Below are 144,179 nucleotides of genomic sequence, written 5' to 3' on the forward strand. Positions count from 1 at the left end.
AGTTGAAGCCATGATCATATTGAATGTCAGAGAAAGCTCAATGGACCATATGGTTTACTCCTGCTCCTATTTCTTAATGTTCTTAAACAGCAGGAAGCATAAGACTTCAGGAAGAGAAAAGTCTTCATAATGGGAACACAGGCAGAGATTACAAATTAACATGGATAAATGAGAGGTTACGCATTTTGGGGACCAACAAGGAATGGGAGTTATACACTCAGTGGAGAGATTCTAAAAAGTGTGAACAAACCTACTGGTTCCAAATGTGCCATTCACTGAAAGTGTGTGTGCAAACAAGAGAGCCAACAGCATTTGATTTTTATAAATTGAAGCATGGAGTACTAAAGTATAGAAGAAAGGAAACATTTTACAAAACATTGGTTAGACCAAAGTTAAGAGCACAACACCATTGGGTCCTGCTCTCGTCTGTTAAAACTGTTCACTATTCCAGGATCATCCTGGAATGCAAAGATAATGCCAGCTTCTTAAATCTCTCTCTCTGTCTCCTCCACCCTCACTATAAGGGGATAGGATAAGCTTTCTCTTCTCTTTTTTCCCCATAAGTATTTAGAAACAATACATGTAAGGATAAATTGTAGTTTGCAAATTGTCACACAGATGTGGGAGATGTAGCTAAACTGTGGATGCCTGCAAAATGCAGAGTTGAAGGCTGATGTATCCTGTCATCAAGGGATCAGTGCAAAATGAATGTCACGTCATGTAAGAAGAATTATGTCTGTTTAAGACATTGGATAAAATTATAATGGATAAATTTACTAATAATTGCTTTACTGACCCAGTTGCCATTATGTTGTAAGGATAGGACTCTGTCCTTGAAAATGCAGCAATCTGAGTGAATTTTAAAGACGCAGTAACTTAAGTAGTTTTAGAAATGCATTAGTTTGAATAACTCTAAAATGCAGGCTTTCAGAGGCCAGCATCTCTATTGAATGGCAGCACCATTGGGGAAGTGTTGCTGTTGCGGACATGACACCCACCTGAGGTCTAGGATCATCACTGCAACCCAGATCAGATGTCAATGATGGCGGGCAGGGAGGGGGACTAGTTGCAGGGGGTTGCTCTCAGCAGCTACCCCTTCCCGACGCAGGATCCCTCAATCAGGCACTGAGCGCCTTTGAACATGGGACGCCCCCCCATGGGAGCATGCAGGAAACCCCAACAGAGTATGTTGTCATGCTCCCCACAAGGTGAATACCCTACCCACTGCTTCATTAATACCAGCAGCAGGATGAGTCTTTTAAGTGGGCAATAATTGTCCATCCACAGGCCTTTCCACTACGGACTTAACTGGGGCGGAGGGGAAAAGATGTCCATCCTGCTTGATTATAAATGCCCCCCGCCACTAAAGTTGCCAAAATTGGGCACAAGATTCTGCCCATTGAGTCAGATGACCAGCACTTTGGGGTATAAAGAAGTGGCATTGTGAACGGGCAAGTGAGGAGCAAGACGACGACAAGAAGATACTTTGGCTCATAGGGGTGGGCATAATGCTGTCAGGAACCTCACATCTGCTTGGATAATGAAATTGAACAGGAAGACATAGACAACACTAGCTTGTCTGTCCAGTAATCTAACAGGTGATATCTGCTCTGTTTGGAACTATAAGTTACTGTATAGGCAGTGTTGATCTCTACTGTGTGTCAATAAAAGGTTTGCTGTAACCAAATGGTGTCAAGTTTGAATGTCTTGAATTCTGACATCATCTCTTACAAAAAGTGCAAGGAGCTCATGGACTTACTTTGTGACTGAGATCAAGACCACCGAACAGCTGCCTCAAACTCACCTCTCCCTTCCTCCAGCCCACCGGGCCAAAAATCTCTAAAGTTTCCCCTCGCATCTTCCTGTAGTTTCTTTTTTTTCTCCCTTCATTGTCTCCTCTGAGTTCATCTTATCTATGAGACACTCTTCCTGCACCCTCAATTCTATTCCCACTAAACGAGTGACCACCCAACTTCCCTTCCTGGTCCTTCTGTTAGCTGACATTGTTAATGGTTCTCTCTCTTCAGGTATTGTGCCTCTGGCCTTTAACTTGTCACCATCAAAAAATTAACTCTTCACCTTACAATCATTGTAAGTTATCGCTGCACCTCCAAGCTCCCCTTCTTCTCTATAGTTCTTGAATTTGGTGTCGCTTCCCATATCCACACCCATCTTTCCCAAAACTCTATGTTTGAATTCAGGTTCCTGCCCTTGCCATAGTACCCAAACCACACTGATAAAAATCACAAATGATATCCTATGTGACTGACAAAGGTAAACTATCCCACCTCTTCTTTCTTGGGCTGTTTTTAGCCTTTAACTTGGAAATGAGCTTCTAACCACACATCTGTACCATCACTAAGACTGCCTATTTCCACCTCTGTAACATCCTTCAACTCAGTTCCTGCCTCAGGTCATTTGCTGCTAAAACTTTCATCCATGCTTTGTTAGCCTTGGACTTGACTATTCCAACACACTGCTGGCCAACCTCCCACTTTTATCCTCCATAAACTTGAGGCTATGTAAAACTCTGATGCCTGTGTCCTTACTTGCATCAAATCCCATTCTCCCATTATTCCTATGCTTGCTGACCTACATTGGCACAAGTTAAGCACTGCCCCAATTTAAAAATTCTCAACCTTGTGTTCAAATCCCTCCATGGCCTCGCCACTTCTTATCACTGTAGTCTCTTCCAATTCCACAATCCTTTGAGATATCTATGCTCATCAAATTCTGGCCTTTAGAGCATCCCTAATTAATAATCGCTCCACCATTGGCAGCCATGCCTTAAGCTGCCAAGACCTAAGTTCTGGAATTCCTTCCTGAATCTCTCTGTCTTTACCTCTCTTTCTTCCTTTAAAACACTCCTCAAGACTGACCAAGATTTGGCCATCTGCCCTAATATTGCCTTATATGGTTTGGTGTCAAACATTGCTTTACAACACTCTGGTGAAGTGCCTTGGGATGTGTTACTACATTCAAGACATTATATAGATAGAAGTAGTTGTTGTTTGTGCAGTTTTGAATGTCCTATAATGGAAAGAACATCAAAACCACATTGAGATTCACCAAGGTGATGCTAGGAATGGAAAGTAGACCATGAAAATATACTAAACCTATTTCCACTGAAGCAAGGATTAAGAAATCTAATAAACTTTTCCAAAACTTAAACTGAGAGGTGAGAAGAAACACACAGAAACCTTTATATCTTTTAAAGGAAATCAGATACATATTTGAAGCAGAAAAAGCTATGGGACAAGACCAGGTGAGCAGGATTAATCTTGCACAGACACACACTGGCCTGAACTACTTTCCCTGCTGGAAAACTCTGGATAACTGCATAGGATTTTTTGCAGCATATGCAAAGCATTTTATGAAAAAGTAAAGTAAGGCAATGCAATGCACCGAGGTCAACCACAGATTTCATTCAAGCAAAAGCAGTGAGTTGAGATACAACAGTTGCAGATTAAACCCTCCTGGATTATCCCCTCCCAGATTAAACATTTCCTGATTAAACCTTCCTAAATTAAGCCTCCCAGATTAAACCTCCCAGAATTACACTGGGCAGGTAAAATGGAGAACAAAAACAGAATTACCTGGAAAAACTCAGCAGGTCTGGCAGCATCGGCGGAGAAGAAGAGTTGACGTTTCGAGTCCTCATGACCCTTCAACAGAACTAGGTGAATCCAAGGAAGGGGTGAAATATAAGCTGGTTTAAGGTGTGTGCGCATGTGGGTGGGGGGAGAGAAGTGGAGGGGGGTGGTGTGGTTGTAGGGACAGGTAAAATGGAGTTCTACCCATCGACGAAAGTGGCTGGTTTTCATGCCGTATCTTCCCGAGCCCGCCTGATTATTTATGCATTCCTGGGAAACACGAACCCGCACCTCAGCAGTCATCTCCGGCGCCAGGTATCAGTTACCCCCAACCCCCACCCTGGGCCCCTGAGGCCTGTAAACAACAGGTGAACTGTGGAGCTCCTGCTCACTCACCTCAGTTCCTCAGAGTGAAGGCCTCCAAGTGCATGTAGCCTGCGTGCTGTTGTGAAACACGTCGGAGGGAAAGCACGCCGACATGGACGGACGATATGGCAGGGTTCCATTTTAAACCTTTCCAAATTAAACCTTCCAGGTTAGGCCCTTCTGGATTAACCCCTCCCAGATTAATGCCCACCCTCCGATTAAACCCTCCCAGATTAATTCCCTCCCCAAGTTTAAACCTCCAAGAATAAATCCTTCAAGATTAAACCCTTCCAGATTACATTCTTCCAGATTAAACGCATCCATATTAGCCCCTCCTGGATTAACCCCTCCTAGATTAACCATCCCACCTCATTAAACCCTCCCATATTAGCCCCACCAGATTAAACTTTCTCAGATTAAACCCTCCTAGATTAAACCTTCCAAGATTAAATTTTCTGATTAAACTCTCCAAGATTAAACCTCCCAGATTAAAACCTCTCAGATTAAATATATTTACATTAGCCCACACCCCTGACTAAACCCTCTGAGATTAAACCTTCTCAAATTAATCCCCAACCCTTATTAAAACCTCCCAGATTAAGCCTCCCATATTACCACCCTGAGATTAAACCTTCCCAGAATAACCCCCCAGATTAAACCTTCCAGATTAATCCCCTGCTGATTAAATCATCTCAGATTAGAACCCCCTAGAATAAACCCTCCCAGGTTAAACCTCCCAGATTAAACAAACTCAGGTTAAACCTACCCATATTAAACCTCCCAGATTAGGATTAACCCCTCCCAGATCAACCCCCAACCCGAGTACACCTTCCCAGATTAAAACCTCCCAGGTTAAATCTTCTCAGATTAACCCACACCCCCGATTAAACACTCTGAGGTTAAATCTTCTCAGGTTAATCCTCCCATATTAGCTGCCTGAGATTAAACCTCCCGAGATTAACACCCCCTAAATTAAACACTCCCAGATTAATTTCCTGCTGATTGAACACCCACCCACTGATTAAACCATCTCAGATTAAATCATCAGGATTAAACCCTCCCAGATTAATCCCCACCCCGATTAAAGATCCCAGATTAAACCTTCTCAAATTAAAATTCCCAGATTAAACCTTCCCAAATTATACCTTCTAGATTAAAACTCCCAAATTAAACCTTCCAGATTAACCCTTTGCAAATTAAACCTCCCAGGTTAGCCCCTCCCAGATTAAACCTTCCCAAATTGAAATTCCCAGATTAAACCTTCCCAAATTAAACCTTCTAGATTAAAGCAAAAAACTGCAGATGCTGGAAATCCAAAACAAAAACAAAAACAAAAATACCTGGAAAAACTCAGCAGGTCTGGCAGCATCTGTGGAGAGGAGCATAGTTAACGTTTCGAGTCCGAATGACCCTTCAACAGAACTCTTAAAAATAGAAGAGAGGTGAAATATAAACTAGTTTGGGGGGGGGGGGGGGACAAGTAGGGCTGGATTGATGGCCAGTGATAGGTGGAGATAACCGAAAGATGTCACAGACAAAAGGACAAAGAGGTGTTGAAGGTGGCGATATTATCTGAGGAATGTGCTAAGTAAGAATAGAAAGCAGGACAAGCAAGGTACAGATAGCCCTAATGGGGGTGGGGTGGGGTGGGGTGAAGGAATCAAAAAAGGCTGAAAGGTAGAGATCGCTTGCCATTTCAATACTCCACCCTCTCTCATGCCCACATGTCCGTGCTTGGCTTGCTGCATTGTTCCAGTGAAGCTCAATGCAAACTGGAGGAACTGCATCTCATCTTCTGACTAGGCACTTTACAGCCTTCCAGACTGAAAATTGAGTTCAACAGTTTTAGATCATGAACTCTCTCCTCCATCCCCACTCCCTTTCCGATTCCCCCCCACCTTTTTTTCCAATAACCTATATAGATTTTTCTTTTCCCACCCACATCCATTATTTTTAAATACATTTCCATCCATTGTTTTATCTCTACCTTTTAGACATTTTTGATTCCTTTACCCCACCCCACCCCCACTACGGCTATCTATAGCTAGTTTGTCCTGCTTTCTAACCTTAATTAGCACATTCCTCAGATAATATCACCACCTTCAACACCTCTGTCCTTTTGTCTGACATCTTTTGGTTATCTCCACCTATCACTGGCCCTCTATCCAGCTCTACTTGTCCCACCCCCTCTTAAACTAGTTTATATTTCACCTTCCAGATTAAACCTCCCAGAATAAACCCTCCCAGATTAAATTTTCTCAGGTTAAACCACCCTGATTAAACCCTCTCAGATTAGCCTCCCCTGTTTAACCCCGCCCCTGATTACACCTTCCCATATTAACCCCTCCCAGATTAACCCCCCTAGATTAAACCTCCCAGACTAAATTTTCTCATGTTAAACCACCCTGATTAAATCCTCCCAGATTAACCCTGAACCCTGATTAAACCCTCCCAGATTAGCTCTTCTTGTACTAACCCCACCAAGATTAAAGACAATTAACCTCCAGATTTGCCCCTCTTGTATTAACCCCCACCCAGATTTAACCTCCCAGAATAAACCTGACAGATTAAACCCTCCCAGATTAATTGCCCCAGATTAACCCCCCCCCCCCATATTAAACCACCTCCAGATTAAATTTTCGCAGATTAGCCTCTCAAGGATTAAACCCCCGCCCGCTCCTGGTTAAACATTCGCAAATCGACCCTCCCCGCATTAAACACTCCCTGGGAGCGCGGCTGGGTTGTAGGACGGTGTCAAATCGGGGGGCAGGTCCTGATTTTTGGGGGCCAGGGCCCGATTCGGGACTGGTGGGCGGGCCGGTGAAAGACGTGGGGCGGGGAGGGGCGGGGTCGCGGGACGTCTCGCGAGATCTGGATGGAGGCGCGGGTCATGTGATTGCTGCCCGACATGGCGGTTGGTAACGGTGTTGACGGCTCGAATCCTGTTTGAAGCAAGAAATGGTCGCTCGAAGTTTTCAGCTTCCCTAGTCGAGCGCCTGACCGTGGCTTCCTCACAATGGAACACATTTTAACGCCCAAGGTAGTAGGAGGACTCCTTCCCTCTCTCAGCCCTGTAAATCCAAGCGGCTGCTGCGGTTTCAAGTCGCCGAGATTGTCTCTTCCCCTCATTTACAACTGGCATCTGCCTTTCGTTCCTTTGACGTGCCCCAGGTTTCCTGATGTTTTAAGCTTAGTTCGGTAGAAGTAACTTTTATGGAACAGAAGTACACCCGGCTGTGTTATTTGGTGTTAATCATAACAAGAAATCTTGTCAATTTAGTTGGTAAATGGAGTGGAGGGCTCAGATTTGAGTTGAGGAAAGTTGAAATGTTTCCAAGGCGGTGTTGCTGCCAGTGGTGTCAATTAACCTGGTTGAGCAGGATGGGTAGTGCTGTTTTCTCAATGTTCATTTGTATCCTAATCTCCAGTTTTGGGGACGAGTTGATTGTTGGGCCCTCCTTCCATTCTCGTTGCCAACTCAGTTCCTTCACTTTTTGCCCACTGTTTATGTCATAGTGAAAGCGCAAGTTGGCATTGAGTCAACCGAGTCTTCGCCTTAGTCAAAGTGAAGCCGAATAAGCTAACTGTTATCTGATTAAACATATGGCATCATGCTGCTGAGAATACTTGTGTATTTAATGCAGCTCAAGCTACACGGGATGCATAATTAGGATACTGGTGTTTTGTGATATGCACAAGGTTCAGATATAAATCTATGTTCATGGTTTAATCAGTAGGTTTTCAAACTAGGGCCTATGCGATCATCATTTTATATTTTCCTGTTTGTATTGAATTTGCTAAACCAGAGTGTTCTGATGCTGTTTGTCAGAACTGTGGCCCCTGAACCCCTGGCAATTCACCACTCAAAATTGAGGATCTCACTGTTGATCTTAATTGACAGGGGGAGGTTTCTATTGTGAGAACTGGTTGAATGAGGACCTCCGTTTTCTGGATGTTTAGTGAAAGGCCCATTTTCTTATGTGCTTGGAAGAAGGAGTCAACTATGACCTGGAGCTCAGTTCCTGAGTGAGCTCACGCAAGCATCATCTGCATTCTGAAGCTCTATGATTGAGGTTTGAGTGGTTTTGGTTATGCATTGGAGTAAGCATAGGTAGACCAGTATCCTTTTAGGAAAAGAGCATTTGAGGACCAGGATCTCAAACCCATAACTAAGGTCATGGTTTCTGCTATGAACTTCGAAGACTTGGACAACTTGCAGGTAGCACCACCAGCTGTGCCTTCGCAAGATCCTCAAATCTGGTACTGAGAAAAGTGGTTCAAAAGCAGCGTCCTCCCCCAAGCCAACATAACCAGCATCAAGGTGGTAATCACAACAAAACCACCTCTGCTAGGTGGGACATGTTCATATGCCTGACACCAGAATCCTGAAGCTGCTGTTCTACCCAGAGCTTGGTCTTGGCAGGACACTTCCATGAGGACAACAGAACCATTTTAGGGATGCTCCTTTGAAGGTAGCAAACATCCCCATTGATTCATGGGAGTTCACAGCTTGTGAAAATTGAGAAGTTTTGTTTTCAAAGGCACCGAATACAACAAGAGACTTTGTCAAGTGTCTGCAGAGGCAAAGTCGAAGCGTCGGTGAGAGCGCACAAACCTCCAAACAATCCATTTGCCCAACCATTCAAGCACCACCTGCCCTGAATTGGCAGAGTATCCTAATCACACACTGGACATATCAGCCAGCACAGAACCCATCAAACCGGCGAAGAAGCAATCATCCTCAGTCCTGAGAGACTTCCTAAGAAAAATAAGAACCTCCTCCAGCCATGCAACCCTCCAATCACTATACTTCTCCAATTTTTATAAGAGCCTGGTCAGGCTGCACTGACTATTGTGTGTTTCCAGTTTTTAAAAAATGCAAGAGGACTGGAGAATGCGTAAAATGAAAACCACCTGAGAGGTGAGAACTGTTGGTAAAAATTGAACAGGTAGAAAAGAGATGACATGAGGTGACCTTTATATGGGTCTTTCAAAATCATGGGTTATTCAGGGATTGGAATAGTCTCAATTTTAAATAAAGGCATGGATAAGGATTTCCATTTTTGGGAGAATCCAAAAACAGGCTTCATGAATGCAAGATAGTTACTAATAAATCCAGCAAGGAAATGAGACATTTCTTTTGGAATGAAGAATTTACTACCATGGGAAATAGCAGGAAATGGGGCAGAGTTGATGAGTGAAAAGGGAATAGAAAGGTAAGGTGAAAGGCTTTGATGCAGCAGATGGAACAGGAGGAGAGTTGTGTGGAATACAAACACCAAATTTAACCAATGGGGCAGAATGGCCTGTTTCTGTGTAGAATATTCTATGCAATCCTGGCCTCTTGAGCATCCCGAATTTTCATCTCTCCATCATTGTTGACTGTACCTACAGCTGACAAGGTTCTAATCTCTGAATTCCCTCCTTAAACTTCCACCTCTTTACCTCTCGCCCTCTCCTCCTTTAAGATGCTCCTTAAAGCCTACTTCTGACCAGGCGCCCTGTCCTATTATTGCCATACATTGCTCTTTGTGTCATTTTGTTTCATAACATTGCAATGAAGCATCTTGCGATGTTTTACTATGTTGGGGTGGTGCTACTTAAATGCATGTTGTTTTGTGTAGCAGCCGTTGGTGGTGCTACATAAATGCATGTTGTTTTGTGTAGCAGCCAAAAGCCTGGAGACTATTGAATGTTAATAAAGAAAAATCTATGATCACGGCTGTTCTTTAGGCAACTAACAATCTTAAATTAGAACCAGAGTGTGTTAATATTCCAGGGTCTCTTAAACAGAAAACATTACTCAAACTTCTTATCACTTTATACCCTTAAATATTGTTATGACCCACCCCCAGGTGAGGTTCCCAAAAGTTGTTGATCCAGGCAAGACCCCTCAATTTGTCACCATCTGGCTGGGACACCCCCAAATTATTATGCCCTGGGTGAGGAGGGATGAACTGGCTCCCTGTCTTTATTCAGCAGCACCCCCCCCCCCCCCCCCAAAATGTTGATCACAACAGGATGGATGTTTGATACCAGATACCAATCATTCTGGTTTTGAAGGAGCCAATTTAATCAGACTTTGAGTTAAAAGTATGAGTAAGTTTATTAACTACTAAAGTCAAGAAAGGATAAAACATATGCATATAGGGTTATACGGGTTAAAAGTAAGAATTTAGCTCGAAGTAATTGAATATATATACGTATATAAAAGAAAATGTATACAGAACAGTCCTTGACTCATGGGGAGTAGGTGATTGAATGTTGTGGCCGTTGTGATTCGAAATTCCAGAAGAGTTGACTCCAGTAGATGAATAGTTGGTCTAGAGGTTCCAGTAGTGTTGAATTCGGTAAAGAGGGAGAGTGATCGGGATACCTGCAAAATGGCGATTTGCAAGGGTGATGTGTGTGGCTGTTACTTCTGAGTCAAACTTCTAGCACTTGTTCTCTCTCAGAACACCCACCAACAGACAGACACCGGGGCAGCTTTTCAGCTCGCTTTTAACCCCTTCTTTGTATAGTCCAAGTGGGAAGCGAATTCATAAATCTGTCGGGCATTGCTCACAGGATTTCTTGATGAGATGATCCTCATCTCCTATTATGTCCCATTGCCTTTACCAGAGGGAGTAATTAGTTTCTGGATGTCCTTAGAAGTACCTTGTCTGGCAACAGGCTGGGGTTCCATTACCTCTTAGGGAGTCACCCTGTAGCATTCTAGCCAGTGGCTTGTGTGCATTTTTTAAAAACTGCAGTCTTATTTTTAAAGTCCAATATTTCTGGATGCAATACGGTGTTTTTCCATTCCTTATCATGACCATATGTTGTTTTGTTGAAATACAGTCGCAAGTGACAGAATTTTCCTACCGTTCTAATGAGCTGTAATGAAAATTAACACTCTTTTTATCTGCAGGCAGCTCTTGAAATAGTATGAAGGCCAAGAGATTCCATAACTTGTACCACAATAGTGATATAATGCACTGAAATGCAGGTTGATGCGTTAATGTTACAATATAAATTGTGATGTAGTTCTTAATCAACCCCTTGTCTATGTGCATCTTTTGGTTCTAAGAGATTACTACTCTATTTCTCCTGTGGGCAGAACTGGACGGATCTTGTTTTGTTGGACGTACCCTTCCATTTCATGTTGAAACATATATATTTACAAACTTCTTGTTTAACCAAAATCAGTTGGCCGATTTCCACTCAGACTCACCAAGCCATGCCTCCTTGTTTCTTGGTCTCGGGTGATTAGGAGCAGTCTGCTGATACAATGTTGCTGCTTTAATTGAGAGCTTATTCAAACCCATGTCACCCTGGCAATGTTTTTTAAACAAAATACTTCAATTTTTATTGTTAAAATTATTCTGTGCTAGACAAGGTAAATTTAATATTCAAGTGCAGTATGTCTTTCAGGTAACCCAGGAGCTGGTTTTGAGGATTGGGCCTGCATGCTGGGTATGTTGGCTTGTCAGTGTTGAGGGGACACTACTGTTGGACCACAAATTAATTGCTACCAGATTTGGAGGATCTTGCGAAGGCCCAGTGTTTTGAGGTGCCTGCTCTAGGTTGTCCAAGTCTCTGAAGCATATAGGAGCATGGGACTCACTGCTGCCTGGTAAAACATGACCTTAGTTTAGGATTTGAGGTCCTGGTCCTCGAATACTCTTTTCCTCAGAGAAAACTGTTCAGCTGGCTCCATCTTCGATCCAAAACCAAAATTGTTCTAACCTTAGTCATGGAGCTTTAGTCTGCAGATGATGCTGTCTGTGCACTCATTCCGAAACTGAGCTCCAGGTCATTGTCGGCTACTACTCTGATGTGTGTGGGAAAATAAGCCTTTCACTAAACTAAGCTTAGTTTTTCATTTCTGATATGTCATCTCGCAACAGTGGGGAAAAAAGTGAAATCATTTTTATTGTAGAAATATATAGCAGTCAATCTTTTAGAGCAGCTGTAGCAATGGAGTGAAGTGGGATTAAAGGAAGGATGATATCGCACAGATGAAATTCGGTCCTTATTTGAAATATATTAAAAATCTTGCACTTCTGCCAACTTACCGTTATAAGATCCGATGTCCGAATTTGTAAAAATTGCCTGAAAATGTTGATTGAACCTACCCAGGTTTAATTCTGTAATGTACCCCCCCCGGTAGGTCAATGTAGTTACAACATGACAAATTTATGTAGGCCATATCCATTATAAGGGTAGGCACAGGAATTTCTAATGGAAAAAGTTAAAGGGAAGCGTTTCTGTAGCCCAAAACGGCTTGTGATAAAAGATGTATAAGGTTGCTGATAGTGTGAATGTATGTGGCTTATCATACTCCTAATTTGCATGACTGGCAGGTAAAATATAATTTGGTTTGCAGAAGTACTCGAATTGACACACATGTATAAATCAACCATAGCAAGTAATGTAAGTATCAGCTTGGATCAATGGTACAACTCTTGCCTGAGTCAGAAGGTTTTGTGTTCAAGCAGCATTTGAGCATAATCAAGACAGACACAAGTGAAGTACTGAGGGAGTGCTCCATTGTTGGAAGGTCCATTCTGTAGATGAGACATTAAACAAAAGCTCTGTATGTTAGTTTACTATTGACCTAAATGGTCTCAAAGCATTTTTGTTTTGATAAGACCAACATTTGCTCTTCAGCACCGGCAATACCCAGTCAGTTGTATCATACAATGGCAATTGTTCAGGGGTAGGTAATTCATTTAGTGTGAATTTAACTACTAAACTATAGGGCAATCATAATTTTTCCTTTTCATTTCTTACAGGTAGAGCAAGTAAAGTTGCTAGACCGATTTACTTCTAAGAAATCAGCTGTAGGAACACTTTACTTGACTGCAACCCATCTGATTTATGTAGAATCGTCACCAGAGGTTCGCAGAGAGACATGGGTATGTAGTTACATGTTTGTTTACTACTTTTGCACTGACTTCTCAATTTAAAAGCAAAAATCCTCATTTTAACAAACACATCTGGTAGGAGCGGGGTAAATGTAAATCTGATGCACCATCTGATTTTTATACTCTGTTGACTTTAATGTGATGTGCAAAACAACCCTTTGACCCAAAACTGTCCTGTTGGTGGGTTGTGTTAAATTCAGGGCTGAGATTTTCATAAAATTAAGAGTTTTATGACTTTAAGAAATCTTTGTTAAATTTTAAAATGTTTTATGAAACCAAGGTAAATGACTAAAGTTATACATGACACCAAGGTTTAAAAGAGAAGGAAAATAATGATTATTAAATGCTTGAAGTTTGTAGAAGAATGGAAAGATTGAGAGAGGCAGCTTCTGCTTTTCTCATATCTGTTAAGAGTAGTAAACTGATGAATTTTGATGTTATGAGTGACGATGTAGCTAGGAGACAAGAGAATGCAAGATGATATTGTTTCAGCTCAGCAGCAACAAGAAAGGAACATTTGAAACTTGCTGGGAATGAACCTGCCTGCAAAATCATGGTACCCTTTTTAATGCAGATTTCAGCTTCATATCTCATCTGAATAGCTTTTTCTCCCACCTCCTCAACGGCACCTGTTTCCACCCCAGTTGCCACTGGAACTCTTATACCTGTTTAGGTTGCTGCTAAATTTGATTATTTTTGTTTCAATTTCTTCCTTACTGATGTATCATTCACAACTCTCTATAAGCTGAACCTTGTTCTGCTGCCCAGACATGGTCTCACCTGAACTCCCACCACCCATCACTTCTCATCTTTGGCAATGAAAAGCCACATAGATTAGAAATGTACTAAATGTAGAATCCTTGTCTGCAAATGATTCCATGATTTTCCTCTTCTCTATCTGTATTTTCAGACTATTTGAGCACAGAGGGCATCACAGCTGCATATGATCTAATACTTACTCAATAATATTTTTAAATTTAAATCGGAAGTCACTAATAGCAATCGGGGATAGGAACCCTAATTTATTTTTGTTTTCCCCTGGATGAGTGCCATAGTAGTGTGTTTGCCTACTAGATGGCAGTTCTAATCAGTTTTCACTTAACTTTTTAATTGACAATTTTATCTAACAAATGAGAATTGGAAATACTCTATGCAGAGGGCTGCAGTTGAAATTGCTGTTCGCAAATAGAAGAAATAGAGGAAGTACACACTTCATAGGCTATTGATGAAACTAATTTATAATTTTTTAAAATAATACTTCACAGATTTTGCACCATCATATTTCAGCGATAGAGAAGCTGCCCCTTACTTCTACAGGATGTCCATTGCTGATTCATTGCAAGAACTTCAGGGTTGCTCATTTCGTTATTTGTCGAGAACATGATTGTCACGATGTTTACAGTTCACTTCTCAGACTATCACAGCCAGGTACAATACCTCCATGTGTAAATTGCTGAGTATAAGCTTTAACGACTATTATGACATCTCTTTCATTGATGTAAGGTTTTGACAATGTTCCTTGGTATAATCAATGTGGTTTGCAAAAAGACATACATTTAAATAGTATCTTATTACACCTCAAAAGTGTGTACACTTTTGTATACAATTAATTACTTTTAAGTACTGTTTATGTAGGTAAACATGACAGCCATTCTGCATACAGCAATATCCCCAAGCAGTAGAACAACAAAATAATTTATTCTTAGTGGTGCAATGCGTGAGAAAACACTGGGCTTTATTTCTGGAACCTAAGTTCAAAACAAGCCCAGACAAATGGGATGAAAGTGTTTCTTGTGCTGACTGTAATGATCTAATATCCATTGAATTTGGCTACCCTTAGCCCAATTCCTAACTGATATGGCTCTACGGTTTATACTACCTTTAGCTCAAACTAAATTGACAAGGTCACTCAGAAAAGGCAGAGAGAAGAAAAATAGAAAAAAATTGTACTGGTTCTTTTGAGGTTGTCAGGCATTGTTGGAGCCCTGACCTATGCCAGCATTGGTTGATAAATGGCAAAGTATGAGATTGCCAAAACAACAAAAACGACTTAGGTTTATATTGTAACCTTAATGTAAAAAATGTTTCAGGGAGCTTCACAGAAACATAAGGAAGCAAAATTTGATGCTGAGCCAAAGGAGAAAACATAGAAAATAGGAGCAGGAGTAGGTCATTTGGCCCTTTGAGCCTGATCCACCAGAAGGCTGATCCTCTTTCTCAACACCATAGTCCCGCTCTCTCCTCATGCCCCTTGATGCCTTTAGAGTCCAGAAATCAATCTATTTCCTTCTTAAATATATTCAGTGACTTGGTCTCCACAGCCTTCTGTGGTAGAGAAGGTATATTAAGGGAGTGAATAAAAACTTGGGCAAAGGGGTATTGGAAATTCTAGGCTTACGGCTTAGATGGCACAGATATCACTGTTGAGATGAAGGGAGCGGGAGAGGCCAGAGATGAAGGAATGTAGAGCTCTTGGTAGGTTGTAGGGCTGAAGAAAGTAACATATGGAAAAGGATGAGGTCTTAAATATCAGTATGGGAATTTGAAATTGGAGTGGGTGGAGTTGCTCTGGGAGCTAAATATAGGTCAGTGAAAATGGGGTAATAGATGCATAGGATTTGATGTGACATTCAAGACCTTGAGCAAAATTTTGGATAAACTGAAGTTTATGCTGGATTGGAAGTTGATCAGAGAGCATTGAAACAGTCGAATCTGGGGTGACAAAGGCATGGGGAATGGTTTGGCAGCAGATGACTAAGGTAGGAATGAAAATGAGCACTGTTACAGAGGTAGAATGATGGGCATTCTTTGTGATGGAGAGGATATGAAGTGAGAAGCTCAGGATATCTGGTGGATTAGGCTTTTAAAAAAAACTCAAGATTTTTGTATGTGTATTTTTACTATAAAATAGCGGGATCCAAAGCTTATTTCTGATTAAGTTTAGCAATTATATGTTAATGCTTTTGTGCTTTACCATAGGCTCAACCATCCATGGTATTAATTTTAAGATTGCTATGATTACAGAGCAGTTAAGCACAAGTTTATGTCTGTTCAGAATTATCAGTGTTTGTATTGAAAGCTGAAGATTTTGTTCTTTCACATCATTGGTATAATTCTATTTTGAAGTTGTAAAGTAGTAAGAATTAGCTATGTTCCCTGAATTGTTATCTTTCATCATATACCTATCCTTATTATCACTCTTCACCGTGGGCAATTTGTGTCAATTTCTAGGCACTTTTCAATGTTCTAATTCATGCTATTGTTTTGAAACATGTAGAAATTTTTAGAAGGATATTTGGCAAAGACAGGAGGTCAGTGGGTAGCGTCTCTGCCTCCAAGACAGAAGCTCTGGATAAAAGTCCCACTCCATTCATAAATGCGGCCAAACAGATTGAATATCAACCTGTAAATCCTTCCAACATACACCACTGGCAGGTAGTAAGAGCAGGAGGGATTCTTGGTCAGCCACATGATGGAAAGAACTTTGGAGCCTCGACCACTGCTATCCATAGCTCCAGGCTACAAGGTGCTTGTAAAAATGAACGCTGCCATAGCAACTCAGACTTCTTAATGGGTCAGTTGCCTGTTTAGCTGGTGTGGATCAGGTTGGTGCCAACACCACCGGCTTCAATCCCCGTTCTGACTTGGGTGGATTCGGAACCTGCCTCTTTGTCCTACCTGTGGTGGTTGTGGCGCTGTAGATTCCTTCGGCAGAGAACTCGAAGATGATTTTGTTTTTTACTCCCATTCTTTGTATGTGGGCATCGCTGGCTAGGTCGTGTTTATTGCCCATCCCTAATTGCCCTTGAGAAGGTGGTGGTGAGCTGCCTTCTTGAACCTCTGCAGTCCATGTGGTGTAGGTAAACCCATAGTGCGGTTAGGGAGGGAGTTCCAGGATCTTGACCCATCGACAATGAAGGAATGACAATATATTTCCAAGTCAGGATGGTGGCTGAGAACTTCCAGATGGTGGTGTTCCCATTTGTATGCTATGCTTGTCCTTCTATATGGTAGCGGTTGTGGGTTTGGAAGGTGCTATCTAAGGATCCTTGGTGAGTTCCTGCCATGCATCTTGTAGATGGTATACAATGCTGCCACTGTGCTTCGGTGGTGGAGGGAGGGAATGTTTGTGGCTACTGTGCCAATGAAGCCGTCTGCTTTGTCCTGGATGGCGTCAAGCTTCTTGAGTGTCGATGGAGCTGCACTCAACCAGGCAAGTGGAGAATATTCCATCAGACTGCTGACTTGTGCCTTGTAGATGGTGGATGGGCTTTGGGGAGTCAGGAAGTGAGTTACTCGCTGCAGGATTCCTAGCCTCTGATCAGCTCTTGTCGCCACAGTATCTATATGGCTAGTCCAATTCAGTTTCTGGCCAATGGTAACCCCCAAGATGTTGACAGTTGGGGATTCAGCGATGGTAATGCCATTGAACATCAAGGGACGATGGTTAGATTCTCTCTTGTTGGAGAAACTCATTGCCTGGCACTTGTGTGGTGTGAACATTGCTTGCCACTTGTCAAGCCCAAGCCTGAATATTGTCCAGGTCTTGCTGCATTAGAACGTGGACTGCTTCAGTATTTGAGGAATTGCGAATGGTGCTGAACATTGTGCAATCATCAGTGAACATCCCCACTTCTGACCTTATGATGCAAGGAAGGTCGTTGCTGAAGCAACTGAAGATGGTTGGGCCTAGGACACTACCCTGAGGAATTCCTGCAGTGATGTCCTGGAACTGAGATGATTGATCTTCAACAACCACAATCATCTTCCTTTGTGCTAGGTATGACTCCAACCAGCGAAGAGTTTTCCCCCGATTCCCATTGACTCCAATTTTGCTAGGGCTTCTTGATGCCATACTCGGTCAAATACTGCCTTGATGTCAAGTCACTCTTACTTCACCTCTGGCGTCCAGCTCTTTGGTCCACATTTGAACCAAGGTCGTAATGAGGTCAGGAGCTGAGTGACCCTGACGGAACCCAAACTGGGCATCAGTGAGCAAGTTATTGCTAAGCAAGTGCTGCTTCATAGCGCTGTTGATGCACCCTTCCATCACATTACTGATGATTGAGAGTAGACTGATGGGGCGGTAATTGGCCAAGGTTGGATTTGTCCTGCTTTTTGTGTACCGGACTTAGCTGGGCAGTTTTCCACATTGCCGTGTAGATGCCAGTGCCGTAGCTGTGCTGGAACAGCTTGGCTATGGGAGTGGCAAGTTCTGGAGCACAAGTCTTCAGTAATATTGTTGGAATATTGTCAGGGCCCATAGCCTTTGCAGGATCCAGTGCCTTTAGCCGTTGATATCATGTGGAGTTAATCGAATTGGCTGAAGACTGGCATCTCTAATGCTGGGGACATCTGGAGGAGGCCAAGATGGATCATCCACTCGGCACTTCTGGCTGGAGATTGTTCCAAATACTTCAGCCTTATCTTTTGCACTGATGTACTGGATCCCCCATCATTGAGGATGGGGATAATTGTGGAGCCTCCTCCTCCAGTGAGTTTTAATTATCCACCACCATTCACGACTGGAGGTGGCGGGACTGCAGAGCATAGACCTGATCCTTTTGGTTGCGGAATTGCTTAGCTCTGTTTATCACTTGCTGCTTATACTGTTTGGCATGCAAGTAGTCCTCTGTTGTAGCTTCACCAGGTTGACACCTTGTTTTTAGGTATGCCTGATGCTGCTCCTGGCAGACCCTCCTGCACTCTTCTTTGAACCAGGGTTGATTCCCTGTCTTGGTGGTAATGGTAGAGTGGGGGATATGCTGGGCCATGAGGCTACAGTTTGTGGTTGAGTACAATCTGCTGCTGCTGTTGGCCCACAGCACCTCATGGATGCCCAGTCTTGAGTTGCTAGATCTGTTCAAAATCTATCCCATTTAACACGATGTTAGTGCCACACAACCCAATGGAAGGTATCCTGAGTGTGAAGATGGGTCATCGTCTCCACAAGGACTGTGTGGTGGTCACTCCTACCAACATTGTTATGGAAAGATGCATCTGCAGCAGGCAGGTTGGTGAGGATGAGGTCACTCGTTTTCCCTCTTGCTAGTTTCCTCACTACCAGCTGCAGACCCAGTCTAGCAGCTATGTCCTATAGGACTTAGCCAGCTTTATCTGTCATGGTGCTACAGAGCCACTCTTGGTGATGGACATTGAAATCCCCCACTCGGAGTATATATTCTGCACCCTTGCCTCCCTCAGTGCTTCCTCCAAGTGGTGTTCAACATGGAGGAGCACTGATTCAACAGCTGAAGGGAAGCTGCATGCGGTAATTTTTTAAATTAATTCATGGCATATGGGCATCACTGGCTAGGCCAGCATTTATTGGCCTTCCCTAATTACCCTTTGTTCAGAGGGCATTTAAGAGTCAACTGCATGGTTAGTAGAAATCAGCAGGAGGTTTCTTTGCCCATGACCTGCTACCATGAGACTTCATGGGGTCCAGGGTTGATGTTGAGGACTCCCAGGGCAACTCCCTCTCGACTGCCGCCACCTCTGCTGCTGGGTCTGTCCTGCAGGTGGGACAGGCATGGTGATGGTGATCAGAAACAAAAATACCTGGAAAACTCAGCAAGTCTGACAACATCTGCGGAGAGGGATACAGTTGACGTTTCGAGTCAGTGTGACCCTTCATCAGAACTAAGACATATAGAAATGAGATGAAATAGAAGCCGGGGAGGGTGGTGGACAGGTAGAGCTCGATAGAGGGACAGTGATAGGTGGAGACCAAGAAGAGACTGCCAAAAAGGGTGTTGACGGTGGTGATATTATCTAAGGAATGTGCTAATGGGAACATTAAGGGTAGCAAGCAGGACAAGCTAATGTCAGATGGCCCTAGTGGGGGGTGGGGTGGGGGGAAGGGATCAAAATGGGCTTAAAGATGGAGATGAAACAAGAGATCCAAATAAATTTAAAAATAGGGAAAAGAAAAATATATTTGTAAAAAAAAATGATAAATTATTTGAAAAAGGGGGTGGGGATGGAGGAGAGTGTTCATGATCTGAAATTGTTGAACTCAATATTAAGTCCAGAAGACTGTAAAGTGCCTAGTCAGAAGATGAGGTGCTGTTCTTCCAGTTTGCGTTGAGCTTCACTGGAACATTGCAGCAGGCCAAGGGTGGACATGTGGGCATGAGAGCAGGGTGGTGTGTTGAAATATTTTGTTCCTTTTAGGCTTTTTAGCAGTTAAGAGTTAACCCATTGCTGTGGGTCTGGAGTTACATGTTGGGCAGACTAGATAAGGACAGCAGATTTCCTCCCCGAAAGGGCATAGTAAACCAGGTGAGTTTTTATGACAATCGATGGTTTCACGGTCATCGTTAGACTTTTGAATTCAAATTTCACCACCTGTCGTGGTGGGATTTGAACCCAGATCATCACCCTGTCTCGATTACTAGTATAGTGACAACACCACTACACCACTGCCACCCCTAATATTTGGATAAGATTGCCCAGTAATACAAGAATAGGTTGTTCCTGAGCAGTGAGAAAGTCTCTTTAGAATAAGCATCCACTAAAAAACAATATGTAACCGAATTAAACAGGTAAGGAATGTCATGGACTCAATCCCCAGTGTATGCAGACTTAGTAGAAATTGGTGACTATAGCAATTGTTATACTTAACTCGGGCAGCAATTGGGGCACTTTATTTTGCTACAGTACCACTTGGCTAGGAAAGGGCTACAATCAGGATTCCCTCTCATTGGATACTAATCATCCATGTTTGGTGAAAACAGGATTAGGGTTGGGTGTGATAACTTTTATGATTTGAACAGGACCACATCAAGAATGGATACTTGGGAAAGGTTTTGAGGGCATCTGGCACCTATGAATTCAAGAAGAATTTGGGCTTATAGGAAAAATGGAGAGAAAGTTAGAGACTGAGTTTGGCACAGGGTATGTGGGTGGTGTGGGATCCCTTTGAAATAACAGTCATTGGGGATTCCCTTAAAATGAAATCTGCTGGCAGACTCATCTGGTGATCTAATTCTTACTATTTTGAATATTTGGTTAACCAGTGAGATATGATGATGAATGCTTCAAATGTGGTGATGGTCTTGCATATCTCAAGATGGAATCTGAGGTGTTGATTGGAAAATTCAACAATTTGGGCATATAGCCTTTGAACTATATTAATGCTTGGAATTCCAATGGATGGCAATTTTAACCTGGTCACTTCAATGTTGAGTGGTGCACTCAGGTCCTTTTTCTGTGGTAATATAGTCTCAATTCAGGTTAAATTTGTGGCATCTAAGGCATGCATTTGAATAATTCCATTTAATTCAGAGCTCCTAGGGATGCACAATGTCTAGAAACAACCTGTTGGATAGATGTATGGCAATAAAGAGAACTGGTTACAGAGATATTGACCCCTGATAGTAAGTTCCTGAAGCTACAAAGGAGGCAGACCTCTGCTGTAACACCTCACGCACAGCTAGACAGATAAACCTCTCACTGGGGGCAGAAATTCTTTTTCTAGTAAACAACTGGAAAACCCAAATGGGTGTTTGGTCCTAGTGTAATCCCTCAGGGGCACATTAGTCAGAGATCTTTTTAACCTGCATGATTTTGACTGATTAAGTTTCACAAAGCACACACTTGTGTTCCAAGCTTTGGATCTGCTAACCTGCATCAAAGCTCTCTGAATTTGAATAGTGGAGTGTGTTCCGATGGAGAGAGATTATGCATTTTATATTTGAGATAGAAACCCTATAGATAGATGTAGATTGCTCGGTGACTTGAATTGGAATCTTTCAACATGGTGATGGGTTTCCACATACGTAGAAGACATGGCAGACCAGAAAAACATGGAAGATAATAGAATGGTGCCCAACATTTTTTAATTATAGTGTAGACAAGGAGTTCTTTATTGCTGATTGTTGAGACCATTCCTTTTAAACAGCAACAGTTTAGCTTCTAATAAATTTCTCAAAAATTTTGATTGCATTTCAGTTGTGTTTGAGGAACTTTATGCTTTCTCATACAACCCTAAGCAGAATGAAATGGACAGAGGAATGGGTTGGAAAATAATAGATATAAGAGAAGAATTTCAGCGTATGGGAGTACCAAATGAACACTGGGAGCAGACTGATGTAAATGAAAGTTATGAGGTGAGTAATAATGAGTCCCTGCTGTTATGATTCTTATTTCTTATATGTATGTGCACTTCAGCGGGATCATAGTTATCAGATTGTTAGCTAAGAGCATCTCTGCAATCCATTGTCTAGCTTGGACAAGGCAGTGCCTAGTATGATTTGGAACTACATATCAGAAGATCCTAGTATCTGTGCTGAGTCCTGATCTGATGATTTAACTGATCTCAGCCAGAGCAGCAGAGTGAGTGCTATAGTTGATCTGTATCTCTAGGCTTGGTAGAGAATGAAAAAAAGCATCAGTGACAGTTCCCACTTTGATTTCCTATTTGTTGACTCATGATCTAAAGTGTGTGAGTGCTTATTAGATGAGAACTAGATTGGGCCCATCTGTAATAGTTTTCTAGCACACTCTGTCCAGATTTGTACATGAAGAATTACAATTACTTCTAAGTACCAGAAGGCTGATTGTCTAAAATTATTAAGCAGCAAGTAATGTACCTCTGGAATGCGAGGGGAAAAATCCAGTCTCTTACTTCATCATTAGTTTATTTAAACCCTGATACCCAATAAACCTAAATCTGAAAGATAATCGCATTTTCAGCTCACTCTGTCCTCGACTACTTTGTTTCTTTGAGGAATTTGAGTTGCAAAACTTGTTTTTGCAAAGGTTCTGTATTTCTGGCGTCTTGACTTTTGATGCCTTGCATCTGGTTTACAGGAGCTGAATCAATACACCCTTTAGTCCCTATTTTTGGTTTTTTGAAAGAGCAGCTTGAATTTCACTTTTCTACTGCTACAAGGTGGCACTGACTGAAGCTAATTTTAAGAAAACCTCCACTGATAGTCTGACTGCTCTCCATACAATCGCTTTGCTATCTCATTTCTGCCAGTACTGCAGTTGAGGTAGTACAATATTTAATCTGGAATGCATTGCCGTTATAAGGTGGTGGAAACAAATTCAATAATTTGCAAAGGGAAATTGAGTAACCAATTGAAGTGGAAAAAATTGCAAGGCTATGGGAAAGCGCTGGGGAGTGGGACTAATTGGATAGCTCATTTAAAGAGCTGGCACAATGGGACAGATGGCTTCCTTCTGAGCTGCATAACTCAATATCTCTAATATCATCTTATGAGGCTTACTGTCAAATTTTATCTGATAATGCTTTTATGAAGCACCTTGAAGTTTTACGATGTTGGTGGCACTATATAAATATTAAGTTGGTGTTGAAATAATTTGACCATTTGAAATTAAATGTAATATTCAAATTTTCTTCAGCTTTGTACTTTGACAGCAAGATAAGTCTGTCTTTTGAAGTGCTTATTTATAAAAATCATTGAGCAAAGCTCCATATGTATTTTATAAATGCTACCATACAATTGTTTTGGTTCCTTCTAGACCTGTAATACATATTCGACATTTCTATGTGTACCAAAAGGAGCAAGCAAACCAATAATAGTGGGCAGCTCGAAGTTCAGAAGTAGAGGGCGATTTCCTATTCTTTCATATTTTTTCAAGAAAAACAAAGTAAGTGTCTGCCTATTCCTGATTTGTTCCTTTGTTTGAATGGGACTTTTAACCGATGTCTCGTCTACCCCCAGAGGGACGTAAAACATTGCATGGCACTATTAACAAAGATGAGCAGGGTATTTATCCCTCGTGGCCTGGCCAATGTTTATCCTTCAGTCAACATCACAACAGATTATCTGCTTGTTATGACATTGCTGTTTGTGGGCACTTACTGGACACAAATTGGCTGCTGCATTTCCTGTGTTACAACAGTGACTACATTTCACAAATGCTTCATTCACTGTAAAGCTCTTTGAGATGTCTGGTGGTCATGAAAAGTGTTATATACATGCAATCTTTTCCTTTCTATGCTTTAGAGTCATTCAGATGACTCAGCTTAATGTAATATTTCATGATGTAACTTTTTTTAAATGCCCTGATTCTTGATGGGTAATTTTATTGCCATGAAATCTCCCTAAGCCAAAGGGATGAGAGAGATCCGATTTCAGTTCAGTGGAGATGTGGGAAACAGGCAGAGCTTAAAGAGTAATTTCCTTCCAGCTTTTTTATTCATTCATGGGATTTATGCGTTGCTGGCAAAATCAGCATTTATCACCCATCTCTTTATTGTCCTTGTCAAGGCGAGTCGTGAATCACCTAGCAAGCCACTCGGTTGTATCAAACCACTACAGAGAGATTAAACAACAAAACTGGAATGACCAAAGGCACACCAAGCCCATTTAAGAGAGTGGCCCAAGTACTATGTGGTCTCTAATAAAAACAAAGTGCTGGAAAGACTCCCAACAGTTCTGGCAACATCAGTGGGGGAGAAACACAGTTAACGTTTTGAATTCAATATGATCCTTCTTCGGAATGTGCTGTCTTTAGTCTTCCTACCAAAATGTATAAGCTCGCGCTTATCTGTGTTGAAGTTTAATAGCGAATTACACCTCCATTATGCAAGTTTATCTTTGTGTATTTTGTCCCAGTCTTCTCTGTATTAAATAGAAATCCCTCCACACCAATTTGGTGTTATCTACAAATTTTGAAGTGGTTCTTCTGAACCAGTATCCAAATACTTTATGAAAATACTGGGAACAGTGGTCCCAGCAACAATTTTTTAGGAGCCCCACTTAGCACAATTTGCCAATCTGAGTAATTACCTATTAACCCCCACTCTTTCTCTTTTTTTGTAGCCAGCTTGCTATCTATCCTACTCCTTGTTCCATCTCCATATATTTTCCCTTTAGTCATGTGTCTGCCATGCTGTACTTTCCCAACTGGAGACAGTGCAAACAAGCAAAGTTAATATTTGTACTAAATTTGGAAAATCCCTTCTGCAATCTACCCAGTTTCAGAACTGGCCACCTCCACCACGCCTAAAGCAATCGAGGAAACTCAAGCACAACTAAATTCGGCCCTATAAAATGCAGGACTGAAAGGTACCCAAGTAGCCCTATTCCTCACGTGTTTCGGGCCCTCAATGAAGTACTTAAATGATGACATTTATATGTGCTTCAGTGCCTGTAATGTAGGAGTGGTGTATTGGTTTGTAATCTTAATATAATTTTAGTTCAATTTTACTCTTTTAATCTTTTCTGTTCCATTATCCTTTCTACTGCTGATGTTAAACTAATTAGTCTGTAGTTCCCTGTACATGTTCTATCTCCCTTTTCGTATACAGGAATTGCATTAGTTTTCTGCCAGTGCACTGGTGCTGCCACCTTTTCAAATTAATTTACGAAATAGTGCCTTTGCTGTCTCTTCCCTAACTTTTAAAACCTGCAGCTCCATTTTGACAGCCATTACCTATTCATTTTTTTAATCCCAATTCTTTTATCTTTCTCTATAGTCCTTAATGGGGAGTTAGTTAGCTCAGTTGGTTAAATGGCTAGCGTGCGATTCACAACAACGTGAGTTCGATTCCTGTTCCAGCTGAGGTTGACTTGGGACTTGCCTCCTCACCCTTCCCCTGAAGAGTAGAAGGCAATGGCAAACCACCTCTGATAAAAACGGCCAAGAATTTAGCTCACGATGAAGCTGGGGTTGTTCTCACAAAAGAGAAGATTGAAATGCGAATTACTATTGGAGTTTACGATCGTGAGACAGTAGATAGAGGGGATCATGTTCCCATTGGCAGAAGGGTCAAGAACCAGAGGACACAGATTTAAAATGATAGGTAAAAGAACCAAAAGCGACACAAGGAAGATCTTTTTAAAGCAACGAGTGGTTACAATCTGCAGTGCACCACCAGAAAGGATGATGGAGGCAGATTCGATCATGACTTTCACAAGGGGTTTGGATAAGTACCTGAAGGGAAAAAAATTGCAGGTCAGCAGACAGTGAGCCAAGAACCTGTTTTTGGACAGAGCACACATAACATGACAGTCCTTAAAACGTAAACCTCTCCCCTTTTAAACAGGTTGACCAAAATGATACCAGGACTGAGAGATTTTAACGCAGGCAAACAGTTTGCACAAAATAGGCTTGTATTTCCTTGAGTGTACAGGATTAAGGGATGATCTGTTTGAGGTGCTAAGATAGTTAAAGGGGTTAATAAGGTAGAATCATTGAATGTTCACAGCATGGAAGGATGCATTTGGCTGGTCACATCTGTGCTCGTTCTCTGCAAAAGCAAATTAGCTAGTTTCACTCCCCTGCCCTTTCCTGATAGCTGTGCAATTTATTTACCTTCAGGTACTTATCCAAGTCCCTTTTGAAAGTCATGATTGAACCTGCCTCCATCACTCTTTCTGATGGTGCATTACAGATTGTAACCATTTGCTGCATTTAAAAATATTCTTCCTTGTGTTGCTTTTGGTTCTTTTACCAATTCCTTTAAATCTGTATCCTCTGGTTCTTGACTCTTCTGCCAATGGGTGCATTTTCTCTCTATCAACTATCTATACCTCTCATGATTTTAAACTCCTCTATCAAATCTCCCCTCAACCTTCTCTTCAAGGACAACAACCCTAGCTGCTCCAATTTACCTGCATTCCCGCAGTCACACATCTGGAACCATTCCCATAAATCTTTTCTACATCCTCTTTAAAGTCTTCACATCATTTGCCTTCACATCATTCCTAAAGGGTGGTGCCTAGAATTAGATACATTACTCCAGTTGAGGGCGAACCAGTGTTTTTATAAAGGTTCATCAAAATTCCTTTCAACGATTTGTGCACATATACCTGCTGGTCTCTCTTTTCCCGCACCCCATTCAAGATTGTGTCCTTTAGTTTATATTGCTTTTCTTTGTTCTCCCTACCACCTTGCACTTCTGTATTAAATTGCATCTGCTGTATTTTTGCCCATTTCACCAGCTTTTGTCGTCTTTGAAGTCTATTGTGTCAAGTGAAAATTTTGAAATTCTGCTCTATAAATGAGTAAATATTAATTTTGTGGGCGCACCATTATATACTTTCTTCCAGCCCTAAAAAATAACCATTCACCGCTACTCTGTTTCCTGTCACTTATCCAACTTCATACACATGCTGCAACTGTATCTTTTTATACCATTGGTTTCAACTTTGCTGCTAAGCCTGTTATGTGGCACTTTATCAAACACCTTTTGGAAGTCCATGTATACTGTATCAACTGCATTACTCACATCAACCCTGTCAGTTACCCCGTCAAAAAACTCGCTCAAGTTGGCTGAGCATGATTTGCCTTTAACAAATCCATGCTCATTTTCTTTAATTCACACTTGTCCAAGTGACTGTTAATTTTGTCCTAGATTATGGTTTCTAGAAGCTTTCCCAGTACTAAGGTAAATGGCTGACCTGTAGTTGCTGGGTTTATACTTATACCGTTTTAAAAGAAGGATGCATCACTGTAATTCTCCAGTCCTCTAGAATCACCTTTGTGTCTAAGGAGGATTGAAGATTATGGCCAGACCTCTGCAAGTTCCACCCTTAATTTCCTCAGCATCGTTGGATGCATCTGATTCGATCCTAGTGACTTATTAGCTTCTAAGTATAGCAAAACTTTCTAGTACCTCCGCTTTATTGAGTTTTCGCCCATCTAGTATCTCAACCACCACCTCTTTCACTGACTTTGATAGCATCTTCTTCCGTAGTAAAGATAGGTGCAGAGTGCTCATTAAGTACTTCAGCCAAGCCTTCCACTTATACACAAACATCTCCTTTTCAGTCCCTAATCAACACCATCCCTCCTTAAAACCCTCTTATAATTTATAAATCTATAGAAGACCTTTGGATTCATTCTTACATTAGCTGCCAATCTCTTCTCACACTCTTTCTTTCCTCCATTTCCTTTTTCACTTTCTCGCTGATATTCCCATATTCCCCCTTGTTCTCACTTTAATTAATGACCTGACATCCTTCATATGTCCTTTTTTCTGTTTTATCTTACTGTCTTGCTCTTTTGTCACCTGGGGATCTCTGGCTTTGGTTGTCCTATCTGTACCCCTTGGAAATGTGTCTCGACTATGCCTTAGCCATCGCTTCACTAAAGGCAGACCAATGTTCAGTTATAGTTTTGCCTGCCAATCTTTGATTCTAATTTGCCAGGAGCAGGCCTGTTCTCCACCCACTGAATTTGGCCCTCCTCTAATTGTAATTTTACTCTGGATTACTCCAGCCAGGCCCTTTTCCATAGTTAACGTAAACTTTGGGACACAATGATCTTTGTTCCCTAAATGTTCCACTACTGACACTGGATCCACCTCATTTCCAGAACCAGATCCTGCAATGCTTTCCCCTTCATTAGTCTGGAATTGTATTGCTAAAATAAAATCTTCTGAATAAACTTCCGAACCCTTCTCCCCCTCTGCCCTTTACACTATTACGATCCGAGTCTATATCACTACACTATAGTTCTTGCACCTCATTGTAATTTCCCAACAAATTTTTTTCTCCATATCTTTCCCACTACAAGGTGGCTTATTGAATACATCCTGTAGTGACATCACCAGCGCTGCTTTATCAATACTTTCTCCTTTATCAATACTGCCATACTCATCTTTTCTTTCCTCCCCTGTCTAGCTTCAACACCTTGAATCCAGAAATATTTAGTACCCAGTTCTACCTTTTTTGATCCAGATCTCCATTATTGCCATGATATCATATTTCTATGCAGATACTGGTGCCTGCAGCAAATCAATATTATTTACCAATGCTCAGTAATCCTGGCAGTTGGCCCATAACTTCCGAGCTCTCCAGCGTCGGATTTGGGCAGTACCCTAAAGGTGCAGTGGGGAAATCATTCTAGGAAGTTCCCAGGTAAGGGTATGCACAACAATTGCCCAGAAGTGCGCACGTCCTCTGGACAATTGCACTGCGCTAGGAACCATCTGATACTGCAGTATTAACTTCATGGTTCCTCCAGGGTTGTACCAATAGTTACTCAGAAAAGTTCAAAGAATTAAAATCTCTTCTCACTTCTGAGTAGCACCCTCGACCTCCGGCACCCCCCTCCAAACCCCCCCGACCTGTGACCAGCTGCCTCCTGACCTCTAGCACTGCCCACCCTCCAACCTCTCCCCCCCAAAAACACACCTCGGATGCCCCACCCAACCCCCCCGCAACCTCTTAAGAGGAGTCTTTTGATGCAGGCCCGAAGCAGTTCCGGTGAAGGGAAATGATAATGTAACTTTCAACGCCAGGTAAGTAGGCATTTTTTTCTTCTAATTTCTGCAAGCCAACACTTTCCAAGACTAGTTGGAGATTAGGGCTCTTTATTGTAATTCCTTTTATTCTGACCTCACATTACACCATACTATTTCTTACTCTAGAGCTACCTTTCTTTCTAAATCCTTTGTACACCCTGTTTCTCCTTTTCTAACAGTAGTTTCCACCCCCCTGTCAAATAACTTAAACCGTCACTTATAGCATTAGCAAACCGCTTTGTGAAGACACTGGTTCTGGCTCCGTTTAGGTTCAATCTACTCAGCCTATCCAGTTTCTACCTCCCCCAGATCTGAGCCCAGTCCTAGAGATCTATCACCCTTTCTCCTTTACCATCTCTCCAGCATATATCTGCTCTATCCTCCTATTGCAATGCAAACTTACGTGTGGCATTGAGCATAATCCAGGTATTACTATTTTTTTGAGGTCCTGGATCTTAATTTCTTTTCTACCTCCCTAAACTCTGCCTGGAGAGCTTATTCCTCTTTCTTCTACCTTTGTTCTTTGTGCCAATATGGACTGCAACCTCTGACTGTTCATCCTCCACCCCCTTGATATTCTTCAACTGGTCCTTGAAACCAAGTAGGCAACCAAGTGCTGGAAAAACCTAGCAGATCTGGCGGCATCTGTGGAGAGATAAACAGAGTTCATGTTTTGAGTCCAATATGATTTAATTTTCAGAACTCTTCTTCTGAAGAGTCATATTGGACTGAAAACGTTAACTCTGTTTCTCCCTCCACAGATGCTGCCAGGCCTGCTGATTTTTTGCAGCACTTGGTTTTATTTCTGATCTCCACCCGTTTTGCTTAAATCTGAGATATATAGAAAATAAGAGTTGGTTCTCCCAACCCTCCAATACTATTTGCTTTGGGGGGGAATCCAGAATAAGAGGGCACAGCCTTGAAATTAGAGCCTGGGCTGTTAAGGAGGGATGCTAGGAAGCATTTTTTTCATAGAAAGACCTCTTTCCCTCATTAAGTTGTTGAGGCTTGACCAGTTGACAATTTTAGCATTGACTTTGACAGATTTTTGTTAGGGATGTGCATTAAATGTTTCTTTTGTTGATGGAGTAAGATATACATAAACATGACCTAATAAATTGAGGAAAGGTTTGAGGGGCTACTCCTGTTTCTGTGCCTGTAAACCCCTCAAATGATTCCTGTTTCTGTGCCTGTAAACCCCTCAAATGATTCTGCCCTTTTTTCTCTCCAGAGTAATGCATTCCACATTTAAGCAAGCCTTTATTTTTTAAAACTGCATATTCTCCTAACCATTGCAGTACTATGGTCAGTACTTAATCACTTCCTCTTGTAAAACTTGATAAAAATATGTTTATTTTTGCACTTTGTTTTGTCCTTCAGGTTGGTTTGTTCATAAAATAAGACTGGGCTTGTATATAACTTGTGGCATGGATCAATTAAAAGTTATCAGCTAGACTGAGTAATAGAAATTATATTTCATTCCAGACCAGGACATGGGTTTGTCCAAATGAGCTGTTAATAAATCATTATTTACTGTTTACTTTGAATTTTGTTTCTCTATTCCCACCCCCATCTTTAATGTAATTCAATGTTTCAACAGGCTGCCATCTGTCGATGTAGTCAGCCCTTGTCAGGATTCAGTGCCAGGTGTGTGGAGGATGAACAGATGCTACAAGCCATCAGCAAGGCCAATCCAGGAAGTTCTTTCATGTATGTGGTAGACACAAGACCAAAGGTATTTTTACTTACCAAATGATTCAGTAGATATTGAATCAATGGACTGAAATCCATTACAGTTTGCTTTAGTGTTTCTGAATTGGGGTGGAGGAAAATCATCTGCAGTTCCCACCAAATTGATAGCTGGTGATTGAAGACGTATAGGTGTGAAATTTGGATCCGTAACACCAATAGAGGGTACTATGGAATCTAGAGGCTTTCCAACTGAAGCATGGAGTCCAGCCACTTCTGGCGCAATGACCCGTGCGAGAAAGAGTGATGGCATGGGCATCCCCATGCTGCATTGGACACATCCATAAAGGTGCAGCCGTGATATCAAACAGCCCTGCGGGCTGATTTGATGCTCTCCTTATAAACTTGAACCAAACAGCTTCGTTCAACATATTTACTGATCACACCACTGAACATGCGTTCAAGGGCAGGAGGGTCCAACCTTACTGTTATTTAAAGGGCCAGACACCCAACTTTCAGGTAAGGCAATTGAGAATAATTTTCCTGTTCCGAAGCCTTGGAATTTTTGGAGGTATAGTGGTGAGTTCCTGGACTGGACATTAAGTGTTGCTGCATTCACACAGGAAGGGCAGAGGATTTGGTGATCATAATACCAAAGGCTACAGCAGGCATGGGAGCTGCAGTTGCATTGCCTCTTGGTCTGCAACATGATAGGCAGATGGGGTATAGGCTGTGGAGAGGATACGCTCTGCAATGCTCTCAGCCAGGTTCAAGCTGGCCTCCTCCGTGCTCCTTAACAGTGACAGGAGGCAGTTTGGAGGCCAGCTAATGCACTCAGCATCTTTGTTTGCCTCCGCATCAGTGTTTCTTTGTATGTCACTATATCAAGTCTTCCTCTGAGTCCTGTCTAGCAGAACTCATCTGCGACCATGCTGTAGAGTAAGCTGGCATATGAACTGTCCTTTCCCCCAGGTCTGGCTGCAGCCCACTTATGTTGGTGACTCAGCACATGCAGATCCAAATCCTATATTAACCTCTGAGATACAGTGCCAGTGTTTGAACTGATGGCTATGTCATGTCAAGTGATGGGCATCTTCATCAGATAATGCTCTCTCGCTTCTACCTGGGTGTGCTTTATTTGGCAGCAGTTTATAGATGCCTGAGAGAAGGAAATCAGGAAGGGCAAGGTTGAGGTGAGGAAAGGGCAAAAAAAAAACAAGAGGACCATAGACAAATCATCTGCATCTTGTTTATCATTCCAGATAGCAGGATGCAGGAGCTGCAAGTTGAGAAGGGGCATAAGGCAGTAACATACCATCATTCTTGAGGTTCTCAGTGATGCTGGATGTCAGAAGCTCTGTTGCTGCCAACTCTGGGGATGTAGGTGTCCTTGTCCCCCACCAGTTCTGCTCTACTTCTTCCTATTATGGGCCAAATTGCCCTGCTAGAGAGGGAAATATGTCAGTGATTGTGTTGCTTTGCGTTTGGGTGATGTGTCTGCCATAGCTGAATAGCTGGAGCTATGTGGGAGCTGGGTGTGAGCCTGGACTTATTAGAATTAGTGTGAGGTGGAGTATCTGGATGTTACAACTGAGTGTTTGGGACTAGTGATGGGTGAGCAATGTGGGTGTGGAACATTGAGCAGCACGAGAAGTTGATGGAATGCTAGGTATGAGATGTCGCTTGAAGATGTATTCACTGATCTTGACTACTGCGTGAGGCCACTGCACTTAAGGCACTACTGCTCTGTCTTTGTGGCCAGACTCTGGGAATTGATCTCCCATTCCCTTTTGAGGATGGTCCTTGAGATTCTCAAATCTCCTCTCCTATCTCTTCCACCACTAAGGCTTTCAGTACCTCATCCATGGGCCATTTTCCTTGTTTAGAACTGTAGCCATAGTAGTCAGCAGCAGGCTCCTATGATTCAATGCAGCTTCTCTTTACGAGGAGCAGACTGCATCAGGTGCTGTCTGTGAACACTGCTCAGCCCCCTACTGAGCACCTTGAGGCCAGAAACATGGGTCCCGCTCAGAACGATGCACAATCAGATAAATGAGGAGGCAGCACCAAGTTTGCATGCTAACTGCCTCCATAGTGTGACCCCATACCCAAAAACACGCAGATGCGCTGTCATCCCATATGTGTGGATTGCAGTTGAAGACAGCATGAGACTCGGCTGTGATGCCTTCTAATGCCAAGGAGCATGTTAATTAAGGGTGTCACAAACGTATGCTATACACCTTTGGGGTACAAATTTATTCTTCAGGGTGCTCAAAACTGTAGGCCCGCACAAAACTAGTCATTATACTGCTGAAATGCTGCTAAAAGAGTCAGCAAGAAACTTCCTTTAAGTGGTGATTGAAAATGCCATTTGATGTTATAACTTGCGATGATGGGACAAAATGTAGAATGGTTTCCTAACTTTTTAATTCCGTTTTAAAAATTGTATTAACCCATGGAGCAAGACAAATTGATAACTATAGCAGATAACTATGGAATACATGCCTCAGCAAGAGCTGAAAATAAAAATCCATATCGGAATACAAATAGGGCCAGGATTACAGGGAAAATGTTCACAGTATTGATTTCTTTTATAGCTGAATGCCATGGCAAACAGAGCTGCTGGGAAGGGATATGAAAATGAAGATAATTATTCCAACATTAGGTTCCAGTTTATTGGTATTGAGAACATACATGTGATGAGAAACAGTTTGCAAAAGCTTTTAGAAGGTAATGCTCCTTTTCTACTCCCGCTATTATTTGTTTATTAAAAGCAAACAGGTTTTTGAATTGCTGGTTCATAAATTAATCTCTTTGAATGAACAAAAAATAGAAGTCATTGTGGTTTTAGGGCTTAGTGTTACACTGGTACTTTTAACTGCTGAAATATCCTTAACTAAAGCTATGATGTGCAGCTTCTGCTCTGGCAAGTATCAGTGAGTTCCGCACAGATCTTGAGCCTTTTTGATCTGTATGACTTTGTGACACAAAAGCAAAATACTGCGGATTATGGAAATCAGAAAGAAAAATAGAAATTGCTGGAAGCATACAGCAGGACAGATACCATCTGTGGAGAGAGAAACAGAATTAATGACTGGAATTTTATTTGCTGTGATCAGATGCATGGCCGACCTGAACTAGTGCAAAATCGAATGAGAAACGTTGAGTGGATGTCTGCCGTCATAGAAATGTCACGCCATATCACGGTCGGCGGGCACACGCGGGAATAGGATGCGTGCCCATCGGCATTTAAAATTCCAATTAAGCCAATTAAAGCCCCCAGTTGAGTGGGATTTTTAGTGACCTGTGCGCTTTTACGCTTGGCGCGCAAGCCAATTGGCTAAGCGACCTTCACGTTCTTGCGTCATTCTCGATTCAGGGCAAGATACAATGCCCAGAAGATGTTCGAAGGTTGAGGAATTAGGAGTATTGTTGTCAGTTGTTTGTAGTTGCATTGAAGATAGAAAATGGCGCAAATTATGTGCAAATATCCTTTGAACAATGCTGCAACTCCCTGAAGCAGCTCCACAGCAGTTATCAGCCTTCAGGGAGCTCATTGTAAACCGTCCATCTGCACTCTCACTTCTCTCGGCACCTGCCCTGTTCCCTCTCCTCCTCTTCCCCCCACCCAAAGCAGCGCTGAGCCTCTCTTGGTGCGCGTTTCACACTGGCTGCCAATTAATTGATCAGCCAGCACGAAATCGCATTTCTTCACCAATGTCCGCTGGAGCAGATTTCACGTCCACTTCTGGGCCCGCCAACTGCACATGCCCGACAGGTGCAAAATTCAGGCCAATGTTTCAGATTAATGACCTTTCATCAGGCTTTGTGATATACTGGTAGGCGGCTTTACTGCCTATGCCAGGGGTTCTCAACTGTGGCTCCGCAGCTCTCCTTGGGGATATGCAAGAAAGTTTCAATGGGTCTGCCCAAAATAATTACTGGATTGAGATCTTAATTTATAAATGGAAAGTCTTATCTGAAAGTTCCAGAATCAGTTACACCATGACTTTATTTATCCCCAGCTAGAGGAAGTGTATTTTTTTTTTTTACAATAAATCTTACAAATCCTTTATTTCCCTTTCTCCAAACACCAAAAATATCCTCAGCAAAACTATTCTGATTGTTTTTGTTACTCGAATACAAACCTTTCCCCATTTTCCCGCGCCCCCATGCTACTTAATTGTTTTCTATAAATTAATGAAAGCTTGAGGAGAGTCAATTAAAACTCAACTTTCATAAAATAAAGAAGCAAATTAATTATTTTAGAAAATAGTTGAAATTGTGCTGAAATGTCTTGCCATTTTTGGACTATTATTATTCTTCGGCCATCTCAGAACCCATTGACCTAGAGTCGTTCTTGACTCCGAGGGACTGCCTAAGAAGAAGATTGCACTTCTCTTTATTAAATTACGTGTACTCTGATCTGTAATGTCAAAACAACTGTGCTTGTCCAAAACATTATCTGTTTTTATTTCATCCTGACTTTATCTATTTTTATTCTCTCCCTTTCTGTAAGCACTGATTGTGCTGAAATGCTATCTCATGGGTGCACCTTTTTTTTTATTATTCAGTTACAGGATGTCGGCTTTGCTGGCTAGGCCAGCATTTATTGCCCATCCCTAATCGCTGTTGAGAAGATGGTGGTGAGCTGCCGCCTTGAACCGCTGCAGGTCATGTGGTATGGGTACACCCACAGTGCTGTTAAAGAGTGAGTTCCAGGATTTTGACCCAGTGACAGTGAAGGAACAGTGATATATTTCCAAGTCAGGATGGCAAGTGACTTGGAGGGGAACTTCCAGGTGGTGGTGGTCCCATGTATCTGCTGCCCTTGTCCTTCTAGATGGTAGTTATGAGTTTGGAAGGTGCTTCCTAAGGAACCCTGATGAGTTCCTGCAGTGCATCTCATAGATGGTATGCACTGTTGCCACTGTCTGTTGGTAGCGGAGGGAGTGAATGTTTGTGAATAGGGTGCCAATAAAGCAGGCTGCTTTGTCCTGGATGTTGTCAAGCTTCTTGAGTGTTGTTGGAGCTGCACTAATCCAGGCAAGTGGATAGTATTCCATCACACTCCTGACCTTTGCTTGTAGATGGTGGACAGGCTTTGGGGAGTCGGGAGGTGAGTTACTTGCCACAGGATTCTTAGCCTCTGACCTGCTCTTGTAGTCACAGTTTTTATATGGCTAGTCCAGTTCAGTTTCTGGTCAATGGTAACCCCCCAGGATGTTGATGGTTAGGGATTCAGCGGTGATGATGCCATTGAACGTCAAGGGGCGATGGTTAGATTCTCCCTTACTGGAGATGGTTGTTGCCTGCCATTTGTGTGGCACAAATGTTGCTTGCCACTTGTCAGTCCAAGCCTAGATATTGTCCATGTCTTGCTGCATTTGGACTGTGTCAATATCTGAGGAGTTGCAAATGGTGCTGAACATTGTGCAGTCTTGGTACTGACAGATCATTTGGCTATGAAGAACCCTGCAGCCAAAATGGAGTCACACTGTAATATTTCCATTTGCAATTGCTGGATATTGATCAGAAGTGATAACCAGATTTTATTTGATATAAAATAACAAAATGCTGGAAACACTCAGCAGGTCTGGAGGCATCTGTGGAGACAGAAATAGTATTAACATAACATTTTATTTCCTTCCTGCCTACTTTTCCCCAGTACGGGGAATGTTCAGTAGTACATTTTCATAAAATGTATAGAGACAATCAATTCTCAATTTGACAATTAAGCATATCTCTTCGAAGATTACACTTGGAAAATGCCCAAAATTTGTGTCAAATAGCTCATCATTATAGGACTTCTGTCATTATATTTGCTAAGTACTTTTGAAAGTTTTCGGTTTGGGAGAGCCTTCTATAAATGCTGACATGCCCTCAGATCTTCTGCTAATTTTGTGTTGGTGAGCCATGAAGGTAGCAATGCTATGATTACAAAACATATTATAAAGAAGCTGAAATAGCATGCTCCTACATCAAAAAATGCAGCTCTCTGTTGACCTCCAAGCTTGGGGACCTCAAACAGCTTACTTTATTTGTACTTTTTAATCTTCATTTGTTCCATTGTTGCAGTGGAAAAATGAATGTTGCTGTTACAGTCAGGTGAGAAGTGATAGAATGACTCCCCTCTTCTTTCACTCAATTGATTGCAACCGGTGTTTTTAAAACAATGCATGCCTATTCCGTGAGAGTTTAAGTGCTGTGAGACACATATTTTCTTCTAGTTTTTTTTAAAAAGACTAATATTTATTGTACTTAATACCCGACTTAATTAAAAAATGTTCCAACTCTCTCATGCACACACAAGTAAATTACAAAGTGGGAGCATAGGTTAATTCGTTTAAAAGTCAAAAGTCAGTTGTGTACAGATTTGGTAGATTGATGCCTTGGATGTTTTCAGACTGGGCTCGGGGGTCTTTCAAAATTCTACGACAGGATGATTTAAAGACAATTTGCAGACAATTTCTATTTGGTCTCCTGGAGTCAGCAGCTGCTAGGTTGGTTTTTAGACACTGCCCGAGGCATTCAGCCATCAAACAACAGGTTGGGATCGAGAAAGTGAATGTCCACTCATGGTCCTTCTTCTGCATCCCCTATTCTGTTCTTACTGGCCTAGAGAAAAACAGTTTTTTAAACACAAAGCGGGTTAGTTGGCTCATCACATGATCCCCTTTCAACAACTGACCAGTTACCCAAAAATTGCTGCAGCAGGTTGATTCCAGGTCCATGGTTTAGACATGATCAGATTATGGCTGGAAGACTCCCTTCTCAGCCAACGTCCATTGTCCAAAGTTCTTGTGACTCATAGCTTGATCCACACCCAGCTAAATACAAAGGTGCTGTCTGGATGTTTTGTGAATAGGTCAGGAGATGGGTCATTCGCATTTCTCTAAATTGATTTTCTCTGATGGATTCTTCTAGACCGCCTGACTCCATTTTAATGGCTTTGGAATTTGTAGGGAACAGTTATGCAAATGTCTGGCCATCTTAGCAGCTGCTGCTTAAGTTATTTTAAAAAAAATGCTGCTGTTCAGTCTTTGTACTTAACTGGTTTTTTCAGCCCAATAAACAGTCATTTTTAATATATAAAACATGGGTTTTATAAGTTACAAAATATAGCTTCTTGTTTCTTTTTTTAGTATGTGAACTGAAGGCCCCATCAATGAGTGAATTTCTCACTGGTTTAGAAAATTCTGGGTGGCTTCGTCACATTAAAGCGGTCATGGATGCTGGTGTCTTTCTAGTAAAGGTAATGGCCAGAGCTTTTTTTTTTGCCAGATTTCTTCCCCTTTCTAGCTGGTGTTGAATCCTTAATTGTAATCTTACTGAATGGTAGAGACTTAAGTTTATATGATCCTGAGCTCTTTAGTTCTCTGCCTAAATCCCTCTGCCTGGTCAGTCTCCCACATCTTCAAAAGCTGCATTACAGTGAACTTCTGTAGCCATACCTTTGCAGCCTCTTCTTCAAAGTGGAATTAGTTGTCCGTCTCTTTTTTTTCTTGCACCATGGTGCTTTCCCTAAATGGTTCCACTAGTTGCACTAACCCATAAACAAGCTTTTTTCAAATTGTTTTGACTGTGAAGTTCTTAAATCTGACAGTAGTCCTTCATACACATTCCCTTTTCCCTGCCATGCTGCAGTTCTGCTTTAATTGAATATTAGTATATTAGAAAGAATCACATTTGTATAGCAATAAAGTTTTCAGAACACTCTAATACAACTTTTGAAGTGCAATCGTCATGTAGAATAAATTTATTTCACTGATGACTTGAGAATTATTGGTGTTTCTGTTAAAATGCAATATATGATATTTATAAAGGAATTTATCTGTTTAAAGTTACTTTTTTTTCTGTTCATTGTTAATGTTAGGCAGTGGCTGAAGAAAATGCTAGTGTTTTGGTTCACTGTTCTGATGGGTGGGATCGTACTGCTCAAGTTTGCTCACTGGCTACGCTTCTCCTGGATTCCTACTACAGGACAATAAAGGGATTTATGGTGAGGATGTTCATGAATGCACCAAAGTGTTTAAGATTTTGGCTACTTCGTCTATTTCAAAAGGAGTTAACCTGGTTAAGTGATTTACAGCCTGTATTCTGTTTCCTAACTGATCAAAACGCATCTTACAATTTAACAAAATTAGTCTTTGGACCAATAGTTAATAGAATTGCTCTGCACTTTGCAGGTCGGATGATGCCCAATTGAATTATCAATCTGTCCTGTGTTGGTTAATATCAGCTGTGGAGTTGGGGTGGGGCAAGGAGGGTGGTGGGAGGAGGTAGCACGGACGGCACAATTTTTCTCAGTGCCCTGAGGAAGTGGTGGGGAAAACTACATTGGATTCCTTCTCATTGCTGTTCCATCACTTCTGCAGGAAAATGTGCATGTGTAGATGCAGCAATGCCAAATTCTGTTCTCACTGTGAAACCCTCATCATCAAATAACCTGTCAAAACTCTAGGTTCACATTTGAAACAATGCAGAGGTGCTGAAGATCTGATGATACTCGGGGAACCATATCCCAACATAAGTTAGCACCTTCAGGAGAGGAAAAAAGGGAAACTTGTTTTTAATGTTTGTTCTAGGAGCTGCAATAAATTGGTATGAATTTAAATACCTATTTTTTCTTCATATTTAACCCTTTCTTTGTTATCCTTTTCTTAAAATATTGACACTTTCAAAATCACAGCCCATAAGAGTCAAATGCTGTTACCTTGGGAAATCTTGCCCATGGTCAACACCCACATATATACATTTCCACAGCACTCATGGTTAATGATGAATAGTATTCTCCTCAAATAATTCTTCCATCTCCCTGATGCAGTGACACTAAGGCCAGTTGTGGTGTGCTTGCTATGCATTGACTGAGATCAGCACAAATTGAAGTTGAACTTCTTGAGTTGAATAACTCTTAGTGTTATAGAGTTTACAGCATGGAAAGAGACCCTTCGGCCCATCATGTCCACTCCTGTCATCAAGCTCCTATCTACTCTAAACCCATTTTCCAACTGTTGGCCTTGTATGTTGTGGCATTTCAAATGTTCACCTAAATACTTCTTAAATGTTGTGAGGGTTCCTGCCTCTACCACCCTTTCAGGCAGAGAGTTCCAAATACCCCCACCCTCTGAGTGAAAACTTTTATCCTCAAATCCCTTCTTAAACCCCCTGCCCCTTAACTTAAATCTATGCCCCCTGGTTATTGACCTTTCCACTAAAGGGAAAAGTTTCTTCCTATCTACCCTATCTATGCCCCTCATAATTTTGTACACCTCAATCAGGTCCCCCCTCAGTCTTTTCTGCTCCAAGGAAAACAATCCCAGCCCATCCAATCTCTCTTCATAGCTGAAATGCTCCAGCCCAGGCAACATCCTGGTGAATCTCCTTGAACTTCTTGCGTTGAATAACTCACCTACCCATTTTAAAGAAAATGTTTAAACTACTTTACTGCAAATGTCTTGACTTCTGTTTTCTATATTTTCCCTGTATTTGTTAATTTAATAGCACTAGCAATTTCAGTTAGTGTATATGTTTTAATCTGAATGTTTTCTACAAAGGTAGTTTATATTTGGGGGATATTTTACACTGGCCCAAGTTTTACAGTCAGTGGTGAACAAACAGCACTAGTTGTTAATTATACTTAATGCGTGCCCACAGACTTTTTGTGAGCTTTTGCACTGGGAGTAGCATTAATAGAAATCCATTTCAGCACAGCACCCTCTACAAGGAATCAGTGACCTGTTTGAACAAGACAGTCCTTAACCAATCAGATTGCAGAGCATAATTCAGGAAAGTAGGTTGGAATAGTTAATTGAATATAAAATCATGCACAGAAAGAGAGGGAAAGAATGATGCTATTGAGAGATAAGAGACAATGTTAAATAAACTTAAATTTGCAAAAAGAATTAAAATCTGAAGGAATGAGTCTCTAGATATGTAAAAGTTAATTTTCAGTGCCAGAGGGATTGTCATACAGTAATAAAGACTGAGACTGCTATTTTAAAAATTCACTTACATTTTTAATAAGTCCTAATCATTTTTGGCATGCTTAGTGGGTATCAACATCCCGCCTGATTTGTTTTTTGTCGTAACTTAGAGGCGCAGTTGTGCTCAACCTGCGCGGGAACTTCTGGGTTGCTGTGCAGCTTAGAGGGAACATTGATGTGTATGTATCATGTAAATGCTTCAATTTCAAATTGTTCCATGTGCTTCAATGTTGAGTTCCTTGGCGAGTTACTAATATAATGAAGCTTCTGGAAGAGCAAGCAATTTGGACTGTAACCTTCTGATTTATGCATTTAAATGCAAATGTGTGGTTGCCAGAATTTGCTCTCTGACTGATTCCAATAATGTTGAGCACTGACAGCCTCACTTTTATTTTACTGCAAAAACCTGGCACTGTCTTTCATGTGCTTGGAGAGGAGATCCCCAGGGAGGTCACGACAGAGAAGCTTGCAAACCACATCCTTGAGCAGATATTGTTAGTGGAATTGTTTAAATAGTTTTAAAGTAAATACATGGTGACTTTCCAGCTGTGTTGTATCCTGGCAGCTTTATTTTTTCATAGTTCTTGCATGGGTTAATGACTGATAAGTTATTGTGACTTATGTAATTTTTTTGAGATAAGGATGAGGAATTTAACATGACAAAAATTATGCATTGAATTGCCTATGCTTTGAATTTTTTTTATACTTGGCCCCTGTCTCAAAAGCTTAGGCTTACTGTAAATATTTTTGCCCTATGCTGTGAACTTATCCTCTAATTATACCACAACCTACCCTGCAGCTCTACTACTTGTGAAGGATGTAATTATAGTGTAACAAGGTATATGAGCAATTTTCATTTATAAATGTTGACACAGGAATTTACTGCAGCGTGTGTGTATAGGGAAAAATCTTGTATCTGTGTATTTCATGATTTTTTTTCAAAATAAGTTTCTAAGACCACACTTAAATAATAAAGATGTCCATGTGAGTTTGTCACCCCTTGTGAACCATGCTTTTGGTTGAGTGTGCGATCCTGACCAGTAGATGATTACTTTTGAGCAAAAAGTACTCATCCTACAATTTCCTTCACTTTAAACTATAGCAATTTACATTGTGGAAGTACATTTTCTTCTTTTAAATAAAAAATAAGTTGGGTGTTCTTCAAAGTAGAAAAGCATAGCCACCAGTTAGGAAAAATAATTGAGGAGGCTAAAGACACAGCCAAAATGGAGGGATTTTTGTATTGGGGATAGGATGATAAGCTGAAGTGATGATATGAGAATTCCAGAGAAGTGGTATAATACAAGAAAAAATGGGCAAACAAAGATGGAGGGGAATGAACAGTATCCAGTATCACGAACACTGGAAGAGGATGTGGTTGTAAGATTGAGAGGATGACAAGAGTGGAGTGATGAGAGTGGGTTCCATTGTGTTGAGGTTGCAGGTTTCAAAGTGCTGTATGAACGTTAGGTAATGAGGCACGGAGAACTGCAAGTAAAGCATGAGAACATAAGAAATAGGAACAGGAGTAGGCCATTCAACCCCTCAAGCCTGCCTGCCATCCAATAAGATCATGATTGATCTGCCCCAGTCCTCAACTTCCCTTTCATGCCAGCTCCTCATAGCCCTCAACTCCATGATATTTCAAAAATCTATCTACCTCCTCTTTCAGTGATCTAGCCTCCACAACTCTCTGTGGTAGAGAATTCCAGACATTCACTACCCTCTGAGAGAAGAAATTCCTTCGCATCTCAGTTTTAAATGAGTGTCCCCTTATTCTGTAACTATGTCCCCTAGCTCGAGGTTCCTCCACTAGTGGAAACATCTTCTCAACATATATATCCTGTCAAGCTCATCAAAATCTTTTACGTTTCAATAAGATCACCGCTCATTCTTCTAAACTTAATGAAAAAAGCCTAATCAGTTTAGCCATTCTTGGTAAGTCAACCCCTTCATCCCAGGAATCAGCCTACTGAATTTCTTTTGAACTGCCTCCAATGCCAGTATATCATTTCTTAAATACAGGGACCAAAACTGTACACAGTACTCCAGGCCTCACCAACACCCTGTACAGCTGTAATAAGCCTTCCTTATTTTTAAACTCCAACCCCCTCGCTATACAGGCCAAAATTCCAAAATTTGCCGCCTTAATTACTTGCTGCACCTGCATGTTAACTTTGTGTTTCATGCACAAGAACACCCAGATCCTTTGTGCTACACTTCTTTGGAGTCTCTCTCCAATTAAATAATGGTCTGCCTTTTGATTCTTCCTACCAAAGTGCATGACCTCACACTTTCCTACATTAAACTCCATCTGCCAAGTTTTAGCCCACTCACTCAACCTGTATATATCCTCTTGCAGATTCCTTATGTCCTCAGCACAACATGCCTTCTCACCTATTTTTGTATCTTCAGCAAATTTGGATACATTACACTCTGCCCCCTCCTCCAAGCTATTAACATAGATAGTAAATAATTGAGGCCCTAGGACTGATCCTTGTGGCACTCCACTAGTTACGTCTTTCCAACCTGAAGAAGAGCCAATAGTCCCGACTCTCTCTTCTGTGTTCCACGCCAATACATTACCCCCAATACCGTGAGCTCCTATCCTGTGTAATAGCCTTTTATGTGGCACCTTATTGAATGTCTTCTGGAAATCCAAATACACTGCATCTACCGGTTTCTCTTTATCAACTCTGCTTGTTATATCCTCAAAGAACTCTAGCAAATTTGTCAAACATGACTTCCCTTTCATAAAACCATGTTGACTCTGTTTGATTGAGTTAAACTTTTCTAAATGTCCAGCTATTTCTTCCTTAATAATGGACTGTAGCGTTTTTCCAACCACAGATGTTATGCTGACAGCCTGTAGTTTCCTGCTTTTTGTCTCTCTCTCTTCTTGAACAGGCACGTCACATTAGCGGTTTTCCAATCTGCTGGGAGTTCTAGAATATTTTGTGGAATGCCTCCACTATCTCTGCAGCCACTTCCTTTAAAACCCTTGGACGCAGGCCATCGGATCCTGGCGACTTGTCTGCCTTTAGTTCCATTAGTTTGTCAAATACTTCGTCCCTTGTGATAGAGACTGTTGCAAGATCTGTCCTCCCATTAGTTCCTTGTTTATCTGATATCTTTGGGGTGTTTATAGTGTCCTCTGCCGCGAAATATTGGTTTAAGTTATCTGCCATTTCCCTGTTCCCTGTTATCAATTCTTCAGTCGCATCCTCCAAGGTTCCCATGCTCATTTTAGCCACTCTCTTTCTTTTCATATACCCATAGAATCTCTTGCTCTTTGTTTTTATATTTCTTGCCAGTTTACTTTCATAACCAATTTTCTCCCTCTTTATTAGCTTTTTAGTCATCCGTTGCTGGTTCCTAAAAACTCCCCAATCCTCTGGCCTACCACTAGTTTTTGCTACTTTGTATGCTTTAATTTTTGATCGGATACTTCCCTTGACTGCCTTTGTTAACCATGGATGGTTCATCCTTCTCATCGAGTCCTTTTTTACCGGGATAAATTTTTGCTGAGCTTTATGAAATATCTGCTTAAATGTCTGCCACTGCTCATCCACTGACCTTCCTCTTAGTCTATTTTTCCAACCTGCTTTAGACAACTCTTTCTTAATACCTCTGTAATTGCACTTATTTAAGTTGAGGACACTGGTTTGAGACACGAGTTGCTCGCCCCCGAGCTGAATTTGAAATTCTACCATGTTGTGGCCACTACCCCCTAGAGGATCCTTAACTACGAGATCTCTTATTAATCCTAACTCATTACATATTAGTAGATCTAAAATAGCCTGTTCCTGGGTAGAATTTGCAACATATTGTGCTAAGAAACACTCTACAAATTCACCTTCCATGTTACCCCTGTCAATCTGATTTGTCCAGTCAATATACAGATTAAAATCACCACTAACAATTGTAGTGCCCTTCTTACACGCCTCCATAATTCCTGACTTATACTTTGTCCTACAGTGAGGCAGCTCTTCGGGGTCCTTTAGACGACTCCCACCTGTGACTTCTTTCCCTTGTTATTCCTTGTTTCCACCCAAACTGTTTCCACAGCATAATCTATTGCACCTATATCATTACACACCACCGCACTGATACCTTCCTTTATTAACAAAGTTACCCCACCTCCTTTTTCTTTTTGCCTATTTTTCTGGAATGACGAATACCCTTGAATATTGAGTTCCCAGTCTTGATCACCCTGCAACCATGTCTCTGTAATAGCTATCAAGTCATATTAATTTGTCTATTTGTGCCATCAACTCATATATTTTGTTACAAATGCTACCTGCATTCAGATAAAAAACCTTAAGTGTTTTGCCATTATTACTCACTCTGGTTCTAATTTCTGCTGTACTCTTCTACTTATATTTTCTGTCCCTTGCTGTCACACTTTGATTATCATTCGCCTCTTCACTTCGCTGCACCTCTGCTCTCTCGTTTCTTTTTGATTTTTTAAAACTCCCCTTCAATGGATCCCCCCCCCTCCTCCTCCTCCTCCTCCCCCCCCAAATTAGTTTAAAGTCCTATCTTCAACCCTGTTATGCGATTTGCCAGGGCACTGGTCCCAGCATGGTTCAAATGAAACCCATCCCAACGGAACAGCTCTCTCCTTCCCCAGTACTGGTGCCAGTGCCCCATGAGTTGAACCCATTTTTCCTACACCAATCTTTGAGTCACGCATTTACCTCTAATCTTATTTACCCTATGCCAATTTGCACATGACTCAGGTAGTAATCGGTTATTACCTTTGTGGTTCTGCTTTTGAATTTAGCCCTGAGCTGCTCGTAATCCATCAGCACAACCTCTTTTCTAGTCCTACCTATCTCATTGGTACCTACATGGACCACAACAACTGGATCCTTCCCCTCCCACTCCAAGTTCCTCTCCAGCCCAGAATAGATGTCCTTAACTTTGGCACCAGGTAAGCAACAAAGCCTTCAGGATTCTCTGTCTTTGCTGCAGAGAACAGAATCTATTCCCCTAACTGTGCGATCCCCTATTACTACCACATTTTTTTTCTCCCTACAACTTGAATGGCGCTCTGTACCACGGTGCTGTGGTCAGTTCGCTCATCCTCCCTGCAGTTTGTGCCTTTGTCCACACTGGGAGCAAGAACCTCGTACCTGTTGGACAAGGGCACTGGCTGAGGCTCCATTAAAGCTAAGTTCTGGACCGCCATGCCTGCCTCACTCGCAGTCACATCCTGCTGTCCCTGACCACAGTCCAAATTTGATGTAATTAATCTAAGGGGTGTGACTGTCTCCTAAAAGTGTCCAGGTAACTCTCCTCCTCCCTGATGTGTCTCCAGCTCGTCGACTCTGAGCCGAAATCCCTCAAGCAGCCAACATTTCCTGCAGATGTGGTCAACATGGATTGCACTGACGCCCACCAGCTCCCACATACTACAGCTGCAGCACATCGACTGTCCAGCCGTCTCTTCTATTTAGTTAAATATTGGGCGTTAAATATTTTAAACGTGAACTTCTTAATTGTACTCTTCAGCTGTAATACTGTCTCCTGATTTAGACCACTTGGCCAATCAAAAGAGACACGAAAGAGATACCCACCAATCACCTACCTGTTTTCCTGTGATGTTACACTTTGGCTCTGACAGGTATAAACAATTGAGGGAGCTCTCTGCTGCTAGTTTTTATCTCACGCTGCCGCTGCCCTTCTCACGCAGGTCTGCTCTCCTTGCGCTCTTTTATCCTGTGTCTCTGCTGCTCTCCTTGCACTCTTTTATCCTGTGTCTCTGCCGCTCTCCTCACGCTCTTTTATCCTGTGTCCCACCGCTTACACTCTTTTATCCATTGAAAATTTGATCCTTAAGTGTGCTTGAGAGTTTTGATAATGTTTGGGCTGTTGACTGGCAGTGTTTTAGGAGTAAAAGAAGATGGGTCTTAGCAACAGATTTGCTTTTGAAGAGGAAGCTCTGCTCATGATTGAACAGTTTTTGACATTTCCAGATTTAGAATGAGGGAACTGCTGGGAAGTTTGAAGCCAAAGCCTGAGCTAAAGAGGATGCCTTTTACGCAAAAAATTAAAAAATAAAATACTTCCGTTGAATATTAAATTGATGTAAATACAAAAATGTGGTACAGCTTTTAAATTGCTGATTGAAATATAGAAGGAAATGCATGTATTCCATTGCTGGTGAATTAGGAAGGTTGTCAACAAGAAATACTCATATCTAATGTTTGTACCATTGTAATTATATGTTTACTCTTTTCAAGGTTCTTGTAGAAAAAGAATGGATCTCTATGGGACACAAATTCTCCCAAAGGTAAGCAATGCTTTTTCATTGGTAATTGTGTAGATGTGTATTGATCCTGTTGGGAGCAAAGGTTTAAAACATATTGAAAAACAATGGTAGTGCTCCCTTGATATCCTAGTGGATAAAGGCATCCATCACATGGTCTAGTCAGAAGTCTAGTACTAAAGTCATACAAGGCAAAAAATTCCAGGTCCAGTTTCTGGTACCTGCTTGATTAGTTGATCTCAATCAAGGCAGTAGTGAGGTACCATAAATGCTTTTGGGCTAGAGGAGAAATTTGTTCCTGATTCAGCAAGTGACTCTTGCTGAAAAATAAAGATGGTTGGGCGTTGAATGAGGATGAGATCTCACTCAGCTGTAATACTCTTTCCTCTCAACTCTCCTCTCTCTCTTGCTCACATGCTCATTCTTCCTGTTTCTTTCCCTGCCTCACCTTAGTCATTCTTTCCAAGTACTGAGCCTCCCATGTGAAATGGGTGATCAATGTCTATGAAGTTGTATTCAGTAAGAGTTGGAGGTGATGCAAAAAAGTTGTAACTATAAGGAAAATTCAAGCTTGAGTGACTAATAGGTTTGTGGGTTTTGCCAATTATTCCAAACGTTGTGTTACATTTGTTCATTTGGTGGTACACTCGCTATGGTCAGAAGTGCAAGTTCTAATGCCACTCCTGTACTTGAGTGCAAAAGGTACTGCAATGAAGATTGTTGATCTTGTGGACCTCTCCACTTGAAAGGGCAGATGATATGGTACTATTTTGAAGAAGAGGGAGATGCTCTCTGCTTACCATTCCTTTCTCAATACTTGAAGTTTGGGATTTATTGTTGGCATAACATAACTATTGCCTGCCTACTTGAGAGCTTGTGAGGCCAAATGGCCTACTCCTATTCTTATGTACACTACTCTCTAATATTAATATATTGTGTGAATTTAGTAGTATGATGTGTTCTTTCTACGAATACAAATGTTTCTTTTTGTTCCAGTAAATTTGTATTTCAGCAGGGCCTGGTGGAGGCCTAATACTGTGTTACAGGGGCAGAAAGTCAGGCCTAATTTATTTTTCAATTAATCAGTTTTACTTCACATCTACTGAAATACTCATCCATGCCTTTTGTTGTCTCTAGACTCCACCGTTCCAAGCCTCTCCTGGCTGGTAACTCACCTTCCATAAACTTAAGCTCATCCGAAGCTCTTCTGCCTGTAACTTGCACCAAGTCCCATTTACCCATCCTCTCCTGTTGGCTGCCAATCTTGAAAAGCCTCAATTTTAAAATTCTCATCCTTGTTTCCAACTGCCTTCATGGCTCATCCCTCCTGAGCTCTGTAACCTCCTCCAACCCTGCAGCCTGCCAGAATACCTGTGCTCCTCCAATTCTGGCATTTTTGGGAACGGCCAGTTTTCATTTCAACAATGCCTTAAGCTGCCAAGCTGGAATTCATTCCCGAAACCTCTCTGCCTTGCTGCTTCTTATTGAGACAGCTTAAAACCTACTTCTTTGACCAAGTTTTTGGTCACTTGTCCTAATAGCTCCAGTGAGGTGCTGTTCGATAAGTCTTTCCTGTATATATTAAAGGCACTATATAAACTTACAAGCTGTTTTGGGGATAGAGGGAGTTGGAGCTGATGCATCCAAGGTCCCTGCCCCTGATCACAATCCATTGTCTCCTGCAAAGAAAATGTGTGGATGTACTTTGAGTGAGGACAGGATTGAGCTTGGGCAGTTGAACAGCCTACAGTGATGTAGGCTTTCATGTAAAGAGAATGAACTTTGACAAGGTCTCAGATTATATGTGAAAACATCTCTCAGTCCTTCAGGTCAGCAGGGAAGTAGGTTGGAGGGGAAAATAAGTATCATTTCATTCATGGATTTAATTTTATGTAAGGTTAGAGACACTCAGTTTCTTTTTTACCTTTCACAGATGTGGGCATCTAGAGGGTGACCCGAAAGAAGTTTCTCCTGTATTTACCCAGTTTATTGAATGCACCTGGCATCTGATGGAACTGTTTCCATGTGCTTTTGAGTTTAATGAGAAGTACCTGCTGGAGATCCATGACCATGTCTTCTCCTGTCAATTTGGCAACTTCATTGGAAACTGCCAGAAAGAACGTCAAGAGTTAAAGTGAGCGTTAAGACTGTCCATGTTATAAATAAGTTAGACCTAGAGCTTTTATGGTGCAGAAAGCCCTAGTGAATTTATGTTTATTGCTAAACTAATGTCATGTTTAGCTATCACTTGTCATAAGTAATGTGTTTTGAATTGGCTCTGGGTCCTGCTTCGATATTTTAATGGCTAGTTATAAACTGCCTATCCCAATACAACAAATGTATTGACTAGCATTAATTAATTTGAAATGACAACCTAAAGGAGGAAATAAAACTAGAACTCCTGAAATGTGCTGGGTTAGCTGCTCTCAGCCAGGTCCATGAGGGTGCTACAGAAAATGAAACAGCCCTGACTAGAAAGCAACTCCCCCTCCTAAATGCTGTATAATTTTCTCACCTTGAACATGCATGCCTATGCATGACATGTGAAGTCGTGATTGGTCGTGCCTATGACGCTCCTCACAATTGAGTGGTTGATAGTTGATGACTAGGCTCACGTTTGCAAAGTGGCAATTTGGATGAGATAACTGAGCTGCAAAGCTCGGGCAACTGTTTCTCAGTAAAATTTCGGTGCTTTCAGGAGAAAAGGGGTGAATTTGATTTGGAGGTAGCACTTAAATGTCAATTTTTATAGTTGTTACTGTGTTTGTTTTCAAATAATTTGAAAACCTTGAGATTGCACTATGAACTTTAAAATGTCCAATCCAATTAGATGTTTAGATTGCTGGTATGACTTTAGAAATTGTTTTTTTGTGGTTATAGACTTCAAGAGAAGACTTATTCCTTGTGGCCATTCCTTTTGGAGAAGCAATACCTCTACCAGAATCCCCTATATAAATCCAGTGCAGTAAATGTTGTATTGAAGCCCAATACTGCACCTTTTAATTTCAAGTAAGTATATTTCAGGAACCTGAAACTTTTTTTCAGTATTTGCAACAGTGTTCAAATATATTTGAAAATGATATCTTGATCAATTATTAATTGAAAGCAGTGTTTTGTGTAACAGTAGGCCATTTGGCTAAAATATGTTGTTGCTGAGTTAGCCCATTATGACCAGACCTGCACTTGGGAGTGAGTTGGGAGATAGATGGGGAGAAAGTAAGTTTATTAAAATTGGTCTTGTGCCTATCAATTAGTTGATCATGCTCCAGCAACACCCCCAAGGAGTGGTGGATGGGAAGGCAAATTATTTCAATATCTCAAACCTACCTTCAACCCATCCACTTCCGATGGAGGCAGGCTGCTGAGGGGAAAGGCTGGGTAACCAACCAACCTACTCTCGGGAGGCAAATTGATTACTTGAATCTTTTAAGGAAGCTGCATGCCATCACTTCAACAACATTTTTATGTTTAACTTGTGGATACTGAAATTCCTGGTCTTCAGGAATTCTGGCAAATAAGAGGTGCCAAGAAGGTTGTATCCATAAAGTATGTGCCTTTAAAGCACTGCTTGTGGACCAGGAGATACTATAGTCTTTCCTCCAGACCCAAAAAACTTTCCTGCAGGAAATAAGACTGCTACAATTGACTCACCCCTACCTCCGATGATGTCCGGTTTTCTTCACCCACACAATGTCAGACTTACCTAGCATTTGATCCTCGGCTGCTTTCCCACCCTGTCGATCTGACTGGTGGGAAACCTGTTGGGGGAAAAAAAATCTGTGAAAGAGATCCTGTGGTTGACTTTCTGCAGGATGTCTGATAACCTTCATGGCTCTCCACCCCAGCTCTTAACTGCCAGCTCTCATCCTGGCCCTAAAGTAAATATTGGGGTCAATATATGTATCTGTGTTTTGGTTTCGCCATATTGCTCTTCACATTTTACTAAGACTCATACATGAAGAACGGCCACTTGACCAGAGTGAGACCAGCACCTATGAAACCATATCCAGTATCAGTCAGCACCTTAAGGAAGGGAGAAAATTAGGAAACTACACCATTTTTGATAACTTTATATAACATATTTGCATCTGGTAAGGAAGTTCTATTTTGATGGCATCTATCTTCCTACTCATTGAAATAATTTTCTTTCCCTTTTTTTTTACATGGGTCAAATATGGGATTTGAAAAAAAAAACACTTGCATCACATGCTGTCCTTCAACTAAAATAATTGGCAAACATGTTCCTCCTTTGCCTAAGTTGCTTTTAAGCTAATGCTGTGAGAGTATCTCTGTGAATCACCTGACATTATTTTCTCCTTTATGGAATGCCAAACTCCATGGCTATTGTCAACGTGTCCAGCACATCTAGTTTGGTGCATTGGACCATCTACAAACTATGCAATTGTGATGGGTTGAGTGACTTTAATAGTCATTTCATAAAAGTGAAGTCTCCTTTTATTGAGCTCCTAATATGTTGACTATTAATTTTTTATTGTCATACTTTTGATTTGTAATGAAAAGTTTATCTTTTTGTAATTTTTTATTTATTTATATATTCTTTGAAAATCCTCAGCCGTTAATACATGTTTAGCAGCAGTTAATGATGTTTTTGTTGCAAAAGCTTACTGCCATTTGTTGAAGTGCCACTATCTTTATAAGACATAATCTGTTTTCTTATCAAGATTCTGGTGTGGTATGTATAACCGTTTTGATAGAGGAATGCATCCAAGACAGTCGGTCCTGGATTGTCTACATGTTTCAATGAAACAGAAAATAGAGCTGGAGGGAACTGTAGCAGATCTGAATCAAGTAAGAAATTTAAAATTGCTCTATTGGGGCTCCATGATACAAGGCACTGCTTGGTGTCTTACCAAGTCATATAAATCAAAGACCCTAGATTCAGATTGCATTCTGTACTGAGTTAGGGTGCTACATTTGGTCACAGTGCTTGTGTTCTACAGCCAGTGTTTCTACTCCTGTTGCATACATCTCCCTCCATCATGTTATTGAGTGGGACCATTCTGTTGCCTATGTGCAGATAACTTTGGGATATCATGCACTGACCTCTTTTCTGTTAGCAACTGGCTAGTACAGCCTAACGAGCCTTACTCCCTGTCCTAACATTTCTACCACAAGGCAGTTTTTTGCATCTTAAAGAACAAACAGTGATAGCACAGGTTTTTATAATTTTTTAAAATCTTCATTTGTGTTAATTACTGCATTTGTACAATATTGCCTTCATTTGGTGTCTGATTCACATTCATGCTGTTCTAAGAATCAGAACGACCTATTGTGTTTGTGTTGGCTCTCTGTAAGAGCAACTCAGCTGGTCCCACTGCCTGCTCTTTCCTTGTAGCCCTCCAAAGTTTCTCTCTTCAGGTGCTTATCTAATTCCCTTTGAAAGCCACAATTGGGTCTGCATCCACCACACACTCAGGCAGCGTATTCTAGAACCTAACCACTTATTCCATTGGTTCTTTTGCCAATCACCTTAAATCTATGATTCTCAACCCTTCTTCCAATGTGAACAGTTTCTCCCTATCAATGCTGTCTGGACCTGTCGTGATTTTATCAAGTCTCCTTTCAACATTCTCTTCTCTAAGACGAACAACTTTAACTTCTCCAAGTTATCCTCATAACTGAAGTCGCTCATCCTTGGAACTAATCTTAAAAATAAAAGCAGAAAATACTGGAAAAACTCTGCAGGTCTGGCAGCATCTATGGAGAGAGAAAGATTTAACATTTCAAGTCCAATACAGCTCCTCTTGATGCTGCCAGGCCTGCTGAGTTTTTCCAGCATTTTCTGTTTTTAACGCATCTGCATAATTTGCTTTTGTTCTCAAATCTTTTCTGTACTCTCACTAAAGCCTTCACATCTTTGCTAAAGTGTGGTGCCCCGTTTCCACCTATTCCACCAGCTTGTTTGTGTCTTCTTGAAGCCTATCACTATCCTTCTCACAGTTCACAATACTTTCAAACTTTTTGTCATCTGCAAATTTTGAAATTTATTACTAAGTCTAGGTCATTGATATATATCCAGAAAAACAGTGGCCCTAGTACCAACCTCAGGGAACCCCACTGTATGCTACATTCTTACTTGAAAAACAACCATTCACCACTACTCTGTTTCCTCTCACTCAACCAATTTCATATCCATGCTGCCACTGCCCTTTTTCCATGGGCTCCAGCTTTGTCGCCAAATGTATTAAGTAGCATCTTACATAAGAAATAGGCATGGGCCATTTGGCCCCAGGGTGACTAATTCTCAGGGAAAATATTAAGGGACATTTTGGCATGGGGACTATACGAGCGGGCAGGGTTTGCTGACAAACTTATAAGGGGAAATAAACCTGTGGCAGCGGGTGAAGATGAGGGGGTTGCTTGTGATAACCTTAGAGGACATGTCAGATCAAGAGCAGTGCAGATGCATACTGTGCTTAAGCTAAATTTATAGGGCTGAAATATGGAACAAATATTGTCCTGGCAACATACAGCCCATGACGCAGGACAATTGCCTCAATTACAGGAGGATCTCATAAAATACGGGATGGTTGGTCACCCTGTTCGGTCCTTTGAGCCTGCTCCGTCATTCTGTAACATCGTGACTGATCTGATTGTGACTCCACTTTCCTGCCTCCCTCCCACACTCCCTACCCACCCCACCCAATTTTATCAAATACTTTTGGAATTCCATGTTCACCTCGTCAGAAAACTCAGTCCAGTTAATTATGCACAATTTGCTTTCGACAAATCCATCCTGGCTTCCCTTATTTAATCCACATTTGTCCAAGTTCTGTTAATTTTATCCCAGAGTGTTGTTTCTAAAAGCTCTCCCATTTAAAAAGTGTCCAGCCTATAGTTTCTGGATTTATTCTCGCATCCTTTTTTTTGGGTAAGGCATGACATTTACAATTCTCATCTCCCTGACACCACCAACGTCTGTAAGGAGGAGTAGAAGGTTATGGCCCATACTTTCACAATTTCCACCCTTACCTCCCTCAGCAACCCTGGATGCATTCCACCCAGTCCTGTTTGACTTGTCAAGTTTAAGTTCCACCAGCCTTTCTGCTACTTCCTCTTTATCAATTTTTAGTCCATCTAGTATTGCAACTACCTCCTCTTTCACTGTGAGTTTGACAGCATCTTCATCCTTGGTAAAGACAGGCAAAGATTACTCATTTTAGTATCTCAGCTAAGCCCTCTGCCTCCATGCTTATATCCCCTTTTTGATCATAATCAGCCCCATCCCTTTTCTTACTTCCCTTTTATTATTTATATGCCTGTATATGACTTTTTGGATTCTATTTATGTTGATTGCTTTACGATCCTTGGCCAAACCCTGGGACGTGGGAGGAGATCTGCTTAGGAACCAATAACATTTAGTTTAAAATTGATAAAGGTTGAGATTCAAGACACCTGCTTTTGGAATAAAACCACAAGATTCCACAGGTTTTGAAGTTAAAGTTGAAAATTTACAATATGTATCTTATACTCTAATATTCAGGGTAAGGATGAGTTTCATGTGAATTAATAGATGAACTGTGGTCAGACACACCACACTACAGAGTACATGTCAGATTCAATCAAAACAGATTCTATGGATTTCTCAACAAACCACCCAGATGTTAGTCCCACTATGAGTCAGCCAATCTCACTGAAACTTCGCCCTTCTCATGAGGATTGCCAATCTCCACTTTTGAAGATTCTGCCTTAGAATTCTCTACAAACACCGCTCCCACTTGGAAGGCTTTAACAATGGCCCACCTCACAGGGTTTCGGTCTCACCTTCCGAGATTTCTTCATCCTGGATTCCTGAGTACACTTAACACTAGCTTACAAGCACACTTCAGATCTATGGCTATGCCAAGCAGAACACCACTGTTCCAAGGCGGGTACCTTTGCCCCAATGGCCCTCTTTACTTAACGTCTGCTCCTTGCAGTCCTTTAACTTTTTAACTCAACTGGGACCTCTGCCTGCCCCTGTCTCTGTGGCACTTGTTGGCTGGCAGACTGCCTCAAGAAGAGCTGTTACTGATCCTTAAACTGATCTAGTGACCTATCAACTCTGAGGGTCCCGTCCTTGTTTCTAGGCAGGAACTAATGTAACAAGCATTGGTCATCCTGTGCCTTAAATGTTACAATCTCCACAGAATGTTAATTTAACACCCAGGGAGTCACAGATCATGACAGGTCTCGGTCTTTTCTTTGCCTCTCTCATTTCCTTTTTCGCTTCCTCTCTGAACTTTCAATATTCAGCCTGTCTTTCACTTATTATCAAACTGACATCTGCCATGTGCCCTCTTTTTCTGTTTCATTCTGCTCTCTATCTCTTTTGTCATTCAGAGAGCTCTGGCTTTGGTTGCCCTAACTTTCCTCCTTGTGGAAATATACCTTGACAATACCTGAACCATCTCTTTAAAGGCAGTCCATTTTTCATTACAGTTTTTGCTATTGAGAGAGAAATTTCATCTCTTCTTTTGAAGGATCCTTTTCTGTCTAATAAATTTTCATTCACTACGGTACTTTCCACAGAAATTCAAATCACGTAAGTTATCATATTCGCAAAATGTCTCAGCAAGTTATGCAGCTTTCTGTACATGGTGTCCACTTTCACACATTGCCAGTGATTTATTGCTGAATCATAATTGGGAACCATTACTCTTAATTTTTTCCCCTGAAGCATGGAAGCCCTAAAGTCACTAGTGCCCCATACTATCTGTGAATTGCTCAATAATTCCTGAACAAACTTAGCAAACTGTTGATGGAAATTGTTTCACAGAATTGAGGTGCAACCCCGATGACAACTAATTAGCCTACTGCCAATCTTAAGGTTAACGGAAACAATAACGAATGTGATCTTGTTACAAGGTGTCAGCAGCTACAGACAATTAGTCTTGCACTCCAAAATTTGGAAGTTTTTTTTTCATATGTACTGAAGAAAATTAGAGTAGCAACTATGGTATTTTGACATTCCAGCTTCATTGAGAATAACCCTGTTTGAAGTACCTGAACTCCTGGTTTTGATAAAAAGAAAGAAAAACTTGCATTTACATGGTGCTTTCCATGGCCACTGGCTGTCTCAAAGCACTTTATAACCATTGAAGTAATTTTTGAAATGTAGTCACTTGTAATGTAGGAAGCCTGGCAGCCAGTATGCACTCTGCAATCTCTCAGAAACAGCAGTGTGATAATGACTAAATAATCTGTTTTTTGTAAAAGCAAAATATTACGGATGCTGGAAATCTGAAACAAAAACAGAAAATGCTGGAAAAACTCAGCAGGTCTGACAGCATCTGTGGAGAGACAAAAGAAGAGTCATACGGACTCGAAATGTCAACTCTGTTTCTCTCTCCGCAGTTGCTGTCAGACCTGAGTTTTTCCGGCATTTTCTGTTTTTTGTAATGCTGATTGAGGAACAAATACTGGCCAAGGCAACTGGGAAAGCTGCCCCCGCTCTTCTTTTAAATAGTGCCATTGGATCTTTTACATCCACCCAAGCAGGCAGATGGGGTTTAACATCTCATCCGAAAGATGGATGTGGTATGAAATTGTAAATGGATGCTAACCTTTTGCTACACCGTGAGACAATTGGACAGTGGCGTAAGCAAACCACAGAATGCTAAGTCAGTACCATTAAAAATGCTGGGTTTTTTTTGCCTGCCCACCTTACCGTTACAATCCTTTTCAATTACAGACTTCCTTTCTGGATTTGGTCATTACACATAATATGCAATGGACAGGCAAATAGCAAACATAGTGGCAAATTGGGATGTCAAAAAAGTTGGTCCCACTTGCATAATTCTGTAAGAACTATTGTCATTGACAGTGACTGCTTTCGTATCTGGTGACCAGCTGGATTGGTGCCAGTGCTTCCACCAGACTCTATTACACAAGGAACACAGGAAGAGTAGCCATTCAAAAAAGAGCACAAATTGCCAGTAAAAAAAAGCTCCACACAGTTTCTTCTGCCTTTGGAACTCTGTCACACTGTTAATGAAAATCTGACCTGTTACACATCAGTTTAAATACAAAGTTCATTATTAATTGCTGAATTAGAGTTTCTAGACCATGCCTTTGACTATGGGAAATCTATTGACCATTTGGATCACTTTGAATTGTACCCTCGACATGCCTTTAAAGTACAGAGAAAAAATAATCATATCGATGCTGACCAGCTTCTATCCCTAATGCTATTTTAGGAAAAAGATAGAACACTTGACTAATATGTAAATTATTATATGTTGATTTATAATTGGTATTTTAGTGTATAGAGTTAAGTAAACGTGCATTGTTACTTTTCTCATTCCTTGTTCTATTTTTCATGTTCCAGAAACTAACTCAACAGGATGAGTCACATTCTGATACTACCTTTATCTTACCTATGAAATTTTCCATTGAGGAAGATTCCTCCCAGCCACAAGTACTTGGTGCTCCTCTGGACTATATGGAAGAACAGCAAATTCTGTTAGCAAATGGCTCAGAAGAGGTAATAGAAACTGTTTCTGATCCGAGCAAAGAGAGGGACAATGTGATAGATTCATCTTTCACACATCAGTCTACTTTGAATAACATTGACTGCCTTGGGTTAGTCAAGTTGAATGTACAAGTCGATGAAGAAAACCATCAAATATCCCAAGATGCAATAGAAAAATAATTACTTATTTCCAAAGAACTTGTAAGTCTTTGTTCACAAGTGTAATCGTCTTGATATAAAATATCACTCTGCAAAAGTATCAGAAAGGGCAAATGCCAACAAATAGCTTTTTAACAAAGGGAAGATTGCTCAACATCTGTCAGGGAACCTGACTGCTTCAATATCAGGATGTACTTCAAAGGGAACATTTTACAAAATTACGCTCCTGGTATGGATCATCACTTGCCAAAAATCCATTTTGAAATTTGGGCATGTCCATAATGGATGGGAAATTGTGGTTATTTTCCACCTGAATTCCCCGCATGCTTCTAGCAGCGAAGTTCAGATGTTATAATCTGTCCAGTTATTGGAAGTTTGTCTTACTGTATTTCTTAGACTTTAAAGGACCAATCTCAATAAGTAGCTTAATTGTAGTGTTTGAGGGTGTGGTAAACTGTTAAGAAACCTAAACTGGCTGCTTTGTATATATGTTTTCTAAATTGGAAGTTCTTAAAGTTTTAGATTAAATAATTTCTAATGAATAAACAGATTATGATTGAATTTTCCTTTTTAATCTCTTTGTCCAGCTTTCTCCCCTCATGCCATTCTATTACCTTTGTTCAGAAATGGCTCCATGGCTGCCACATCTGATATCTTACCCAAGTGCCCATTCGATGTGTAATCCAACGAAACATGTTATTCTCCATTGATATTTGAGTCTAATTAAGTTTACAATAATTCTCTGCCACATGCATTTCTCAGCAAGAGTCACTGCATTGTAATTAGGGACAGGAGCTCTGGCAGATTTTTAAGGCCAGTTGTTGCCTCAGCTGAGATCAAGCAACTGGGCACACAGAGGGGATGTGAGGATTGATCCATGGATTTCTGGCCATGGTTAGAACCAGCCTACTTTGGGGAGACCCTTTATGGGCTAAGTCACTGGAAGAGGTTGTATTTCACTTTGTTTTTGCAAGAAAATTTTTCTCATTGGGTTGTCCTTTTCTATTTTTTATGAAAAGTATTGCTCATGGCAAAATATTTTCCAGCTCTTTGAGTGATTGTGAGACATTATTACTTCACATTTTGCCTGCTTTAAAAGTAGTTTTGGTGCTTTATTTGCCATAATAGCGCTGATTTATTTTGAGATCATATGGAAACATCCCTTCAAGTTTATTTTCTAATCTATTATATATGTAGGTTGTCAAAGCTTTGCTTTTTTCTAACATGTTTGATATATTGTTTTGTGATTTATTATCTGAAAGTGAAATTCTAGTTTTTCCTATTCCAAAGTTTCTTTGTCATTTTCTGGGTTACTAAACAACTAACCTAATCTCAGCTGGAGTGCTATCTCTTTGCGAATCCTTATTGGGCGCACTAAGGAACTGAAAGATCTAAGAACCATGCTTTACAATTCTTTTGGGAGGAGCTCTCATGACCTGTGAAATTTGTGTGTCCTAGATAATATCAGATGTGCAAGTTTCTCATCTGTTACAATGTCATGTGCTGACAGTACAGATTTTCTATTGGGATCTTGCCAAAAGCAAATAAGTAAAAAAAATGTAAATAAAATGTTGTAGAGTTTGAGTTTCCCTAATGGCTATTTATTCAAGGCTGCTTAAAGTTTGATCATATTCTCTGAAGAAAATGTTTGAATAATGATTAGAATTTTATGAAATAAATCATAAAGTTGTCATGATTAGGATTTTATTATACCCTGCATCGATCCATTCTTTGACTAGACATTTGGAACGTAAGGGAATTGCTTATACACAAGTCATTGTGATTGATATTACTGTAGCTCACATTGGGAGTGTACATATTTGCTCATCGGCTCTTGTAAATCCTGGATTGTATAGCACCACTCCCTTCTCTCAACCTCTAGGTCACCCACTTAAAAGGAGACCATACTTGTGCAAATGAGAAGAATTCCCACCGCTTATTTGCTGACTGTCAGTGCATGTACAGTTGAAGCTAGTTAAATCAGATTTTAAATAACAATGAAATCAGATTAATTTGTGTTTTGGGAGGAGAGAAGTTGCTTTTAGTAACTTTTTAAAGAATATGGAAAGCAGCTATCTTATTGCAGCCTATATCTGTGTTCCTTGTATGAGTACACCCAAATCCTTCTGAACATCAGTATTTAGAAGTTTCGCACCTTTCAAAAAGATATCCTGCTTTTCTGTTCTTATTACCAAAATAACCTCACAATTCATTTGTCGATTTGTTGTCCACTCACTTAATATGAACATACGGACAAGAAGCAAGAGTAGGCCATTCAGCACCTCGAGCCTGCTCTGTTATTTAATAAGATCATGGCTGACCTGATAGTAACCTCAAATCTCGATTCCACCTACCACCGATAACCTATCACTCCGTTGCTTACCAAGAGTCTATCCATCTCTGCCTTAAAAATGTTTAGACACTCTGCTTCCACCACCTTTTCAGGAAGACAGTCACAGTTTTTACTAATTGAAATACATAGTATGGGGTCCCTGTATTTCAATTAGTAAAAACTGTGACTAACTTCCCATTTCCTCAGACAGGGTGTTGAGGCCCTTTGTAGCTTTCTTTTGTTCTAAATTAAATCAACTAACAGCACAGAATAAGAATTGAACCTGAGACATTCTGGTTGATCTAGCTCAGTTGACATTTATACCTTTCTTAATCATTTTATAGACAGTGCCACATTGGATTTTAGTTGATTTTTGAATCTTATTTAGGTACATTTTAAGAAACTTAGAAATTTTACCCAAAATGAAGGCAACCCAATGACATTTTGTATAATTAACTTTCTAAATTATTTATTTTTCTTTGGATTATTGAAAGTCATCTTTCAGATCAGAATCGATCAGCAAAATAGTTTTAAGTTGACCTATCGTCAATAAAGGGACTTTTTAAAATTCAGTTTATGATGATGTAGTTTGTTTGCAGATCATTGATTTGTGCTTTCTGCTTTGTATGACGTTCCATTGGATAGCTGATGCCTGTCATAGAAGTATTGATCAAGGCATGAGCCAAATACATTAGTGAACAGTGTTTTATTTCAGACTTCCAACAGCTGCAGTATTTCCCTTTGACTTTAGTCTATGGATTAATATTGAATATTGCCCAAAAAGGGAAGGCATCCTGTTGCTGTTCAAACTTTGTGCAATTATTCAGTAAATGATCAAAATTTGCCTTAGATTTGACCACAATTCCATGTTGTAATATCAATCAATAAATGTTTAATGACCAGCTCCAAATTGAATTTTTCTAAGCAGTTTCTAATAGTGTGACTACTGCTGCTTGTATGATTGTGATCAACATTTCCTCCAAACTGCGCAAATGTGCGACCATGCAGCAGTCCAGAACTTAACACTCGGGACAAATAGGCCATGGCCTAGAAGCGGCCCCTTTAAGATGTGTAGCTGCGTTGCAATTTTAAACGGACTGCAAAGTGCAACAAATGGGCCACACAATGTGAAGTGAAATTAGAGAGAACATTGAGATATTTAATTTGCACAAAGCTGAATTTGTTACTTTTAATGTCTGTTTCACCTGTATATAGACATTTTTTTAAAAAACCTATTCTGTATCTTCTCAGTTTCAATCTTCAAAAGATCTGTGTAATTCCCTTTTAATGTTCAACTTAATTGCCATAATTTTTGGACATTTGTTTTTAAAAAAAGGTTTCCTTATTTTTTCAATACTGCCGGGTAAATGTTTCTGACTGAACGAAAGGAAATAAATACAAATTTTAACTTGGAGATTACTACACAGAAATCAATTCAGGGTAGTTGAGAGGCTATTTTTGCCTGTGCATTTTTAACTTGCCAACTTTACCCCTTCTCCTCCTTTCTTGTTGATTTTTGGCGGAGTTTAGTTTCCTCTGCCATCTTAATCAAATCCCCATTATTTATGAGAGTCTTGGTCATATTTGTTGTCATTCTATTTGACCGCATTTGGTGAGAAGGATACATCAGTTAAACTTCAGCCTGACCCCTGCTAATGTTTATACTTATGCATTTCCTGTTGGAATTAACAGATAGTGATCAGAGGAGGAACCACAGCTGATTTTTTTCTTTCTTCCCTCTTATCCAAGATTGGGAGGGGTGCGCTGTGGGGGTAACGAGATTTGTACAGCCCTTACTGCTGCTGTGTGAATTGGAGAATAGCATAGACTGCATTGAGCAGGTCTCCCCTGTGTGTGTGTATAGATAAACTTTAATCTGCTTTCCTCAAATTGAAATTTTTCAGTTGCTCAGTAGCCTTAAACAAAATTTTATGAAACACTAGCTTTTCTAACCTTCTGAAGACAGTCTTGCAGGGACATTTTTGACAAACCTCTGACGCCCTCCAGTACCTGCCTAAGTTGACCTAATATTGGCTGTCTCAATTTCTTTGCTGCCCTTACATTTTAAAAAACTTAGAAATTTTTCTAAGCTACCTCCCTCTGAACTTTTGACCCACCGTTCTCTCGGGTCCAACCCTGACATTTTCATTAGTCTTGCTGATAAGTGCGGTGGTCAAATTGATCTCTACCTTTTAGAAATAGAACACCGACACTGTCTTCTACCTTCCCCTGGATCTTCTAATATCGAATCATAGTTTTCCAGAAAGTTGCTGACCTCCTCTCTTCTTGAGATTGTCCCCTTTCCCAGCCTACAACCTTCAACCTCATAGATGCTTCGTCCCTCCCAGAACCATGATAAAATTCCCCATGTCCTCACCTTCCATCCCAATAGCCACCGCATTCAACAGATCATCCTCTGCCATTTCCACCACCTCTAACAGTGTCATCACCAACACATCTTGCCCCCCCCCCCCCCCTTTCAGCATTCCAAAGAAATCATTCCCTCCTCAACTCCCTGGTTCACTCTTCCATCACTTCCAACTCCTGCTCCCCTTCCCACAGTGTCTTCCCCCTGCAAGTGGAGGAAATGCAATGCCAGCTGTTTCACCTCTCCCTTTCCCATTACCCAGGGCCCCAAACACTCCTTCGAGGTGAAACAAGGATTTACTTGCACTGCTTTCAATTTAGTATACTGTATTCTTGGTCACAATGTAGACTCGTCTACATTGGGAAGACCAAATGCAGATTGGGTTATAGCTTCGTGGAACACCTTCATTTAGTCCACAAGGGTGACATTGAGTTTCCAGTTGCCTGTAATTTTAATTCTCTGCCTCAATCTTAATCTGACCTTTTGTCTTTGGCCTCCGCCATTCCAAAGAAGCTCAAGGAATAGCACCTTGTCTTTCGATTTAGATACTTGCAACCTTCAAACTTCAAGTTGAGTTCAAAAATTTGAGATCATAACAAGCATTCCCATTTATTTCAGACAGCAGGTGTTGGCAATGTTTCTGTTGCCATTTACACCCCTAAACCCATTTTTTGGTTATTTGTCCTGTTACCACCTCTTTGCCTTCCACTGTTGCACAGTTTAGAAGAAACTTTGGTAGTTGCACAGCAACCCAAATGTTCCTGAGCAGACGTTCACAAGTTGGCCCTTTTCAGTTATTGCGCATGTGTGACAACACAAAATAATTTAATGGAGCCCCACACTTAAATGTCCATGCACGCCAAAAAATATTAAAGGATATGTTGACCATCACCCTTTTTGACATTGTCATTTCTGCTTTCTAAGCTGTCACAGATCTTCCTTTTTGTTCTTTCCAACCCTTCTCTCCCCCCCCCACCCCCGCCACCCCTCAGCCACTGGCCACACTTCTCTTTTCTCTGTCTCTCTACTTGGCTAAAATCTGTAATATTTGATGAAAGTTCACTGACCTAAATGTTGACCCTGTTTCTTTCTCTACAGTATGACTGAGCTGCTGAGTATTTCCAGCATATTCTGTTTATATTTCAGATTTTCAGTATCCATAGTATTTTATCTTTCCGTTAAAATAATCAACTTTCCTTGTGAAATGCATCTAAATAATTTATTTAAAAATGAAAATGAGTCTTGTTTTTAGTGAATGGGATTGAATTGATTTTTTTATATCAAAATTGCTTCAACAGTAGATTTTCAGCTTCTGCAGGGCAATAAAGTGCATCAGAAGTTTTCCTGTCACCAAAATTATAGGGATGAATTTTGTTTTGGCATCTCCTATCACATTTATAAATGTGATTGGTATAGTCAAAAGAAATTCTCAACTTTTTGGGGATTAACGTAATTAGTCCATTGTATTACTTGAAAGTGAGGGGCCAATTAAGATGTCAGTAAAGGAAGACATATTTGTCTGTCGAACCTAGTTTGGTAAAAAATAAATTTCCTTTCTAAAATATTTTAATATCTATTTTGAATATACTGGGACACATGCCCTTTTATTTAATTACTCAGTAAATCTTTGTTCTGGGCATTAGTAAACTCCTTCATTGCCCATCTTCCCTTTCCTCCGTGCCCTTCCTGCTCCCACATAATTGGGACATAGAAACAGAAGTAGGTTATTCAGCCCCTTGAACCAGTTCTACCATTCAGCTAAATCATGGTTGATCTGTATCTTAACTCCATCTACCTAACTTGGTTCCATAACCCTTAATACCCTTGCCTAACAAAACTTTATTGACCTCAGTTTTGAAATTTAAAATTGGCTAGCCTCAACAAATTTTGGGGTAGAGAGTTCCAGATTTCCACCACCTTTGTGTGAAGAAATGCTTTCTGACGTGAACCTTGACCAGCCTAGCTCTAATTTTAAAGTTCAGTCCTTTTATTAGGAAATCTCTCAAGAGGAAATTGTCATGTGGGCCATGCTGTGATAATTCACAGACTAACTTGACGAAGGGACGAGAAACTAACAGACCCCAACTTTTGTGTACAATGGGGCTGATGTCAGTTTTGGGTGCCAGCACTGGATAGCAACAGAGAACTTCTAACCATATGGTGGCCAGAGCCCTTTGGTATTTAGGACAAAAAGCATACACTTACTATATTTGACCCTTTGCACTACTGAATTAGCTAGCTCTGGTCTTTAATTAGAAGACAATGCAATACTGTCCAATTTTGTATTTAAAACTAATTTCTACAACGGATAGATAATTTATTTTTCTTAGTTTTAATTTCTCCTATTGAAGGAGCCTTTTTTACTGAACCATGGTTTCACATATACTGTTGGTTTTCCAAGTTACTATTCTTTATGCAGTAAAGTTCAGCCGGTTATTTAATCATAAAACCAATCTCAATCCTGACCTGTCATCATTTGCATAATTGTATCCCAGTAGGGAACACTATAACTATCAGAAATGGGAATCTTATCTGTGTTTCTCCTTATTCAAAGGCACTGGAGTGCATATAATCCTAGCCGAGATTATCTAACTCAGTCCAAAGCAGCAATAGAACTTAGAGCTTCTGTAGTATATGGTTGGATGATATACTGCCTTTACCAATTGACTCATTGAGATAAAATCTATAATTAATATGTATGTTGACATTACAAAACAAATTTGTTTATTTGTGTGCCCTAAAAGGGAAAAAGTTATATAGTTGTGCTTATCTTTTGAAGAATGTTTTATGAATCAAGCCGTTGAATATTTTGTACCAGCAATATGTGATTATCTATTTTGATTCCTGTACTTGCATTTGTAAGCGGTAAAATGTTCTTTTTGTGAATGTAATAAAAGTATAAAGTTGCATATCTAATGTGTAGAATTCTTTGATTAAACTTTTCTTGTCCACACCATAACTCATTTTAAGTGATGGTTGACGGATTAACACTTTTTTAGACACAAAGATTTAAAACACAGGCAGTTATTCAACCCATTGTATTCGTACCAATGAAAAATTCTGTCCAGTCATTTCTGCCCACTCTCCTGAAGGTGCTTACTTACTTCTCTATATCTTCTAGCTCTCCTGCTGTAACATTTTGACCATTTTTCATGTCAGCTTGAATACAAGCGGAGAAAGCAATGTTTAAAAAGAAAGAAAGATGGTGTCCTTGGCTTTATTATTAGAGGAATAGAGTACAAAAACAAGGAAGTTATGTCAAGCCTTTATCAAACTGCTTAGCCTTAGCCTTTGAATATTGTGTTGTTAGGAAGGGTAGCAAGGACTTTGAGAGACTTCAGGAGAGAATAACTAGAATGGTACCAGGAATGAGGGACTTCAGTAAGGTGTTCAAGATCATGGAAGGTTTTGACCAAGCGAAGAGAAACTTCTTCCAGCGGCAGAATCAAGAACACGGATTTGACGTGATTGGCAAAAGAATCAAAGTAAACATGAAGAAACACCTCTTTTTAAACACTCTATGGTTATGTGATTTGAAATGCAGTACCTGAAAAGGTGATTGATGCAGATTAAATAGAAACATTCAAAAAAGAATTGGATAAATAGTTGAAGGGAAAAAACTTTACAAGGCTTGTTCTTTTAGAGCTGGCACACATATGATGGCCTGAGTGGTGACCTCTAGTGCTATATTGTTCTATGAATATCAAGTTAGATACAAAATTAACTGGTGGATAAATTCAATGCATTAGAAATCTTGAATATTAATTCTAGACTAGGTGGTTTCACACTTCAACAAAAGTGCTATTTTGATTGCATATAAGTGCTTGGGCCAGAATACTGGAATGAGGGGAAAACCTAGGTAATGTTCATACTTTGATAAAAACACTTCTTAAAATAGAGCTTAGCTCATTGGCAAAAAGGCTTAACATATCCACTTTTACAAAGCAGCTAATGCTTAAATGAATGAATCCAGACTTCTGCAATTTAACCATTTATTACTAAGTTAACAGGGTCAGCTACCACTGGAAATGATAGAGAAAGGGGTTTGTCCCTCAGATCTGCTCTGTTTTGACACCTGCAATATCAGCAATCTCAGATCATTTTTTAAAAATATTTTCCAGGAATAGATTTGTGTCTCTGCTTGATGAGAAATTTTTGGAATTGTAGAAGATTAAAGTGCACAAGGATACTTTTGGCTCTTTATGGCTTCGCTTTCCCAGAATAATCCACAATTAATCTCACTGGTTTGCTCTCACCGAATAGTTTGTCTTTCTCTGCTTCAAATGTTTATTCTGCAATGAGAAAACTCAATGGTATATGTCTTTATCCCCAATGCCAAGCATTCCATACTAGAACAATTTTTTCCCAGTTCCCCTCTGAATTTTCAATTGGGAAATAATATTTCTCTGTTCATCCCATCAAATTCCTTCATAATCTTAATGTAAGGCTGTTTAAAAAATAATGAGATCTTTGACTTATTAAAGCAGGAATAGAGTAGAAAAGGAAGTAAGTTATGGTAAACCCCTATAAATTACTGGTTGGGCCTCAGCTTGAGTATTATGTCCAATTCCAGGCAACACACTTGTTTCAAAAGGCATCGTTTGACACAGCACAAAATTGCATCTACCACCCATCATTGTTCTTTCATATGTCATTAGTTCAAACATGAACCATGACTTCTGGCTATCCTTTTTCAAAGTTTTGCATTTGCTCTTATATATTTTTTCTTATGTGGGCAATGTCAGCAAAGTCACATTTATTACACGTGCTAGTTGCTGTAAAACAGTGGTGGGTCTTTCTCTTGAACATTATATTCTTTGTGGCGATAGTACCCCACAATGATGTTAGAGTAGATGTTTCCACCTCCATAATATTGTCTCACTTCACCGTCTCACCTAATCCTGAACTGAAACACAGCCTTCATTCCTTCATTACCTCTAGACTCAACTATTACAACACACATTTTTCACTGGCCTCCCACATTCTTCCCTCCATAAACATGAGACCATCCAAAATTCTGTTGCCCGTGTCTTAGCTTGTGGCAAGTCCTGTTCCCATCACCCCTGGCTTACATTGGCCAAGCAACGTCTTGATTTTAAAATTCTCACCCTTGTTTTCAAATCCTCCATGGCCTCACCCTCCCTAGCTCTGGAATCTCTTCCAGCCCATGCCCTCTGCACTTGCCTAATTCTAGCCTCTTGTGCATCCCCAATTTTAATTGCTCCACCATTGGTGGCCATGCCTTCTGTTGCCTAGGCTCCAAGTTCTGGAATTCCCTCCCTACGCCTTTCCGCCTCTCTATGTTGTTTTCCTCCTTTAAGACACTCCTTGAAACTTACTTCTTTGAATAAGATTTTGGTCATCTGACCTAATATGTCCTTAAGTAGCTGGCTGTCATACTTTGTTTTATAATGCTCCTTGTGATGCACTTGAGATGTTTCATTACATTAAAGGGGCTATATAAATATAAGTTGTTGCAGATAAGAAATTAAAAGGATTCTGATGAATGGCAATTAAGGATTAGTATTTATTTGCCCTAAATTAGAATTGATGCAAGGTGATAATGTTCCCATGCTGTTCCCTACTGTTATAGCTGTTTTCTCCTATTGGGTAACTCCCTGATTCCCTATTCCAAATTTTTCCTCTTTTCCCCCACCCTTCCAGTTTTCACTATTCTTTGTTTTGGGTCGCTTCTTCTTCCCCTCCCCTATTGAGCGCATTTTATCTCATCCTTCCCCGACCCACCTTTTGTGTTTTATGCCTCGGAGATAAACAGATGACACACCAGTTTCTATGTCTGGACAGTGGCTTTATTTACAAGTGCTTTTTAAAATATCTGCCCTCAAGCTTGCAGCTTCTAGCTTTGTTTAGTTTCTGTTTCTCTAACCATGCCCCACATTTGACTAACAACAAAGAGAACAGTCAACAGGCAGACACAATCAAACACCAAACAGTTGAACAATTGACTACTACATCATTTTCCCCTAGTAAAGTTGAAGGACCTTATTTTAAATTAAACTATAAACAAACATATGTACATCAAGTTATTTCTTAGAGTAAACAGACGCTCTGAACTCTAAGTACAGAAATAATCTTTGAGATATGAAGGTTGTTGATGATGGCATTGCGATCTACAAACTTGGAGGTTGTGATTCTGAGCAATCAGCTTAATAATGTAGATGATCAACACTGCGGTCGCTCATCGGAAAAGGTCACGTATCCTCATAATCAATGTCCTTGAAATATCCTCGTCTGCTCACTATCAAGTGTGTTGTCATCCAACAGAAAAATGTTGGTAAAAACAAAAAAACTGCGGATGCTGGAAATCCAAAACAAAAACAGAATTACCTGGAAAAACTCAGCAGGTCTGGCAGCATTGGCGGAGAAGAAGGGTCATGAGGACTCGAAAAGTCAACTCTTTTCTTCTCCGCCGATGCTGCCAGACCTGCTGAGTTTTTCCAGGTAATTCTGTTTTTGTTTTAGAAAAATGTTGGTACCGAGTAACTGCTTGATCTGCTTCGGTCCTGATAGAGATGATATGAGTTTGTGGTTACGATTTGGCCATTTAATGCAAACCCAATCTCCAACTTCAAATCATGGTTTCCTTGTGCATGTTCACTTACCAAAATATGCTTTGGTTTTACCTCGTCACTGTGATTTCTTCTGCTTTCGCCCTGCATTCTCATTGGTTAACGGTTAAAGCTTAAGCTTGGTCGGCGGTATGTAAAAGTTATGACCGGTCATAAGTTCATCCAGTATCTTTCCGATTAGAGTGCTTGGAGTGGATTGATATGTGTGAATTAGGTTATGAATGGATTGTTCAAACGCTTTCCCCTCTCATATACTAGATCTCCCATTGTCCTTTATCACCCTGTTGAATTATTCAATGCCACCATTTGATTGCAGGTTGTATTGCAATGTCAGATGGTGGTGAATTCTGTAGCTTGTTAGGAACTCCATGAACTGACTGGAAACAAACTGCAATCCATTTTCTGTAGTGAAAGTTTCCAATGAATCCCATCTTGTAAACAATTTGTCAAAAATGTCAATGACTGAAGTAGTAGTTATGAAATTTGTTGTAGCAATTTCCAGCCACTTGCTTTGTAAATCATGAACAACAAGCAAAAAATGTTGATTTCTAGGGGCTGTTTGCACTTGTTCTAAAATGTCTACTTGGAGCTGTTGCCATGCTTTTGTTGTCCATGGGGTTGGTTGTAGATTTGAGGGACACGGTTTAACAGATTTTTTTGGGGTACATGCTACACAGTTTCTAGTGACTCTTCTGTGTAACAATCAATTGTTGGCCACCCGACTGCTTCACAGGATTGTTGTTTCACATTGTTGCTTTAATAACACATAGATGTCCTTCATGGGCAAGATGTAATGTACGTTGCTATAGTACTTTCAGGATAACCATGCAGTGAACCTGTGAGATATCTGACCTTGAAGTTGTACTTCATCTGTAGATGTGGAGAGGTCAATGATCAGATCCTGATGTGGCTAACAATGTAGTCAGTGCAAGGTGATCAGTGCTGAGAGTGAATGTTCTACCATAGAGATACTACTACCAGTGTTCACAAATGTAGATAGTTGTTAGTGCTTCCTGCTCACCAGTCGAGTTTTTGCCTTCAAACTCAGACAATGGGTGTGATGCATAAACGATTGTTCATTCGCTTCCTTCACTGTACTTTGAGAGTACACCTCCAATCGCATTTTCTGATGCATCTGTTGTGACATACATTTCCACATGTGCGTTGAAATACTCAAGTGCTGGCAGAGATGCTATCTTCACCGTTAACGTGTCAAATGCTGTTTGCTACCCGATTGTCGAGTCCCATTGTGCATCTTTACACAGCTTTCAAAGAGGGTCTGTGACCTCTGCATACTTAGGGGTGAATTTGTGATCAAAGTTTGTAGTACTGAAGAACAATACCAACTTTTCCACATTAGACAGGCTTGGAAGTGCATAAATGGCTTTGATGTTGTCTTGTGTACTCCAGTTGCTGTCAGTCTGTACCCTAGAAAGTCAATCTTGGATGCCGCGAATGTGCATTTGTCCTTGTTGAATGATTCACAACACCATGCCCAGTTTGAGGGAAAAAGCATAACTCGTGTTTAAGGTGGAATCACTTCACAAAGGAATGTAGGTGATTGAAGAAGAAGGTTTCATCAGTTCAACTCATGGAGGAATCTATTCCTGAGAGTGAGGTACAGCAGCGGCATGTATATACCATCATGGAGGGTAAAGCACCTTGTCCATGTGTTGTGTGAGTTGAGTGAGCACCGCTGATAACCGCTGACCATGTTCTGTTTTGTCCCTTCAATGGACAACTACATCATCGAGTAGGTTGAGCCTCCCCTCAACATCTGACAAGACTGAGGAAACGATCTTCTGGAATACTGTAGTTGTTGAGCTTTGTCCATAGGGCATTATGCGGTGAATAACAAAGCTGTAAGATATTGGCTTTGCTCTGCTAGTAGTATATGAAGTTAGTTCCGTTACATGTCAAGCTTCGTGAAAACTGTGAAGTCATGAAATGATGCTGATGGTTCTTGAAACATAGGAAGTAGATAGTTGTCTGGAACGATTGCTTTGTTGACCGCCTTAAGGTTGACACATGGTCTAAGATCACCGTTTTTGAGTCGTACAATGGCTCAGTTCAATATCCATGGCAATGAGCCAAAATTAGTTCAATTATACCACCTGCTTCTAGTTGTGTCAGCTCCTGTGACACCTCAGCATGGATTGCAAATGGCAACAGTCTCAAATTTTTGAAAACCGGCAGAATTAATTTGTCAAAGCGAGGATCATGACAGTACCCTTTAATTTCCCCAAATCTGATAAATGAGGAAGGATATTATTGTACATAGTCAGTGTCAGGGATCTCATTAATGCGTGCTCTGGTGGAGTCTTCAAGTTTGAAGCCAAGCCTATCAAAAAGGTTTACCCTCATATGGCTTCTGCTATGTAGAATGTAAACCTGTCTGAAATGATATTTTTGTAGCATACTGGAACTGTGATTGTCCCCAAAACCAGAAAGATAGTCATCATAAGCTTGAAGATTGTCTGTTGCATGCATGGAAGAAAGTTGAGAAAAATACCAATGGTGCAGTTTGTCACTCAATCTTTCACACCGACGTTGAAGAGGAGAGACACTGAGGTGCCCACAATCTCAATTCGGCATTCCTTAAAATGAACTGGTGCTTTACCCTCCGTGATGGTATATATATGCCACAGCCTTACCTCACTCTCGGGAATAGATTCCTCTGTGAGTTGAACTAATAAAGACGCCTACTTCAATGATCTACACACCTTTGTGAAGCGATTCCACTTTAAACATAAGTAATGCTTTTTCCCTCAAACTGGACATGGTGTTGTGAATCAATGAGTGCCTCCACAATTTTGGCATATTCATTAAGGTAACTGACTGTTATGGGCTCTCTGGCATCTTTGGCAGAATGTGTATCATTGGATCGTCACATTTTTTTGGCTCTAAATATTTTTCAAGAGCACTTACCATATCAAATGTAAATCAGTCTTCTGTCAGCTGCTTGAATAATTGTTGGCCATCTGCTCTGAGACAATGTGCAAGGATCGCCTTCTTGTGGGTCATTGCTAAATCTGAACTGTCCACTCCTGTAGTGAGTAAGTCGGTCTTGAATCCTAAAATCCATCTATCTCACTGCATGGGTGTGACCCCCATCAAAGAAAGGAAATGTGCCAGAGCTGGCAAATTTAGACTATTTCCACCTTGAGGATAGTTATGTTTTATGCCTTGGAGATGTACGGAGGACACATCAATTCCTATGTCTGAACAGGAGCTTTATTTACAAGTACCTTTTAAAATGTCTGCTCTCATTCTTACAGAGACTTGCTTTCAGTTTAGTTTCTGTTTCTCAAGCCAGATCTGCAGGCTTGACTAACAGTCAACAGACATACAATGAAACAGCACAATTGAATACTACACCACCACCCAACTTCAGTGGATCAGGCCTAACCTTGTTGTTTCTGATTCTTAAACTTTTGGACCCTCTCCCAGCTTCTCTCTTCACCCTAAATATTCCAGGACCTGACATCTCTGTAGTTAAAGCCAGAGCAGTTTATTAATTGTAAAGGTGTAAGAGACAAGGTGAAATGTTTGCAAATATGTTTAATTAAAAGTGATAAATGGATGATCCTACTTGACCTTCTTTTGCTGTCCTCATTATCATAAATGCCATCCAATTCCATCTGACATTATTTTTTTCTTTATTCATTCAAGGGATGTGGGCTTCTCTGGCTGGGTCAGCATTTATTGCCCATCCCTAGTTGCCCTTGAGAAAGTGGTGGTGAGCTGCCTTCTTGAATCACTGCAGTCCACGTGGTGTAGGAATACCCGCAGTGCTGTTAGAAAAGGAGTTAGGAATTTGACCCAGTGACAGTGAAGGAACAGCGATATATATCCAAGTCAGGATGGTGAATGGCTTGGAGGGGTACTTTTAGGTGGTGGTGTTCCCATCTATCTGCTGCCCTTGTCCTTCTAGATGGCAATGGTTGTGGGTTTGGAAGGGTTGACTCACCCATTAAGAAGTGGGGAGTCAACTGGACACAGCAAAAGCTTTGGGTCCTAACAGCATCTTGGCAGTAAAGCTGAAGGCCTATGTACCAGAGCTAGCTGCTCCCCCTGTAGCCAAGTGGTTCCAGTGCATCTATGGCAATAGCATCCACCCAGTAGTGTGAAAGATTACCCAGGTCTTTTTACCAGCCTCCTAACTCCTGCAGGTCTGGCAGCATCTGTAACTCTTTCGAGTACAAACCCGTTTCCATCTGTTTCAGATGAAGTTACATTGTTTCATAGTTTGCCATTGTGAGATTTGAATTCTTGATACTCTTTTGAGTAAACCTGTTTCCATCTGTTTCAGATGAAGTTACATTGTTTCATAGTTTGCCATTGTGAGATTTGAACTCTTGATCTTAGGGTTACAAACCCAGTACCATAACCACTTGGCTATTTAGGCCAAGCTTGAAAGATTACCCAGGTACCCACAAAAAATGACTACTCTAACTTGACTAATTACCACCCTATCAGTCTCTTTGAAATCATTAGTAAAGCAATAAAAGACATCAAGAAACATGTGCTCACTAATAACTGCTCACAGGTGCTTAGTTTGACTACTGACACAAGCAGACCTAATCACAACCTTAATCCAGACAAGAAAATAAGAACTGAATTACAGGGGAGAGGAACTACCATTGACATCAAGGCAACATTCAACCGAATATGACCTTGATCAAGGAAGTCAAAGGGCAAATCCATCAAAGGCCGGAGTCATATCTAATGTGAAGAAATATGTGGTTGTCAGAGGGTCAGTTATCACAGCCTCAGGACCTCACTGCAGGGGTTCCTTAGGGAAGTGTCCTCAGCCCAGTCATCTTTAACTTTTTCATTAATGACCTTTCCTATGTCACAAGGGCAAGATTAGGCTGCTCACTGGCAATCCCAGGTTTCAGCTCCATACACAACTTTTCTGACAATGAAGCAGCTTCTGCTAGCCTACAAAAGAATGCCAGGTAATGATCATCTTGAATAAGGGAAAGCCCAGTTTACGCATGGTTGAAAAATCATGAAGTCAGGTGAACATGCAACATACAAGTGGTGCAACCTGCAGCAGATTGATCTTTGGTCTTAGCTGTCTTAAAATGAGGGTTATCCAAATCCCAAGAGTACTCTGTCAATTTTTTATTGGTTGTCCTTGGAGAAAATTATGAAACTGCTTGCTCTGCAGGAAAACATATCATGACTTCCTTGATACAATGAGAACATTTGTTTAGCTTGTGTTTGTTGTCTGAACTGATAGTCTAGAATAGCCCCATGGTATACAAGTTAAGGTTTGTGTGTATTTTTGGGGGTGGGGGGGGTGGGTGTGGTGCCCTTACTGGTCACTGACTGAGCAGATGGAAATGGGCTAGAACCATAGAATCATCAAATAGTACTGCACAGTAGGAGGCTATTCGGCCATCGAGTCTGTGCTGATTCTTTTGAAGAGCAATCCAGTTAGTCCCACTCTCCACTCTTTCCCCATCCCTTCAATTTTTTTCTCCTTCAATAATTTATCTAATTCTCCTTTAGAAAGCAACAACTGAATCTTATCCATCACCCTATCAGGCATTGCATTTCAAATCCTAAGTACCCATTGCATTTAAAAAAAAGTTTACATCATGTCACCTCTCGTTCTTTTGCCAATCACCTTAAGCCTGTGCTCTCTAGTTATTGATCCTTCAGCCATTTGCAGCAAACGGTACAATTCTTAACCACCTTTGTAGGGTAAAGCCTCATTAGGCAGCGCACCTTAGCCAAACAGGTAGGAGCTGGGAGGGATGGCATCATCATTATGTATTTTCTGTCTCAAATATAAGCTGACAGTACCATTGGAAAGAGCAGTGGAAGATTGATTTTGTGCATGGATGAGTGGGGATCTAGCGTTTTTTAAAAAATCATTCATGGTATGTGGGCATCATTGGCTAGACCAGCATTTATTGCCCATCTCTAATTGTCCTTGAGTAGATGGTTGTGAGCTGCCTTCTTGAGGCAGTCCATATGATGTAGGTACACCCACAGTGCTGTTAGGGAGGGAGTTCCAGGACTTTGACCCAGCGACAGTGGAGCAACGATGATATATTTCTAAGTCAGGATGGTGAGTGGTTTGGAGGGGATGTCCAGTTGGTGGTGTTCCCATGGGTCTGCTGCCCTTGTCCTTCTAGATGGTAGTGGTCATGGGTTTGGAAGGTGCTGTCGAAGGAGCCTTGGTGAGTTCCTGCAGTGCATCTTGTAGGTGGTACACACTGCTGCGTTGGTGCTGGAGGGAGCGAATGTTTGTGGATGAGGTGCCAATCAAACAGGCTGCTTTGTCCTGGATGGTGTCAAGCTTCTTGACTGTTGTTGGAGCCGCACTCATCCATGCAAATGAAGGATATTCTAACACACTCCTGACTTGTGCCTTGTAGATGGTGGACAGGCTTGGGGAGTCAGGAAATGAGTTACTAGCCGCAGGACCCCTAGCCTCTGACCTGCTCTTGTAGCCACAGTATTTATTTGGCTAATCCAGTTCAGTTTCTGGTCAATGGTAATCTCCAGGACATTGATAGTGGGGGATTCAGTGATGGTAATGCCATTGAATGCCAAAGAGCGATAGTTAAATTCTCTCTTGTTGGAGATGGTCATTGCCTGGCACTTGTGTGGCGAAAATTCTGGTTGTCACTTGTCAGCCCATGCCTGACTATTGTCCAGTTCTTGCTGCATTTAGACATGGGCTGCTTCAGTATCTGAGGAATCGCAAATGGTGCTGAACATTGTGCAATCATCAGTGAACATCCCCACTTCTGGCCTTATGAAGGAAAGAAGATGAAGTAGCTGAAAATCGTTAGGCCTAGGACACTACCCTGAGGGACTCCTGCAGTGACGCTCTGGAACTGCGATGATTGACCTCCAACAACCACAACCATCTTCCTTTGTGTTAAGTACGACTCCAACCAGTGGAGAGTTTTCCCCCTGATTCCCATTGACTCCAGTTATGCTAGGGTTCCATGATGCCACAACAAAAACAGAATTACCTGGAAAAACTCAGCAGGTCTGGCAGCATCGGTGGAGAAGAAAAGAGTTGATGTTTTGAGTCCTCATGACCCTTCAACAGAACTGATCTTTCTTTAAAAGGAGAGGGAAATATAAGCTGGTTTAAGTGGTGGGGGGAGAAGTGGAAGGGGGTGGGGATGTTAGGATAGGAGCAGATCATCAAAAGATGTCACAGACAAAAGAACAAAAGAACACAGAGGTGTTGAAGTTGGTGATATTATCTAAACAGATGTGCTAATTAAGAATGGATGGTAGGGCACTCAAGGTATAGCTCTAGTGGGGGTGGGGGAGCATAAAAGATTTAAAAATAACGGAAATAGGTGGGAAAAGAAAAATCTATATAAATTATTGGAAAAGAAAAAAAAACAAAAGGAAGGGGGAAGAAACAGAAAGGGGGTGGGGATGGAGGAGGGAGCTCAAGACCTAAAGTTGTTGAATTCAATATTCAGTCCAGAAGGCTGTAAAGTGTCTAGTCGGAAGATGAGGTGCTGTTCCTCCAGTTTGCGTTGGGCTTCACTGGAACAATGCAGCAGGCCAAGGACAGACATGTGGGCAAGAGAGCAGGGTGGAGTGTTAAAATGGCAAGCGACAGGGAGGGTTGGGTCATTCTTGTGGACAGACTGCAGGTGTTCTGCAAAGCGGTCGGCCAGTTTACGTTTGGTCTCTCCAATGTAGAGGAGACCGCATTGGGAGCAACGAATACAGTAGACTAAGTTGGGGGAAATGCAAGTGAAATGCTGCTTCACTTGAAAGGAGTGTTTGGGTCCTTGGACGGTGAGGAGAGAGGAAGTGAAGGGGCAGGTGATACATCTTTTGCGTGGGCATGGGAAGGTGCCATAGGTGGGGGTTGAGGAGTAGGGGGTGATGGAGTAGTGGACCAGGGTGTCCCGGAGGGAACGATCCCTACAGAATGCCGACAGCGGGGGTGAAGGGCAGATGTGTTTGGTGGTGGCATCATGCTGGAGTTGGCAGAAATGGCGGAGGATGATCCTTTGAATGTGGAGGCTGGTGGGGTGATAAGTGAGGACAAGGGGGACCCTATCATGTTTCTGGGAGGGAGGAGAAGGCGTGAGGGCGGATGCACGGGAGATGGGCTGGACACGGTTGAGGGCCCTGTCAATAAGCGTTCCGATGATGCTACCTTCAAAAAACAGTTCCTCTGACATGTCCTCCTTCTTCTTTAACCGAGGTTTTCCACCCACGGTCGTTGACAGGGCCCTCAACCGTGTCCGGCCCATCTCCCGCGCATCCGCCCTCACGCCATCTCCTCCCTCCCAGAAACATAATAAGGTCCCCCTTGTCCTCACTTATCACCCCACCAGCCTCCGCATTCAAAGGATCATCCTCCGCCATTTCCACCAACTCCAGCACGATGCCACCACCAAACACATCTTCCCTTCACCACTCCCTGTCGGCATTCCGTAGGGATCGTTCCCTCTGGGACACTCTGGTCCACTCCTCCATCACCCCCTACTCCTCAACCCCCACCTATGGCACCTCCCCATGCCCACGCAAAAGATGTAACACCTGCCCCTTCACTTCCTCTCTCCTCACCGTCCAAGGACTCAAACACTCCTTTCAAGTGAAGCAGCATTTCACTTGCATTTCCCCCAACTTAGTCTACTGTATTCATAGCTTCCAATGCGGTCTCCTCTACATTGGAGAGACCAAATGTAAACTGGCCGACCGCTTTGCAGAACACCTGCGGTCTGTCCGCAAGAATGACCCAAACTTCCCTGTCGCTTGCCATTTTAACACTCCACCCTGCTCTCTTGCCCACATGTCTGTCCTTGCCTGCTGCATTGTTCCAGTGAAGCCCACCGCAAACTGGAGGAACAGCACCTCATCTTTCGACTAGGCACTTTACAGCCTTCCGGACTGAATATTGAATTCAACAACTTTAGGTCTTGAGCTCCCTCCTCCATCCCCACCCCCTTTCTGTTTCTTCCCCCTTCCTTTTGTTTTTTTTTCTTTTCCAATAATTTATATAGATTTTTCTTTTCCCACCTATTTCCATTATTTTTAAATCTTTTATGCTCCCCCACCCCCACTAGAGCTATACCTTGAGTGCCCTACCATCCATTCTTAATTAGCACATTCGTTTAGATAAAATCACCAACTTCAACACTTCTGTGTTCTTTTGTTCTTTTTTCTGTGACATCTTTTGATGATCTGCTCCTATCCTAACATCCCCACCCCCCTCCACTTCTCCCCACACCCCCCCCCCCTCCTTAAACCAGCTTATATTTCCCTCTCTTTGTAAAGAAAGATCAGTTCTGTTGAAGGGTCATGAGGACTCAAAACGTCAACTCTTTTCTTCTCCACCGATGCTGCCAGACCTGCTGAGTTTTTCCAGGTAATTCTGTTTTTGTTTTGAATATCCAGCATCCGAAGTTTTCTGTTTTTATTTCCATGATGCCACACTCGGTCAAATGTTGCCTTGATTTCAAGGGCAGTCTACCTCATCTCACCTCGTGAATTCAGCTCTTTTGTCCATGTTTGAACCAAGGCTGGAATGAGGTCAGGAGCTAAGTGACCCTGGTGGAAACCAAACTGAGCTTCAGTGAGCAGGTATTGGATATCCATGCATGCTCACCTCATTATCTACCCAAAATAAGGTCAGAGTATCAAGAAATCTAAGCTGGTGTGCTGTATAACTCTACTGCTCTATGAAGTTGGGTTTTCAACATGCTGAGGGCCTCCGATAGTCTTTTTAATGTTGAAAGAAAGCAAATGTTTCAAACCCTGCACTCAAAATATAGAAAACAAATTGGTCGCCTGAGAGTGGAATTCTACACAAATACACATAAGTGCAAGTGCAGAGTTCTCTTCCCAAGGGAAGGCTGAATATCTCATTTCTTTGGCCTTTCTGCCTGTTATTCGCACTGTGGTCTACATCAGCTCAAATGTGTGAAAAGTAGCAGTGGACCGATCTGAGACAAAATTGAGAATTAGCTCATCAGAGAGGGGCTCTTGTAGCTGCAAAATATAATGGCATTTACTGTCTGAGCCGGAACAACTTGAACAAACATATCCATCACTCATCTGTATCTCACTGTTGAGAGTCCACAGCAGCTGAATGTTTTTTCCTCACAGAGAGACAACTGGCAGGTTTGAAATGATCCTACAGGCAGGCGCCATTCACTGAAATTTTTTGGAGAAAGGACTTAAATTTTCTTCCGTGCAGCAAGTCAAATTTATTGAGTGAGCTGATTCTCAAAGAATAAGAGGAAGATGTGCATACACACAATACATGAATTTGAACAGTCTGCATTAAAATTAAAGCATTTAATGAAAGGATCCTGCACAACGATGAACTTGGTTACAAGGGCCGATAATGCAGTCCAGGCTTAGTGCTGCAGGAATTGCTGATCCTGAGGCACAGCCTCTACCCAAAAGAGCTGATCTGGCCCCTTAAATGACAATATTTTTACACTGTAGGACTGTGCCAAGATTGTGGGTCAAAATGTCTCACAATACCAGCTTTTGAGGGCTGCTGGCTGCCCTTAAAGCTATACTTCACATTGAACAAAATGATTTAGCACAGAATGGCGGTATTCAGCAGTCATGCACTGGAGATCTTACAGCAGGGGGTCCTGAAGTAAAAAATGGCCCCCTGGAAGGGAGGGCGATAAAAGATAGTGTTAAAATGGTAGAGGTAGAGGTGTACCGAGTATATCAATGTACGTCTATGACCCAAAACCTGGAAGCAGATGAGGAAGGAATTCTTTGGCTTATGCAAGCTTGCCGAGTAAGTGAACATGCAGGAAACAACATATTGATAAAGTGTCTTTAACAAACTTATTTATTATTTCTTGCTGTAAACCTGATAAAATACAACTGCAGGAAAATATAGGGACCTTTATCAGCTTCTGGAGCTGGTGTGGTTTTACAGTCCTGCTGAAGTCAATGGACTTTTGAAAGACTCACCACATTTTATGGCCCGGCCCCCACTGCAACGGAGCCATAAAATTCCACCCCTGATCTTTGTAAATAGACAGGCATACACATTTTCTTCTATTTTATTGTACCATGCTGCAAATGGCCCATCAAGTTGGCTATTGTAGGAAGAAGGGAACATGAAAGCTGACAGGGAAATTTACACCAACATGCAAGATTATTACTATTGTCACATATGGCCTGTATATTGATAGAATAATATCATTTTTGAGTCTTGAATGATGCTGCATTCAGGTTAAATGCTACGTGCATCCTTATGAATCCAAACAATGTTGATATCCTCTTATAGAATAGAATCATAGAATGGTTACAGCATAGAAGGAGGCCATTATGTTCATGCCGACTCTCTGTGAGAGTAACTCAGTTGGACCCACTCACCAGCCCTTACCCCACAACTCTGTAAGTTATTTCTCTTCAGGTGCTGGTCCAATTCCCTTTTGAAAACCATGACTGATTCTGCTTCAACCACAATCTGGCTTTGTACATTCCAGATCTTAACTGCGCACTGTGTAAAACATTTTTCCTCATGTCGCAGTTATGATTTTGGCATTCACCTTAAATTTGTGTCTGCTGGTTCTCGACCCTCCCGCCAATGGAAACAATTTCTCTCTATCTACACTGTCTAGATCCGTAATAATTTAGAACACCTCTATCAAATCCCCTCTCAACCATTCAACCTTCTCTCCTCTAAGGAGAACAACACTAGCTTCGCCAGTCTATCCAGGTAAGTGACATCACTCAACCCTTGAATCATTCTCTTTTCTGCACCCTTGTGAAAGCCCTTACATCCTTCCTAGAGCCGGATTTAATGCAGCCCATCACAGTTGGGCCCACTTAATCACGGGAGAGGCCATTCGTCAGTCTCCCGGCTGTGGCAAAACCACTCCTGATTAAGTGGGAGGGCGAAAGCGGCTGATATGATTCCCAGCTGCACCCGTCAGGATGTCAATTAGGCTCAATTATGAGCCAATTGTCAGCCATTATCCCTGAGCTCACCACAATTTAATGGTGCCTCAGGGATTAAATGGATGCTGCACACCTTTCCCACGCCCTCGGAAGGCTGCCCAGCAAATCCTGTTGGGTTTGCCAGCGATCTCCCGGGGGCTGTCCCTCGTGGTCAGACACTCTCTGCCTGAACGAGAGACCTGGCATTGGGCAAGGGGCAAGGGTGTAGCCACCGTAAGCCACTCCAACACTCTCTCCCCACCTCTGAACTCAGTTCCTTCCCCTCTCCCATGACACTGCCCCACCCCCCCCGCCCTCCCACCCCCGCCACAACTCCCATCCCACCCTCACTCGCCCTTGATCTCGAGTCACACGATGATCCTGGGACTCTGGTGGGTGCAGTGCTACCAGCAGCGATCCCTACCACTGGTACTGTGACAATGACAAGGCCAGCAGCTCTCTGTGGGTGGGACTTCTGCCATTGGGACTTCAATTGTGGGAAAGGCCTGCCGATGGCAACATAAGTGTCTGGAGGGCACTTTATTCAGTTGGGCCTCCCCCACAGAACTGATTGAGGTTCCCCGTCGATTTTTTGACCACTGGGCAAGGCCTCTGTCAACCCAGCAAAGTTCTGAATCTAGTGTGGTGCCCAGAATTAGACACAATATTCTAGTTGAGGCTGAACTATGACTTCCTTGCTTTTGTTTTTCCATGCCTCTATTTATTAAGCCCAGGATCCTGTATGACTGTTAAACCTGAACCTAAACATTCCGAACCTGTGCCCACCCCCTCCCCCCACCACCTTCAATGCTTTGTGCACATATACCCATCCCCAGGTCTCTGTTATTGCACCCAATTTAGATTTGTACCTTTATTTTATATTATATCTCCTTGTTCTTCCTACCTAAATTGCTTTATATTTCTTTGCATTCAACTTCATTTGCCACATGTCCACCTATTCCATCAGCCTGTTTATGTCCTCAATGCCTATCACTATAGTCCTCACAGTTCACAATACTCCCAAGTATTTTTTGATTTGTAAATTTTGAAATTCTACCTTGTACACTTAAATGTGGCTCATTGATAAAGATCAAGAAATATAATAGTCTTAGTAGCAATTGTAGAATAATGGGTGAATAGAATTTTTATGGTAATGAGTGGTGTAGACTAATGTAACAGTGACATCAGCAGTCATGTGCTGGAGACTCTGTACAGCAGACTGAGCAGGCAGCACTCAGGAGAGATGTGCTTACTTTGTAGCTCATCATGTATATAGTGTACATTGTATAAATAAATCAGTTTGAAGTAACTACCTGAGACAGGCTATCATCTCTCTAAATAAGAGATGCCACAATGCCGGTATATGAAACAGCAACCCCTGGAGAACCGCATTGTTTTTCAGATTTGTACCCTTTATTTTATATTATATCTCCTTGTTCTACCAAAATCACTTTATATCTCTTTGCATTCAATTCTTCCAGTCCTTGAAACAACCGTTCAACACTACTCTCTGTTTCAAGCCACTGAGCCAACTTCATACCGATGCTGCCACTTTCTCCTTCAGTCCATGGGATTCAGTTTTGCTGACAAGCTTGTTATGTGGCAAATTTCAGAGATTGAATAGTCATTGGCATTTTAGATGGGAATCTCTCTGACTGTTTACATCTTGGAAAGATTTAAATTTAAGCACAGTTGTACAACTGGTCAGACAGGCTGAAGAAATGAGCTGGAATAAGGCTTATGTTCGAGGTATGAGGGAAATTTCCCAAGAACAGCCTGATGATGTCGTTCAATTATGGGTAGTAAAACCAAAAGTATAACAAGACAGCAGCCAGGGAAATGCCCTGGAAAGGCGTCAAACTCTTTCCAATATCCTCACTGTGGCGGTCCACAGGGGGGAAAATGCCCCACCCAGGTTGTGCACTACCATGGGTGTGGCCAGTTAGGCCATTTTAAAGTGGCCTGTTGTTCCAGGAAATTTGTGTTTATGAGACAGAAGGAGAAATCTGTTAAAGGATGCTCCATTAGACAAATTCCAGACCCGGACAACCAGGGAAGCACCTTCCTGCGAGAAAAATAAGGAAGATCAAAACCAGTTTTGGAGTGCTGACATTGAAGTAAATGGACATCTGATCGAATTTAATCTAGACGCAGGAGCTGGTGTGTCAGAGTTTCATGGCTGAATAAAGTGACACTGCAGCCATCCTCTATTCAACTCCCAGGTCGGGGGTTGGGGACAAAAAAAATGTTTAAGGTCAGCCAGAGATGACACTAAAATATAAAGATAGAGTAATTCCTGAAACATCATCAAGAATCAAGAATGCTCATCGTTGAGCAGAAAAGCCTGCACAGATCTGAAACTGCTTCTAAAGGTTGGTGAGGTCAATGCAAAGACACAAGAAAATGAATTTAGGAGGGAATTCCCCACACTCTTTACAGGCTTGGGTAAGTTGAAGACTGTTTATCATATTACACCCAAAACAGATGCTAAGCCCCTTTGTCTACTCACACCAAGGAAGGTCTCACACCACTTCTGAAAATGATCAGCAGTGAGGTTCAGGCGATGCTGCAACAAGGAATAATTTCACCCGTCACTAAACCAACCACGTGATGCTCTGTTTTGGTACCAGTCCCCACGCCTAGTGGCTCCATTCATATCTGCATTGATCTAACACACCTCAACAAGGCAGTTGAAAGAGAAATACATCCATTGGCATCAGCAGATAAGAACTTGGCCAAACTTACAAAAGCACCATCTTCACCAAACTTGACACCAACAGTGAGTTTTGCCAATTGCCATTGGACCAGGAATCTAAACTCTTAACTACTTTCCTTACGCCCTTTGAATGGTACTGTTTTAACCATCTGCCTTTTGGCATCACATCAACCCTGAAATATCACAAAGGACAATGTCCAATGTACTGCAGGGCATTGATGGTGTAATTTGCCACATGGATGACATCTTGATCCATGGTCAATGAAGTAGGAACATGACAAATCGGTCAGGGAAGTCTTACTCACGCTGCAAGAGGCTGGCTTGACGCACAATGACAAAGCTGAGCTTTCTTTGGCCCAAGATAAAGTTCCTGGGGTAAATTATACAAGCAACTGGAATTACCGGGGACCCTCAAAAAAGTAAAGGCAGTAAGTGAATTTCCATCACCTAGAAATGTAACAGAGCTCCAAAAGTTTATGGCGATAGTCAACCAACTAGGAAAATTCCTGCCTCACTTAGGCCAAATAAATGAACCCCTCAGACCATCTTTTATGACAGGTCCAGGCATGGTGCTAGACAGGTCACCAACAGCAATCATTAAAACAAATTAAAAGGATGCTAACATCCTCAGAGATCCTAGTCCACTTTGACGCTGAACTTCCCACAATTGTGGCAGCTGATGCATCTGCAATGGGCTTGGTAGCAGTGCTATTCCAGGTCCAAAATGATGGCAAAAGAAAACCTGTTTCTATGCAGGTCATTAACTGACACTGCACAGCGCTATGCTGTTATCAAAAAGGAAGTCCTTATAGTGACTCGGACATGTGAGAAATACACTGATTATGCACTTTAAAATTGAAACTGATCACAAACCATTAGTAACATTGTTTAACACAAAGGAAATCGCAAATTTGTAACCAAAGATTCAGTGATTCTGACTTAGACTCATGCTATGATGCTACTAAGGAGCACGTACAGGGTAAATATCAGACTATGGCTGATATGCTGTCCAGGATACTCACCACTTTCCCAGTACATGAAGATATATGAAAACCTTCATTGCCAAAGTGGCAGCCTTTACAGCCTTGACTACCAGATATTTGCTGGCAACAGACAGAAGTTGTGCGAATTTTGTATAGCCCAAACACAAGATGATAAGTGCACCCAGGTTCATGCATACTGCCTTGACACATTGGCAAGAGTATACCCCAAGCAACCCCATCCTAAGACAATATTTTGAACAGCAGCACCACTTCAGCATCATAGACAACCTCCAGGTATACGACGCAAGAGTGGTGATACCAAAGCTCTCTGCCTGGATGTTCTTCAGAAAATCCACCAAGGATATCTTGGCATAACTATGTGTCGAGCCAGGGCACGCCAGTCTGTATGATGGCCAGAGATTTCACAATCTATTTCACAATCAGATAGTCTCCAGCTGTGTCATTGTGCCATCCACAGGAAGGAGCAGCAAGAGCCACTTCCATCCTCCTCCTTCCCATCAAGGCCTTGGGAACACCTTGGCATGGATTTGCTCAACTATAAAGGGAAAAAAAAATCTTCTGGTGTTTGACTGTTACTCCCACTGGACTGAGGTGCAAAAACTACATGGCCTCACCTCTAAAGCTGTTATTACCTCCTCGAAGAAAATGTTCTCTACACATAGCATTCCTGATGTTGTTATCTCCAATAATCGACCACAGTTCACCAATGAGTGCTTTCAGCTTCTCAGTTAGCGAGAAGTACTCAATGTCAAAGAACATAAGAACATAAGAACTAAGAGCAGAAGTAGGCAATTCAGCCCCTCGAGCCTGCCCCACTATTCATTACGATCATGGCTGATCTCATTTCGGCCTCAACTCCAATTTCCCGCCCTCTCCCCATATCCTTTCAACCTGTTTCTAACTAAAGATGTCTATCTCCTCCTTAAATTTATTCAGCGTCCCAGCATCCACTGTACTCTGAGGTAGTGAATTCCACAGATTCACGACTCTTTGAGAAAAATAATTCCTCCTCATCTCTTATTTAAATCTACCACCCCTTAGCCTAAAACTATGGTCTCTCATTCTAGAATGCCCCACATGGGGAAACATCCACTCCACATCTACATTGTCTATCCCCTTTAGCATCTTATATACCTCAATTAGATCTCCTCTCATCTTTCTAAACTCTAGCGAGTATAGGCCTAAACTGCTCAATCTCACCTCATAAAACAAGCCCCACATCCCTGGAATCAATCTAGTGAACCTCCTCTGAACCGCCTCCAGTGCAATTACATACTTCATCAAATAAGGGGACCAAAACTGTGCACAGTACCCCAGGTGCGGTCTCACCAATGCCTTGTACAGTTACAGCAATACTTCCCTATTTTTATACTCTATTCTTTTAGCGATAAATGCCAAAATTCAATTTGCCTTCCTTATTACCTGCTGTTCCTGCATACTAGCTTTCAGCGATTCATGCACGAGGACACCCAGATCCCTCTGCACTAAAGCATTCTGAAGATTCTCTCCATTTAAATAATAAGTCGTCTTTTTAGTCGTCTGAACAAAATGGATAACTTCACACTTATCCATGTTTTGGCCCATTTACCTAACCTGTCCATATCCATTTGTAAATTTCTTATTTCTTCATTGCAACTTAATTTCCCACCTAATTTGGTGTCATCTTCAAATTTAGCTATTGTACCTTCTACCCCTGAATCCAAGTCAATAATATAGATTGTAAATAGTTGGAGCCCAAGGACCGAACCCTGTGGCACCCCACTAGTTACAGCTTGCCATCCAGAAAAAGACCCATTTATCCTGACTCTGCTTTCTGTTGGTTGCCAATCCTCTATCCAAGCTAGTATATTATCCCTAACTCCCTAAACATGTGATCTTATTTTGTGTATTAATCTTTTATGCGGCATCTTATCAAAGGCTTTCTGGAAGTTCAGATATACTACATCTACAGGATCCCCATTATCCACTTTGCTTGTCACATCTTCAGAGAACTCTAGCAAATTAATCAAACATGATTTATTCTTCATAAAACCATGCTGACTCTGATGGATTGCATTTTGACTTTCCAAATGCCCCATTACTACTTCCTTAATAATGGATTTCAACAATTTCCCAATGACAGACAATAAACTAACTGGTCTATAGTTTCCTACTATATTAGCATTTTTCCAATCCACTGGAATCTTTCCAGAATCCAGGGAATTTTGGAATATTATAGCCAATGCATCCACTATCTCCACTGCCACTTCCTTTAAGACCCTGGGATGTAGGCCATCAGGTCCTGGGGACTTGTCACCCTTTAATCCCAATAATTTGCTCAGTACTTTTTCTCTAGTGATGGTGATTGTTCTAAGTTCCTCCTTCTCTATACCCTCTGCACTACCTGTTACTATTGGGGTGGTACTAGTGTCCTCCACCGTGAAAACTGGGGCAAGATATTGATTAAGCATCTCTGCCATTTCTGCGTTCCCTACTATTAACTCCCCAGTCTCGTCCTCGACTGGATCAACATTCACTTTAGCAACTCTCTTCTCTCTTTCGTTTCATATACTTCTAGAAGCTTTTGCTCTCAGTTTATACATTTTGAGCTAGTTTTCTTTCATAATTTACCTTTGCTGTTTTTATTATTATTTTTAGTAACCCTTTGTTGATCTTAAAAAGTTTCCAATCTTCCAGCCTGCCAAAGGCCTCTTGAAGAAGGATGAAGACTTTGAGCTTGCTCTTCTTAGCTATCGTTCAACACCATTACATAATGGGTTTGCCCATGCAAACTCCTGATGGGCAGCAGGCTTAAGACTAAACTTCGCTTCCTGTCCCACACCTTGCTACTAAATGTCATGAGGGATGACCGTGACCGAGCTAGGAAGAAGGACGAAACCTACCATTCTAGTAGACTAGTACGTTCAACCAGCAGCATAGAGCTCAAGACCTTCCGATTCTGGGAAGAGGAGAGAAGGTATGGATTGAAGACTAGAACCATGCAGGTATGGTAATTGAAAAGCCACTGCAACCAAGATCGTACCTAGTCAGGACACAGTCAAGCATCATTCGGCAGTGCAGATCTGCCCTAATCTCAATGGAGAGAAAACTATCAAAAGCATGGACAGAGTTCCCCGAACCAGAAGAGAGTGTCACACCTACTACACCACAAACGAAGGAAACCAATAATGACAGCCCTCTTGAACTGACCTCAGAGCAGCAGGATTCCCATCTACCCCAGAAGGAGCTCCACACTTGTTTAGGGAGACTGGTGAAACAGCAAAAGAGACTTAGCCTTTAAGAGAAGAGACTTTGGGAGAAGAGTAGGGAAATGTGGGTAAAAAGTATGGGGATTAAGACTTGGGGGGAGATAAAGAATAAGACTAATAAGAGCATTCTGAGCATGTGCAAAAGAAACTATGGCCAGAACTTTCGCGTCGACAATTTGGGGGTGGGGCCCGCTCACCGATGGGAAAGTGATGCAGAATGACATCGGGAGGAACCCCCGACGTCATCCCGGTCCCTTTGAATTTTTAGGAAGGCGGGCATACAGCAAAATCAGCTGTCCGCCCGCCGACCTGTCAATGGCCAATTAAGGCTATTGACAGGATAATTAAGCTAATTGAAGACCTGCCCGTCTAACCTTAAGGCTGGTGGGCAGGCCAGGAGCCCCCGTGGGCTTCTGATAATACATGAAACCTCATCCACTGGTGGGATGAGGTTTCATGTCCGTTTTTAAAAAGTTTAATAAAGTTTATGTCCTTTTTATTAACATGTCCCATCTTGTGTGACATTGTCACATGAGGGATACATGTTAACAATATTTTTATTTTTCTATTTTTTTAAGTTTTGTGCACTGTCACTAATCTCCCTGAGACAGCACTTAGTCTCAGGGAGCAGTGCGCTCTTTCACGTGCATGTGCGAAAGAGCGCACTTTAACAGATGGAGATTCTCTTCCCCCCCGCACAGGAAGCGCACAGCTTCCTGTCAGGCAGGCTGCTGGGCAGGCCTTAATTGACCCGCCCACTCAAAATGGCGGCGGGCCCCGTTTCAGCGGTGGGGGTTGGCTGTTCGCCTGCTGCTGAGCCAGTGGGGCCCGTCCGCCATCCGAGGGCAAAATTCTGCCCTATGTCACAGTGATGTGGCAGATGGAATTTAACCCTGAAAAGTGTGAGGTGATACACTTTGGAAGGAGTTATTTGACAAGGAAGTATTCAACGAACGGCTTGACACTAGAAAGTTCTGAGGAACAAAGCGACCTTGGCGTGTGTGTCCATAGATCTCTGAAGTTGGAGGGGCATGTTAGTGGGGTGGTGAAAAAGGCATATAGGACACTTGTCTTTATCAATCGAGGCATAGATTACAAAAGTAGGGAGGTCATATTGGAGTTGTATAGAACATTGGTGAGGCTACAGCTGGAGTACTGTCTGCAGTTCTGATGGCCACATTATAGGAAGGATGTAATTGCACTGGAGGGGGTGCAGAGGAGATTCACCAGGATGTTGCCTGGGATGAAACATTTAAGTTATGAAGAGAGGTTGGATGGCCAGACCTGCTGAGTTTTTCCAGGTAATTCTGTTTTTGTTTTGGATTTCCAGCATCCGCAGTTTTTTTGTTTTTATCTCTGTATTTAATTGGATAGACTTGGGTTGTTTTCGTTGGAGCAGAGGTGACTGAGGGGTGACCTGATCGAAGTGTACAAGATTATGAGGGGCATGGACAGGGTGGATAGGGAGCAGCTGTTCCCCTTAGTTGAAGGGTCAGTCACAAGGGGCCATAAGTTCAAGGTGAGGGGCAGGAGGTTTAGGGGGGATGTGAGGAAAAACATTTTTACCCAGAGGGTGATGACGGTCTGGAATGCGTTTCCTGGGAGGGTGGTGGAGGCAAGTTGCCTCACATCCTTTAAAAAGTACCTGGATGAGCACTTGGCATGTCATAACATTCAAGGCTATGGGTCAAGTGCTGGTAAATGGGATTAGGTAGGTAGGTCAGGTGTTTATCACGTGTCGTTGTAGACTCGATGGGCCGAAGGGCCTCTTCTGCACTGTGATTCTGTGATGTCACTCACTGAGACAGGATGTCTGAGTAGCATCTCAGAAGGCAGTTCAAGCTATATGTTAGTCTTATTAACTTTTGTAAATAGTTAGCATGTAAATCAATGTTTTTTGAACAAAACCATTGTTTCCAGAAAGATCTCTTCTGGAATAAGAAGCCAATGAATCCTGAGACAAACACATGATGACAGAGGAAGGAGGCTTAATTTAAAGTCATTTTCAGGCTATAATGAACCTTGAGCGTAATCTACGGTTATCTAGGCAATGAAGCTTAAACTGTGCATCCAGAGCTCAGACATCTCTGCTCAAAAATACATGGAATCTTGATCACATAATTGGCCCCATGGATTCAATGCAGAATTTGAAATTGTGATATTTGTTGTACTTGATGGTTAGTAAAGGGTATAGTCATAAGGTTAAAATTAACACATTGTTTTTGCACTCAGTAAGTTCACATTCATAGTGCACAATCTATCTGAGACAGATAACTTGCATCTGGCAGCATCTGAATTATGGTGTGAGATGTGAATTTCTCTACCAGCCAGTAGAGAGCACTACACTTGAATGAAACAGTATTTGTTGTCTCTAATCACTAAAAATACTTACATTTATAATGTATCCAGGAAATACAACTAAGCATTTTTAAAATCTGCCCTGGTACAGCACTGAGGTTAGCAACATCTTATCAAGTTGAACAACACCAGTTTATATTTGCATATAAAGGAAGAGCCCAAGGTGCTTCATAGGAGTGTTATAAAACAAAGTGTGACACTGAGCCACATAAGGAAGTTAGGTCAGATGGCCAAAGATTTGGTCAAAGAGGCAGAATTTAAGGAGTGTCTTAAAGGAGGAAAGTGAGGTAGAGAGACAGAGAGGTGTAGGGAGGGAATTCCAGAGCATGGGGCCAAGGTAACTAAAGGTGTGGCTACCAAGGTTGGGCCAAATATCATTGGGAATGCTCAAGAGGTCAGAATTAGAAGAGGGCAGGTATTTCAGAGGGTTGTGTGGTTGGAGGAGATTACAGAGATAGGGAGAGATGAGGCTATGGAGGGATTTGAAAGCAAAGATGACAATTTAAGATGTTGCTTGACCAGGAGCCAATGAACATCAGTGACCACAGAGGTGGTAGGTGTTCAGGACTTGCTGCGAGTTAGGACACAGGCAGCTGCCTTTTGAATGCCATCAAGTTTATGGAGGGTAGAATGTGGGAGACCAGCCAGGAGTACATTGGAACAGTCGAGTCTAAGGGTAACAAAGGCATGAATGAGGGTTTCAGCAAAGTCGGGCAATGTTAAGGCAGTTGAAATAGATGGTATTACTGACAGCATGAATATGAGGTCGGAAGATCATCTTGGGATCAAATGCGACACCAAGGTTGCAAAAAGACTAGCTTAATCTCAGACTGTTGCCAGGGAGAGGGTTGGAGCTGGTAGCTGGGGAGTTGAAGCAGTCTGAGTGGTTTTCCCAAGAAGCTTTCACACTGCTGCATTCTTGAGTTAGATTGGGACCTCTGCAATTCCAGCACTATCACTTTTGCAACACTACCTAAGACTATTAACACCAAATGAGGTTCTGAAACATCTTTTTACGAGTATTCAGAAGTAGTTCATTTATTTTACTTAAAGAAGTTATGCTAATTCTTCCCACGTTCTGTTTGCATTTACTAATTGTATTTTAATTACATCTATTCGTGTTCTGTCTGCAGTTATATTTGAAGCATTTGTCTTTTCTCACTTAAGCCTCTTACATCTCTCCTCCCCTGCCTTCACTCAGACACAGGCACACACACACACACACATAGTCACATATTGCCACCTATCTATATTTACCCGCACCAGTAGGATTGACCAAGTAAGGAAGGACGTGAGGGCTAAATTTAGCCTGCCCTGTGGATCTCTGTTCAGACACATTTGCTGTGGTATTTGGATAGGTCAGTAGACTGAAGAAGCTGTTTGAATCTATTTAAGAATTTGGTTACAGAAGTACATTTGGGAAGTCTTTCTTGTGCATTACCAGATCCGTGAAGGCAATAGAATATTTTAGTGCCTAATTTCTTTACTGTTCTCTTACATATCAACTACATTTGCAGCCAGCAAATTTTAAGGAGTGACCAGAATGAATTATGTCCGGATGTGTCTGAAACTAAGTGGATGATCTTTCATTGACATGGAACTGGAGATTATGCAGCCTGTCAAAATGAGCCTGTTGGATATTACCAAGATATTTTCCATGTTCCAGCCAAAAGATGAAGATGACAATGGGGAAAGAAGTCAGTTGAACCAAGCAATCTCTAAAGATGATGACAAACTGTTAGCTGAACTCCTATCCCAGGAGAGGTACACTAGATTTGTTAATAGCCGGAGTGGGTGGGGTATTCCAGGAACCCCCCTACGTTTAGCAGCTACTAGTGGTCATCTGAAATGTCTGGAGGTCCTCCTAGCTCATGGTGCTGAGGTGGACAGTTTGGATGTGAAGGCTCAAACCCCTTTGTTCACTGCTGTTAGTGGTAGGCATTTAGATTGTGTCCAGGCTTTGCTCAGGGCAGGAGCTAATCCCAATGGTAGTAAGTATAACAACAGTTCACCTATTTTGATTGCTGCCAGAGAAGGGGAGGTGGAGATTTTGAAGGAACTGTTGGAACATGGGGCAGAAGTCAATGTCCGCTCCAAGATACCGGACTGGGCCTCCAATCCCTGTGCTTGCAGTGGTCCTCTCTATCTTTCTTTGGTGTATGGACACTTTGACTGCTTTCGGCTTCTTCTCTTATATGGAGCCAACCCAGATTTTAACTGCACCGAGGAGAGACTACTGGCAAGAATTAAAACACCAAAGAGTGCTCTGGAGATGTGTTTCAGATATGGTTGTGGGACTGAATATGTCCAGCTGCTCATAGACTTTGGAGCGAACCTTTATTTACCAGATCTCTCTGTGGATAAAAATATAAAGCAAAATGAAGTGTTTAAACTTCTAACCAGAGCCAGAGGTAAGCAACAGATTTAATTGTCATTTCTACGTGAAAAAGTCATACTTCTTTGCAGCAGAGCTGGTGCATTAATTGAACAGCAACTGCCAAGTAATTGCTGTGTTTTCTCATAAAACTGCAAGTTAGTATAAAAAAAAGAACCAGAAAATAAAACTGGGGAATTTGAGGATGGCAGGATGCACACTCATCAATTGCTAACTAGACTTTAACTATGGTGGTGGTAGCTTAATTATTCAAAACTAAAAGTGTCATTCAAATTTTCCATATTATTGCATACGTAGAGAGCAGCTCTGTATTTATTACCTATTAAAATGACCTTAGAATCCCATTATTTATTCTTTCATTTATTTGTGATAAAATGCAGAAATTGACTTCTGGAAAAGAACATTGGACAATCTGTTTTTGTGTAGTGTGACCCAAGAACAGAAGTTCAAATCCCACCATGGCAGCCTGAATATTTAAGTTTAGCTTAACAAGAAAACCTGGAACTAAAAAGCTTCTTTAGATTGATGGCCTCTGGGGAGATAACAGCTTATCGTAAGGCCTGAAAAAAATATCAGTGAATTCTCTTTCATCAGGGGCTGCATCTTCCGGTCAGCGAGCCGGGGGTGGGGCCCGCTCGCCGATGTGTAAAATGACACCCCGATAATAATAATATCCCGAAGCCATTAAAAAAGTAATTGAAATCGTTAATGGACCTGCCCGTCCAACCTTAAGGCTGGTGGTCAGGCTGGGAGCCCTGGCGGGCTTCTGAAAAAACATGAAACCTCATCCACGGGCAGGATGAGGTTTCATGAGGGATTTAAAAATGTAAGAATAGTTCAAAATAAAAGTTATGGACATGTCCCAACCGATGTGACAGTGTCACATGAGGGGATATGGCAGTGAAATTTTTTTCTCATCTTTATTTAATGTTTCAAACCTGAGCCGATCTCCCTGAGGCAGCACTTTGCCTCAGGGAGATCTGTGTGCTCTTTCGCGTGCATGCGCGGAATACCACACTCCCGGCTCAGGGAACTCCCCCCCCGACCCCCCCCCCCCCACCCCCACCCCCCCCCCCCCCACCCCCCGCCAGCACAGGGAGCGCATAGAGCTTCCTGGCGGGCGTCATGTTGGGCGGGCCTCAGTTGGCCCACTACTGTAAAATGGCGGCGCGCCCCCAACTGGGGGGAAGGATCGTGAAACCACACACCTGCAACCTGCAACCGCTCCCACACACACACACACACACACACATACACCCCCCCCTCCCCCACCAACAGGGGGAAAATGTTGTCCCAGGTTTGCAGCACAGTATGTAGTGCAGATGGGAGTAGAAAGTTGTAAAGGAACTTTGATAGATTAAATGAATAAAACAAGTGGCAGATAGATTTCAAAATAGGGAAATGTGTAGTCACCCACTTTGAACCAAAGGAAGATGGATCAGAATATTCTCCAAATGGTAAGAAGCTAGAAATTATGGAGGAGCCGATAGACTTAGGGGTCCATGCACAGAAATCGCTAAAAATCAGTGGACAGGTATAAGAAATATTTAAAAGACTAATAAAATTTTAATCTTTACCTCAAGGGAACAGGAATTCAAAGGGGTGGAAGTTATGCCACAGTTGTGCAAAACTCTGGGTGGACTGAAACTGGAGTACTGCGTTCATTCCTGGGTACCACACTAGTAGGCACTGCTCTCTGGATCCCCACCCTGAGTTTAGGATAAGGGCCAATGCTAATAATCTGAACCTGGAAACGTGGATTCGGATCATAGCAGACCTTAGCCCAAGTGCAGGAGGGTAGAGGAATATTAGAGCCCAAATGTTCTATGACCAGGTTTGAATTGAAAAAAAAAGTCATCACGATTGCTACTGATATTGTTGAGCTAAGACATTGACCTAAAATATTTTTGATTCCAGCTCAACCAAGGTGCTTGATGTCACTGTCTAGGATAATCATTCGCAAATACCTCAAACAAGGAAGTGGACTACATTCCATTGATCATCTGGACATACCACCACTCCTAAAAAATTATGTGAAACACCAGATCTGAGTTGACTGTTGATTTTAACATATTTTGTGCCATATGGGGATGAGATAAATTTGGCCAAAAGCCCATCTTTATCATGTGTGATTTTGTGATTTTAAAATGGTTCAATCGCATCTGCAACAGAGTTGGTCACAGGTACAGCATTTTACTTCAACAGTTATGAAACCAATTGGATTTTTGCAGGTTGTAATTGTATTGTGTCTTGCCTCATGAAGCAATTTTCAAGCTTCACCTCTCGAGTGCATACGGGAAATTTAGTTTTTTTTCTCACCTCTTGCTAGTAGAATTTCTTAATTTAACTTGAAGATACTATGCTATTATATAAATAATTCCATAATTAAAAAAAATAATTCATGGGGCATGGGCATCGTTGGTGAGGCCAGCATTTCTTACCTGTCCCTAATTCCTCTTGAACTGAATGGTTTGCTAGGCTATTTCAGAGGGAAATGAAAGAGTCAAGCACATTACTGTGGGTCTGGCATCATATGTAGACCAGACCAGGCAAGGACGGCAGATTTCCTTTCCTAAAGGACACAAGTGAACCAGATGGGTTTATACAACAATCAATGATAGTTTCATGGTCACCAATACTGAGGTTAGTTTTCAATTCCAGATTTAGGAATTGAATTTAAATGCCACCATCTGCTGTGGTGAGATGTGAGGCCAGGTGCCCAGACCACTAGCCTGGCCCTCTAGATTACTAGCCCAGTGGCATTACCACTATGCCATTGACTCTCCAAAGGGGACTTAAAAAGATTTTGTTAAACATGGTACTTTTATAATATAGTAAATCACAAAATATTTAGACAATTTATTAGAAAGAACACATGCTGTAAAGTGATGTTCTATTTATTAAATAGATAAGACTTGTAGTACATTAACTGTTTCGTTAATTATTTATTTGATTACATCTACAATTGAAAAGCAGGCTCAAACTCAGTGCTGTCATGTTTTCCTTTACTGTTATAATTTGTTTAAGTGCAAGTGTGTGGGCACTGGGTAAGGACAGAATTTTGATGCCCTCCACATTGACGTGCCTGCTGACACTTATAAGGGCCTCATTTTAACTCTGTGTAAGTGAATGGGTTTTCAGTGGTTAAATTGGGGCCCTAATGTCTAGGCTTACAGATTAAGAGTGGTTACTTATGTTAGGTACCACTGGTACCTGGTGAACCAGGAGGGAAGAAAACTGGATGACAGCGGGGAAAAAATAAAAAGAGGCATCCATTAAAAGAAATAGAGTTCCTCTCCTGCCTTAAAAATTTTTATAGTTTGTGAAGTATGAAAAATAAAAAGTATAAAAAACACTTAAGTTATCACTTTTTTTGAAGTATTACCAAGAAATATTATGTTGTTCCCATGTACTCCATAAAATACAGGATACACTCCAGATATTAAATGACTGTATCTTATGCAAATAAATGGACATGAAGTACGACAGGTGTTTTTTTTACAGATGATTTATTATCAATCATGAAAATAGTATCAAAACAGCATTTTCACTGCCTCTGGGATACTTTTACTATAACATCACAATACTGTACTTGGGGGGGCGAAAAGTAAACATGAACACAAAAGCAAAATACTGCTGATGCAGGAAATCTGAAATAAAAAACAAAATACTGGAAATATTCAGCAGGTCAGGCAGCATCAGTGGAAAGAGAAACAGAGTTAACGGGCGGGATCATCCCAGATTGGCACTAAGTGTAGTAGCGGGCAGGAAAAACGATGTTTTACTCGCTGGCTGCAATGGCAGCTTCTCACGCCATATCGTCCCAGTCCAGATACATTAATTATGCATTCCCAGTTTCGATGGTGGACGGGCTGTCATTCACCAGCCACGCCATCAATTCGCTGCTTCCTCAGGCGGGGTGCCATATTTAAAGTGCATCCTTGCGCAAACCTCTCAGTGCTTCCAGCCCAAGACTGCTGCACAGAAGACATGGCCCCGAAATTCAAGAAGACTGCAGCCCCTTGTTTAATGATGCATCCCTCGAGTACCTTTTGGACACAGTGGTGGCCTGCCACCATGTCCTCTATCCCCGCTCTGGCTGCAGGAGGGGCAACAACAGCATGGGAGATGGTGGCTGCGGTGGTCAGCGCCAGTGACCTACGAAAGAGGACGGCCACCCAGTGCCACAACAGGATAAATGGTCTCATCCATTCTGCCAGGATAAAGTCACTCTTCTCATCACTCTCAACTCACACAAACCCATCACACATCCCAGGGATCTCACACCTCAAGGGACAACACCACCAACTCTCACACATACCCTCACATCTCCATCAGGCTCATTTCTTTCAGAGTTCGTGTCCTCATCCCGACTATGTTTCCGTTCACCACACAAATATTCCATGCAGTGCCATGTGTCCTGCTCACACTCTCTTCATCTGTTTTCATGCAAGAGAAGCTGGCTCACAACAGCAAGAAGAGATCCCAGACCAGTGGTGGAGTGGCCCACATTAGCTTCCTCACTCACTTTGAGGGGTGTGTCATCGCGCTGACTGGTGAGGATGTGGACAGTGCCTGTGGCAATGGTGAGGTTGCAGGCAAACACCCTCATGAGGACCCTGTACCACATCATCCCTCTCTCAACACAAATATGAGCACTGTCTCTCCTGATTTTGGCTGTGTTGTCATGCACTAATTATCTCTGGTTCGCAGGGAGCTCTGCCAAGCAACTGCCATCCAGCTAGTCCCTCAGCTCCATCCAGGTCCTCACCTCCAGCCAAGAGGATTCCTCCTTCACTGAGGAGCTGGAAATAAGCAGCCTGGAAGACTGCACTTACCCACACCCTCCACCAGTGCAGAGACACATACTTCAGTGGGTCTCAGATCTAGAGCAGGCTCGGGTTCACAATCTACTGGTCACCGTATGGACACTTGTCCGCAGCAAGAGGAGGCAGGTTCAGCGGAGCTCCCCGGCACTTGGACAACTGCTGGAGAAGAGGCATCTGTGAGGTCCAAGTCAAAGAAAGAGCCTGTGGATTTAGCCTTCCAACTCATCCCTCCTGATAAATAGAGTGGCATTCAAGTCAGAGGAGTGTGTCTGCCTGCTCTCTGATGAAGTGGTGCCCACATATGCGCAAATGGAGGTCTCCATAGTGAGGATGGCCAACAGCATGGATACCCTGGTCCAGCAGAATGTGGAGATGTGCGCAGACCTGCGCACCATCATGGTAGCCATGGGTGAGTTCCTGCAGTGGCGATGCCAGAAGAAAGGGAGCACCTCAACATCCCTCCAGGTGCTCCTTCCCCTCAAGGAGTCAGGCCGGGGCCTCGGGCATCTGAAGGGAGGAGAAGCGGCACCCCTGGGTCATCCACTCACGAATTTCAGATGCTGTCCACTTCCCCTGAGTCCCCTTTGACCCCCTCAACCCCCTCCTCTGTCACCACAGAGGAACCACAGGAGGACAGCCAAAGCTAGCCGGGGCCCCAAGGTCTCAGCTTTCAGCTCTCCAGATGACCCACACCGAAGGCAACAATGCAAACCATTGCACAGGCTGTCTCCACCCCTGCTGCAGATGTCAGGGCAGCAACTAGAAGTCCAAGGCATTCAAAAGTTAAGGAATTCTGATCACAGTTGGTTGCATGGGTGAACACATTTTGTCACTTTACAATCTGAAAATACATTCAATTTCACTGAATTATGTGTAATGGTGTCTTTCAGCCTCATTTACTGGCTTTGAGAGTCCTCAGACTGCATCCAACCTGACCCCACTAGCAGTTCAGCTGCACACAGCTGGCCCATGAGTGATTCTGGAGGGTGAAGTGAGTGCAAACACTCTCCCATGCACTTGGATCCTTCCCATATCACACTCATCTCACTGTCCTGAGCATTTTCAATGCTGGGGTTCACTTTCAGTTGTCTATCTGAGCTGACCTGCATCTCCACTCACCCAATGATCACACTCCCATGCAGCACCTGATCTCGCCCACCACAACACATGTTCCATTTAGCCAGCATGGTAGTACTACAGCTTTTCTTTCGCTCCCCTGTTCTTTCCCCTCATCCAGTCAACCATTTCCTTTCCCCCATCACTGTCAAACCCCCAGCATCACCTTACACCTTCCCTGCGTGACCTACCAGCCACAGCCTTTTCTTTTAGGATGTCCAGGTGAACGTGCATATTCCCTTCCTTCCCAAAAATCCCACCCCCATCCACATTAACCTCTCGACCTCCTCCTTCCCATCCAAGTCTCCTCCAACCACCGTCGCCGTCCCTTCTACTGATACTGTTGAAAACTCACCCTCCCACCTTGCTGTCTCACTCTGCCCTTGGTCATTCTCACCCTTCCTTTGTATCAAGCCCAACCTCAGTTCACTCCCCAAGAGGCAATCATTGACTCATTGGAGCCCTCCCTTGCATGTTCACCTGGATATCCCTCCTCCAGACGTCTTCCTGCCTTGGAATTCATTCCCCTGGTCCAGACTCCAGCCCAGAACTCCTCCTCCCCCCACCAAGGCTCCCTCACCTCAGTCCTTCCCCCCTACCCCCAGACTCCACCACACGCCCACCACCCCACCCCCACCGCCACCCCACCACCACCTCCCACTGGATTTCCCCCCTCCCTTAGTCCTTCCACTCCCTGGCCCTGTCAGAAATCCTTAATCCTTCTGCCACCCTATTCCTTCCATTCTCCAGACTTCTTCCTCCACCCTTACTCTGTCCCCCCTCCTGACCCCTTCAGATCCCCTTACTTCTTCCTCCAGCCTTAACTCTTCCTCCAGTCTTGATCCTCCCCGCTTCTTAATTCCTTCGCCCAGCCTTCCTTCTACCTCCACACTTACTCCGTTCCCTCTCTGCACTCCTTCCTTCCCCTGGACTCTTTCCTCACCCTGGACTCCTCTCTCCCCCTGGACTCCTTCCCCTCTCCTACCCTGAACTCCTTCCGTTGCTCAAATTCCTTCCCTTACACCTCCCACTTTCCACCCCCCCCTTACACCTATCTCCACAGTTGTTTTTTTCTCCCCCATTAGCCTCTCCTCCCCCCGTAGTCCTGCCCCCCTCCCAACCTCCTCCCGACACCTTCGGTACCCCCTGCAACATCACCCCCCCAAATATGTTCGTTCACCCCAGCAGCTCTTTCTCTCCCAGTCAATCATAGATCTTGTTCTCCCACCCCTTGGTGTATCTTCCTCTCCCAAACACAGGTGGGCCTTCCTCTCCACCCCCTCGACCATCATCTGTTGTGAGCAGAACCTCAACAGAGACTTTCCACCTTCTGTGAGCTGCTTTGCAGCGGAGCCATGTCCATGAGAATCCAGCCAGCATGCCATGGTCATTTCTCCAGGGTCCTGTTGCTGTTGGGCTCCGGTATTTTCTGCTCCTTGGATGTCCGTGATGTGAGCAAGGCCTGGCCAAAAATTCTAACATCGCACATGTCAAGATGTGTTTTGCACCGGCGTGTTTTCTTGCCGACATGGGCGAACGATCCAGCATTGGGGGAAATGAGTCTGGTGGGCTGGTCATATGCCGAGGTATTACAATGAGGTTCTTGACGCCCGATAGCGGGAAATGCGGCTGCCATTGATGGACAGAGCAGATGATTGCAAACAGGTTTCACAATGTCGATTTTTGGCCTTCTTGTCATATTGTCTGCTCATGCTGCTGAACACGCCCGACGCCAATGGGCACGGAAAATGTTTCAGGTCGAGAAATCTTCATCAGAACCCACTTCTAGAAAGTACTGTAGCACCTGGTAAACACCTGTGGTAAATAAATCTTCCTCACAACAATCAAACTTTGAGGAACAGAATTATGCAATAAGCAGAAAAGGTGCCGAAGTGGCAAGACCACCCATCTTGCAAGCTTGAACCTTGTCTGTTGTTTGACTATTTGTGTGCTGTAGCCACATTGCTGCTTCCTCCCGAAGAATATAAATCGTCTGTCTACATCTTGAAACCATCTCAATGCCGAAAGATCACCCAGCTCAGCCTGGATCCACGCAAGTCATCAATCTGTAAGAACCATATCACTTTAATCTTTTCTTCAGGACTAGAGAGAGGTAGAAATGTGATGGGTTTTATGCTGTTGAAAAAAGAAGGAGGAGCAGAAGGAGCAAAATAGAATGTCAGAGTAGGTTGGAGGGCAAGAAAGATTAAATAACAAACATGTCATAGCTTCTGCTATTAACACCTGCTTTAGTCTTTACTACGATCATCACCACTCTCTTTCTCTTGTGCTCCATGACATCTTTGTCATTTAATCTCTCCTGGCCTCCAACCTATCCCTGACCTTCTATTTTGCTCCACCTTCTCCTTCCCCCTTTCTCAACAGCATCTAACCCATCACATTTCTAACTCTCTCCAGCTCCAAAGAAAGGTCATATTAGACTCAAAACGTTAACTCTGTTCCTCACTTCACAGATGCTGCCAGACCTGCTGAGTTTTTCCAGCATTTTTCATCTTTATTTCAGATTTTCATCATCCACAGTATTACGCTTTCACTTTAATTTTTATTGGACTTTAAAATATCGCTTACTTATTCTATCCTCCCACTCTGTAAATTATTGGTGTGTTTGTGTGAACTTCGAGTGTTGTGTGTGAAAGTTGGAGGGTTATTATTATTTTTCTTTGATTCGGTTAAGTACAATAAATACAACTCTCTTTCTTTCAAAAAAACTCAAGAAAACCGGTTTGCTTATGTCTTTTATAGTCACAGCGCATAAACAGTTAAGCAGCCATTGAATTGGCAAGCATATCCTTTTTTAAAAAAAAGGAGTGGGGAAAGAGGGAAGCCATTCAACCCCTCCTCACCTGATCATTACATTATCTACTATCTCTATGAAAAGCCTCAGATTTCAAGTGACATTCTTCCCAGTTATTTTGCTATCAGTGTAAAAGATTTAACAATCATCACCATTATGTTTATGGATTGTGAAGAAATATTCCAGCTTGCATCATGATAATTCACTTGTCATTGTGCTTAACTCAAAGCATGTCTCTTTCTCAAGTTATTAAATCAGTTATGAAACTGGTTTACCAAATGACTTCCAAACAAGCTAAAGCACGAAGATTGCATAGAGCCTTTTCCCAAGGTATGTTTTGACAAGAAAACTATTTTCAAGTGTTATCTTTATTTGATAGAGTCTGGGAAAAAGGTTACCTGACAAAGTAATAGCTTGATAAGAAAGAGAAAGAGTCTGAAGCTGAATGAGAGAGAAGTTGGCTGAGCAACAGATATGAAATATGTATATATATTTATTCTCTAAATTATATAGATAGTTGTTTGGTAGTACAGGACTTGAGTACTGCTGAAAAAAGAGACATGTCGAAGCTTTTCATCCTGCACTCGCATGAATACCAATATCAGGGAAAAACAACAATTTACGTTGTATATGAAGAGAGTGCTGATTGGTTGGCAAGTGAACTCTGATTGGTAGAGGCATTGCCATGGAGAATGCACTGGTGACTGACATTTAACTGCCAACCATTGTTTTAAATTTAAACCAGGCAGCTTGACCCTGATTGGTCAAGGTATTGCCCTGAGAAATGAGTCAGCCAATGACTGTCACTTATCTTGTTTAGCTGAAACAGGCACAATGTGTGTACCGGTTCTTTCTGTCTGCAAAGAACAGGGCCCTGTGCGTTAATATATGTAGCTTCCAGTGCACGCAGATGCACCACACTGTGAGCCCAACTGACAATCTTAAATTGGTTGTTAGTGTAATTCTTAGCACATTGAGGATTATTTAACAGATGTTGTCCCATTGCAGAATCACATCTAATGTTGGACACATGTTTGTGTCTAATGTTTTGAGTTTTGCAAAAGCAGGCTGGCTGAGTACGGTCTGTACCTTGCCCATTGTGAACAGCGGCTGGGACATGCTGTTTGATATGATCCATCAGCCTTTGGAATGTACGACCTACATACCAAGCACCACACTGGTACAGCTTTGACATGTCTCTTTTTAGAGAGAGAGAGAGGGAGAAAGATAAAATTGGATACCAGAGAGTAAAGGAGACACAGAAACAGACTTACAATCAGATAGTGAGAGTGCCAGAGTGAGACAAAGGGAGAGACAGACACCCAGAGAATGGAATCTTTAAACTTTACAATTACTCTAAATAATTATAACACCAAACTTGAACATGTGAAAACCCTTGTTCCCCACATTCTTCGTGGCCTTATAGTCTGTTCAGCTATCACCAATATATTGTCAATCTTCATTGGTTCCCTTTCCTCCAAAAATATGAAACTTGAAATCCTCATTCTAACTTAACAAATCCCTCCTCAGGCCTAGGAGCTTCATCCTCTAACCCTGGACTTCCATACATTACCCTTCCTCCACTAAGCAACAGGGCCTCCAATTGTGTTAGCTGTATTTAAAACATCCTCCCTAAATCCATTTGCATAACCTCCTTGCCCCTCAGCTTTCAAAGATTTTCAAAGCCTGCTTGCCGGCCTTGTTTCTGATAATTCTTCTTCTAACCCTCCTACTAATCTTTAGTGGTGCATTCCACTTCTGCAACTTGACATGCTTTCTACATTAAAGATATGTTGTTGATTTACCAAAGACTGTCTGTCATTCCTGGGTTTAGAGAGCAGCCAGGCAAACTGCCCCTCCTCCCACTCTCCAGGTGATTGAGCACACACAGCATGAACTTGTTGCCTCTAAGTGTATGAGAGTGGCCAAGGCCAAGGCCACCTTCCCCTGAATTCTCCTAGGTTCTTTTGGGAATGCACTTTGTCTCTTTTTGGTTTCTCTTCTGAACAATTTGGCCAAAATTGGGCAATTGCTGTATGGAAAACCTTGGAAATATGCCCATACTTATCCAATGTTTCTGAGGGCACTGAAGCATCAATGATATATGGCATTGCACCACCTGCCTGTATTCATATTAGGATCAAATGTGCAATCAGATATTTGAAAAAGATAGAAAATGTGAAAACTTTTCAACTAACAAAATCACTTTTTGATTTGCACTGATGCAAAGGGCCAGATTTTCCCATGGGTTTCGGGAGCCTGATATCTGGAGCAAATGAGGGTCTCGAGCTTGGACTTACCAACACTGAAACCGGTGGTGCAATCTTCCGGGAGGTAGCCTCCTAACTGAGCTCTTGATGTTGTCAACCCAATCAGCTGAGTATTGCTGAGGCAGGTCAGAGACTGTGAGGGTGCCCAATATGGAGGTGCTCTTTGTGGGAAAGGTGTTGTTTACAGATTGGTATGTTTTAAAGGAGTCCCTGTAGTCTTCTGTAGGTGAACTGTAAGTCTTTATTAACTACTAGATCTATTTACACATTTGCAGGAAAGGATACAAGGTTGGAGCTTTCTCCATGCTTACGGCTGTACATGTTTCTGCTCAATACCACACTGACCTTGGGTCTGGGATATGTGCCTGCTTACATTACTATGTAGTACTGTACTCAGTCCCACAATAACCCTATGTCTGCCAGACCCTTATACTACACCACTCCCCAGTATGTATTCAATGTATTTGGAGTTATACTAGTTTACTTCATGTCTTACATTGTTATCAGTCCTATACATTTACATTGTTGCTACTACGTTATCACTAATACTACATTAGCACCATTATTACGTTATCACTATCCCACCTCCTCTCTTCAAGTCCTTGAGTTTAGAGGTTCAGGTGGTCTGAATGCCTTAGAACAATTCCATATCTCGTTCGTAGTTCTGTCAGAGGAGTGCTAGGCTCTGTTGTTGCTGGTTCTCCCTGTTGATCTGGAGGGTGAGCTGGCATCTGGGTATGCTTTCATTCTTTTCTTCCATTCCTTTGTGTTGAAGTACACTTGGTTGGTCTGGCTGTTGCGGTAATCAGTGGTAGCTGCTATCCTAACTCATTACTTGCGGGGTGGACGAACATTGTGTTCATCTCCTTTTTGCTTCTTTTGCTTGTTCTGTCATTGTGTGCGTTGTCTCAATGTCTTCTGTGGCTGAGGTAGTGTGTTCTTGTGGCAAGAAGAAAGTTTAATGGTACAGTCACTCCTGCTTTTCATTGTGGGCCATGGACAGATGTGACCAGGTTCCAGCATCTCTTGTGGCTTTGGCATGTTGGCTGGAAGTTGCAGCGTATGCACAGAGGTTGCAGTGTTGGCCTGCTGTACCGTCATCGGGGACGGAGGTAGAGGCTCCTCGGATTACTAATTACTCTCTTTCACCTCTTCCACTGGAGGCATCATTTATCTCTGGGGTGGTTGACTGCTCTGACCATTGAGGGTTTTTTGGGACCTGTAACAAGAAAGGACAAGGCTGCTGCACAAAGATGGAAGACAGTATAGAGCTGAAGTCCCAGTTAGGATACTCTTTTTAGTTTGAGTGCCCGGGAACGTGCAGTTCTGATTAATGACAGTAGTTGTCTTGACATCATCTGCTGTCTTGTGGAGATCCAAAGCCATGCAGCATCCCTGCTCAGGAGAGAAAAAAGCTGGTTACAGGTGACCTACATCAGCTTGAGGATCTGTTTGCCACCATACCTCAGTGGTTCCAAGATCATACCAATGATTGGAAGTCGGATTCCTCTGGGTCCGTAAAGCAGTCAGTTGTTTGAAGCCAGAGGTCTTTCAGCCATGATTCTTTGTCTGACAGGATTGTTACACTGGCTCCTGTATGTAATTTAAAATTTGTTAGATAGCGATCAACAGAAATGTCTGCATTCCAAAATAAGAAACAAACATCTTTGACCTCACCCAAGAAGCATAGCTGTGAGTCTTCTGGGTTTGCAGTCTCCTTGTGGATCATCTTTGGGCCTTTTGTGCATTTCAGAGTTCTTGCCTTGCACAGTTTGCCACAGTGTCCAATCGTGTTGCATTGAGCTGCACTTGCAGGGCATTGAACTCGCCCGTGAGGGCACTTTTTTACACAACGCTGGCATGATTGCTCTACTGGCCTGTTTGGGAATTGCTTTTCCTTACTCGGAGTGTCCCTGTATCTTTGTCACCTGACAAGCTGGACTAAAAGTTGGCCTCTGCACCATGCATTATTCTCTCCTGTTAAGAATGCCCCAGGCTGCTCACAGAGTTCTGACTGTCTAACTTTCTGGATTGCCTTTTCCAGGGTTAGATTTTCCTTTGCTTGTAGGAGGTCAGAGAGTGCATTGTCTGTTACTCCTTCCACTATTCTGTCTCTGAAGAGTTCAGACCCTAAAATCTCCATATTTGCAATCTTCTGCCATTCTAAACATATCATTGATGAGTTGATTGACTGGTTCCCCTGGCAGTTGGACTCTCTGATTGAATTTAACTCTTTTGAGTATTTTATTGCTTCTTAGATTGAAATAAACATCAAATGATTTTAGTATCTCTTCAAATGTTTTGGATGATTCATTAATCCCCTGTCTAACAATGATGTTTTCTGCAATTGGGCCTATCGAGTATAGCAGTGTGTTCACCTGCTCTTCTTTTGACTTTTTATTTAAATCTGAAGTGATTCTGCATCTTAAGGATTTTTTCCTTCAAATTCCCCAATTTTGCGATTGGTCTGGACTTTAGATTAATCCGATTTCACTTGTAAGAGTAGAATCATGACCCATGTTAAAATTTTTAAAGTGTTTTGTGCAGCTTTAAGAGCCATCTGAATTTCAAGATGTCACAATTCACTCAGAGACAAAGGCATTTCCCTTACTTTCCAGTTTTGGCAGGCTGTGCAAAATGGCTGTGGTAATCTGAGGTGCAATATACCTTTAAGAGAATGTGAGCAGATTGACCATGTGATTGCATTATCCAATTTCTCTGTAGCGCAGGCTACAATGGTCATCAGTAGTTTAGAATTGGGTCTGGTTGGAAGACCACACATATAAATGCTCTGTTACTTCTGTTAATAAACAGCATGTGCTTCATCTTACATTGATCTCTGCAGCTACAGTATTTTGTTTACCAACTCACTCAGCAGTAGATAGGTGTACAGGCATGTAATCGTGCATCTGAGCAAAGTGACCCAAAAGAGAAGGAACATAACAACTGGCAACGAGGCAAAACACAACCAGTTGACGGCAACAAAGAAAGTCGCGAAAATTAAACAGAAATAAATCAGCCATTCCTTGCAAGGCGATTGTAAGTACAGCCTTCATTATAGTCATTGAAATTATCTCCTTCCAGTATGCCACAGCTTGGCCATATCAAATCGTTTGATCAGACTACCAATAACTGGTCACATTATATCGAACCTTATAGCTTGCATCCTCCTTTTTGGACAATGACATATCAGGGGAGGAGAAGAGGTGAGCGATCCTCTTATCGACATGTGGCAGTAAAACATACGATCTAATTTGTAGTCTAACAGCACCCAACGCCCCACATTCGAAGAGCTTTGATGAGTTGGTAAATCTTGTGAAAAGCCACTTTCAGCCAAAACCCTTGGTAACAACACATTAATTCGAGGTGTCGCACCCCTGGAGAGGCAGTTGTTTGCTATGTAGCAGCCTTAAAACAACTGACAGGGCACTGTGAGTTCGGGATGTCGATTAACGACATGTTAAGAGATTGATTAGTGTGTGGGATTAATGAAGATGCCGTTCAAAAAAGGTTGTTGTCAGAATCGAATTCAGACTTCAGCTGGAGTTGGTGCTCACAATGGAGACCGCAGTCAAGGATTCAGAAGCAATCAAGGGAGCACAAAATGGCACCGTCCTTTGTGTCAGGAGGGAAACACCTGGGTTAGAAATGGTGCAGAAGTGCAGGACTCCACAGAAAGGTGGGAAACAGCCACCACTAACAACCCACCAAAAAGCAATGGTTCAACAGAGAAAACCCACAATAATAAGGGCAGAAATAGAACCAGACAGCCTGCAAGCGAATGATAATTTAAAAGAATCTAGTGTTTCTACTGTCATCATAATGGGCACATTATGTGGTATTGTAAAGACATTTTAAGACAAAACTTTAAGCAGAAAGGTAGAATTCGGGAAATCCACATGGTAAAGGAACCAGGAGAAACAGAGTCAGATATTTACTCACTACACAACTTAAAAATGAGTAAAGCAGAGCCAATCTACTTGACAGTTAAAGTCAACGGAAACCATCTGAATGGAAGTGGACACAGGGGCATCCACAACAGTTATAGGGAAACATACATTCAAATATCTGAATGGAGGAGGCCACTCATTAAATCTGGAACAATTCAGATGCTAAATTAAAGATGTATGCTGGTAAAGACATACCAGTAAGGGGTATATGCAAGGTTCCAGTACAGTCTGTTAATTTACCCCTGATACTGGTAGCAGGGGAGGGTTGGAACTGGCTTAAGGAAATAAAGTTGGAGTGGACTGAGACTTTTCAACTCAGAATGAAAGACCTGCAAGAATTATCATACAAATATGCCTCCATTTTCAGGGAAGAGCTTGGGAAGATTCAGGGGCTGTCAACTAAAATCTACGTGGATCCTGGGGCAACCCCTAGATTCTTGAAGGCGAGGTCAGTCCCTTATGGATTATGAGAAAAAGTTGTTATTGAATTAGACAGGCTGGAAAGGTTGTGAGACTTACAACCTGTACAATTTTCTGAACGGGCAGCAACCATAGTTCCAGTACTAAAGTCCGACCAGAGTGTGCGAATATGTGGGGACTACAAGTTGACCCACTAATAAAGTGGCCAGGCTTGACAGGCATCCTACAACAAAAATTGATGAATTGTATTCTAAGCTGCCTGGGGGAACTGCATATATGAAGCTCGACATGAGCCATGCTTACCAGCAAGTCAAATTAGGAAAGGCCTCTTGGGTTTTTGTGACCATCAATACACATAGGAGGTTGTAGCAGTATACCAGGTTACCATTTGAAGTCTCATTGGCTTGTGCCATTTTCCAACGGACGATGGAAAATTTACTTCAAGGTTTGCCCTATGTTGGGAATTATCTCGATGATGTCCTAGTAACAGGACTAACTGATGAGGAACACCTGGCTAACCTGGAAGAGGTATTGAAGCTTTTCTCACAAGCAGGAGTACGTATGAAAAGAGAAAAATGCATCTTCTGAGAAAAGGAAGTGGTTTCCCTGGGTCATAGGGTCAACTTGCAGAGCCTTCACCCAATAGAAGACAAGGTGAGTGATATTAATGAGGCGCCAACATCATAGAACTCAAGTCATTCTTGGGAATGATTAATTATTATTGCCCTTTTCTCCCAAATTTGTCAACAGTGCTGGCTCCATTATACGGTTTGCTCAAGAAAAACCATAATTGGACTTGGCAAGCCCCACAACAGCAGGCTTTTACGACAGTAAAGCAGTTGCTACATTCATTGGCCCTGTTGGTACATTTTGACCCAAAGAAAAAATTGATTTTGACCTGTGATGCATCCCCTTATGGAGTAGGGGCAGTACTCTCCCACCATACGGCAGATGGCTTCGAACGGCCATTGGTTACATCTCAAGAGCAGTCAGTGTTGCAGAATGAAGATACTCACAAATAGAGAAAGAAGTCTTCTCCACCATATTTGGCATTAAGAAGTTCCACCAATACATCCATGGTCACCACTTTCCCATTGTATCCGACCACAAGGTTTGTTCGGTGAAGACAAGGCAATAGCCCCCAATTGCCTCTGCATGCATCCAAAGATGGGCACTGATTCTAGCTGCTTACAGATATATTTTTATCCACCGGCCAGGAAGCCAGATTGCAAGTGCCGATACACTGAGCCAATTACCTCTAAAAGACAGTAATGCAAACATCCCAATTACTCAATAACTTGACTTATTATTAAACTTTCTGAATTCATCACCTGAACATGCCAAACAAATAAGAGAGCGGACAGACTGCGACCCAGTTTTGTCTGACGTAAGGGAACAAGGAACAAGTCTTACAGGGATGGTCTAATGAGCCAAAGTCTGATGAAATGAAGCCCTATTTTAATAGGAGATATGAGCTCATCTGCCAGGATGGCATCTTGCTGTGGGGAGCGATAGTCATTGTGCTCCGAGAGAAAGAAAGCCATTTGCATAGTGCTCACCCTGGCATCTCTGGAATGAAAAAGTTGGTGTGCAGCTACTTATGGTGGCCAGGGATGGACACAGGAATTGAAAACTTAGTCAAGAGCTGCATACAGTGCCAAAATATACAGGAATTTCCCCCCCTCTGCTCCATTGCATCCCTGGAATGGCCAGGAAGGCCATGGGTCTGTCTCCACATTGACTACATGGGGCTTTATTTGGACACTATGTTCCTCTTGATTATAGATGCTCACTCCAAGTGGTTGGATGTATACAAGGTGAGATCACCCACATCTGCCGCCACTGTAGACAGATTGCATCAGAGTTTTGCGATATATGGGTTACCAGAAATAATAGCATCTGAAAATGGAACGGCATTCACCAATGAGGAATTCATAAGTCTCAATGACATAACATATGCTAAGATCTCACCATACCATCCTGCATCCAATGGTTTGGCTGAGAAGGCAGTCCAGACCTTCAAGTCTGGAATGAACAAACTGGATGGAGACTCTATTGCAACTAGATTATCACGTTTCCTGCTCAGCTATAGGACTATGCCACACACGACCACTGGTATTGTCCTCGCAGAGTTATTGATGAAGAGATGCCTCAGGACATGTTTAAGTCTCATAAGGTGGAATTTAAAGGGGACGGTAGGGAGAAGTCAGGAAGCCCAGAAAAATGGACACGATTACGACAGTCATGAAAGAAACTTTAGTGTTGGAGACACAGTTTTTGCAAAGAACTTTGGGGATGGGCCTAAATGACTATTAGGTGAAGTTAGTGCTGTGACAGGACCCCTTTTCTATCACATATCAGTTGAAGGTCGGATAATTAGGAGACACGTAGATCACCTCAGGAAAAGAGAAACAGATCTACAAGAAAGGATGGGCCAGGCATCCCTGTTGGAATCTACACCACATGTGGAAGGAACTCCACTTGGTTTGGAAGTCCCTGTAGGATCCGTTAAGCCTGAGAGAGTCAAAGAAACAAACTTAAAGATTCCTACTGGAAACGTAGTACACAGATGACTCCTGGGAGGGAGCCTCGGGTGAACCATCCAATATTGTAGAACTACAACATTTGACATGTTTGAAAAAACCTCTAGATGATTGAATTTGTAAATAGTTGATATATTGTAAAGATTGTAAACTGTACTTTTGAGTAAAGGTAATCTGAGGTGCAATACACCTTTAAAAGAATGTGAGCTGATTGACCATGTGATTGCATTACCCAATTGCTGTGTAGTGCGGGCTACAACGTTAATCAGTAGTTTAGAATAGGGCCTGGTTACACGCATGTGTTAGTGCTTTGTTACTTGTGTTAATAAACAGCAATTGCTTCATTTTTTTGTCTCTGCATCTACAGTATCTTGTTTACCAACTCACTCACCAGGAGATGGGCGTGTTTGCTGAGCAAAGGGACCCAGTAGAGAAGGAACATAATAATGGCGATGGCACTCTTTTTGAAACAAATTTTTTCACAATGGCTGCCTGCATCAGGTGCCTGGCAATTTCTTTTGTTCAGCTGCTAACTTTGTAAATTGTCATGTTGGTCGAACTGGAGCTTCTGCTTAAAAACAAAAAAACTGCGGATGCTGGAAATCCAAAACAAAAACAGAATTACCTGGAAAAACTCAGCAGGTCTGGCAGCATCGGCGGAGAAGAAAAGAGTTGACGTTTCGAGTCCTCATGACCCTTCGACAGAACAGTTCTGTCGAAGGCTCATGAGGACGCGAAACGTCAACTCTTTTCTTCTCCGCCGATGCTGCCAGACCTGCTGAGATTTTCCAGGTAATTGTGTTTTTGTTTTGGAGCTTCTGCTTGTTTTATACTGCGCTAGGCAGTTGCAAAGTTCCTGAAATATTTAATTAGTTTGTTCTCTTTTTTGTTTCAGACAGCCACATTTTCAGGCTGCAACTTAGGGATTGGGTTTTAGAAATGGGTTTCTTTCAAACTGTACTTCTGACACTGAATTACTTAAGACCGTTCTCAGGACTTGCTGCAGCCTGGAATTTTTTAAAGATTTAGTTCATAATTTCAGGTTCTGTTGACTCTGCACTCTGAAGCTGGACTTCCAAAGGAGTTTCAATGGGATCTTCTGCAGTGAGGATTTTTAAATTTCTGCCTGCAGGCTCCAGGCCTTTCTCTGGAGCATTTTATGGTGATTTTTTTCTCTGTGCCTCTGCTTCTTTAGGAGCTTCTTTTCAAGTCTGAATGCTTTGTTGAATTTTTTTTCAGCCTTCCAGCATTTTGGTTTGTCTCTGCATTTTAGTGAGTTTCTGGGTTTTAATCCCAATTCTGCCACTATGTTGGGAGGGTGTTGGTTACAGATTGGTCTGTTTTAAAGAAATCTCCGTAGTCTTCTGTAGGTTAATTATAGGTTGTTATTAACTACTAGACCTATTTACACATGCGCAGTAAAGGGTAAAAGCTAGGAGCTGTCTCCACGCATAGGTCTACACATGTCTCTGTTCAACACCACACTGGCCCTGGGTCTGGGTCATGTGGCTTCCTACATCATTGTGTGGATGGTACAATACTCATTCCCACATTAACCCTATATGTGCCAGACTCTTATACTATATGCACAGAGGTGTGAATGCAAATAAAATATTATCAAGGCTGTAACCATTAGGGTCCTTAAAGCAGAAGGGAATCCCCTCAAGTGGAATCATTTGGACTGCAAGAGTGACCTTTCCTGCCAGTGAACCAGTCATTGGAGCAGCCATAGGTTCCATGGTCCCCTCTGAATTCGGCCTACATCCATTAAGCTGGCAAACTCCACATGTGGCGGGTCTACTTCGCTGCCAGCAAAATGAATTTTAAAAAAAGCAGAGAGGTCAGTTAATTGGCTTTCTGCCTCCATGCCAATGTGCTTCTCAGTCTAGGCCAACATATTTTGCCCATCCCTAATTACCCTTGAGAAAGTGGTGGTGAGCTGCCTTCTTGATCCACTGCATTCCATGTGGTGTAGGTACACCCACAGTGCTGTTAGGGAAGGATATCTGCCCCTGGGAAAACTTTGCAATGGCAGGAATGCCTTAGGGGGCTGTCTTGACATGGTTCCCCCATTTTCCAGGGCCCCATATTTAAGCCCACCACCATGGGCCAGGAAAAAATCTTGAAAATCTTAATTTTTTGTTGTAAAAATGCCAAATTGTTCATGCTCCTACCGGATGGTAAATTTTCTGTAACAAAATGGCTACTGATAGATTAAGATAGTCTTTTGCACGAAGAACCTACATTCTTTCACAATCAAAATTTCCCAGGTGCTTTATTTGAGTAGTAGTCAACACCAAACAGGAAATAAATGAGAAATTTGAGGCCGTGAGTTAAGGACTGGTTTGAAGAGATATGTTTGAACAAGGTTTTTGGGAAAAAATGGAGGGAGAACTCCAGGGTACAGAGGCATTGTGGTTAAAAGTTCTCTCATCTGTGAAGACGAGGGAAAAATGGAAGACGCATAATAAGGAAGAGCTAGAAGAAAATAAGAGAGGTCAGATGGAATAAGTCCACGGAGGAATTGAAAGCAAGGATCAGAGTGCTGAAGAATTTCTTTATCACATTATTCAACTTATGGCATATACATTTTAAAAAGCCAGTTTAAATATTAATGTCAACAACAACAACTCATATTGTGCCTTTAATGCAATGAAAGTCAGAAGGTCTCCGCGCCTTAGCCAAAATCGTACTGGAGTCCCAATTCCGAAGTCCCGCCCCTGATTGCAGCAAACATTATTTTTGTCAATGGGGGTGGAGTGGGGGGTTGCGGTGGTTTCTGAAGAATGGCAGCTGAGTTGGACTTTGCATATCCATGGTTCACAGAAGTAGCTGTACAACTAAAAATGCAGCTGCCTTCAAACAGGTCCAATTTGGGTTACTGGGGTTTCCAAAACATGACTTGTCAGCTTTAGACATTTGAGGAAAAGATCTAAAGCTGCTGGAGTTATTTGGAGAAGTAAAGTACCCTTTTAAAGAGGTAATGTGCACTCCTGGAGAGGTAAGGTATCTCTTTTGGAAAGGTCAGATTCTTGTTTGGGAAAGGTTAGGTGCCCTTTGGGAGAGGCTTGGATTGTTAAGGTGAGACATGAATGTGCATAAAAAGTGGATAAACTCTGTGTTCATTGTTAAGATGTCAAGTCACTTTAATCCCTGAGCCCTTTAAATTCTTGAAAAAAAATCTAGCCTGCAATTTGAAAAAACAGTGCTTGCTATTTCACTGTTCGTTGACACAAGGATCAGTGCTGCTTGATTGCTTCCACAACCTCTCATTATCGCAGTGGGTGGGCGGGGGGTGGGGTGGGGGGGTTAAATTCACAGTCTGATTGACAGCCCCTAGTGGTTATAAATAGATTTGTCTTTGATGTCGGACTATGAATACAAATCTATGTTTTCATAAGGGATTAAGTACTTGAAGGGAATGTATGTTTTCATAAGGGATTAAGTACTTGAAGGAAATGTATGTTTTCATGAGGAATTAAGTACTTGAAGGGATTTAAATGTTATCAATGAGAGGTTTTTTTGAAATAGCGAAGTATACAATAGATGCTTAGAACTTTCTTTTATTTCATCTCACTATGGCTCCTGAGGTCTGTGTATAGTCAATTCTGAATGAGTTAGCATGGTGTAAGGATTAAGAATTTTGAAGGGGGAATGGATTGGCATGAGTTGGCAACAAATTGGCATAGGAGCTCTAAAGGATTATGGGGTTGAGGGGGTCTTGGACTGGTATGAGTTGGCACAAAGTTGGCATAGGGGCTAAAAAGGTCTATGGAGATGAGTGGGCAGTCATCAGTTGCTATGAGTTGGCACTAAGTTGGAATAGGGGCTATAAAGGGCCATAGGAATGAAGGGGGCACAGCTATGGTATGGAGGCTATGAAGGGCCATTAGGCATGGGCAGAGGGGGATAGGTTGGCATGGAGGCTATGAGGGGCCGGGGTGGTGTGGGTGGGGGGCATAAGGTATCATGAGTTGGTATGGATGGGCATGAGGAATATGTAGGGGGTGAGGGTTGTGTATTAGAGGGCTGTTTTTTTGGGTTTTTTTGTTCTTATTGTAACTGGCACTTTCTCCTGAGTTGCGTTGCAGAGTCAGGAATTTTCCCAACTCAGGAGCAACAATTCCGCCCATTAGGTCAGATGACCAAAAGCTTGGTCAAAGAGGTAGGTTTTAAGAAGTGTCTTAAAAGGAGGAAAGTGAGGTAGAGAGGCACAGAGGCATAGGGAGGGAATTCTAGAACTTGGGACCCAGGCACCTGAAGGCACAGCCACCAATGGTGGAACAATCATAATTAGGAGTGCCCAAGAGGCTAGAATTAGAGGAGTACAGGCATCTTGGAGGGTTGTGGGGCTGGAGGAGATTACAGAGATAGGGAGGGGCAAGACCATGGAGGAATTTGAATACAGGGATGAGAATTTAAAATCAAGTACAGGGATGATAGAGGTAGAGGACTTGCTGTGAGGTGAGACACGGACAAGCAGAGTTTTGGATGACCTCAAGTTTACAGAGGATATAATTTGGGAAAACAGCCAGAAGTGCATTGGAATAGTTGAGTCTAGAGGTAACAAAAATACGAATGTGGGTTTCGGCAGCAGATAACATGTGATGAGGCGAAGTTAAGCAATGTTATGGAGGTGGAAATAGGTGGTCTTAGTGTTGTTGAGAATATGAGGATGGAAGCTCATCTCGGGAGCAAATGCAACACCAAGATTGTGAACAGGCTGGCTTAATCTCAGACTGTTGCCAGAGAGATGGTTGGAGTCAGTCACTAGGGAACAGAGTTTGGAGTGGGGACAGTAAGCAATGGCTTCAGTTTTCCCAATAATTGAATAAAGGGTATTACTGAATAAGGAATGAAACTATTTATATTTGCTTTAAAACTTCAGTGTACCTTTGACTCTCGCTTAATAACTCCTGGTGGGTTAGCAATAACTTTTTTTTGCCAATTTTCTTCCAAAGAAGAGATTTGGGCAGTGATGCTTCTCTTCCTGTCCGTCGACATTCACTGTCTACGTTCACTATCTAGGTTCACACATAAAGGATAGATCTGAACATTATAGTTTGCCTTCCTCTATGGAACAATGGGCAGGATTTTCCGGTCGGCGAGCAGGGGGCAGGTCTCACATGTCGACATGTAAAATGACATGGGATGACGTCGGGCAGAACTCCCCATGTCACCCGGCGTAATTTCCATTTTCAGGTTGGCAGGGGCGCAGCTGAATCAGCTGTGTACCGGCCAACCTGTCAACGGCCAACTGAGACCATTTAAAAAGTAATTGCAGTAGTTAAAGGACCGGGAGCCCTGGCGGGCTTCAGAAAAAGCATGAAACCTCATCCGTGGGCGGGGTGAGGTTTCATGTAGATTTTTAAAAATTTAATAAAAGTTTAATTAAAAGTGATGGACATATGCCAACTCATGTAACACATGAGGGAACATGTCCGGGAAATTTTATTTTTCTATATTTAATATATTTGAATTTGGTGCCTATCACTGACGCAGCACTTAGCTTCAGGGAGATGAGGGTGCTCGTTTGCGCACATGCACAAAAGAGAGCACTCTCGGCTTAGGGAATCCTCCCGCCTGCACAGGGAGTGCGTAGCGCTCCCTGGCTGACGTCACGCAGGGTGGGCCTTAATTGGCCAACCCACGTAAAATTGCGGCACACCCCCGATCGCCTCCACGCGCCCGATCCTGAACTTCCTTCCCAGCCCCCTGACCAGGGGAAAATTCTGTCCAATGTCACAGAGTCATCCTTTTTGCGAAAGAGTGACACAAAAATCTTTACAATGATTTCCAAGCAGTTATTTTCTTCAGACACTATAACACACCACAAGGGGTCCTTCTAACAGCTGATGATGTTGCCACTCCAGTAATAGCATTCATCTTTATGTTAAAATGGTAATTATCATGCAAATGATCTCTATGAGATTATGTAAATCATGTATTATATATTGTTGGTGTCTCAGTTAATTAGTGTAAACCTAAACTATAAAAGGTTGAATTGAAGTTTAATATTCATAAGGAATGTAATACAGTTTCATTAAATTGTCATCAGGAAATGGATCAGGCTGGAATACTAAAACTAACCTGACAAAGTAGTTAATTTTGAGCTGTTAGACAGCAAGATTTACCAAATCAAAGAGATTCTAGAGGAATGTAAACTTTAGGGAGTGACTGGATTTTATATATTCCCTCATCAGCCTGGATCAGGAGAAGGCTTTTGACAGAATATCGCACACCTACATGGTGGATGTGCTCTCCAAAATGGCGTTTGGGGAGGGAATTCGCAATTGGATCCAACTGCTCAACACTAACATCAGTAGTGCAGTCTCAATCAATGGGTGGGAATCAGATAGCTTTCCGATTAAATCTGGAGTCAGGCAGGGCTGCCCTCTCTCGCCTGTTCTTTTCGTGTGTTGCATAGAACCCTTTGCTGAGTCCATCAGGAAGGATCCAGGCATAAGAGGAGTGACAATCCCAGGCAGTGGAGGCAGTCAGATCAAAGCCTCCCTGTACATGGACGATGTCGCCGTCTTCTGCTCGGATCCCCTGTCGGTGTGCAGACTGATCCACATCTGTGACCAGTTTGAACTGGCCTCGGGAGCCAAGGTAAATCGTGGGAAGAGCGAGGCTTTGTGCTTTGGGAACTGGGCTGACCGATCCTTTGTCCCCTTCACTGTCAGGGCTGACGGCCTGAAGGTGCTGGGAATATGGTCCGGAGGGACCAGGGCACGCGTTAGAAACTGGAAGGGGGGAGTGTCTATGGTGAAAAGGAAACTGGACATGTGGGAGCAACGCTCTCTCTCCTCTGAGGGTAAGAACCTGGTCATCAGGTGTGAGGCACTCTCGCTGTTGCTGTACGTGGCGCAGGTCTGGCCCATTCCACACTCCTGTGTGGTGGCGATCACCCGAGCCATCTTCCGCTTTATCTGGAGGTCGAAAATGGATTGTGTCCGCAGTGACACGATGTACAAGCCTCTAGATAAAAGGGGAAAAAACGTGCCCAACATCGTCTCCGCCGATGCTGCCAGACCTGCTGAGCTTTTCCAGGTAATTCTGTTTTTGTATCGCCCTCATACTGATGGCCACCTTTGTGTGTGGCTGCATCAAGCGGTGCGTAGACCCTCAGTATGCAAACACCAAGTGTCACTACATGCTGAGGTTCTACCTGTCCCCAGTGTTGCGAAGGATAGGTCTGGCCATGCTGCCGCAGAACGTTCCAAGTAGTTGGACTGTGCCGTACCACCTGTCCCTCGTGGGAAAATTTATGCAGAGAAACACCTTTTATCACAAGTCCATCAGGCAGTGGTCAGCACGTAACGTCTTAAAGGCCCTGAGGGAAAAGGAGAGGGTGGACCCAGTGGGATGGTTCCCCGAGCAGACTGACAAAATCATTTGGCAGAATGCCTCATCGCCAGAACTTTCCAACAAGCACCAAGATGTAGCTTGGCTGGTGGTGAGAAAGGCCCTCCCCGTCAGATCCTTCCTACATGCCAGGAGTCTCACCCCCTCGGCACGTTGCCCTCGAGGTGGCTGTGGTGGGGAAGAGACCGTTGTTCACCTCCTTGTAGATTGCGCCTTTGCAAAGAAAGTCTGGAGAGAGATGCAGCGGTTTCTGTCGAGGTTCGTTCCAAGCAGTTCTGTGACACAGCACTCTGTGCTCTATGGGCTGTTCCCAGGGACACACACCAAGACAAACATCAACTGCAGCTGGAGGATCATCAACTCGGTAAAAGACGCTCTTTGGTCTGCCCGTAACTTTGCGTCTTCCAGCGCAAAGAGTTGTCCCCGACTGAGTGTTGCAGACTGGCACATTCCAAGGTTCAGGACTACATGCTGAGGGACGCACTAAAGCTTGGGGCAGCCGCTGCAAAGGCGCAATGGGGAAGGGTCGCTGCCTAAGACCTTTCTGCCATAGTGCACTGAGGGGCTGGGAACTGTAAACAGCCCCTCAGGCTGTACAGCTCAAAATGAATGTCTGCCAATTATTGTAATATTCATTGTTTGTACTGATACACTTTGTGATTCATGTTGTAAAAGTTGAACCTGATTGTATTTTTGTGATGGTGATTTTGAAATGGTTCGAAATGTTGTTGAAGATTTATGAATAAAGTATATTTTTGCAAAAAAAAAATTATATATTCTCTCAAATAATTGATATAACAGTGAAATAAAAGAATTGATAAGAAAGACGAAACTAATTAACAGAATCCTGCATTAATACTAATTCATATGTGAAGAATGGCTCCTGCTACTCAAGGGCTGTGTGGTCCCCTGGAGGTAAACATAGGAAAAGATTCTGAATTATTAAGGAGAATGAAGGAAGAGTGCAGGAAGGCACAGTTGAGGTAAAGGATAAATCACAACCTTATTGAATGGTGAAGCAGTCTTGAGTGGCTAAATGGCCCACCCCTGCTCCTATTTCTTATGTTTTTATGTAGGAAAGGGAGTGAAAAAATGAGAATAATCTTGAAATAGGTTCTGATGAAGAAGGTTCTTTGGCCCATTTAAACTTACCCTTCCAGAATTTCAAGCTGACCTTCTTTCCTTTTCAGCTAACGTTTCGTTAAATCAGTCCCATGTCTGGGCCTCAGCTGCCCTCCCTAGTAAGGAAAGAATATCTCCAGCCTTCAAACAACTCCTTTTTAACAAGCAGAGAACTTTGATGTCTAAGCCCTGGCACCAATTATTATTTTTCTTATCAATTTATCTTTACATGAAAAACAGGTTTCAAAGTGAATCCATTCCACTTACCGATAGCCCAGGATGATGTATGCTTTATTAACCATTCTTTCAACTGTCCTGCCACCTTCAATGATTTATGCATATATACACCCAGGCCCCTCTCCTCCTGCAGCCCCTTTAGAATTTTGCCCTTTATTTAATATTATCGTTCTGTGCCCTTCCTACCAAAATTTCTTTTTATTCTTTCAGGGCATGTAGGCATCACTGAAAAGGTCAGCATTTGTTGCTCATCCCTAAGTACCTTTGAACTGAGTGGCTTGCTGGGCCATTTCATTGGGCAGCTCAGTGTCAACCACATTGCTGTGGGTCTGGAGTCACATGTAGGTCAGACCAGGTAAGCACAACAGATTTCCTTTCCTAAAGGACATTAGTGAACCAGATTTGGTTTTTACAACAGTTGACAATGATTTCATGGTCAACATAACTGAGACTAACTTTATAGTCCAGATTTACTAATTAATTGAATTTAAATTCCACCAGCTGCTGTGATGGGATTTGAACCCATGTCTCCTGAGCATTAGCCTGGGTCTCTGGATTACTACTCCAATGACATCACCACAATGCCACTGTCTCCCCAAAAATGAATAGCTTCACACTTTTTTGCACTAAATTTCATCTGCCACTTTTCTACCCATTCCACCAACTTGTCTATGTCCTTTTTAAGTGCTACATTATCCTCCTCACAGTTCACAATACTTTTCAAGTTTTGTATCATCCATAAATTTTAAAACTGTGCCCTGTAAACCAAGATCTAGGTCATTGACACAAATCAGGAAGAGCAGGAGTCCTAACACCAATCCTAGGGGAATTCCACTATAAACCTTCCTCCAGTACAAAAAAACCCACTACTCTTTGTTTCCTGTCACTCAGCCAATGTTGTACCCATAACAAAAACAGAATTACCTGGAAAAACTCAGCAGGTCTGGCAGCATCGGCGGAGAAGAAAAGAGTTGACGTTTCGAGATAAAAACAAAAAAACTGCGGATGCTGGAAATCCAAAACAAAAACAGAATTAAAAACAAAAAAACTGCGGATGCTGGAAATCCAAAACAAAAACAGAATTACCTGGAAAAACTCAGCAGGTCTGGCAGCATCGGCGGAGAAGAAAAGAGTTGACGTTTCGAGTCCTCATGACCCTTCGACAGAACTTGAGTTCGAGTCCAGGAAAGAGCTGAAATATAAGCTGGTTTAAGGTGTGTGTGTGGGGGGCGGAGAGATAGAGAGACAGAGAGGTGGAGGGGGTTGGTGTGGTTGTAGCGACAAACAAGCAGTGATAGAAGCAGATCATCAAAAGATGTCAACAACAATAGTACAATAGAACACATAGGTGTTAAAGTTAAAGTTGGTGATATTATCTAAACGAATGTGCTAATTAAGAATGGATGGTAGGGCACTCAAGGTATAGCTCTAGTGGGTTTTTTTTTTTATTTTTTATATAATGGAAATAGGTGGGAAAAGGAAAATCTTTATAATTTATTGGGAAAAAAAAAAGAAGGGGGAAACAGAAAGGGGGTGGGGATGGGGGAGGGGACTCACGACCTAAAGTTGTTGAATTCAATATTCAGTCCGGAAGGCTGTAAAGTCCCTAGTCGGAAGATGAGGTGTTGTTCCTCCAGTTTGCGTTGGGCTTCACTGGAACAATGCAGCAAGCCAAGGACAGACATGTGGGCAAGAGAGCAGGGTGGAGTGTTAAAATGGCAAGCGACAGGGAGGTTTGGGTCATTCTTGCGGACAGACCGCAGGTGTTCTGCAAAGCGGTCGCCCAGTTTACGTTTGGTCTCTCCAATGTAGAGGAGACCACATTGGGAGCAACGAATGCAGTAGACTAAGTTGGGGGAAATGCAAGTGAAATGCTGCTTCACTTGAAAGGAGTGTTTGGGTCCTTGGACGGTGAGGAGAGAGGAAGTGAAGGGGCAGGTGTTGCATCTTTTGCGTGGGCAAGGGGTTGTGCCATAGGAGGGGGTTGAGGAGTAGGGGGTGATGGAGGAGTGGACCAGGGTGTCCCGGAGGGAGCGATCCCTACGGAATGCCGATAAGGGGGGTGAAGGGAAGATGTGTTTGGTAGTGGCATCATGCTGGAGTTGGCGGAAATGGCGGAGGATGATCCTTTGAATGCGGAGGCTGGTGGGGTGATAAGTGAGGACAAGGGGGACCCTATCATGTTTCTGGGAGGGAGGAGAAGGAGTGAGGGCGGATGCGCGGGAGATGGGCCGGACACGGTTGAGGGCCCTGTCAACGACCGTGGGTGGAAAACCTCGGTTAAGGAAGAAGGAGGACATGTCAGAGGAACTGTTTTTGAATGTAGCATCATCGGAACAGATGCGACGGAGGCGAAGGAACTGAGAGAATGGGATGGAGTCCTTACAGGAAGTGGGGTGTGAGGAGCTGTAGTCGAGATAGCTGTGGGTGTCGGTGGGTTTGTAATGGATATTGGTGGACAGTCTATCACCAGAGATTGAGACAGAGAGGTCAAGGAAGGGAAGGGAAGTGTCAGAGATGGACCACGTGAAAATGATGGAGGGGTGGAGATTGGAAGCAAAATTAATAAATTTTTCCAAGTCCTGACGAGAGCATGAAGCAGCACCGAAATAATCATCGATGTACCGGAGAAAGAGTTGTGGAAGGGGGCCGGAGTAGGACTGCAACAAGGAATGTTCCACATACCCCATAAAGAGACAGGCATAGCTGGGGCCCATGCGGGTACCCATAGCCACACCTTTTATTTGGAGGAAGTGAGAGGAGTTGAAGGAGAAATTGTTCAGCGTGAGAACAAGTTCAGCCAGACGGAGGAGAGTAGTGGTGGATGGGGATTGTTCGGGCCTCTGTTCGAGGAAGAAGCTAAGGGCCCTCAGACCATCCTGGTGGGGGATGGAGGTGTAGAGGGATTGGACGTCCATGGTGAAGAGGAAGCGGTAGGGGCCAGGGAACTGGAAATTGTTGATGTGACGTAAGGTGTCAGAGGAATCACGGATGTAGGTGGGAAGGGACTGGACAAGGGGAGAGAGAAGGGAGTCAAGATAACGAGAAATGAGTTCTGTGGGGCAGGAGCAAGCTGAGACGATCGGTCTACCGGGGCAGTTCTGTTTGTGGATTTTGGGTAGGAGATAGAAGCGGGCCGTCCGAGGTTGGGCAACTATCAGGTTGGAAGCTGTGGGAGGGAGATCCCCAGAGGAGATGAGGTCAGTGACAGTCCTGGAAACAATGGCTTGATGTTCAGTGGTGGGGTCATGGTCCAGGGAGAGGTAGGAGGAAGTGTCTGCGAGTTGACGCTCAGCCTCCGCGTGGTAGAGGTCAGTGCGCCAGACAACAACAGCACCACCCTTGTCAGCGGGTTTGATGACAATGTCAGGGTTGGACCTGAGAGAATGGAGTGCAGTAAGTTCAGAGAGAGACAGGTTAGAATGGGTGAGAGGAGCAGAGAAATTGAGACGACTAATGTCGCGCCGACAGTTCTCAATGAAAAGATCGAGAGAAGGTAAGAATCCAGAGGGAGGGGTCCAGGTGGAGGGAGAATATTGAAGATGGGTAAAAGGATCCGTTGAACTGGGAGAGGACTCCTGCCCAAAGAAGTGAGCCCGGAGACGAAGACGGCGGAAGAAGAGTTCAGTATCATGCCGAGCCCGAAATTCATTGAGGTGAGGGCGTAAGGGTATGAAACTAAGTCCTTTGCTGAGCACTGAACGTTCAGCATCGGAGAGGGGAAGGTCAGGGGGTATAGTGAATACACGGCTGGGGTTGGGATTGGAAGATGGGGTGGGGACGGAGGGACGGGCAGGGGTGGAGGGTCCTAGATGGGTGTTGGTGTCGATGAGTTGTTGGAGCTTGCGTTCCTTAGCACTTGAAAGAAAGAGAAAAAGTTTCTTGTTGAGGCGTCGGATGAGCCGAAGGATAAAATGAAACTGGGGGCACGCGCAGCTTTGAAAAAGGGTACGGCGGTGCTGCTGGAGGGAGAGGTCGAGTGTGTTCATATGGCGGCGCATGGCACTGAGAGTGGATTTCAGAATGTGACGGGAACAGCAGTCCGAGAAACGTTTTATGTCCCGGAGATACCTGTAATCCTGGGTGGGTTCGAAACATGAGGGGTGGAATTTCAGTTGAAATCCATGTGGGGTAAGTCGGAGACGGAGACAGTCACTGAGAAAGGAGATATGGCTGTGAAAGCGGGTTTTAGTAAACACCTTGTCAAACACTAGGAGAGAAATGGAAAGCAATGAAGGTGAACAAGGCAACAGAGAAATCCGGAAATCTTGTCGCAGAGAGGAACAGAACTTCTTCAAGGAGGTAGGCATTTCTTGAAGAGCAGTGGCAGTCAATTAAACACAGAGATAAAAACAAAAAAACTGCGGATGCTGGAAATCCAAAACAAAAACAGAATTACCTGTTGTACCCATGTTGCTACTGTCCTTTTTATTCCAAGAGTTATAACTTTGCTCACAGGTTTGTTTTATGTCACTTTATCAAATGCCTTCTGGAAGTCCATGTAAACAGCAACAATGGCATTACCGTAATAAACCTTTTCTGAAAGGTCATCAAAAAACTCAAGCAAGTTAGTTAAACATGATTTACCCATAACAAATCCATGTTGGCTTTCCTTAATTGACCTGCATTTGTCCAAGTACCTATTAATTTTGTTCCAAATTATCGTTTCTAAAAGCTTCCCCACCACAGAGGTTCAACTGACTGTCTTGCAGTTGCTGGTGTTATGGACAGGAGGGGATTTAATGTAAAACAGCCCTAATTTATCCTCTCACCACCTGTCCATAAACAGAAAGATGTTTTTGACTTTTGATTTCCCTCTTTATAAGTGGTGGCATTTTCCCTAAACTTTCAGTTTTGGAGGGGTCCAGTCCTCTATTAATAATCCTACAGCAAACATGGGGTAAGGTAAAATAAGAGGGGTTGTTCATTTTACATACACAAAATGTGGGAAGGTGTTTCGCAATGTCCGCCCCTTTTCGCATTCATACAATTAAAGAGGGATAAGGGAAAGAAAGGGGTTCAGGGCAAAGACCACGATAAAAATAAGAATTATGGTTTTACCTGAGTTCAGAATCAAAAAGTCCAATGGTGTATTCATTCAGTGGTTAGTAGGCTGAAACTGTTGCAGGGTGATCTGCTTTTCCAGAAGCGATGATTTCCGCAATGGAAGAAGGCACGTAGCCATGAATTAGTCTTCTAGGCACACATACAGAAGTTCATTCCAGTAGAACCCAGCATAGGTGAGGACCAGGCAACTTAAACCATGGGCAAAGATCTTTGTTGCTACCTGTTAAGTGGTAAATGGTAGACAGAGGCAGGATGTTATAGCCTGGAACCCTGTTATCTCTTCTGAGGCTAAAAAGTAACTAAAGATAAAACCCAAAAGCTGTTTAATTAAAACAATTCAAACAGCTCAAGTCTTGGTCATGTGACAGGGTGGTTTCAGATTGAGCTATTCAGCTAATGAGGTCCTTGGTTAAACCCACTGTGCTTTGAGCAGGTAACTGTAGAACCATTAGCACAATGTTGGAAATGAGGAATCATAAATAGCTCTGCCTTTGTCCATATCAGGCTGGTGCAGACGTCTTGTCTACTATCTTTTGTGTTGGCTTGGCTGGAATGTTTATAGAATGCAAGGAATGTTATATTCCAGGGGTGTGATGTGTTAGCCATGTCCATTTTTAAACTGCTCAGAAACTTCTAAAACTACCATCATGTGGTCAGTGGCAGCCATTTTATCAATCCTGTCATTTGTCCATTTAAATAAAAAAGGGAAGAATTTTGCCCACTTCTGGGGGGGAAGTTCAGGAACAGGCGTGTGTGGGCCAGTTAAGGCCTGCCCTGCATGATGTCTGCCAGGAAGTGCTATGCGCTCTTTGTGCGGCTGGGGCGGGGGGGGGGGGGGTGCGGTGGGGATTCCCTAAGCTGGGAGTGTGCCCTTTTGCGTATGCGTGCTGAAGATCACACTCATCTCCCTGAGGCTAAGCGCCTCAGGGAGATCAGTGCAAAATTTAAAAATGGTACATGTAGAGAAATTAAATTTCCCTGACATGTCCCCTCATGTGATACTGTCACATGAGTTGGGACATGTCCATCACTTTTAATTAAGCTTTTATTAAATTTTTAAAAACCTACATGAAACCTCATCCCGCCCGTGGATGAGGTTTCATTCTTTTTCTGAAGCCTGCCAGGGCTCCCGGCCTGCCCATCAACCTTAAGGTTGGACGGGCAGGTCCATTAACTAGTCTAATTACTTTTTAAATGGTCTCAATTAGCCGTTGACAAATCGGTGGGCACACAGCTAATTTGGCTGAGCCCCTGCCGACCTGAAAATTGAAATGACACAGGATGACGTCGGGAGTTCTGCCCAATGTCATCCCGTGTCATTTTATGCATCGGCGATCGGGCCCCTCCCCCCGCTTGCCAACCCCAATATCCTGCCCATAAAGTAGCCTGAATGGTACATACCATTTTTGAACAATGGTGCAACATTTACAATGCTTCAGTCCTCTGGTACAATCCCTGAGTCTAATGAAGAATAAAAAATTATGGCTACTGCCTCTGCAATTTCTACTCTCACTTCCCGCAGTATCCTTGAATGCATCTCATCCAGCTCTGGTGCCTTATCAGGTTTAAGTACAGACAGCCTATCCAATAACTCCTCCTTATCAATTTTAAACTTTTCAAGTGTCTCAGTGACCTCCTCTTTCTCCATGACATGTGCAGCATCTTTTTCCTTGGTAAAGATAGATGCAAAGCATTAACTTAATACTTCAACCATTCCCCACTGCCTCCATTTTTAAATCCTCTTTTGGTCCCTAATAGGCCCCACTCCTCCTCCTACCACCCTTTTACTATGACTTTTGGATTCAATATTTTGTTAGCTGCTAGTCTTTTCTCATACTCGTTCTTTGCTTCTCTTATTTGTTTTTTTAATTGCCCATTAAACCTTTTACATTTGACCTGGTTCTCAATTGCATTATCCACCTAAAACACGTGATAAACACACTTTTTCTGCTTCATCTTAATCACTATCTGTTTTGTCACCCAGTGAACTCTGGATTGTTTGCCCTACATTTCCTCTTCATGGGAATATACCTTGACTATATTCGAACTCTGTCTTTATTAAAGGCAGACCATTTTCAGTTACAGTTTGCGTGCCAACCTTTGATTCCAATTTATGTGGGCCTGATCCATTTTTATCCCATTGAAGTTGGCTTTTCCTCAGTTAGTTATTCTCGCTCTGAATTGGTCCTTGTCCGTTTCCATTGCCAGCCTAAACTTTGATACAATGATCACTGTTTCCTAAGAATTCCCCTACTGACACTCGGTTTATTTGGCCCATCTCATTTCCAAGAACTAACCCCAGCACTGCCTCCTTTCTCATTGGACTGGAAATATAGTGTTGTAGAAAATGCTCCTGAGCGCACTTGAGGAACTCTTGTCCCTTTCTTCCCTTTACACTACTACTATCCCAGTCTATATTTGGATAATTAAAGTCACCTATTATAACTAATCTTTAATTCATGCATGTCTCTGTAATTTTCTTGAAAATTTGTTCCTCTGCACCTTTCCTACTAGTTGGTGGCCTATTGACTACATCAAACAATGTAATTGCACCTCTTTGCTCTTTAGCTGTAGCCAAACAAATCCTGCCCTTGACCCCTCAAGAACATCTCTCTCTCCAGCACTGCACTGTTCACCTTAATCAATACTACCACCCCTCCTCCTTTCCTTCCTTATCTTCCCTGAACATCTTGTATCCAGGAATATTTAGTACAGTCCTGCCCTTCTTTGAGCCAGCTCTCTGTTATTGCCCGAACCCTGTCTCAGTTCTTGCTATTGTCCTGTCTATATTGTCCTTTGTTTGACTTCTCTATATTCCCTCTGTCTCAGTCCTCTCTATTACTCTGCCCCTTGGTATTGACTATCTCTGAAGAAAATATAAGAGCAAGGAGGTTATGCTGAAGCTGTATTAAATGCTAGTTAGGTCACAGTACTGTGTGCAGTCTGGTCACCACACTATAGGAAGGATGTGATTGCACTGGAGAGGGTGCAGAGGAGATTCACCAGGATGTTGCCTGGGTTGGAGCGTTTCAGCTATGAAGAGAGACTGGATAGGCTAGGGTTGTTTTCCTTGGAGCAGAGAAGGCTGAAGGGGGACCTGATAGAGGTATACAAAATTATAAGGGGCATAGATAGGGTAGATAGGAAGAAATTTTTCCCCTTCGCGGAGGTGGCAATAACCAGTAGGTATGGATTTAAGGCAAGGGGCAGAAGGTTTAGGGGGGAATTTGAGGAAATGTTTTTTCACCCAGACGGTGGCTGGAATCTGGAACACACTGCCCGAGGGGGTGGTAGAGGCAGGAACCCTCACAACATTTAAGAAGTATTTAGATGAGCACTTGAAACGCCATATAGATAGGTGCTTGATGGCCGACACGGACACGATGGGCCGAAGGGCCTGTTTCTGCGCCGTATAACTCTTATGACTCTCGGTTCTGACTGTCGCTGACGGAAGTCCCGCCTCCTAGCTCCTTGATTGGCGGGCGGGAGCCGGTGCTGATTGGACTTGGTGTCTGTCCATCATGGGTTGGGCGTGGCGACGGCGCGGAGTGGGGCCTGACTCAGGCCAAATGGCTGGAAGCGGCTCCGGGACTGGGAGCTGGAGCGGCTGCAGTCAGAGGCAGGAGGTGAGTGAGAGAGAGAGTGGAGGGGAGCCGGGGCTGGTGAGAGTGAACCGCGGCTCCAGGTTAAACATAAAGCAGGGCTCCCAGCAGCTGGAGCTGGGCTTGGACAAGGCCTGGAGCCGGGGAATGGCTGAGTGATGGAGCCCCGGCTCTGGGAGCAGGACAGAATGGGGTTTCCATGCAGGCTGACCCATTCAGCAGCTACCGCCGGCAGCGCTGACACCATCACCTCGGCAACTCCAACAAAAGTTTCTACTAGTCCCCCTTACTGTCCGGCTGAGTCGCTCAATGTTGATTCTCCCACGATTTTAGCCAAATGTGTGCAATTATTACATTTGCCTTGTTTCAAATATCCAATAGTACCATTGGAGATCATGTTTGGAGGAAGTAATTTTAGCTGAGGCTAAGTTATTGGTAGTTTTGGTAGCGACATGCCAAATAATAAACCCAGTAACAACGTTGTCATTCCTTGGCAAAGTACCAGGCTACTTAATATCTGAGGATTAAGGGTAGTATCCTTAACCTCTGACTGTGGGGTGCTGATGAATTTTTGGTGTTGCTAGATGTGTTTAGTTCGAACAAAATCATAACAATTGAGTCTTGGCCCTAATCTCATAGCCAGATGCCTGCTCTGTTTATAATACAGTAGTTAATTGTATTGAACATAGTAGAAGTCATGTCATTTTGACTAAAGATAATAAAGGGCAGGGCAATTGCAACTCTCAGAACATTTGTGTTTTAATTTTTCTTTGAGGCTGGACAGCACAAGTGTGTGCTGATCACTGGGGCTGACGTGCAGTAGAATTGAGTTATGAGAGTATTGTTTTAAAAAATGGAATGCTAAAAGGATAATGAGGCAATCTGCTCATTTGATTCTTGTCTGCTTAAGTGGTAACTGTTCAAACTTGTCAAGGAAGATACTTAAAGACTTGCACAAATATCAAAGTAAAAATAGACCAGATAGCTGGTACAAAGGTGGTTTGGCTCTGATGAGGCTGGAATGGTTATCTGGATTGATTCTTAGATTCTATGCTAAGCAAGCTGATCTGAAGTGGGGCCGCTATTTCAAAGTTCCTGGGCTAAGGAGAAAAATCAGCCAGGATTCTAATCTCTGAAGATTGCCAGGCTTGACCTTGCACTGTTATATAGCCCAACCGCACTGTGCATGAAGAGTTAACATGTATGAGGTATTGATAACATCCAAAAAGGCTTCTGGTGCCAGTAGATCCATTGTCCAGTAAGACTCAATGCAACTGGGGGGAGACGGGAATAAATAGCCGAAAAAAACTCCATTCCTTGTTGATTAAATCACAAACATAGCCATCCATTGGTAAATTGTTATACTAATACAGAGTACTAATAATGCTATCAATTGTCAAACGATGCCTAGAGCACAGTAAATATCGTCATCTTAGGCAGTCCTTCAGGATTTAAGATGACTTGCTTGTAAATGTATTGATCAATGCAATGGTTAAGGCAAAATAAGTTCATGCATCACATTGCTGGTACCATCGCAATAGAATTCCTCTTCTAACAACTTCTGACCAACCTAATACCACCCCCCCCCTCCCCCAGCAAGTAAGTCTGAGCAATTCAACACTAAAAATGTTCTGTCACAAAAGTTTTTGAAACTTTAAAAAATCATCTTAGTTGCCTTATTTTTGTATCTGCATATGCCACTGCTGCCAAGTGTATGGTAAGAACATGGGATGTTTGGAGCAAGAATTCACCATTTGGCTCATCAAACTCTCTGCATCCAGAGTTTAAGTCTATTGTGGACTTCCACTATCAGGTCGTAGAATCATTTATGGCACAGAAGGAGGGTATTCGATCCATACTGGCTCTCTGTGCAGCAATCTAGTCAGTTCCACTCCCCCCACCCCTGGATCCCGTAGCCCTGCAAATTTATTTCCTTCAAACGCCTGTCCAATTTTATTTTGAAATCATTGATTGTCTCTGCTTCCACCACCCTTGTGGGCAGCAAGATCCAGGTCATTACCACTAGCTGCGTACAACAAAAATTCTTTCTCACATTCCCCCTACATCTTTTGCCCCAAATCTTAAATCTGTGCCCCATAGTCCTTGTGCCATCAAGTAATGGGAACAGTTTTTCCTTGTCTACCTTATCTAAACCTGTCATATTCTTGTACACTTCTATCAAATTTCCCCTCAATCTCCTTTGCTCCAAGGAAAACAACCTCAGCTTTTCCATCCTAACCTTGTAACTAAAATTCCCCATCCCTGGAACCATTCTGATAGTTCTCCTCTACACCCTCTCAAGAACCTACACATCATTTCTAAAGTGTGATGCCTAGAACTGAATGCAATATACTAGACGTGGTCGAACCAGAGCTTTATAAAAGTCTAGCTTAACTTCCCTGCTTTTATATTCAGTGCCTCTATTTATGAAGCCCAAGATCTCATATGTTTTGCTAACCACTCTCTCAATATATCCTTCCACCTTGAAAGATCAATACACATGCATCCCCAAGTTCCTCTGTTCCTACACACTTAAATTGTGCCAGAAATTTTATATTGCCCCTCCCCATCCCTTCTACCAGAATGCATCTCCTCACACTTCTCTATATTAAATTCCATCTGCCCCTTGTCTTCCTATTCTGCCAGCCTACCTATGTCATGTTGCAGTCAATTGGTATCATCCTCTTTGTTTGCCACTCTGCTAAGTTTGGTATCACTGGCAAATTTTGAAATTTTACCCTGTATTCCAAGATCCAAGTAATCTCCATAATAAAAAAAAAACAATGGTCCTAGCACTGACCCTTGGGGAACACCACTGCCGACCATAGTCCATTCTGAGAAACAACCATGCACCATGACTTACTATTTCTATTCTTAAGCCAATATTTTTTAATCCACTTGGACATTGACCCTCCTATTCCAAAAGCCTCAATTTTGTTGACAAGCCTTTTATGTGGTACTTTGTCAACATTTTTTAAAAATCCATTTAAACAACATTCACTGCATTCCCTTCACATCCTTTTCTGTTACTTCATCAAAAAAATTAATTAGATTAGTCAAGCACGATTTGCCTTTCACGAATCTGAGCTGGCTCCCCTTAATTAACTCAAACCTCTCCAAGTGCCTGTTGATTTTTTTACGCTGATTATTGTTTCTTTCCCACTCTTGTTAAACTAACTGGCCTGTAGTTGCTAGGACTGTCCTTACATCCTTTTTTGAAAGAAGTTGTGATATTTGCCATTCTCCAATCCTCTGGCACCTCTGCAGTATCTAGGGAAGAAGAAAGATGATAGCAAGCCTGTCTGCTATCCCCACTTCCTTCAGCACCCTAGGATACAAGTGATCTGAACCAGGTGTCTTATCCACTCTAAGCATAGCCAGCCTTTTCAGAACCACCTCCCTCTCAATTTTCACCCTATCCATTGCTTCTACTATCTCTGCTCCTATTGATATTTTGTCAGATTCCTCTTTCCTGGTTAACACACTAAGTATTCTAGCCTTGTCTGTGCCTGTAAGTATATATCACCTTCTTTGCCCCTAATAGGACTCCACCACTTACTATTTACATGCTGATAGAAGATTTTTGGTTCCCCTTTTGTGTTGACCACCATTCTATTCTCTCATTTTCTCATCTTGCCAGTCTTATTTTACTTTTCACCTCCCCTCTCAACTTATTCTATTTGATCTGGCTGTCGCATGAAGAATTTATCAGGCATTTAGTTCCTTCACTTAACCTCCTCTTTTTAAAAAAAAAATCAAGCAGTGTTAATGTCTGCATAACTCCCAGACCCCTCCTCAACAAACATTGATTTAGCTTAGGTGTCAATTGATATTCTGTGAGTCTGTATAATACACAGGCTGTGGTGTTTGTAGATTTTCACTAACTTTCTGTACTTGTGCATGGCCAGGGTAGGAAGGTAGCCTACATAGGATAATGGTAAAGATGAAGAGAGTAGTATTACTGACAGTAATTCTCATCATGGGCTACCAGTAATCCCTGTTCCACAAACCAAGTTTCAAGATAGGTTTTCAAGATGACATAACTGAACATTTCAGGATTGTGAAGGAAATTTGTTTATTTTGGTGAAGTGATTAAATACCTGGAAAGAAAAGGAGGTTGGGAGTCAGGAAGATGAAGGTTGCTACCTGTCTCTTTTTGTTGGAACAGGTTGCAATTTAAAAAAAAAGGAATGCAAATGGGGCAGCAGATGATCCCGTTTGTGGCTTTTTGTCAGTAGTGGACAGATCACCAAAATCAGTTTGTGGTTTTAAAGCTCCTGCACTGTTCTGAGATCACCCTATAAAAGATTGCATCAGATGGATCTTGCACTCCCTACACTTATCAACAAAATTTTGGTGGCCTGGCATGTTTTTTTGGTTGGCAAAGATAACTGTTTCAATGTCAGACATCTGTGGCTCTTTTTACAGGCTTTGTTCTGACCAGTGGAGTTTTCCATTGCTATTTGGGATCATGGGATTAGCATTGCTACAGTTCTACATTGCTGGCAGGCCCTGGTTTTAGTGATGGCTTATGAAGTTCTGGTATGGGAATGAAAACGGTCCTAGTATTTCACATTCAGAATTCTGCTAGAGTTTGGGGTCAGAGTACATTTGGCAGTGCAGTGCTTCTGTCTTGTTGGCAATGGGGCCTGGACTAGATTGGGGAAGTTTATTGTTTAAAAAGACACAAAATAAAGCAAAAAATTGTATAATATTTTGAACAAGAAAGCCACCCAAATCAATTAATGAAATGATGATCCAGGAAGATAACCTTTATGGGATATTTTTCATCTGGTATAATGAGGTTTACAATGAAATATCAAACCAGACTAATTTAAACTGCTCTGATATTGCAAAACACCAGACACCATTGACTTTCCCATTGTACCTCCCCATCTCATATTCCCTTTCTCCCATCCTCTTTCCCTTCCCTGCATTCCCCCCACTCCCCCACCACCTCAACCACTCCTGAGGGGGAATCTTTTGATGAATCCCATAACAATCTGGAGCTGGAACAGGACTTGTGGGGATGTTTGACCAGCTGTACTGCTGCTTCAGGAAGAAACTCAAGGTGACATAGTTAAGACAGAAATATTTGTGAAAAGTTCTTACGTGTGTCAGCCAGGGTGGTCTTGCTCCTAATTTGGAGCTGATGCTTGATCCTTCAGCTGGAAGTTCATCAGTCAACTGGTATCTGAGCTAGGATGTGACTTGGACCAGAGAAAGAATGGCAAAACAACTGTAGAATGTAAGACAGTACTTGGAAATAAATACAAGAACTGCAGACAAATCAATAAACACCAAGTAAATATTAAAAATAGAAATCAATAATAAGTGGTCGGACATTTATAAGATTTCCAAGCACAAATAACTTAGGTTGAAATGATAAAATATTTCGACGGTATTCCTTTTGCAAAAGAGTAACTTGATAAGGCAATCACTAATGCTATTCTTGGCAAAGCTGATTTACTAATCTTCCGTTTCCTTTCTCCCCTGTACAGATTTTCTTTTCTCCACTTTGCTTTGTCACTATGTTATACTTGAATTGTTTCTTGCCTGGTTCACAGGTACTGATCTCCTTGGTGGCCAGTGGGAAGGAGGCCAAATCTTGCTTTGCATCTGTTGACAGGTCTCTGATCTCAAAAAATTGAATTGAGCAGTGAGTGGCACTCACCACTTTTATGCTAGTTGGGTACTGGCCCCAGCCGGAGAATGATATGTCTGCCACAGATAGCACTCTGTCATTTTAAAACCACTGTTGTAAAATTGGGAGCTGGGACTTGTGCGGATGTAATATGGCTGCAGACTTGTGTTCTCCCATTTTTTTCAATGTTAATTATTATCTGCCACTCAATCATCCTTAATTGATGGGTTTGTTTTTTGGCTGCTTTCTGTTGGGCCCCTGGACAGTTGCTAGATTATAATTTAGAAAGTTTATTCAAAATATCCACTTTTGATCCAAGGAGTTATATTATTAAATAACCACTCTGCTGTTTTGTGCTGTCTTCAGTAGGGTGAAAACATTTCTAGAAAAGATTTGAGTCTTGGTTGCTGTTGGAGGGCAGTGTACCATTTTTAATTTTTCTCAGGGCAACGATGTTTGCATTTATTCCTGCTAATTATTTATTTGCCTTTAGGCCTCTAAATATTGGAAATTTCACATCTTGCCACCAACACTAACCCCCCCTGCCCCGCCCTCCTAAGTGTGTTTGGTAATGTGCATGTCGTTTATATTTTAAAAATGCATTGTACAAAGGTTATTTTACAATTGTGTTTATTGCTTGTATATTTGCCAAGTAATAATTAACCCCTGTTTGGCTGCTTTGAATTGAATTTTGACAGTATCATTAGTCAAAGTATGACTAATTTGTATAATCTAAAATGGCTTGTAGCAATTCATTGGCTACAGATAACCTTGAAATACAGGGTTTGTTAATACAAATTGTTTACACCCTTTACACTGTACTGACATTGATAATTTTCACTTCCATTATTACACCAGCTAAAGGGTGTCTTCTGTACTTTGTGGAAACTGAAATATCAATTTTTAATTATATTAATTTACAAGAACCCAACAATTCACCTGATTGGTTCTAAGCAGTAGGTTCTAGGTTAATCTCTGCTCAGTGCTCAAACTATGTCGGTCATCTTACAGGACCTACCCTCAGTAGCTCTCTCTGGGTCTGCCTGATTTTATTCTTTCAACTGTAGAACCCATCTATATCCTGCATACCTTTTACTGCTTATCATAGATCAATCATTTCCACTGTTAGAGGCAATTCTTTTTGCCACAATGTTCTGTCTCTTGGGATTTCTTTTTTTAAACTACTTCTCTGGCACCCTTTCTTCTCATTCCCTTTTCAGAAGTACATATTTTTGATTACATATTTAGTTCCCCTCTTCCTATCCAACCTTTCTTTCTTACCTCCTGCATGGTGGCCTCCTTTAACCCATGTAAAACACTAAAATTACATCAGTGCAGAAGTGGTGCTGCTCTGTCTAAGGTGTGGTCTTTCAGATGAGATGTTGAAATGAGACACTGTCTACTCTCAGGTGGATGTAAAAGATCCTACGGCATTACTTAGAGTGGAGGTGGTGGTTAAACCCAGTGACTGTCCATTGGGGATGGTTGTGTAATGGGCATAACTGTTACTGGACAAATAACCCAGAGGCCAGGACTAATGCTCCAGAGACTCGAGTTCAAATCTCAGCATAGGGAAATTTAAATTCAGTTAATTTTTTTAATTCCAGGTTTATTAATTATGTCTGGCCTGAGTGTGACTCCAAATGCCCAGCAATGTGGTTGACTCTTAACTACCCTCTGAAATGGCCTTGAACGTTTCTTGATTGTATCAAATCTATACCAAAAAGCCAAATTACCCACAGACACTCACCACCACCTTCTCGAGAGTACTTATGGATGCACAGTAAATACTACCTTTGACAGTGAAACACACATCCCTAGAACAAATAACGCAAAGAAATTTATCGCCCAATCAAACTCACTAAAACAGATGATCTGGTCGTCATCACATTACTCCTGGGAGTTGGCTGTGTGCAAATTGGCTGGTGCCTTTCCTACATTACAACAGCAACTACACGTAAAATGAATACTTCATTGACTGTAAGGTGCTATCCTGCAGCCACAAAAAGCACTATTTAAATGCAACTCTTTTTGAAATGGCACTATATATAATGGAGGTTATGTTATTCCTGTTGGTAGACAAACGAGGGAAAAGTATCAGCCAGAGTTTCTACTCTAGCTAGTTGTCCAATAACACTAAGTGTATTGGATGAGAACAAGATTGGTGTCAGCCGTGATGCCCTCCAAGGTTGCATAACTTGTGTTTGCATGTAAAAATAGCTGGTGCTTGGGTAAGATCTTCTGTCACAAGTGTATCTGTACCCTAGCAAAAGTCGGGAAACCTGAAGCCCCAACATATCGATTTTGTTCCCATCCAGAGTATTTGTCTAATGGTGCAAACGCAGACATTGCTGAATTTTTATTTACACAATTGTTAGTAATTTTGGGCTGCTTGCACTCAGCTGGCAGTTGTACCATGAGAACCAAAGGATTGAAATCAAGTTAGGTTTTTAAAAGAACTCCTGAGTATATTAAGTAATTGAATTGCGTGGGGAGGAAGTAGTTCATCTTCGTAGAAAATAGATAGAAGGTTACAATGCCAATATATTGATTTTGTAATATTTAAATCAGGATTTCAGTAAAATGTATGATGGGTGTGTGAAATTTTCCTACTGTTTTGACTGGAAAAGAACTAGCAGGTTGTTTTGCCGACTGGTGCAGTCCAAAATTTGGAGTAATTGATAATTTTGTGTTGTTTTTTATTTACAATATTGTAAAATGTTGCCACGTGTATCTTCAATATCCAACTGAGTGGAGTGTCTAACCTCTTACAAAAAATCCCCAGTTTTTATATTCATTGGTCGATTTTTTTTTCCCCCTCTGTGGTATTTCACCTGGAGAGTCATAGCCAAGTATAAGTTTTGGATGAAGCAGGCTGAGAGGATGCAATAATTAGGCTGCGGCCAGAGCTGTAATTCCAACCTTTGTTTAAGGTCATAAATCCTTTTATTTTTATATTTCCATTATAGATTTTTGTGTCCACAGTTAGAATAGAAATTCCTTTTGTAAACTTGTCATGCTACAATTACACCCTCCAGCCAGTATAATTAATAATTACTATTATCACCAATACAAAAGCAGATGTTTGAAAGCTGAAATAAAAACAGAAAATGCTGCACGTCCTCAGCAAATCAGGCAGCATCTATAGGGGGGGAGGAGGAGACAGTTAACATTTCAGGTTGAGGACCATTCAGCAGAACTGGGAAAAGTTAGAGATGTAATAGGTTGTAAGCACGTACAGAGGCAAGGAAAGGAGAGGGGAGAAAAGAACAAATGGATAGGTCTGATAGGATGGAGTGCAGGATAGATTAAGTGGCAGAAGGGATGATTGTGCAAGTCAAAAGGAGATGGTAACAGATTAAGGAAAGATACAAAAGATGGGTCCAATGGTCCATATAAATGGCAAGAGAGAATCATTACCTATTGCTACTGTCTGGAAAAATGGGAGCGGTGGTTTTGAGCTGAAATTGTTGAACTGGGTCTTGAGTTCAGAAGACTGTAAAATGCCTAATCAAGAGGCGAAGTGCTATTCCTCAAGCTTCCATTGAGCGTCATTAGAACAGTGCCCGAGGCCAAAAACAAATTGCCATCTTGCCTTGACTTTCCATGTTGAAGTTCATTGGATGTATTAAATTGCTGGGTCTACATCATTAATGTAAATTAATCTCACTGTAGTCATTTAATATTGGTAATTCATGTTGTAAGGACCCTCTTACGGACATCTTTTATGGTCCTGATCATGGAGCCCCAAAAAGGGTGCAAAGAAACTGGAATCTCACTGCAGTAATTAGTAAATTATTTCTGGAGGTTTTAAAAAAAAAATTTACTTCTTTTCCCCTAGTCTTTTGTCTCTTTTTTTCTCTCTCTTAATCCACTCTCTCATTCTCCATGACTTCTAATGGCCCCAATTTGTCCCACTTCCTCCTGTCATTCACACTATCTTTCTCTATCATTTTTTTCCATTGATTAAGGGGATAGATAATTGAGTACAATATTCATGAGTTCCAGAGGCGCTGATGTCAGCACTGTGCTATTAACAATTCCCATTTTCAGCAATTTGTGAGAAATGTAGTGCAATCTGAAAAGTGCAGAATAGCTTTTTGTTCTCTTCTCACATTGCTCACCACGCGATGTACCATTTGAGCATTTCTGAAACCATGTTGCATGTTACTTTGAAGGTGCTAGTTTCCATTTGTTGTAGATTAATGTTTCTGCCATCTGTGTTTGTCATCAACAAGGCCAAATTTAAAGGCCATTAACTTCAATAAGGAGCAATACAAATTATCTCAGTAAAGAGCCTTTGGGGTTAGGAGTGGTGATGTGTGGTGGGCAGAACGACCCTGTGTTCCTGTTCCCGATCTCTGCCTAGTGGTCCATGCTTGGAAGCATATGTGCTTGGCCGTTATGAGCAGGGTCAAGCTCTGCTGTAATTGCCTCTGCAGTCAAATAGCATGCTAATACTTATCGTCAAGGCTCAGGGGTTACTTAGATGAGGTGATGAGTGATGGCACCTGAACTGTTTTGAAAGAATCTGTGCTGTCACCTGGGGAGGGCAGTAATTTGGGGGGTGGATAGGAATGGGAGGAGTCATGGTGGGGTGCAGGGAAAAAATAAGCACCTATAATTTGTTTTAGTTAGTGGTTGTTTTTATTGACATTGTCTTTCCATTGTGTTGTGTGCATCGGTAGTGTTGAATGGAGACCTTTCATTAAATTATTGCAGTATTGCAAAATCCCATTAAAAAATGATCTTTAAATTGTGATTCTCTCATTTAGTGATCAACAGTGTTGAAATTGCCGTGTAAAGTTAAATTATTTCAGCAGCCTCTAGATAATAGCTGGTCAGGCAATAATAAATGTGTGGAAAATGTTCCCTTTCAAGTTTACAACTTGATTTTCTGTCTTTTTTTTTGTAGGACAATGATGGTTGGGCAGGTATACAGACTTTGTGACGATGATTTGGGTGCTTGTGCATCTGACCCAATTTACAGCTGATTGCACCTGTGTATAGACACAGTTGCCATGGAAACTGACAGCAATGAAGAGACAGCTGGAACAAAGGCTTTGTCTGCAGGCCGTGGGGAACTTGCCAGAGGGAACCAGGCCCAGGGAGCAGCTGTGCGCGCACCATCAGAGTGTACTGATGCCACTGATGCTGAACAGTCTTCTGGGAAGCTTAAGAAAACGGCATTCAAACTGTTTGGAGGAAGGAAGAACATTTGCACACTACCTAGCTTTTTCACATTAAAGAACAAAGGGCAAGTAAAGGGACCCTCTAAGAAGGGAATCAGCAAAAGCAAAACTCACAGTGGCATAAGTGAAGTGGTATTGGACATCAACCAGAAAGAAGGATCAGATACTGGATGGAGTGGATTTACTGATTCATCTAGCTGGAAATCTGCTGCAGCAAGAACCTTGTATGGCTCTAAAAGTGAGCACTCGGCACTTGATAGCAATGTAAACTCTGATTGCTATAAAGGTGAATCACTACAGTCAGAGAATTCTGAATGTTTGGCTCAGAAACGGAGCACAGACAAGACCTCAAGTGTGCGGAGGTCGAAGAAGGGACTGAGGGGCCTGTTTAGTAGTATCAGGCGTCACAAAAAGAACAAAGCTGTTGATTCTGCTAAAGGAGATTCTTTGGACAGCAACCATGCTGCTGCTGATTTTGCACATACGGAACAAATGACAGCAGGAGAGGAGGGAGTGCGGGCTGATGTTAAAAAGGGCTTGGTGGAGCTAAATCTAAAGCCTTCCTGTAAAATGAACCATTCAGGGACTGGTGATTCAATAGATAAAACTGGGACTGCAAATAGGATAAGTTTTTCATCTGAATCATGTGCTATTAAAACAGAAAATACATTGAAAAATAAGAGAAGTGACTTTGAGACATCTGGTGCGGAGGTAAGAAAAGTCAGCCCAGTTGAAATTAAGACATTAAATGGGAAGGCAGGCGCTGCTATTCTTAAAATGGACACCAGTTTTGGTAGCATGCCAGATATTATAAAACCTAATTGCATAGACCACGATCATTGCATTCACCATCATCCACCATCAGTGCATTCTTTTGATCACATCAGTTTGATTTTTGGTGACGTGACCTCACTGAAGAGCTTTGATTCCCTAACAGGCTGTGGGGACATTACTGCTGACCATGATGATGATAGTATTGCTGAAAGTACGGTGTCTGGTGAGAGGGGAAGAACAGCTGGGAAACGAACTTCGTGTTTAGTTACTTACCAGGGTGGTGGGGAAGAAATGGCAACTCCGGATGAGGTGGATGATGAATACCTGAAAGCACTGTGGGAGAAAGCTACAGTCTACGACAGCAGTCAGAATATAGCAGAGGATGGAGGTGAGTGCCCGAGATCGCCCAGTGAGGTTGAGCACTCTGCCTTGCATATCAACCTGGCAGATCCTTGTGTTCTGAGAGGGATCACAGATAGTGCAATCAACAGCAGTGAACTGGTGACACCTCAGAGCGACCACCAGGAATCGGCACCAAATAGTGACGAAGGTTATTACGACTCCACTACCCCAGGACATGATGAAGAAGGGGGAGATAGCATGAGCCAAAGCCAAAATGAACGGCTTCCAAGGGATAGCTATAGTGGGGATGCCTTGTATGAACTCTTTGTTGAGCAGAATGATAGCCTCATGAATTCTCCTCCGAGTGACAAGCAGTCTTTAGAAACAAAGTCACCTTTGGGAACCTCATTTACATCCATTTTAAATTTCGCTGTGCCAGGGGATATAAATGTTTCTTGTATCCCAAGCAAACAAAGTATTCTGCTTCCTTCAGGACAAGAGAAATTTGATTTTATTCAGCAAGAAGAGATCAGATTAGCCCACTTGCAACAACTGACCTGTTGGGAACCAGGTGAAAAGACAGCACTTAAAAAAGGCTTGGCCTTTCGAGAAAAGGAAATGTTCTTTGGTGATGGGCACAATGCTGAACTGAATAACATTGATGCAGAAACTGTCAGTATTATTGCCAAAAGCCAGCAAGCTGGTTTGTGCATAGAGCCACTTGTTTCACATAGTCTGAGCAGAAATGGGAAGGTGAAAGATGATTACATGCCAGACACAGCTGATGAGCAGAATTGGACAGATCTCCAGGGATCTAGCTGTCTAAAAGAAGCCAATAATAAACACATTGGGTGCCGGCAGAGTGTGTGTGGAAGCCACAGCATTACAAAGCTTCACAATAAGATGTCAGGGACAAACTACACGCAAGAATACAAAAGTGAAAAATGTGATAAATGGGGACAACAAATGAAAGACGGTGAGAATCAGGGTTTAAAAAATGTAGTTTCGGATAGTACAAGTGTCAAAGAGGCAATTGATGATTCCTGTGGAAATGCCTCTGCCTGTAATGTAGTGGAAATAGCTGAGGGGAAATGTGAACAAGCTATCAATTACTCACAGGCTTTAGTTGAATTCACAGCTAATAGAAAACTTTATCCCAATCTCGCTGATAGTCTTGGGAGCTCTGATTCGAATTCTCAATTCACACAGGATATACATGCTCTTCCAGCGATGGTAACGTTTGATGTTGTTGATGTTGAGAATGAGGAGGAGTGTGACCAGCAAAGTGAAATGGTCACTGATGAGGAAATTTCTGCATCTTATGAGGCCTTTGATGACAGTTACATGGAGAAAGATCTTTATCACCACTGCGATGACAGAATGTTTCATATATGTGCCCAAAATTCCTTCCTTGGCAATTGCTGGGGTGCTGCCAGTCTTCCACGCCATGTTAGCCTTTATAAATTAAGTCCGTCGTTGCCAGCTCCGTTATCCCTTAACAGAAGAAGCAGGTCCCTTGACACAGACAGCTTGGAATCTGAACTCATTGATTTGTATCTGTCAAAGTTCACTGCAGCATCAAAGAGTGCCCCACAGTCCCCTGATGTTTTTCAGTATGAACAGGACAGTAAGAAAGGATCTGCTTCTCATTGGTTTGGCAAAAGAAGTGGTCATGCAGTTTCTTTGGAAACCCGGGAGACAGCCGACATTTCAAATTGCTTGGGGCGGCAGCTAGCTCAATATAAGGAAGAGCCTTTGTCTTCAGATAAACGAAACACAGCATTCAAATCTTTCTGCCTTTTGGATACAATTTCAGGCACACAGCACACTGGCCTGGGTGGAGATATGAGTTTACACTGTAAATCTAATTCTGTTATACTGACAGCTCAGAGCCAACCAACTTCTAAAAGGCATCTGGAACCTGTCATTAACAATAAGATGCCTCACAATCCTAGAAAGTTGGTTAGACCCTCCCATCTACCATTGCAAAATGACAGTTGTGAGATGCAGGCAGGGACTGTTTCTTTTAGTTCTTCAAGAGAAAACACTAATGGCAAGCAGGCATATGTTTCATCTTCATTAAATGAAAGACAGGCGGATGATTTTTCCAAAACTGCACCCATGATTCCATATTCTGATTCTGTCTCTGAACTTAATGGTAAAGGATGTAGGGCTGTAGGGCTATCTCCAGCTTTATCTCCATTTTGCGCAAATAAAGCAGAAAGTCTGAAACATGCCATGGATCCAACTGGACTTTACACAACTGCCAACAGTAGCATGTTTAAAGGGAGAAGTGACCTTGGAATGAAACTTCCTGTTGGATGGAATAAAAACACTACAGTGGACATGTAGCATTTTAACAGTGTGAGGCAGGGAAGGTAGCTGGGGATTGGAAAATATTTGCCTGATGTGTGCTTTTTTTTTACATTACTGATTGTAAAGTCACAAAACATTTTTCGTATTCACCAAAGGCTTTGGATATTACTTTTTTTTAGAGAAAGGTATTAGTGTAGCACTATTTTTAAAATGTGAAGTGCATGTTTTTTTAACTATCCGTAGATGTGGTAAAGTGGTTTATTATAAGAATTTCCACTACTTTGGTATAAGATACTGCTTCTATACTGCCAAAGTATAGGGATTGTTGTGCTAAAATATACCAAATGTGACTGTTACCAGCTTGGAATTTTGCATTACAGTGCAAGCTTGATTTATTTGTACTTCTAGTATATGTGTTCTCAATTATCTACAAGAATTTCATGGGTTCCGAGCATGGTTTTGTATAAACCAACTAAACTGTAATTGAATGCGAAGTTGATTTTTCATACAGATTGGGTTCTCAATCCGACAGAATAAATAGTATGCATTTCCTGTACTTGATAGATTTTAATATTAATCCATCTCCATTTACCTCTGTTTGGATCCTCTGTGTCAGGGCTACCATCTTTCTCAAGAATATCTCCTTAAAATAAAAGAACGTAGACACAATTCACATTCTTAAGAATATGGTCACTTAAAATAAATGGACCAATCAGAAATGTTAGATTAGTTGTGTCAGATGAATCTGTTATTTGAAGGAAGTCCCTCCGTTATAACATAATTGCAGTTCCACTGTGAAGGGCTATACAGATTGGTGTCTAGAAATAGTTGCTGTGGAGTAGTTTAACTGGTGTTTAATCTTACTTAGTAAATACTCTGGCAAGAAATATTGCTTGTATATCAGGATTTGAATAAACTCCTAGATTAAAAACTCTTAATTTGAATTCCCTGATATCCTTGTCAGTGTACTTCCTAATACAGTACTGAATCTATAAATTTTAAGATCCTCCATTTGTTTGTCAAGTTACATACAAACATAAGAATTAGAAGCAGGAGTAGTCCATTTGGCCCCTCTAGCCTGCTCTGCCATTCAATAAGATTGTGGCCTCAACTTTACATTCCGCCTACCCCCAATAACCTTTGACCTCCCATTAGTCAAGAATCTATCTACCTCTGCCTTAAAAATATTCATTGACCCTACCTCCACTGCTCTCGAAGAGAAAAATATTCTTCTCATCAACGTCTTAAATGGGAGACTCCTTTATTTTTAAACTCAACCAGCTTTGGGGAGAGAAAGGATGGATATTGCCATGAGACGCTGTTTGATTGTTATCCAGTCATTTCTGCTAGACAGCCTTTATCTGTGATGTCTCCTAGGGTTGAGCAATACTCACATCCAATACTCACTACCTAGTCTTGCTATGCATATTTACATGGTTAAAGTATTGGAGGGCTATCAGCCACTGTGGAACCATTCCTCAGCAAGACAGTTACAGACAACAAATATCTCTCCCACTTTAATTGACAACTAGTTTTACAATAACCAAAATAATTATTCATTCAAGATAAATGAACAGTAACAAGAAACACTTAACAGAATAATGGGAAAAATACTACAAAATCTATATATTACATAAAACTGGTTAGAGTTCTACATTTGCTGCTAAATGTTGTACGATATGGCTGTGCAGTGTTGTAATTGGGATTCGGGTGAAGTGTGACAGTAAATCAAAATGGGCCATGAGAAATATACAATTAAAATTATAGATTTTTGTGCCCTTTCAAACTTGGGTTGTGCCTAGAGACTTTGAGTCACATAACATGAGGTCAGTACTGTAGTTAAACAATTAAACAGAACCAAAACTTAACATTTTCTTGTTAAGTTTTACTTTGTGGCTGAAGGTTGTAATGCCAAGAGATAGTATAAGTTGGAAATTCAGAGTGAAATTTCAATG

General features: G+C 42.1%; 3 protein-coding genes across 5 annotated transcripts in view; all 3 read left to right on the forward strand.

The window, feature by feature from the left end:
* Nucleotides 1–6,849: 6,849 nt before the first annotated feature.
* On the forward strand, nt 6,850–65,292 carry mtmr8 (myotubularin related protein 8). Of its 2 annotated transcripts, none has more exons than XM_041194936.1 (14): nt 6,850–6,999; nt 12,737–12,859; nt 14,134–14,296; nt 21,824–21,981; nt 23,363–23,491; nt 30,700–30,834; nt 33,386–33,518; nt 37,934–38,043; nt 38,665–38,790; nt 47,023–47,072; nt 48,982–49,182; nt 49,929–50,057; nt 51,731–51,857; nt 57,379–65,292. In XM_041194936.1, the coding sequence occupies exons 1-14, from the start codon at nt 6,976–6,978 to the stop codon at nt 57,700–57,702; spliced, it is 1,932 nt and encodes a 643-aa protein (XP_041050870.1). In that variant the 5' UTR covers nt 6,850–6,975; the 3' UTR covers nt 57,703–65,292. The 2 variants fall into 2 exon arrangements, with proteins under 2 accessions (XP_041050870.1, XP_041050871.1); XM_041194937.1 differs by lacking the exon at nt 6,850–6,999 and adding an exon at nt 7,804–8,880 and having other exon boundaries at nt 14,156–14,296.
* Nucleotides 65,293–91,554: 26,262 nt separating this feature from the next.
* On the forward strand, nt 91,555–96,100 carry asb12a (ankyrin repeat and SOCS box-containing 12a). Its single transcript, XM_041194938.1, has 2 exons — nt 91,555–92,633; nt 94,535–96,100. Exons 1-2 carry the CDS (start codon nt 91,817–91,819, stop codon nt 94,666–94,668), a joined length of 951 nt encoding a protein of 316 aa, XP_041050872.1. The 5' UTR covers nt 91,555–91,816; the 3' UTR covers nt 94,669–96,100.
* A 31,768-nt stretch (nt 96,101–127,868) lies between these two features.
* Nucleotides 127,869–144,179, forward strand: part of amer1 (APC membrane recruitment protein 1) — a 19,255-nt gene continuing 2,944 nt past the window's right edge. The window contains exons 1-2 of one of the 2 annotated variants that reach the window (XM_041195556.1): nt 127,869–127,980; nt 138,516–144,179. The exon at nt 138,516–144,179 is cut by the window's right edge and continues 2,944 nt beyond it. In XM_041195556.1, the coding sequence (XP_041051490.1) occupies nt 138,622–142,260 (3,639 nt within the window). In that variant the 5' untranslated portion in view covers nt 127,869–127,980; nt 138,516–138,621 and the 3' untranslated portion in view covers nt 142,261–144,179. Of the gene's footprint in view, nt 127,981–133,185; nt 133,261–138,515 lie in introns of those variants that run through there. The other variant, XM_041195557.1, reaches the window with a different exon arrangement.

This window comes from Carcharodon carcharias, chromosome 9 (genome assembly GCF_017639515.1).
Source record: "Carcharodon carcharias isolate sCarCar2 chromosome 9, sCarCar2.pri, whole genome shotgun sequence".
Classification (NCBI taxonomy): domain Eukaryota; kingdom Metazoa; phylum Chordata; class Chondrichthyes; order Lamniformes; family Lamnidae; genus Carcharodon; species Carcharodon carcharias.

What these genes read in the sequence shown, in the direction of transcription:
- mtmr8 (XM_041194936.1), top strand. Translation starts at nt 6,976, where the DNA reads ATGGAACACATTTTAACGCCCAAG. An exon ending in TCTCAGACTATCACAGCCAG is followed by an intron (nt 14,297 to 21,823) that starts GTACAATACCTC and finishes ATTGCATTTCAG; the next exon opens with TTGTGTTTGAGGAACTTTAT. An exon ending in TTTGCAAAAGCTTTTAGAAG is followed by an intron (nt 33,519 to 37,933) that starts GTAATGCTCCTT and finishes TTCTTTTTTTAG; the next exon opens with TATGTGAACTGAAGGCCCCA.
- asb12a (XM_041194938.1), top strand. Translation starts at nt 91,817, where the DNA reads ATGGAACTGGAGATTATGCAGCCTGTCAAAATGAGCCTGTTGGATATT. An exon ending in ACTTCTAACCAGAGCCAGAG is followed by an intron (nt 92,634 to 94,534) that starts GTAAGCAACAGA and finishes TTTTGATTCCAG; the next exon opens with CTCAACCAAGGTGCTTGATG.